This window comes from Pinus tabuliformis, chromosome 7 (assembly GCF_031772625.1).
Source record: "Pinus tabuliformis cultivar Carrire ecotype Pingquan chromosome 7, CPIR1, whole genome shotgun sequence".
NCBI classification, from domain to species: domain Eukaryota; kingdom Viridiplantae; phylum Streptophyta; class Pinopsida; order Pinales; family Pinaceae; genus Pinus; species Pinus tabuliformis.
In genome coordinates this window covers 1,501,244,233-1,501,388,411 of record NC_142293.1, presented here as the reverse complement: position 1 = coordinate 1,501,388,411, position 144,179 = coordinate 1,501,244,233, and the positions used below count along the sequence as shown (strand labels likewise).

The following is a 144,179-nucleotide window of genomic DNA, read 5'->3' as shown; positions in this document are numbered from 1 at the left end:
GTGGGATGACAGCCCCTCTGATATCAAACATTCACAGCACATCAAATAAATGCAAGCAGGCACAGCCTAGAACAAGAAGCAGAAGTGAAAAGTGAGCAGGTGACAGCAAAAGAAGCTTGTATTAATGGAAATCAAGACCAGAAGCTGCAGGTCTCATAGTATTAACAGTCTCCAGAAGTTAAAAGGCTATAATAAGCTCTCATTCATCCAACACTCATCAATCCATTACATCTCTGTTCTGGGTATATATAGAGTTTGTTTACAAAATTTCTCTGCTGGTTATGCGTGCAGGAATCAATAAATGAGGGCCAACAACATTTACATTCAGGAATGGGCCTTTGATACGAATCTGGCTGTGCTGTAAATGGATTTGCCTCCCTCTGGCTCTCTGCGGTCCTTCTTTGGGCAGGTGGAATGAAATATGGGTAAAACCCATAACCATTGAATGCTCTGATTTGATCGGCGGTGTCCTGCTCCTCCTCGGCCATACTGTTGATTAAATGCTGCTGCTGAATCATTGAATGGCTTTAATATGACTGCTCTGGCTTTTAAACAGAGTAATGTTGCCCAAACTATTCATTCCTGCCCATTAATGCTTCACTTGAACTTCAAAAGGTTCATTCATGGCTTAATCATTTATCAGGTCCGTCATTTGGGCTGCAATGCATACCTTACGCTGGCCGATCCTTTGTTTCTTTATACTTGGGAAAACACGAAGAAATGCTACAAAATCATAAAACAATGGCTCTGGCGGACCCGAAATATTATACCATTTTGCTTTGGAAACCCATCGGGTCCGGGCTTCATCGCAATAGGCACCCGCCAAGGCTCCCTTTGTATTTTCTTTATACAAAGAAAATACACAAAAAAAACATTGAAAACGATATGGGCGCGGACCTGAAAAAATATGAAATGGAGTGTTGTACATATATCGGGTCCGGCTTATCGGGTCAGAGGTATATGTATGCCAAAGGCCCTGCCCTTTTGAAAGCGCTGATGCGATATCGGCGACCACCGCGGACCTGCTATAATATAAAATGCAGCGCTGTATTGCTGTCGGGTCCGGCCCATCGGCGATTGCACCTGCCCCTTTGTAAGTCCTCCATTGCGATACGCCGATGCGATATCGGCGATCGCTCATCGGTGAAGTCTCATGTCGCTGCCACTGCCCGCCTCCTCCGATTGCGATATGCCGACGCGATCTGGACCGTTGATCGGCCAGATCCAACGGCTGAGATTGAAGCGGATCCTTAAGCCTATAATCTTGGTTTTTACATAGTTTTTGGGGTATTTCCGCCTCCCGATAGTGTATTTCTACCCACCAAAGGGCTTTTCTCTTGCAACTTTTTCCATCGGTGGAAAGCTTTTAGCCATAATTTTAGGATTTCGACAACATCAATGAATCCTTTGGCATGATTATAAGCATTTTTGCAGCCTTTGAGAGCATTTTGAATCCATTTTTGATTTTTTGTTCAGTAGAGCTAACAGTTAAAATTGTCTAGTATGTGTGATATAAAAATATGAAATATATTAGATGATTGTTGAAAATGAAAATATAGGGTTTTGCAGTTAAATCCTAGTAGTGACATTATCTAGTGTGCAATGTAACAATCCGAGATCCATGTGTTTAATGATCGTTGAGATTGTGGAATTCTAAGCTCTTGGAATTAAACCTTAGTCAGTAAAATCTATGGAATATGATGATTTGAGATTTGTATAAATATTGTTGAATTTGTGAATTCTAGGGTTTTGTAGTTGAACCTTAGTCGAAGTAGAAATATCTGATGGCTATATGATAACTTGAGATGTGTGAGAGATCTGTTGAAATTTGAATTTTTGGTTGAGTTTGATGGTTGCTCGAAAATCTAGTCTTTGCAACTAACCCTAACTGTAGCTGGTCATGTTAGTGATTGTTTGATGGTTGATTCAAAATCTAGGGGTTTGGATCTAACCCTAGTGGAAGCTGGTCAAGTTAATGACTAAGCTGTGATTGACTTTGATTGATTTGTTTGTTTGAAATCTAGGATTTGTATGAATACCTAGTGTGAATTCTAACATATGTACTTTGAAAGGTTATTAGATGCTTTGTAGATCTATATTCGTTTTGAATTGTTTCTATGGTTTGCTATATGTTGTAGTAAGGTATGTTATACTTTTGGAAGGCACACTAAAACCCTAGATGGAATGAATGATCTTATGAAGGAGTCTAGGGTGTATAAAGTCCCTAACAAGATGTTGAAGAGTATATGTATCTTATTTGTAATTAAGTTTGGGTATCTGATATGTATAAAGATGAAATGATTCCATGATTTTGACATGGATAACATCATGCTTCTGTAGTTTTGGTTGTACTTGTTATTTAAGTTGTGCAGGTACACAGTCTTCAACTTGGTGAAGATGCTCATTGATGTGATAAGCATGAGGAGGATGATGATAACTCTGATGAAATGGTTGGAAGCCACTAAAGATTCTCTGATGTCAAAAAGAAGATGTTGGTCTCCCAGAGGAAGCATGAATAGAAGAGATCTCCCTAATATTAAGAGGGAGTTCATATAAAGAGGTACTTCCTGTTGAGAGTGAGGGCATAGCTTGGTATCAGTTGAAGGATGAATTTCAGAGGATATGTTGCTGCATGTGAAGTAGGAAGTATGATTGAGGAATCTTTTGTCAAATATTCGGTTGATAGTCCTACTATGGAAAGTTGAGAAGCAATATATGTTGTATGTAAGACCCCGAAGGTTTGTATTTTATTATGTACATGTGAAAGTATATTAATGATTGGGGTTGTGTTTGTATAGGTGAATCCCTCGAAGGATTTGATAGCATGTTGGTTACCAATCAGTTTGATTGGGAGAGATTGGTTACTCTTGATCTACTGGATTAAGGGGTGTTGAGGCTTTGTGAGTGAAGCATTGCTTGGGTAGACATCTAGTTGGAACTTAGTGCTAATGTCTGGGTCCCGAAGTTGGAAAGGTGGTGTTGATTATTGAGCTTTGTTTTGGATACACACCTAGATTTTTGGGTTGATGGTTAGCAAGTAAGCCTGATGGTACTGTTGTAGCGGCTACAACCACCCTCTAAAGTTTTGCCTTCGCTTTGTTTTGGATCCTCCCTACCAAAATGATAACAACTTGTCTTGCAGTGCCCAGGTACTTGTTTTTTATTTGAAGTTATCTTTTGCTTTGCAGCTTGTGTTCACTAACTTGTTTTTGTTGATCAACCACAAGCTGACCCCATGACTTGGTCCAAATCCGGTTCTTGTGCTGTCTTGGCAAACGAAACAATCCTAGAGGGAAACCAACCTTGCTCTCAGGAATTGCGCAAAGCAATCGGACAATTAGCCCTACTCTCTAGAAATGCGCAGATCAGTCAGATAGACAACCTTGCTTAGAGAAATTTCACAAAACATATTGAGACTGGGCTTCAACTTAGGAATTGTGCAGACCCAGCTAACGACTTGTCTTCATCTAGGAAATTGCGTAGAGTATGAGAGGCATCTAGAGCCACTAAGCCTAGGAATTGCACAGAAGCATTCCTCAGCTGCTATCTGATGCATGTGCCGACAAGTTTCCCAGTTCCCTGCAGAACTACGTAATCTTCCCATGCATACATGGAAGAATTTCCTGAAAAAGAAAAAAGCAAAAAACAAAAGCATCCCTACAAAACAGGGATCTATTTTTAGCACTGGGAGTTACATGCAAGTTGATTTTAGACACTTTGCGCCAAGTGTTGCTTTTTCCTAGATTTGTGGAATGCACGCCATAAACCCTAAATATACCAAATATATTTTAATGATGCCCCAGAGCTCATTATACACACTTGATCTTGGAGCTTTGGCATTCTCGAATAATCTAGGAACCTTCGGTACAGTCAGCACAACTTTTCAGGGTAAGTTTTTCTTTTCAAGTCTTCTACTACTTTTTCTGTCGCTTTTATTTCCTTGGCTTATGTCCGTGCTATTTTTCATGTTTTATTCAATGACCACTGGTTTTTAAGTTTGTTTTAACTTGTAGAAGTGTTGTTTCAAGTTTTGGATTGTCTTTCCTAAGTGTCGCATGTATAACATTATTTTTGCAGTAACGGTTGCTGTTGCGGCGACCCTCTCCACCAACTTTATTGTTCATCCATTTCATTGATTCCTGCATTGGTTTTGATTGCATGCATGATCATTAAGTCCTATCTACACCATCCTTTACTTATGCTTTCAGATCTACTCTTTTTCAAGTCGTCGTTGGGTAGATCTGGGCTACCTTAGCTCAAATTTTGCTTTCCTCAGCATGCTTTGCGCATTCCTGAACTCAAGGCTCTACCTTGGCTTCAGGAATTGCGTAGAGGCTACTTGTCACTAGCCTCCAACTATGCTCTGTGCAATTCTGGGAGTCAGATTGCGCAATCCCAGCCAACAGTCAAACTGGACTAAACTGCGCATTGTGCAGTGCCTGTCCATAATCAACCCAGCTGGACTACGCTCTGCGTAGTTCCAGTCGGCAGCAGGTCTCACTGGCAACTGAGACTGCGTAATGTGCAATTCTAGATGACAGTCTCCCAGCCTTAAGAGTCACTACTGCGCAATCTTGCCCAATAGTCACCTGATTTGTTGCATGATCGATCCTTGAAGTGCATTGTGTTTTTAAACTGACATTTGCTTGCCGTGAGTGTCCACTCTGTCTCCGGGCACATCATTTGTTGAGAAGTCTCTCAGCAGTACAAACATTTTGGTTTCTAAGAGAGTTAGATCAAAGGACACTGTAGAGAGCATCATTAGAGATGTGGTTGAACACATGTCAATGAACTTTCCCATCTATGCAGACACACAACTATTCGTAGAGAAGGACATGAAGATCAAATGGAAAGAAATAAAGGACATATTTGCAGACACTTTCAAGAAAGATCTAGAAGATTGACAAGTCTATGTCAACATTCACAAGTCAGGCTTGTACAGGGTTGCATGCAGGTACCCCGCCTTCCCATGCGTGGATATCATTCACTGGGTTGTCTCACATACTGATCCCGAGACGATGACATTGAGCAACACCAGTGGGACACAACTTTCCACCTTCAGGATAGAAAACTACCATCAGATGTATCACTTGCCGCAGTCGGTGAACTACATGGATGCACTGTTCTTCACTCCCAACAACAATGTGAACTCAAGAGATATCTTGAAGCGTTGGGTAAAAGAGCCATCGAAGTTCAGGACAACACCCAACCAGGTCTACAAGATGAAGTCACTCAGGAAGGCTTACCAACTCCTGGTCATCTTTTCATGTCACTTGTATGGCCAAGAGAGCACGGATACCTTCTTGCAGAGTTGGGTTGTTATGTTAGATCAGTTGGTAAATGAAGGAAATCCTTTCAACTGGTTAGATATGTTGGCTCTTTAGCTGAAAGTGCATGTTCGAAATGCCCATAATCTACCTAAGGATGGACAAGCAAGATTCTATATGTCCGCATACCTACTTGATACAATCTGTTCCCAATAAAAGCTCCTTGGCATGGGTTGGACATGGACACCATCAGAGGAAGCTGTGAATGTTTATTGCAAGTCGCTCTTTGAGTGCAGCTACCGAGGAGTTATGATGAGGCTATCTGACCACTTCATCGCCCCACTGTACAAGATGATATTTGAACAGGATCCACCTTGCATGTCCCAGGAAGACATGCAGGCATTGCTTAACATTGCAGATTGGTATGCCTCACCCGGTGGCACCTTCATAAGAATGTTTGGCACAAAGAATCCTCTGCATGAGCTACTGGGGTTTTCCATGGACAAGTTGGTCATGCAAGATGTTGCATACCGCATGTTGTGGGGAAAAGTATCCGACTCGGAATGACCCTATCCCGACTCTAAGGGTGATAGTTCCTTAGCAACAACTGAAAGTAAAGCTTTGATATTTTCCTTTATGAAAGTACAGAGAAGGAAGAAAAGATAGACCAACCGATATCCTTCGCTTTTGTCGATCTTGTCTTCTCTCTTCGTCCCTTGCTCCCAGCTCCTTGTTCCCTTGCCGGCCCAGCTACACAAAGATCCTACACAAACAAGAGATGGAAACTACAAGAAACATGTACTCATAACTGATGCATGGATTAGAGTGAATCAGATATACAAGTAAACACAATACATCAATGCAATACAAGTATATAGGAGAACATTCAAAGCTTTATTGATAGAAGTAGAAGGTTCTGAGAAGGTTACAACCATCAATGGCTCCAATCCAGCAGCACCTCCCCAGCAGCAAGAAATCTCCTCTTCACCTCTATAAAAGAAATCACCCAATAGCTCTAACTGTAAACCAACAGCACTTCCTTGCTTTGCACAAAATTCCAGCCTTCCCTAGACCTCATAGAAGAGCTCTATATATAGGAGATTTGGAGAAAGGATGAGTCAGCTTGAGACTGACCTAAAGCTGCCTTGTGTCCTCTCCCACTTTAGTTAATCTTCAGTTCTTGAGTCCACTTGGAGATCCTTGCTTACACATGGATATCAAGTACCTCTTACTCATCACAGGGCGAATCCCTTGAACCAAGTGTCAGTTTGGAAGCTTCCTGGGCAATTGACACCTTGCAGAATGACTGTGCCACTTGGCCAATCTCGCCCAGCGCAGGTAGCCTTCATTGGAGTTGACTTTCAGCGCAGGTACAAGGAGGAGCAGTTGACATTCAGCGCAGTTGCTCAGTGGAGCAGCTGACATGATCCAAAAATAGCCTGTTTTTAAGTGTTTTCAGGTGGAGAACTGATAGGAAGTGCTGTGGTTTGCTGACCTTGTTCCTCTAGGGGTAAGAACAACATGTTTAGGGACTTTGGATCCCTGTAATTATTGACATTTCATGCTCCATGCTGCGAGGCACAAAAATGTCTATAACAGTTGCCCCCTAAAGTATGAGGCCGTTTATCGGGTGAAATGCTTTATCTAGAGGGTCCGAAGTTCATTCCAGTGCTGAGGAGGCGCCCTGTAATACAATACAATACAATACATTATTTTTCATTCTGTTTTCATGATCTAGCTGAGGCGGGCATTCCCATGCTCAGCTTTATAAATACATTTTGGTACATAGAACAGACGATCGTCTGATGGTAGACTGATAATTCTCTGCTGAAATTATCATCCTTTGAGTAGGATGATCATCTGCTGTAATGATGTACATGACAAATGCTTTTATATTTCCTGAATATGTATCGCAGCCCGGATGGATGAAACTAGATCCGGGGTCTTCAAACTCGTTCGATCTTCACTCTAAGTACAAGTCGATCCATGTGAGAATTTCACTGAAGTCGAACATGGAAAGACATCGCTTGATTACCGGTCAATGATGAAAACCGTTAACAAGCGCGAGAGGAATCACGAATAATGATAATGACCCTCAAGGTACTGCAGTACAATTCACGTGGCGTGAATAAAGGACTTGGCGTCGAACGCCACGCAAAATCTTCTGGTCGAAGGTCATTGATGTATACCTGTCGCCGGAAGTGAGAAACTTGCCATTGAGGCATGCAAGCTTCAAAGTACTGATGGGGTTGTTCCTAGATCAACTTCTTGGATAATGAGCTGAAGTCGACAAGAAGCGATCCGTCAAAGGAGGGCCTTAATGAATCCCACATCAATGACACGGAACGGAGCTAATGATTTTAGTGGAGGTGAAAACAAACTGTGACATATGATTCAGGGTGGCGATCATGAATGGATGAAGGATAATGTATGGCAGTGGATGGGACATGGTTGACACTTCCAGAATGACCTCTCTTGAACATATAACGACACTGATGCGATGGATCGGTAGCATTACCCCAAAATGTGGATGGTTTGGCGAAGACCATGGTGATGAGACCAGTGAATGAAACAACCCAACCCGATGTGGTACGGAGGAAAAGTGTCATGTTCAAGAGCGACTTGCTACCATTAAACTTTGATGTTCTCCCAATTTTTCCCCAGTCATTTCTGACCAGTACCTCTTTATTTTTGTCAAGCTTGAGGAGGATAACATATGCTTGTTCTATAACCTGCCCTTCGGGCAAGCCCATCGCTATGATTTAACGAGCTTAGCGATAGGGAAACTCGTTCTCGTCTAAAGACAAGTTTGTCGCTATTTAATGAATTTAACGAGTCTAACGACAAGGATAACTCGGTCCTTTTCATTTTTAGAGAGTCTGAAAAGGTACATAAAGTCAACTCCAAAATTCCTTTTTCGTCATCTAATCCCTTAAGTCCGAAAAAAGTATAAAACAATACAGAAGGGATGAATTTTCGATTGCTTTTAACGAGCCGAACAAAACAAGCGCTCGATCTTTTTGTGCAATAATCCCTCAGGTCCAAAAAGATTAAAATCTAGAGGAGGGATAGCTCTTCCGGTCGCTTTAACGAGCTGGAAGGCCAGAACTCGACAAACTTTTCATATTTTACGAGTCAGTGAAAAGAGCTCAAAGAAGACTCGTCTTTTGAGGAACGAGTGATTAACAGGGCAACAGCAGATTCCAGGTACAAGTTGGAATATTCCAATCACGGCAGTGTCACAAGGATGGCTAAGCGAAATCACTCTTCGCAGATGTTCCTCAAAATAGGTAAACACACAAATGGAAGTGAATGATCGGTCAAATGACGGTGGAGGTGACGGTGCACAAACACGACCAAGGCTTTTATGGTTGATGAATTTACAATCTCAGAAGGGTATTTACCGGTTCATTTTTTCTGAATGAGCTTGAACTCTAAAGGAAAGCCTGCTCATAAACTTATGTTTATTTTTTAACGAGCATGAACTATGCGCTAAAACTGCTCGGATCTTGCGTTTATTTTTTAACGAGCATGAACTATGTGCTAAAACTGCTCGATATACCAGTCATAATAAGAACGCCTCCTGTGAGATAGCTATTTTTTAAGGAGCTTTATCTCACGAAGCTATGCTCCAATTTTGGCAAGTTTTTACCTTTGCCCCACAGGCTTTCTTCATGCAAGGTCGGAAACGGCTAATCCTACGAGTTTAAAGGGTTAGACCTACAGGTTTAAAGGGAGGACCTAAAAATTTAAAAAATAAATAGTCGTCCCTTGCTTACATTCCAAAAGTTTGCATGCCCCCAGACATAGGATAGAATTTCGAGGCTGCCCCTCCTCTCCCCTACCTCTGCTTTTATTTGGGTGTTCACAGCTACTTGTCATCTTGCCAATCTAATGTTAACGATACTAGTCTTCTCGTTATTTTAAGGGGTCTTATGCGGTACTCAGACTTCCCGTCGGCCCAACTTTTAACGAACAGCTATTTGTGACAAGAGAAGAACACTACTCAAAGACAAAACATTGGTATTATTGAGGGAGGCTTGCTTCTTTCTTATTATCCGAAGAGGGTTCTATTTGCTGCCGCAAATCAATCTCTTTCTTCGGCGATGTCTAACATTAGGTTACTAAAGATGGTGGCCACCTGCTGTAACAATAGAATCTCTTTCTTTGGAGGCTGCCCCTACTTATCCTTCAAAACACATGTTTTAATGGGTGAGGCTTGTCTTCAAAGATGGTTACTACTTGCTACAGCAAATGGTCCTCATCCTCAGTATCCTGATTATCTAGACAAGGGGAGTGAGAAGCTAATTTTCTCACTCACATAACTTTGACAAAAGAATATTATTCCAGAACAACCCCTCTTCCATCCACGGACGGGGTACGGACTAGTCATATTCTTCTGCGGAAATTCTACCTTATACCCAGGGTTTCTTCTGCCCGAAGCAGACCAGGGTGCATGCCCCCTGGGTTCCAGTCTTTCTTTCCGAATCACTCGCATTCATCGGGAAGGAGGACCGGGGGTGGAGGCGAATCTTGAGTGAACAGACCATTTAGGAATGGTATTTGACTATTTGCGATGCGAGATCCCGGAAACGAAAGTTGGTCTACGAGCTTGACCACTCTTCCTTCGTGTGGAAAACACATTACTCTAAAGAGTGAGGAGACTATCGCTCCCATGCAATAAATATAGTCACGTCCAAGGAGTAGGTTATAATCCAAGGGTCCCTGGACGACCAACACGTTCATATTAACGGTCTTCCCTTTCAATGTAACAGGTACATTGGGGAGGATTCCTAATGGTCGACTGGTTCCTTTATCAAAACCTGAGAGATTTCTTAACTCAGGTAAAAGCGCTGGGGAACCCAGTGCTTTCCAAGCAACAGAGGAAAGGATACTCACAGACGCCCCCTCATCAATGATAGTACCAGCCATAATCATTCTATAGATCTGGACAATGATTCTGAATGGTATACTGGCTGGTAGCCGGGGTCTGCCTAGTTGATTCCAATCAAAGGATACAACCAGGTTGCTTGGTGGTGGGACCGAATATACGGCCGGGTATGACCCTGATGATGTTCCTTCCTGCGATAAAGGAATGGGCGCATTGCCCTGACGCTCATCAGAGTCGGTGCTAATGAAAAGAACCTGGATGGTGTCACCCTTATTCTCTTCAGTGAGGGTGTCGCATGAAGATGACTCTTCGGCGACGGTGTCATTTGAAGATGGGTCTTCAATGACAGAGTCATTGGACGATGAAACTTCTGAAGGAAGAACCGGGTCAACTGCCGTTTCGACCTTTAGACTCTCGTCTGGTCTGGATTCAGTAGGCTCATTCTCAATGACCGACACTTTAGCTGACCACTTGGGCGGGTCAACTGGATTTTCAACTATCAAGGGATTAGGCACGAGTTTTTGGTATCCAGGAGGAAGTCGTAACGGTGAAACCGGACGATCTTCCAAAACTCTCTTTGCCTCATCTAAGAATGGACATTTGTGGATGGCATGCTCGCCTTCACACAATACACAGGGTGATCTTGGTCTCCCTCTTCGTCCTTCACTCTTGCTAGTTGACGGACTGCAATCAACATGACTATCAGAGGTTGATGCTACCGGATTGTGCAACCTCGGGGACCAGTCCCTTAGTATCCGGGGAATACAAGGACAATCACGATGGAAGTGGGTCCCTTTGCAAATGACACATGGCGATTTAGGCCCAGTCGGTGCAGTGTGTGGGTTTTTGTCAGCTTTCTTCTGCTTGCCCCCAGTCGCCTTCGCCATAGGCTCCTTCTGCTTCTTTTCTTTCTTCTTCTTTTCCTTCTTCTCCTTGGGAGGCTGACTTTTGCCAGCTCTACCTCGCGAAGATGAAGGATCAGAGGAAGTATCGTAAGAAGTGGAAGGTTGGTGGGTAGTTCTAGATTGTTTTGACTGTTGATTCGACTGCTCAGGATTAGTGGCGATCTGGACTACATTAGTTGAAAAGAGCCATACAGGTAGGCCAATTGTCAATCCTGGAAGTGACAATGTTGCCATATGAGGTGCACCAACATCTCCCCAAGAGGAGAAGGGATTTGGACTTCCGCCAAGGTTGCCTCCTTGGTTGGTGGGCTCCATACTTTTCAGCTGAAAGATCAACGTGGGAATAACAGGTGATTTTGTTCCGCTTAAAATAAATTTTATTAACGACGCTTTTAGACACAAACTTGCTTTTTCATGTTTTAAGAGTCGAGAAAAAGCTAAAGATGACTCTAGTCGCCTTCGATGTATTAACGAGCCCGAAGTGACAAATGCTCGGTTGGACTTTTTCAGTTATAGAGTTTGAAAAAGGCCAAAAGAAACTGCTCTGGAGATCTAGGCAGAGGGTGTGCCAAACCTTTCGCGAAACCACAGAATACGTTTTACGGTACGGGTGGTCGATCTTCGTGAATGCTGTGTTCACTGCATCGCGATCAGTAGGGCGGCCGACACGGCTTCCTAAGGATAAAGGATAAATGCCTATAGGGGTCTCCCAATATACGCGACGGTACGCGGGAGCACAAGTCCGTATTAGTGCCACCGACTCTCAGGAGGAATCACCCACCTTCGTAGAGATCGACAGTCACTATGTTTAACGACGCCGGAACACGTCTCTACCTAAACCTCTAGATGTTTGCGTTATGTTACAAAGCGTTGTTATGTAAATTGGGTTTATTTTAATGTTGATCTTGCTTAGCAGTTTGCCTTCAAGGATCACCACGAGATGTATATATACAACTTCCTAAATGCAATCTAAGATGAGAAGCAAAACTTTTCAGTCTTTCAACTTTGAAAACCTTAATCTACTGAGGGAAAAGAAAGACACAACTTTTCGCACAGATCATAGAACACACACTAAATGCACTTTTTCCTAAATCACATGCAAACTGTCAATAATGCACATGCACAATGCAGATATTTCTTTTCTTTTTCCTTAATGTTGATGTAAGACAAAAAGGAAACTGTTGTATAACTTTGAATCTAATTTCAAGCGAAAGTAAACAAGCTTGTCCAAAATCAAAAGACACCTTAAGATCGACTTGTTTAGACACTGGAAATGTATAGATTCAAACCACAAAATGAAAAACAAACAAACTCAAACAACCATGAACAGTAATAAAACTGGCTCTTAAGATCACAAAGACACTTTTACAGTTCAGGATCTAAGAGGCCACAGCTATACTGGTTCGCTTTTCACAATGGGAAACTGTAACTGAAACAAGAAATACTGAAAGAACAATCACAGTTTCATCACACAACTGAGGCGGAATAATGTCAAGGAAAGTTGGTTTACAGCAAGTACAAATGACAAGCAATCAACAGCAAAATAACAGTGAAAACAGGGCCAAGACTCAGTGGGAAACCTCAGGAAGACATAGCCTAACTGGTTCAGCGCAGGTTCTGGTCTGTCAAACTGACTCTCAGCGCAGTTCCCGAAGGGAGTACCTGCGCTGAAATGCAGACTGCCTTTGGACAACCTGCACTGAGACACGAGAGTTGCGTTTACAAGGGTTTCCGGGTCATAAAAAGCTCAAAAATTCACTGTTTTTGCTGAAATAAAAAGATATAGGTCAAGTACAAGCTAAGGGATGATCAAGAGGATGAAAAGCTATCACAAAGAGCACAAGAGTCTTTTGTAGATCAGCTCTTCAAATCATGAATCTGCTCAGAAAATGAGCAAGAGTAGCAGCCCCTCTACTTCGCTTTTGATATAGTCAAAAGCTTTTCGATTTGGTACTCTTTTCTTCAGGAAATGAATAGCAAAGATACTACAAACACCAACAAGATACTAGGCTCCCCAGCGGAGTCGCCAGTTTGTTGTGGGGAAAAGTATCCGACTCAGAATGACCCTATCCCGACTCTAAGGGTGATAGTTCCTTAGCAACAACTGAAAGTAAAGCTTTGATATTTTCCTTTATGAAAGTACAGAGAAGGAAGAAAAGATAGACCAACCGATATCCTTCGCTTTTGTCGATCTTGTCTTCTCTCTTCGTCCCTTGCTCCCAGCTCCTTGTTCCCTTGCCGGCCCAGCTACACAAAGATCCTGCACAAACAAGAGATGGAAACTACAAGAAACATGTACTCATAACTGATGCATGGATTAGAGTGAATCAGATATACAAGTAAACACAATACATAAATGCAATACAAGTATATAGGAGAACATTCAAAGCTTTATTGATAGAAGTAGAAGGTTCTGAGAAGGTTACAACCATCAATGGCTCCAATCCAGCAGCACCTCCCCAGCAGCAAGAAATCTCCTCTTCACCTCTATAAAAGCAATCACCCAATAGCTCTAACTGTAAACCAACAGCACTTCCTTGCTTTGCACAAAATTCCAGCCTCCCTAGACCTCATAGAAGAGCTCTATATATAGGAGATTTGGAGAAAGGATGAGTCAGCTTGAGACTGACCTAAAGCTGCCTTGTGTCCTCTCCCACTTTAGTTAATCTTCAGTTCTTGAGTCCACTTGGAGATCCTTGCTTACACATGGAGATCAAGTACCTCTTACTCATCACAGGGCGAATCCCTTGAACCAAGTGTCAGTTTGGAAGCTTCCTGGGCAATTGACACCTTGCAGAATGACTGTGCCACTTGGCCAATCTCGCCCAGCGCAGGTAGCCTTCATTGGAGTTGACTTTCAGCGCAGGTACAAGGAGGAGCAGTTGACATTCAGCGCAGTTGCTCAGTGGAGCAGCTGACATGATCCAAAAATAGCCTGTTTTTAAGTGTTTTCAGGTGGAGAACTGATAGGAAGTGCTGTGGTTTGCTGACCTTGTTCCTCTAGGGGTAAGAACAACATGTTTAGGGACTTTGGATCCCTGTAATTATTGACATTTCATGCTCCATGCTGCGAGGCACAAAAATGTCTATAACACCGCATCTCCACAGGGTTGTCAGCAGCACTACATAGGAGGAAGAAGGCACCATGGCCTACTCTTCCTTTGCAAATTGGGTTGTATGAGATCCGTACCTTAAAACATCCATATGTCAAAACTGAAGACTTGAATAAGTTTGGGTTCGACACCAAGAGCTTCAATCCATATGATCCTCATTTCATATTCAAGAACCACTGTGTGAAATTGTACTTCCCATGGATCCATGGGGCATGTCATTAGCCAGAGGAAGATCCTTGGAGGTATTGCTATAACTCCTTTAGGCTCAATGAATCGATTAGCATGTCCGTAGAATGGAAAGTGGTACTATAGGCAACAACACCACTGGAAGAAACAACAATAGCAGCAACAAGTAGCAAACCAACGCAAGACAAAGGCAAGAGGAAGATTTCTGAGAGTGTAGAGGCTGAGCAAAGCTACAAGTTCAAAGAAGATCCACTCATTGAAAGAGTAGTTTTGGAGATAGAAGCAAAGAGGCGACAACACGACAGGAGAGTAGCGTAGAGAAAGAGGGAGAAGAAAATATTGGAAGAGATGGAAAGGAGATTGTAGGAGATGAAGAAGAAGCTGAAAGCATAACAAGAGCTCAGGAGGAGAGAGAATGAAGAAAGGAAAAAACAAGAACAGGAAGAAGGGCAAGGTGCACTAATAGATAAAACCACGCAGACACAAGTTGAGACAACAAAGCAACCAATATATGATGAATAGGGTGAGAAGGTGTAGGTCCAGGAACTTACTCAGCAGGTTGAGCAATTGGTTGAGGCAACAAACACGGAGACATAATATGACATAGAGGACCAAGACATCGATTTCATGCTAAGGGCATCCGAGGCCGTACCATAGTCTTCTCCACCTCCAAAACAACAACCAGTCCCAGGCGAGCAAGAAGAAGTTGTTCTCCTTGAACATGATCCGAAGACAGATGTGTACAATCTAGCATTTGACGAGACACAACAAAGGATTGTACAGGCACAAAGAAAGAAGCTCACAATGATCATACATCACTTGCGCACACAAAAGAAAGGGTGATTGTACCAGATGTTAGAAGACATCTAGTTGCCATGGAAGAGGTTTTTAAGGTTTATGCAAAAACCAAGAGTTCAACGGTCAAGTTCTTGATAACAGAGTATGATCGAATGGTGAAGGATTTGCAAGAGGCCAGGCAGAGATCAAATCAGTCCACGAGATTCGCCATGACAGAGATGAAGAAAGAAATAGTGGCAGAGATATCAACTTTGGAGGCCACCATGCAAGTAATGTATAACAGATTTTTCACCATGGACAAAGCGGTTTGTCCAGCTAAACGATTTTTAGCAACGGTGTGCACAGATGGCCCAAACACTCAAATACATTCACACTGCTATTACGCACATGAAAGAATGGACAATGAGGTACAAGGGAGCCCCAATTTACTTGCAAAGAAAATGAAGCCACAAAATGAGCTAGACAAAGCATGGGTTCAGATGCAGATCCAAAATTATGAGAAGCTCCCTCCACTCATCACTAGCATTGAGGCTTCCTATGCATACTTTTTCAAGAGTCTGGATGTCACAGTGCGAACGTACAACATCCCTTCCATTAGAACCCTCACCCAGGCCATGAGGAAGAACCAAGTCATGTTGGACGTCGACAAGTACATAAAGCAGTTGATGCACATAGCCACCAACGATGACTTGTAGCTCAGTGCAGAGAAGATGCAAAGGTACATCAGTGGTCCAACCACACTAAGGACAATGCTAGACATGCTCCAGGATGAGCTGGACAGAGGTTTCAAAACCATGTACCCGGAGGCCATGGAGGCAAGGGTCCGCTTTGACAAAGATGCCATCAAACAATACATGGACACAATAGAGCAGTACCAAGCTTGGTATTAGTTTGTCGCCGAAGATCACCGCGAGGAGGTTATCGAGTTGGTCTTTCCCCAAGACCTCGAGTGATGTTGTTTGTCTTGTCAGGCTGACTCAAGCCTATTTTTGTCCCACATGGGTATATGTGGAAATTATGTTTTTGTAAACATGTTGTAAGTGAAATTCCAAGTGTCATTAGTGGAATGTGAACAATCACTATTATAATGTGAAGATTCATGAGGGTAGTCTAAGAGTCAAAGGGGAATGTCAAGGGTCACCCCACCCTTTGCTATATATAGAACCTCATAACCCATAGTATAGGCTTTTTGGAGCCAAGCTTTTGGCTAGGAATTTCTTAGAAAAGGCTTGGAGATTATTGTGACGAGCCTTGGATTCTCCACAATGCAGAGCGAGTACATCTCTTTGGAGGAGCAGGCGCTGTTGACTGTAATATTCCACTATTGGGGATAGTGGTTTTCAATGGTGTATGTATGGATGAAACTTTCACTTAATATATATAACAGAGACAACACGTTTTCATGCATATGTTGTTATTGTAGTTGGACTATTATGGTTTCTTTAGCAATGTATGTTATTTAACTTACGCATTTGTGTATGAACTATTTTGTATGCAATTGTATGAATCTTGTCGCAGACGTGTTGTTGGTTTAACCTATCACTTTCAATTGTGGACTATTCTGCTTTCCATCTTGTGATATCATTCCGCTCGTGTGTTCCTTTTAGGTTGCGTACTATTACAGGCTTCTAAGGGACACACTTCCTTTTCCCCTCTGTGTGTTAGAACCTTCATGCATCTCACTTGACTCGTTGTAAGGTCACACACTTGCTTCTGACAAATATATCACACTTATCTCTGCGCGCTATCGCAATCAAGGCATAGCTTTACTACCCACTGCTAAGACTCCTACTCCAAATGGTTTGAGGTCTAGTTGGGACTTCTTACCGACGAGATCCCCTGACATGTTGGCGGATCCAACACCGTCAATAGGTACCTAGAGGGGATGAAAGCTTGAGTCCATCTTAGTCCCACCTGGATAGATTTCCTTGGTAAGGCATCTAATCCATGGCATTGCGGTGACTAAACTATTGAGTGATTATTCAGATAGATTTCCCTGGTTAGGAATTTAGTGCATGACATTGTGGTGCCTAAAGTGTTTCATGGTTCATATGGTTTAAGATCTTCCATTGTATATGTACATTATGAATACCTCCCTAGTTAAGAGGGAGTGTTGGAAAAAGTAACTATGTTCGGTATTCAATAATGTACTTGAGTCATTATTTAATGTACTTGTCAAAAGAATAAAGAAAAGAATTATTGTTATTATTATTCTGACTTATTAAAGCACGAGTTTCATGCTTGGGTCACCATGTTTTAGGTCAAAGTCCCCATTAAGGACTTCTAGGATTTATTCCGAGTCTATATAATTTTTGTACATTTAAAGAGACCCTTATTGGGCTTTTCAATCATGTAAAAAGGTTAAGTATTGAGTAAAATATGAATTATGGAACCTCCACACCATGTCGACCTAAGGGAAGACCAAGTTGGCCTAAGGACCCATTCGACCCCACAAGAAGCCTATAAAAGGAAGCACATCAAATTCATTTGGAGCATCACTTCTCATCAAGTTCGAATTCTCTCTACTGGAAAAAAGTGCGAAAATTTTGTTGCTGGGTAGAAGTGCTAAGTGGGTAGCTAGGAAAGTTTGTCGTCGGGAAGTCGAATTGAATGTGAGTTTGGGTGAATCTAGGGAGTCAAGGAAAATCAAAATTTTGGTGGTGGTCTCTCTATGTTTTGTGCTTTGGATTGGGAGATTGAAGTCTTCCAAGTTGGACCGCTGCTGGAAGCTATTAGCTGCTGCATAGTCGAAGTTGCTGGGAAGAGGTCAATCTTTTGGAGGCTGACTTGGTGTGGAGGGAAGGTATGGTCTTGGTCTAGGGTGAAGAGTCTCAAAGAATACTATTAAAAGGAATACTTACTTTGATTGGGTTTTCCCCTCGAGGGGGGTTTTTCCCTGGCATGTGCCTACATCTTGTGTCCATTGTTTTATGTGCTGCTGCTTTTGGTAATTGCTTGATGAACTAAATGAAGAAGATATAAATAATTGTAATAATAAGAAATATCACAAGTAATTATTAAGATCAAGAAAATCTTTATTGCCTTTCTGATTTTCCAACAGGTAGTAGGGTGGTGCTAGGGAAATAGATTGATGATCGCAGGGTGTTCAAGCATCCTTCCAATTGGAGCTGGTAAAACCAGGGTGTTGGATCATCCTTTCAGGGAGTTTGGGCTTTTTAATAAAACTAAATTCTTTTTATATGAGTAATAGGGAGTTGGTGCTTCCCTTTAGTTGGAGTTGATAAATTATTGTACTCTTTTATATATTAGAAATCATTCCATGGTTTTCACCCACATTGGGTTTCCACGTAAAATCTCTTGTGTACTGTTCATCTGATGTGGTGATAATTTGTGTTTTGATTCCTTGCTAATGATATGAAATGCTCTGTAAGTAATTAATTAAATGAAGTGAGATATTGATTCACCCCCCTCCTAGTATTTCCAACAAAAGCCTGACTATGATTAGGTATCTCATGTATAAGAAGAAGCTATACAACATGGAAGCCAAGAGGTTCCCCAAAATTTCTTCTAACTCTAGCCAAAACCCCACCTCCGACTCAAGTAAGGTTGGCATAAGGATGCCCAGTATTAGCTAGATCATTAGGAGGTAAAGGAGGAGATCATATTGGAGAATAAGGATAATATTAAAAATATTATTAGTTCCAAATTTATTGATAGGTTGTGGGAGAATAAGGAGTTAGAGGGAAAAAGGAAGCTAAGGTATTATAAGGAGGTGATCAATCATAATCTTGAGAACCATAATTATCTTTCTGTTTCGACCAATGATAAGAAGACAATGAACATTGCCAAGATAAAAACTAATTTTCATGAGTTTCAAAGTGAAACCAGATGTTGGTCAATTCCCAGAACACCTTGGGACGAAAGAGTGCAACCTTTGTGATACTAAGAGGGTTGAAGATGAAAAACACTTTCTCTTGGACTGCTTGGATTTTACTCACATCCGTTCTAATTTTCAAAATCTTTGTCACACTACCAACCCTCTTGGCTTGTTAAGTCACCAAAATTATGGTGATCTAGGAACATTTCTCTCCCTTCTTTTCGATCATAGAAAGAAATAAAATTTTAAAGAATCTCAACTAATCTCTTACTTTCTTTAGGTCCTATAGACTGTATTGGTATTACTGGATATATATATTTTATTTTTATGTAATTTTACCGAGTCAAAATGTTTATATAACAAGACATTAAAACACATAGGGAGTCTCTCGACAATAATGTATATGAAAATTTGTTTTTTATATTTTTTTTTGTACTTCACTAAATTCTGTGCATATTTATTGATGTTTTGTTTTGTTTTTTTTAAAGGATATTTTATAATTTGTAGTAATTTAAGTATTTTAAATTTTAGATATATTTTTTTATCATAATTTAGGTCAAATTTTGAATTTTAAATCAAATTTACTCAAATTTTGACAAAAAGTTGTTGAAATTATAAATTTGATATATACATTATGCATAATTCAAGTACCCAAAAACTTTTCATAACAAAAAATAAGACACTATATTTATAAATTAATTTATTAAATTCTAAAACATAAAATAATTAAATTCAATTGATCTGTTTAATCATTGAAATCATAAATTTCCCATTCAAGAAGTCATGCTTTACTTCAATTTCCAACAAGCCCCTCAATTATTTTTTACCATTATTTGGTAATGACTATTTCATATTGTCGTTTGTTTTCGTAATCACTTATTAGAGATATAATTTTCCTGTTGAGTGTCTTTCCAATATAAACATGTTAGATTTGAGATACACTAGGGTGGCAAAGTTATCCCGTTGACCCTGTTGATCTCTTAGAACAACGGTACTTGGAATTTAGTCACCATCAGTTTATGTTGATTATTATCTAAACCCATTTTAATTTTAATTTTAATTTCAATTATATTATCCGATCAAATATGATTTCCCTACCCAGTGTCTCGTAATAGATCTTCCCTAGTTTTCTATCTTTATCTTTGTTTTTATTGGTGCAATGTCTTTTTACCAGTGTTTTAAGTTCTTTGTTTGTTTCTATTATTGTTGAAGGATTATATTTATTAACTAATTCACTTTTTAGTAGGGTGTATTTTAATATTTTTTCAGGTTAATTTAGATTAAAATTTGATAATTTTTTTAAAAAATTTGAATTTAAGTTGTTTAATTAGTAGAATTTAAGTGTTGAATCTATTTACCTATTCAAAAATGTATTTTAAATAACAAAAAATCACAATCTTGTTTGAGATTGTAGTCCTTTATTCCAGTAAAAAATGTCATTTCGTCTATAAGTTAGACTACACCTTTACAATATTTTTTTTTATTTTTCTACTTATTTTATATATAATTTCATTTTATTAATTTTTTTACGACTATGTCTAACTTACATCACAATCTTGTTTGAGATTGTAGTCCTTTATTCCAGTAAAAAATGTCATTTCGTCTATAAGTTAGACTACACCTTTACAATATTTTTTTTTATTTTTCTACTTATTTTATATATAATTTCATTTTATTAATTTTTTTTACGACTATGTCTAACTTACAAACTAAATAATTTGTTTCACAGGCATCTAGTAAAACAATTTCAATAAAGAATGTGTTTTTGTTGTTGTTTATAATGTATTTTTGAGTGTATAAATGGATTGAACACTTTGAAAAACCTCAGGCACTCCAATTCTACAAATTAAACAACTTAAACTCAAGTTTTTAAAAATTATATGCCGAATTTTGATTAAAATTAACCAAAAAAATATCATATTAAAAAAAAAATACAAACAAAAAACATTTCATTTATAAATTAAACTACCCCTTCTATTTTTTATTATAAATCTATTATATTTTTATATTATTTTTTAATTCAATAATAATAATTATTTTAAATATAATATATTTTTAATATTCATAAATCTATTATATTTTTATATTATTTTTTAATTCAATAATAATAATTATTTTAAATCGGCCTGGAGTATGCCGTAAAACTGCTTCTGCTTGGCTAAGAGCTCGTCTTCCTCGGACGTAAGGAAACAGGTTAACGGCCCAAGACCCAGAGGCATCTGGCAGGAGTGAAAGCCTGCTCCCTTACGGACCACCAGCGGGTTATTACAGGTGGCGTGGTTTTCCTTGATAACGGTGATGAGTCAAACCGACATTCGCGGATAGCAGCCAGAGATGGCTGTCCTCACTGTTGGTTTGACACCTGAGTTTGATAGGTTTTGCCACCTTCGGAAAAAAAAATAATTATTTTAAATATGATATATTTTTAATAATAAATTTTAAATGCATAACATATATCACATTATAAAAATGAATTAAAAAGACGTTATTATTTTTTTTTTGGAAAAACCCATGATGAAATCTATATCACATTATAAAAATGAATTAAAAAAATATTATTAATTTTTATATTTAGGAAACCCAAATTTATGCCTTATAAAATAATATAATAATTGTATATTAAAATTATTATATATTTAAATCTATATATTTAATGAGAAATTTAAAATTTAAAATATATTATAAACAATTTAATTTTAATTAGGTAAAGTTTTTTTTGGTAGAAATCACATGAGAATTTTTTGGTGATGCCTTTAAACTAAGGTTAATCATCAAGATCAGATGAAGAGGCAGACCATGTTCAAAGGCTTAAATTGAATAGAATATAAAATTGATCATTATTAATTTTTTTGAGCAATTTAATTTGGGTGATTGTGAAAATAAAGTGTTATGTGTAAGGAGGTTCCAGGTTCAAATCCCCCTAATTTACTTATGTTTGGATGGTAAGGAGGTTTAAATCTTTTTTTTTATGTGTGTTTGGAGAAAGGGCATATTTAGTATTATCTGTAAGGAGGTTCCAGGTTCAAATCCCCCTAATTCACTTACGTTTGGGGAAAGAGTATATATAAAAATCTAGAGATTATAATAGTAATAGTTGAAATCTACCCCTATAAAGTGAATACAAAACCCCAATTAAATATATAATTAAACTAAACACTAAATTAATATATCCCATTAAAAATTTACATTTTTATACATATGACCAATATAATTATAAAATAATTAATATATCCCATTAAAAATTTACATTTTTATACATATGACCAATATAATTATATATTAGAATTTAGCTTATAAAACTATAAACTACAAGGAAATTTCCAAATTTACTAACTTACATGACATATCGCCAAAAATGCTCTAGCTTAAACTATTTTTATCTTACACTACCAAGAGATACTATTAATTTGACATCGTAATTAATATAATATAAAAGTTCCCACACACAGAGGATAAGGACATCAATGGATGGTGTGGGATATTTTAAAAATTATATAAATATAATTTTTTGGTAAAAAATTGAAATAGGAAACATATCAGATCCAAGGATGACATAGCATCACCATCAGGGCATTCCAATCAATTTAGCACCCGAGTTGCAATATTGCAATTATTGCGGACCATCTACACATATAAAATTACCTACCAACTTTTCATGGCCACATTTAGACCTTATATAAAGAAACCCACATAATAATAATAATAATAATTAAATAAATTGCAAAGCACATGCCAAGAAATTGTACAAGTACCTCAACACGCATGGTAAATTGGTAATAATTATAAAACAAGGGAGGCTGCGAAGCAGCGAGTCCCTGCACTAAGTTCAGCCTGCATAATACGTGATGTGTCATAGCTATCTTGGCAAGCTCTTAGTTCATGCTAATCGTAATAGCTTACAAAAATGCAGGATAGCTTACAAAAATGCAGGAGATCTAGTGGAGTAAGTTACTCCCCGCAGATTTGAAGTAGTTCTCAGGAAAAGAGAGTAGACTAGTGCTCAGCAAAGGAGAGTAGACGGTGCGAGCTAAAGCACGGAGCTGCGTAAGTATCAAGGGTATGTTCCTGCAAGAGGGAAGAATAGCGTAAGCATCAAGGGTATGACCACTATGAGGATCACAATGGAGTAAACAGCGCGTCAGGATAATGTATTAGAAGAGCAAATGGACGTGGATGTCCGTGGATTATATTATGTAACATATGCAAACGAATCTGAGTAGTTTTTTGTTTGTTACCGTATATGTCAACCCTAACAGGACTATGTCCAAGGCGTGCTTGCTATTTGTTCTAGTAAATTGACCAGAGAAGCATCGTGATTATGTCATAGCTCGCCACGCAGTAATCCAGTTCCAGAAGTATTTGAATTTCATGGCAGCTGTCATGTCCCTTCAATTCCTGGAACCAGAGGATGCGTGATTGAAGCAATGATATAAGGCGAGTCGATTCGGATGATATTCAGATATATTATATATTATATGAGTGCTGGGTACAATGTTAATATCACTACCCGTTACTAAGTTTCTTGGGTGCAAACCAGTGAAGTAAAAGAAAAGCCTGAAACCGTGATCACCATCGGTTCTAAGTGCATTATGCTATTTATAATCTAGAGTGTTGGAATTTAAGCAGAAGTTTTGTTGTGATTTGGATTGTCTTCAATGGCGAATGGTTTGAATTGTTGTGATTTGGAGCAACACTTTATTTGCTTATAATTGTGTACGTTTTGGTGATCTTACCAGCTAATTCTGTCGAAGAGATTAGTCTGAATGAAGCCTATAAGAACATTCAGTCCTCCCGTGCACCGGATGCTACAGGACAATACTGTTCTCAGATATCATGCAGACGTGCAGGTTATGAATGGGTTCCCAGCTTTGGAGAACAGAAGAGAAGTGTTGCTGCAAGTCCTAATCCGTAGCATAACAGTTGAAAGTCAAATGTTTTCAGAAAGATGCAGGAGCACCACGATGCACTACCCTCACATTCAGTGGCAGGCAGGAAGCCATTGAATCTGAGTTACATACGTAAATAATAATTACGTAGCTATGTAAAAGTAAGCAAAATGTTAGGATAATAATGTATCTACCCAACGCCCGTTTCATAGGTAATAATTACTTGTAATGGATTTCGATATCGTTAACAAATATATTTGGATGGTTTCATTATATGGAATATCTTATGTTAAATACCGAAAATCATTCTAGCAACATGGAAAGCAGCTCTGTATAATTTTATTTCATCAAGCTAATGACCAAGAAGATTATCTGACCAAAAAGGAAATATATTTTGATTATAAAAATACTGTACACTAACAAATTATGAAGAAATTCCAGTGGGCTAATTTTTAATTATAGCTTTTGACTTAAACCGTTCAATGTCGTAAAGAAAGTAAAGAAATTTAATAGCACTGTATAAAAATTGCGTTTTTTTGGGGTTAAGATTGCAACTGAAGTCAACGATACTTCGCGTGAGGTGTAACTTTCACGACGAGGCCACACGTTACACAGGAGACATGTGATCGACATGCATGCAGCAACGTGTTTGTACGCACCAACGTGTTTGTACGGAACGTGGGAAACAAGGCCATGAGAACCACCATGGCTCTCCAAATCTGCAACACTTGTGCCTGAAACATGGCTCTCCAGACCTGAAACATGGCTCTCCAGACCTGCAAAACACTGCCAGAACCATGCTACAAATAATAAGAATCTAGTCTAGTCTTACTGTTTACTCAGGGTTTTCGTGTACTTAGGAGGAAGGGTATAAATGGCCAGGTTACCAGTGCGGCTATGGACGAGACAATCTGGCGACAGCTCCCCGAGGAGGCTTCGGAACTACTTCTCCATGCCGTCCATAGCTTTCTTCAACAGCGTCGCAGCGTCAACAGAAATCGATTTGAGAAGTTTTGATGCAAGGAAGAAAACCAAATCTGCAGAAGGCAAAGCAATTATTTCATCAATTTTTCCGAGAATATGATATTGAGCTGCAGGCTAGCTTCCAAGAAGAAAATACAAAAAATAATAAAGCAAGATAAACATATTACTGTTACCTGTGAGAAGTCCGTCGCGGTCTCTAGTAATTCTGGTCCTTACAATGCCTGGATGGATAGAATTTGCTGTCACATTGGCCTTCATTTTCTGCATTCTAGACGGAAACTTGTGTTAAATGTTTATTCCTTGTAAAAAAATTGTAAATTTGAGCGGTTATGGAAAACGTAGCTCAAGATTAAGGTTACCTCGAGTCTCAACGCAAGCTCTTTTGTGTGTAGAATATTTGCCAGTTTAGATTGAGCATATGCGCGCTTTCGGAGCTGTCTGATGCAGCAACTTCTGGTTCTGCTCGTCCCAGTCCTGCTACTGATAAACAGGAAGACAGCTGCGCTGCATCATCCAAGCAGATCAAGCAAAAGCAAGGAAGCAGAAGAACCACCGGTTTCTTATGCAACGTTAGAAGCAGATACTTCATTGCAGTCTGCAAAGTATTTTCCTGATATGGCTTTCAAATTCGGATGAACTGCAACATAGCAGGTTGTAGATGCCGCCTGTTACAGATATTGATTTAAAGATAAGCTGCAAGATACGTCATTCTTATAACCCTGGTTTCCCTTGAATTTTTTTCGGAAATAAATAGTTTCTGTGAAAATTAAGGAATAACAGGTACAAGGAGCGAGTTAAAACATTTAAAGAATTCAATAAAAAGGCTATAGAAAGTAGCTGTATGAGAGATCTTACCTGAGAAATCGATTTGAGAGTCAGTCCGGCCCCGGGACGCCCAGAGCCGATGTTTTAACAGGGTTACTTGCTGTTAACAAAGTTACATGCTGGATGGTCTCTGTTGGCTCCCCTACCTTAACATCTAGCAAGCGGCCACATCAAACTGCACAGCTGCTGTGCATGTAGCACGCACAGCCCCTGCATGCACAACAGCTGCCTCCAAATACGCTGCAATGTATAAAAGTTTAAACACGCCTAATTAAAATCCCAAACATCGCAAAGTAATGCTAGCATTAATCGCCCAATACCTGCAAACCGTTGACGGTCACGCATAAGGAACTAGGCCTAAATAGCAATTTAGGCTATGGTCGGGCCTCTTCCGCCTCGGGAAGAGGCCAAATAAGATGGCGAAGGATGGCGAAAGATAGCGAAGGAGTGAGTGCAAATGAAACTTAGGCATATCCCCGCTCTAACCGCCGTATAACAGAGAAGGAAAGGGGTGAACTAATGCTAAGTCGGGGTCCTATCGATTACTATAGTCCCTGCCGGATGCCAGATGGCAGGGACTAATAAAGTGGTGGCCAGGCCTAGTAATAGTATTAATTTTATCTCATATATTCATTCAACAAATGAATGAATATTATTTAAGGGAAAAGAATAAAAAACATTTAAAATATTAGAATCCAGAGTAGTTAATTTGTTTATTAATTAAAAATAATTTTATTTTTTATTTAAAATTAAAACATATTTTAAATATTAATAATATTTACAATAAAATCAATATTATATAATTTTTAAAATTATAATTTTAGACATGAAACTAAATACTATTTAAATTACACTTAATAAAATAATAAAGTTTTCATAAATTATATTATATTTTACAAATAACTATTTTTGGTATCAGTAGATCATATTTGCTATAAAAATAACTAGTCTATATTCATTTTAATTTTGATCTATCAAATTTCAGATGGATCAAATATATGAAGGTATAAACCTTTTTTTCGGGTGCAAAATTTGAGGAAAGGTTTACACTTCCAGAGATTTGATCCATCTCATGCTTGATAGATCCAAAGTTAAGATGGATTTAGTTATATATATATACACCATTGGCAAAACCATGGGAGCCCAAAATCCACAAACCGTAAATTTTATTTTATTTTAATAATTCTGTTTTAATTTTGAGGTTCAAACCCCCTTAGTTTACTAGAAGGGACATACATGGGCACCTAGAGGTTATAGTGGTCGTTGTTGGAATTGATCCTGTTGACATGCGAATGCGAGACTAGCCCAGTTGTCAATTTATCTAAATACAATATATATACACCATTTTCTTTGTGGCTCGTTTATACATTTTACCTTTGAAACTCCTTAAACTCTGCAGAAAGGTTTATATTCACTAACGTATATATTCTCTGTGGCTCATATATACTCTGCGGTAAGATCTATATTCTCTGCGGCTCGTAGACACTGACAAGATTTATATTCGATGCAGAAAGATTTATATTCTATGCGACTCGTATATAATTTGGGACAAGCTTTATGTTCACCAAAGTTTATATTATCTACAGATCGCAAGGCTTATCTTCTCTATGGCTTGTATACACTAGCAAGATTTATATTTTCTACGACTTGCATATTCTCTGCAACTCCTATATACATTCTATATCTGTAACTCATTAATTTGATTTCCTCTGTGGCTTGGATATACATTCTATATTTGCAGCTAAATAACATAACTAAAGTTTCTTGGTAGCTCGTATATACATTTTATCTCTGGACTCATTGATTTGATTTTATATGCGGCTCATTGAACTTTGCAATGAAGGCATCTTTGCGACTTCTTGGTGAATTTAATTTGCAGTTCCTCAATGAACACTGGGGCTTCTTACGATGAATTTGATTCCACAAATTTTCCTGGTGCATAAGTTCTTTTTACCTATTCTTTCTTTTTCTTAGTTCTACTAGTTAAAATTATGAGTACTTCTATGATCATATTGACACGTTAGAAAAGCAAAGAGAAGAAAGAGAAAGAGAACATAAACTAGAATTATCTACAATGCTTATGGAGCATAAACTAGAATTACGGATAATGTTTATGGAACATAAGCTAGAAATATCTACAAGGATTGACAATAGCTACAAATTATTAGAAAATAAAATGGTAGCACTTAATACTAAACTCCAAGGAATGAAACATAGTGTGTAAGAAATAGAAAACAAAAACAATCAATGGTTGAAGAAAATTGCACCTTGAGAGATGAGATTAAAGAGTTAAAAGAAAAGCTAAATAATAATTTGACACTTAGTAGCACAATGAATAAACTAGATATTAAATCATAAAAGAGGAAATGAACAAACTAATTGAACTAGATCATGAGTGGCATAAAAGAGCACTGGATTTTATAATTGTTGGCATAAAAGAGTAGAACGATTAGGACACATTAGAAATAGTAAAAGAACAACTAAAAACAAAGTCACAAATTCAAACAACTTATCTAATAGAAGCGAAAAGGGTGGGAAAGATACTCGAGCATAAACATAGATTGATCTATGTTAAGGTAAGTTGTAATGACCATAAATTAGATATACTTAGTAAATATCCAAGCCTAAAAGGGACAAGAATATTTATAAATGAGGATCTTATTCCAGAAGACCAAGCTAAACTAAGGAAAGAGGTTCAAAAGGTAAAGGAGGCAAGAAAGGAAGGCAAATGGGCAATCATTAGAAATAGGAAAGCTATTATTAGAGATAGAGACCAAAATAAGAGTGATAAATAGGAATTAGGAACACTCTGGATCCTCTTCTGGAATTGTCGTGGCTTTCCATGGCGTAAAGGTCCTATGTTAAGTTGGATCCCAAGTGGTATTGATCTTATACTCTTAGTTGAAACTTGCAAGCATGATGAATCTAAGGTCCCCCACGTGGTGGGATTCATTCACTAGTCGACTTGGAACAAGAAATCCTCTCGTAGAGGTTTTGGTGAAATAGTGTGATATATAAAAAATAACATTTCTTCTCACGTTTGGCTTCGTAATATTGACCCCCTCAATTGATACATTTGGGTTAAAATTTTTGACTCTAACACCAATAGTATTTATTTCAAAATTTGTTATTTTTTCCTATCAACTCTACCTCCTATAAGAAAAACAACCTAGATAATAACTACCCCTTCAATACCTTAGAAAAGGATATCCACAGTCTAAGGAATGAAGGTAATATCCTCTTGCTAGGGGAGTTCAAGGCTATAACCACTACTAACCAAGCTACTCTCCTAAGTAATAATTCTCACCCTAATCTCCTTTGGCTAGATGAAGGCTTTGATTTATCCAATAGTTTCAAAAGAAATTCTGAAGACATAACCAAGTACTTATTTGGTACCAAGCTAATCAAGTTCTGTAGTTCCCAAGACTTGGTAATTTGTAATGGAATTAATAAGTGGCCAACCTTAGGCCACATAACCTGTGTTCATGGGTTTGGAAATAATGTTGTGGATTATGCAATATCGATACCCATGTTCTCAACCATATTGTAAATTTTGACCTCCTAACTGACCATGATCTTGATTCTGACCACAAACCTCTAACCTTAACTCTAGACCTTGCCATGCACACCAACCACATGTGAGAGAATTGCGAGAATCAAAGGAAAATTCATTTTGATAGAAGTAAAATGGATCTCCTCATAAAGGATTTAAAAAGGGATTTAGCTTTCTTAACGTATAATAATAACATTGATCACATCTGCCACAATTTTACTACAACCCTTTCCACTACCATTAACAAGTTCTCTACCAAGGCATCTTATAAAAAGAATAGTACAACTTCCAACCCTTGCTATGATAATGGTTGTAAAATTGCTAGGAAAGCGAATAGAGATGCTTTTAACCAAACTATAAAGCTTGAAAAAATAAATATGTGCAAAGCTCTTATCAAAAGGAAGAAAATATCCTATATAAATAGTAGGCAAGAGCATCTTCTTCACCTTTGTGAAGCTGAGCCTAGAAAGTTTTAGAGGCAAATTATTGTTCGTAAAATGAAAGAAAATAATTCAATCCCCTTAAAGAATTAGGGTATCTATCTTAAGAATATTTATGATTCCCCTGTCACCATGGGTACCATCTTGAATACTCATATAGAGGGGGACATCTTTTATTTGGAAGACATGGAGTTTGAGATTAAGAAACTCGCTAATGGGAAAACTAGGGATATTGAAGGCTACTGAGTTAAAATTTTCAAAATGGGAAGGTCTATCCTCATCCCTCATATACAAAAACTCTTCAAATTAGCAGTGAATCAAGGCTTCCTTAAGCCTTGGACACAAATCCTTATTGTTCCTATCTTTAAAAGTGGGGATACAAACATTCGCTCTAACTACAAGACCATTATGCTTAGCCACATTTTAGGCAAATGGTATGGGCTCATTTTGGAAAAAACGATTAGCCTTTGGCTTGAAATGCAAGGTAAAAGAGTTGAAGGGAAAGATGGATTTAGGGGACATCACTCAACTATAGGCCTTCTTGTTACTTTTAGGATCATTATGGAAGAATGTTGCAATGATAAAACTAATCTCTTTTGCTGTTTTGTACACTTTAAAAAAGCTTTCAACACGTTTCCTTGGGATTAGCTATGGAAGAGACTAGAAGAGATAATTGTTCCTCTCGAGTTAAGGATTGCTATGACGAGGCTATATGAGAATTTTATTTCCAAGCTTAGGACCATGAAGGGTTGGTGTGAATAAATTAAATGAAATATCAGAGTTAAGAAAGGGTGTCCCCTATCCCCTACCCTTTCTGTCATTTACATTGATAAGCCAAAAGAGTGTTTAGAAGATGCAAGATGTGATGGCCCTAGATTCACTAGTATGATCATTACTCTTGTCCTTTATACTGTTGATATCATTCTTCTAGCTAGGAGCCATGATGATCTCAACAAGTAGCTTACAATCGTCCAAGATTACTGCTCCAAGCTAGGTTCAACAGTTAATACCAACAAGATTAAAGTCATGATAATTAAATCCAAAAATATAAACTATGATAATTTAATTTATGATAATAATTACTTGGAGAAAGTTTTCTCATACAAACATCCGGGAATTGAAATTCATCATCATCTCAATTGGAACTATAACATTTAGAAAAGGATAATTGGAGGCTAGAAAACTTACTATAGTCTTGGAAACAATTATAAGTCGAAAAATATTAGGGTAGGGAGTAAAAAAAGTTCCTCTTTGAGATCTCGTCACCCCTGTTATTTTATATGGATGTGAGGATTGGGGTTGCAGTATTTCTAGAGGATCATGGAGGAAGATTGATTTGGTACAAAATAAATTTATAGCCTACAACCTTAAGATTAAATGAAATACTCCCTACCCTATCCTCTTGATTGAAGCTGGCTTTCCCCATCCTTTCCCCCATTGAAAGCTATTGAAAATTGGTTTTCGTTGATGTCAACTCAAAGAAAAATCCAGATGGACCCCACTTTCTTTGCGCTTGTTATGACATACGACTGTGCTCGAATGTATGTTAGACCATCATTATCTGATAGTATTTGTCATTTCATTTCTAACCTAAATTTTGGACATTGCACCTAAAAATGAATGATGTTTTGGTCCAAAGTTTTGGCATTAAAAGTTAAGAAAAATATGTTTATTCTTGGATTTATTTTTGTTCGTCATGGCTATTACATATATTTGACCAAGTCTACCCTCAAAATGAAGAATTTTCATTACGAATATAGTTGAAAAAATGAGTTATGGCCAACTCCAAAAAAAATAAATTTATGAATTTAATCTTTAAATTGTTATTGGTTGGCTCTAATTTTACGGGGATTTTAGGGCTAGTCGGCCCACTTCCGGTTCCCTTGAGATTGTATATAAAGGGAACTTGTATTCAATCTAAGATCATCCCACTCTTATCTTTTGTAGGTTTTTGCTCTGAAATTCATGAGGTCATGGGCATAGTGGATTATCTATAAAAGGAGGTGGAGTTTCTAGGGTGTTTGGGCTTCATTGTTTCATCTTTTTGCATGGTGTTTCCCTAGGATAAAGTCATGGTTTTGAGGCCTAATATAAGGCCATTTTTGAGCTAAAGTTTGTCCCCGCCTTGTTGCATAAATTTGGCTTCTTTTGAATACATTTTGAGGAAAATCCAAGCTCTTTTTTAGGATAGTTTGAGGCCACAATCGATGTATTAACACTGAGCTATTTTAGGGCGTGTTTGGAAGCCTAACTAGCCTATCTAGATTGCTTATTAGGGGTTGAGTTTTATTTTTTATAGGGCCACGACATCCATGTGGAAGTCATAGCTCTAAAGCACAATTCATGCTTGTTTTAGGCAACAAGAAAAGATTTGTTGTAGGGCCGCACTAACACTGTGGAAGTTGCATAGTTTGAGGCTTATTCTAGACACATGAAACTTAGGGTTGAATTAACCCTGTGAAAACCACAGTAAAAGAATGGTTAAGGCCACAAGTTAGGCGCCTTGTTTATGCTTTTCTTGGAAGTAGAAAACTGGTATCCTAAGTCCACAAAGGAAGGGAATCATTGAAGCATGTGTTAGGGCTATTGTCTGGCATGTATCATCCATACCTAAGGGCATATGCAAGGGTTTTTTAGGGATTCTTGGAGGTAGAGAAGGGACAATTATATGCAATAGATTTGAGGATTGATAGAGATTAGAAAAGGACTAATTTAAGGCATAATTAGGCCTCTTTAGCCCATCTTAAAAGATATATTTGAGGACAAAATCTTTGGCAAAAATATGAAGCAATTATGAAGAAAATAAGTGGCAGAAGAAAGCATATACAATGGAAACATTGATAATGATAATCAGATCACTTCCAAGGTGATATAATGTTCAACGATATGTTTTTTCTTTGTTGAAATTGTTTGATACTATGTTTTTTAGTGAATGAAGTGATTTCTTGACAATTCAATACAAGGGTTAAATCTACATCAGTAAATTTAAATGAGCAGTTTTGACGGCTGTAATCTGGGACAATAGTGAAGTTATCAATTTTTTGGGATACTATTGTAATTGGGTCATTATCCCTAGTACGAGAGCCTATATATATTTCTTTCTTATCTTCTATTTAAGGGTGGATGGGTGGCGCAAGGCAGAGTTTGAAGTCTCCTTCATGTTAGAGCCTGAAAATACTTCAAGGTGGTAGGATGGTGCTAGGGAAATATATTGATGATAGCAGGGTGTTTAAGCATCTTTCCAGTTGGAGCTAGTAAAATTAGGGTGTTGGAGCATCATTTCAAGGATTTGGGGATTCCTAATAAAATTGAATGCTTTCTATTTGAGTACTACAGAGTTGGTGCTTCCCTTTAGTTGGAGCTAATAAATTATTGTACTCTTTTATATATTAGAAAGCATTCCATGGTTTTCTCCCACATTGGGTTTCCACGTAAAATCTCTTGTGTATTTTTCATTTGATGTGGTGATGATTTGTGTTTTGATTTGATGCTAATGATATTCAATGCTATGTAAGTATAAAATTAATTAAAAGAAGTGAGATACTGATTCACCCCCCTCCTAGTATTTCCAACAAAACCCTAACTATGATTAGGTATCTCATGTATAAGAAGAAGCTATACAATATGGAAGCCAAGAGGTTCCCCAAAATTGCTTCTAACTCTAGCCAAAACCCCACCTCTGACTCAAGTAAGCTTGGCATAAGGATGCCCAATATTAGCTAGGCATAAGGATGCCTAGTATTAGCTAGATCATTAGGGGGTAAAGGAAGAGATCATCTTGGAGAATAAGGATAATATTAAAAATATTATTCCTTCCAAATTTAAGGATAAGTTGTGGGAGGATAAGGAGTTAGAGGAAAAAATGAATCTAAGGTATTATAAGGAGGTGATCAATCCTAATCTTGATAACCATAATTATCTTTCTGTTTCGACCAATGCTAAGAAGACAATGAACATTGCTAAGATAAGAACTAATTCTCATGAGTTTCAAAGTGAAACCAAATGTCAGTCAATTCCCAAAACACCTTGGGATGAAAAAGTATAGCATTTGTGATACTAAGAGGGTCGAAGATGAAAAACAATTTCTCTTGGATTGCGTCGATCTTACTCACATCTGTTCTAATTTTCAAAATCTTTGTCACACTACCAACCCTCTTGACTTGTTAAATCACCAAAATTATGGTGATCTAGGAACATTTCTCTCCCTTCTTTTCAATCATAAAAAGAAATAAAATATTAAAGAATCTCAACTAATCGCTTTCTTTAGGTCTGATGGACTGTATTGGTATCATTGGACATTGATATACATATATAATTTTTATTTTTTAATGTAATTTTACAGAGTCAAAATGTTTATATAATAAGACATTAGAACATATGGAGAGTCTCTCGGCAATAATGTATAAGAAAATTTGTTTTTTATATTTTTTTTTTCTACTTCACTAAATTTTGTGCCATGCATATTTATTTTATTGATATTGGTTTTTATTTATTTATTATTATTATTATAAAGAGATATATTATAATTCATAGTAGTTAAAGTATTTTAAATTTTAGATTTTTTTGGGTCATACTTTTAGGTCAAATTTATTTCAAATTTGATTTTTTTTATATATTAAAATCATAAATTTGATATAAATATTCCACATAATTCAAATGCCCCAAAAACTTTTCATAATAAAAAATAAGACACTATATAATTAGAAATTAGTTTGTTAAATTCTAATATAACTCAAAAACATAAAATAACTAAACTCAATTGATCTGGTTTCCAAAACATAAAATAACTAAACCAACTTGTCCTGATGATGAACCACACTAGTTGGTTCGAAACGCATCGACAAAGGTTTTCTACATGTGATTTACGCCGAAAATCTTCTTAATAAATGTTATGGATCACAGAAGCCTCAATTCATCAATTGATCTGTTTAACCATTGAAGTCATAAATTTCCCATACAAGAAGTCATGTTTTACTTCAATTTCTAACAAGGCCATCAATTATTTTTTACTATTATTTTGTAATGATTATTTCATATTGTCATTTTTGTTTTCGTAATCACTTATTAGTCCCTGCCTTCGACAGCGCAGGGACTATAGCGATCAATCGTCGTTTAACCTATATTAAATTGCCTTTACTCAATATTGTATTCACAGTTTAACCAATGTTTTAGCAAAAATACTTTATCGAACAAATTTTTATGGTAAGTTTTAATTTCGACCTCTTATTGCAGGCAAAACAGTTTGATTAAAATCATACTTAGGATAAACATTTCAGAACTTAGGATAATCGTTTCAAATTTCACTTGAATGTTAATTTAATGCTAGAGTGTACTTATCATTACTTGAAAAATATTTAATGTTTTGTTTCTTCACTGCAATATACATATATCCAAAGAAATGCAGCTTCATGGCACATTGCATGTCCTTCTTTGTCCATTGCCTATGCAACTTCGTGGCACACTGCATGTCCTTCTTTCTCCATTGGTTGAGGTAGAAGGAGGAGAAGTAAATACATCATATCCCCACCTCATTTCCATTTATTTAGGTGGTCGCAGGAGGAGGAGGAGCGAATAAGTCATATCCCCCACCTTTGATGTTGCTGGACCACTGTCAGAAGTTGAGGGTTTAGGGTCTAAATCCTACAATTCCAAGCACTAGATGAAGTCTAGCGTTTGAATCCTCCTATTCCAAGCAAGTCCAACGTCTAAATCTTCCTATTCCAGGCACTAGACATGGTGGAGATTCTTGTTGGGTTCGGTGCCTATATGGAACAAGATCAAGTGAGCTACAAACGAGCCTTAGGTCATATTTCTGCCAACTCTATCAAAAAGGGAAAACGTTGGCAGGTAAGCTTGTGCTTTATTTCTGAATTACTTTTGAATGTTTATGTGCATCTCCTCCCTCAAGTGATGAATTTGAATGTTTCTTACAATAAACAATGGGGTGAAGAGCCCCTTTTCGCTAATGATAAATATCTAAAGATAAAATTCAAACTAAGCTCTAATGGGATTTTAGCTAAATGAATAGAAATTGGTTTTTAGAGACTTATCATCCCGGCCATGACCTTTCTGTCAGAAAGTTTTGTTTTGTTTTTTGTTTTCTTTTGTTTTTGTTTTTGTTGTTTTTTTTGTTTGTTTTTGTTGTCTGTTGTTTGTTTTTTGTTGTTGTTGTTGTTTTTTTTGTTTTGTTTGTTTGTTTGTTTTTGTTTGTTTTGTTTTGTTTTTTGGTTTTTGTTTTGTTTTGTTTTTGTTTTTGTTTTTGAACCCAAGCGATGGCCCCTTTTGACTGAATGCGGGGTGTTATTAATGTTATGTTCACCATATTTTCTCCTGCTCTATTCTTTGACTGTTAGAGAGTCACAATGTTGTTGGAATGAACCAACGACCCAACCATAGCTTCAATCTAGGGTGTAACTGTTGAAGGAAAATTTGACTCTGTCACGCACAATAGATTCGACAGGGCAAGAAAAACAATGAAAAAAATGCTAATGGACTAAGAAGGATGAGTTCCTGATTCATGCTATGTGGATGGGATAATGAGAGAGAAGTTATAAAGTGCATGTATGAACCCTACTTCTAGAGTCTGAACCCTGTAATAGGTAGGGAATATGTGCCTTTAGCGGGCTTTAGCAGGGAGATTGGTTGAGTATCGGTTATAAAGAAACACTTCAATTGAACTAGTGGGTCGGAACCCATTTGGTAAACTCAATGTGGGCTATAGATATTAATTTGAGGAGGATAGGTATTATTAGAGAGGATGTAGAGATTGTAGATCAGAGTAATAGCAAGAAAAATTTGTTTATTGAAGTGTGAGGAGAGGGAGGAGCTAGTTGTGGAGGAGCTATGGCAGAAGTTAGGCTGGTATTTGATACCTATTTTCATGCTCATGATACTCGTTGTAGAGCCTTACGACCTTGACATGTTGCCTATCAACTTACCGAAGCTCGTTACTCTGTTCCAAAAAGGGAGTCGTTGGTGTGACGAAGTATCGTTCTGAAAATCAAAGTCATCATTGCGATGAAGTATCGGTCTGAAAGATTTCGTTGAAGTGGCAACACACACTCGGTTCAATGCATGGATATATCTAGATGGTACCAGGCAAACATAAAAGAAATATAACCTGTAACACAAGCAAGCAGCTAAGAAAAAGTTTGAGACACCTGTAGTTGCATGCACTCCCCACATGTTTGTCGAATAAGGTTTTTAACATTATTATTTACTATATTTCTTATTTTATTTTTTATTAATATTTTTTTCAAATTTTAATAAGTATGATAGAACACGTGCAATATCCTAAGCCTAATTTTCATGCATTACACTTGTCTAGATGTGATTGTTTCACCTTGAACCTTTGTCTTGTTTGAGTGTTACTCAGGTTGGTTATGTGGAACAACATCTCATAAAGATATACCATTGTACTAATAACTTGTAATTATTGACATCACTTAAGCCCACGGACGCTGGATTTTGTCAGTTGCTATTTGGTTATATAATGTGGGTTGGCCATTCCAATAACTTCAATCTGACCACAAGCATGTATCATAGAGAAAACCTAGGAGGCTGCATCATATAAAATCACATAACTGGCACTTAAAAGCTTAATTTGTTTAGAGATTTAAGGACATTCTGGAAACCTGAGATCAATAAAAACTTTGTTGTTGATGCTTACTCTATCTAATTATGACCTATAGTATTGTCATATGCTGGAAATTCAACAAAGGTAAATTCCAAAGAAATTTGGAGACAAACAAAGTATGGTCTAACTAGTGATAGGTGCACATTCCATTCACCTTCTACGTCACATAAACTTAATAATACAACCATAATAATGCAGGCAGTGGTTACAACTTGGCATCAACCATTGAGAGAATTGTTGGTTCAAAGGACTACAGTGGCAAATGCCACTAAGAGTTTACCACCCCCAGCACTAGGTTTGATTTTCAATGAACTCTATATCGTGATACCTGAGAATCCCCAAAGTTACATATCCCATGACTTTAATTCTCAGTGCATTATGTATGGTGATACCTGAGAATAATTACATATCCTATGAGGATAATTACCCTGTGGGTAATTTCTGTTTTAAAAGAAAATTTAACAATAAGAAACCAATAATCAAGAGCATCCTTCAACTATATTAATTCTAATGAAAATAGTCTCACTTGATTCTATTTAAAATTTGTAAGGCCACTGAACGAATAAGTGTGGAACTGCATTTAAATAAGGAGATTTTCTAGCTCAAAATCAATCAAATTATCCAGTTTAAATCAATCAAAGTTTCAATTTTGAAATAATGAACTTAAAAAGGAAAAAGATGGGTGAACTGCAAAAAATGGTTGTGTGTTCCATTTTTAGGAAAAAATCAGAAGCCCAATCAGTAAACAACTCAAACGGCAATAGGAAGGTCATTTCACAAAAATGTCACACAAGGATATCTGTAATCATGCGATAATTTCCTTATAAAAATTGCTTCAAGAAAATGTTACTATATGCATGTGCAAGTTCCGTGTCATGGCAATGTAGCAGTCAATGTTCCCAAAATTTATTTTTTGATAAATTATTCTTTAATAAATATTTCTTTGAAGATGAGAGATAGGTCTATGCTGAAAATAGAAGAGAAAATGAACTTTGGCGGAAAGAAAGGAAGGCAATGCCTCAATCAGTGAAACAAAATGTTGAAATTAGTGAATTTTTGCCTAGAAATTCAAAGGGGGCACCACAACCGTGGATGTCCAACCCAAAGCCAAATATTTATAGTCCTGGAAGGACGAATAGAGGAGAGGCAAGGAGACCTAGTTGCAAAAATTTATATGTTTTTTTGTAGATAAGGGCATGCAAGTTGAAGTCACATAATTTGGATGCAATCCAACAAGGGATTAGAATTCTGGTGATCAGATTAAACAAACTAGTAAACCCTCCTCTATTTAAACGTAATATAAGTCATATTTTTGATACACCAAGGGTGGGTGCATAGGGGACCCTAATGCAGGGGCTTACAAGGTTGCAAAGGTGGCAATGTATTTTTAGTCAGTAGTAGGACATTCGAGGTACCAAATACCTAAGAAAATAACAATATCAGTCAAATTAAGCACCCTGTACACCACAAACTGGGACAGGCACTGCAATGTTTTTCTAAATCTATAGAAGGGGAGGATAAGTTTCACATTGCAAACTAACTCCAGGTTGCTTAGTTGGCCTAACATAATGGTTCTCTTTGTTTACATGTATTTCCATGATTTGGTAGACATTTATGTTCCACTGGTTGTGAGTTGTTAATGGTTTTGGATGCGGATTAGGGTTGCTAGATTGCATTGTTGAATGGTTGCACATCACTGACTGACATTCACATAATATATCGGCAGGGACTACCGCTACGGAGTTGTCCTTGTTAGAGATATAATTTTCCACTTGAGTGTCTTTCCAATATAAACATGTTAGATTTGAGATATAATGGGGTGGCAAAGTTATCACGTTGACTCTGTTGATCTCTTAGAACAACGGTACTTGGAATTTAGTCACCATCAGTTTATGCTGATTATTATCTAATTGCGATGGAGTTTGCAGATTGTGTATAAAAAATTATATTTATAAAAAATAATTATATTTGTAAAAAGTTTTTCTTATTTGGATTTGTTCCTCCCATGGGAGGTAAAATGCCCCCAACATTCCTTCTTGTTATTGTAATTTGCTACTTGAGTTATTGACTAAACATACCATGGGTTTGGCTCCTTGCTTCTCCCCATATCGGTATAAAGCTACTTCATTTGTTTGGAAGAAATCGAAAATTGAAAAGTTGATGTTATGATTAAGTCAAGATTTTAATTTAGTTTCTTATTATGGGTAGTTATAACATTTTTGTTGGATTGGGATTGATTGTTGTGTAGATTTTATGAAGATAAATGTATTGTGGTCATTTTTAAGTTCGAAAAGTGGAATTATATTTGAAATTTTGTATTTATTTATTGATATTTTTTTCTTTAATTTTATCTCCTTGATTTTTATGTCTTGAGGATGAATCTCGATCTTGATAACCTCTATTAATTTATGATATTTTTATTTGTTTTTATCTGCTTAACTTTTATGTTTTGAAGATAAATCTGAATTTGAAAATTTGATATTAAAATGACCGATTTTCATTCTTCTGCAATTTCATATGAGTTTAAAATTGATTAAATTTGAACAAAATTCTACCCTACATGTTTGTATTGTGCGAAACTCAATCTATCCCAAAATTTTAACAAGATTCATTATTTTTTAAACTGAAAATGATATCCCTTTACCTTTACTACTAGTACAACCACATTAATAAATGTCGTTGATATACGCCATAGGCGTCAATGGATACAGATTCAATATTAATATTACTATTGATACTAATAAATATATAAAGATAATAATAATACAATAATAATGATTATATTATATTATAAAATATTATTATCATTATATTATAAATATGATAATAATTATAACCATTATGATGACAATTTATAATAATAATTATTATATTATAATAATATGATAATATTATTTACATTATCAATAATATAATAAATATTGATATTATTAACCAAAGGAATTATTAATATTAGAAACCCAAGGCATTATAAACCCCTAGAAATAATATTAAACACAAATGATTAATATTATAAGTGCAAGGGATTAATATTGAGAACCTAAGTGATTAATATCACAAACCCTTAGGATTTATAAACCCAATGGATAAAAATAGTATTATCATTATATTATAAATACGATAATAGTTATAACAATTATAATGACAATTTATAATAATAATTAAATTATATTATAATAATACGATAATATTATTTACATTATCAATAATATAATAAATAATTTTTTTAACAAGAACGGTTATGAGTTGTATTAGTGGGTCGGTCTAAATACCAATCTTCTGATTACAGTAGGAGTGGGCATGATCCAATTGGATTCGTCCTTCTGAGACGCTATTAGACTTGCTGTCCACTTCCATTTGGGATCAACAAGTGTGCTTATTTCTACAATTTGCCCCAGTTTAAATATACAGACAAACAGCGTTAGAATTAAGCAAAAAAACATATCTGCTGAAATGATTTAAGGAATTGGGACCCATGCTTCTTCCCCGTCTCTTTTCAATGCCCCGGCCGATAGCTGTGCAACTTTATTGGCTTCAAGATCTGCCTCTTTGTTGTTGTCTCTCAGCACGTGAAAGTATTTCAGATTTTGAAACATCTTTGCCATTCTTCTGATTCTTTGGATCAGCCTTGCTAATCTTAAATCCAGTGGAGTAGAGTTAGTCACCATAAGTTTGATGACCACTTCAGAATCCCCCAAGATATTAGCCTCCTTTATTTTTAGCTTTAGGAGCTGCTTGAGCCCTTGGTAGAGGGCAAGAGCCTCAGATTGGATGCTGGAGTTGATTCCTAATCCCCAGGCAAAATGGAGGATCTCTGCACCATCTATGTTTTTAATTACTCCCCCCGCTCCAGTGTTGCCGGGATTACCTTTTGCTGCCTCGTCGAAGAAGAGGGAGTGCACCTTTTGCTTGAGGATCCAGTTTTGAAAATCCTCTCTACCTTTTCCCCTTATTTACCATTCCTCAGGAGGAGCCATGCTTCTGATATTTTGTTGAAAATGCAGGCTTAAGGAGGACCCCCAATCTTTGTCTAGCTGGGTGAGGTTGGAGTCATCTTTATGACCTCCCAAACATTCTTTTAATTGAATCTTTACTTTGGCTGCCACCGTCTTGGCATTGTGTTGGAGGTTCCTGAAGATTCTGCTGTTGCGCTCTAGCCATAGCTGCCAGCAGCAAAGTTTAAGTAGTGATGCCCAGGCCGCTTTGATCACTTTATTTTTGGGAGGGGGTCCGGAATAGCAGGTTTTCTAGGTGGCAAACAGATCTATTATGGCAGCTGGAAGCTCGAACCTGGGGTTCCAATAGTCCATCACTTCTCTCCAGACCTGAGTGGAGAACTTGTAGTTGAGAACCAGATGTGTGGCACTTTCCTCAGAGTCTTGGCACAAAGAGCACCTGGACAGTCTGTAGAAGCCGCGCCTATGGAGTTTGTCTTCGGTTAATATTTTTCTGTTGAATAAAATCCAGTGAAAGAAATCTATCTTTGGCAGCGTAGATATGTCCCAGACTGTCTTCCACGAGGCCGGATTTGGGGGCGTATTTGGGATTGCAGCTAGGCACGCATATCCCTGGGCGACTGTATAACCTGTCGACTGATCGCCCCAGCCTCGCCTATCTTTCCTGTTGATGCGCGTGGGGGCGATTCCGTTCAATAATTCGCAGAGGTGGGTGACCTCTTGGTGGAGGTCTGAGGGCGGATCCGACAGACTCCAGCCCACCCACTGCGTACCATTCCAAGTGGATATGTCCCACAGCTTAGTTTTCCTAGCTGCTATCAACCATTCCTTCAACGATTTCACCTTTGGGCATTCTCCAATAGGCTCGCGATCCATGATATGATCATTCCATATACTTATTTTTTTCCCATTTCCGGGAATCCAATAGGCTTTGGATTGAATCAAGTGGGCAGCTTTGGAGCAGAGGTTGACGAACGGCGAGGTTCCTTGAGGCAAAGGTCCGTCTAAGCATCTCAGTCTTGTGCCTTTGAGGTATTTTCTCCAGAGAGCTGTCTGTGCCCAGCCTGGTTTAGGCGCAATTAGTCTCCATAGGAGCTTAGCTCCCATTGCTATGTTCTGCTGAGGGAGTTTCTTGAAATTGAGCCCACCCTCCATCTTAGGCTTGAGGACAGTCTCCCATTTAACAAGCTGGAATCTTCTCTCATTTTGTTTACCTCCTTTCCAAAAGAAGTTTCTGATATATTGATCCATTTTCTGGAGAATACCAATGGGCGCTAGGAGCACAGAAAACTGGTATAACGGGAGGCTTCTAAGGACGGCTTTAATGAGAACTGTCTTGCCTGCCATATTTAGCCAATTTACTCCCCATGCTTGGAGTTTACTTTTAAATTTTTCTACCTGCGACATCCAGTCCCTGTTGTAGGCGCGCTTGAGGAAAATGGGCAGCCCCAGATACTTGAACGATGTCCATTCTGAGGAAGCTGCAAATCCTAGGCATCTGGAGATGATGTTGAGCAAAGAGGGCAGGGTGTTCCAGCAGTAAGTATGGCACTTACCCTTGTTAAGGCGGCTACCAGACTCCATACAGTAATCATCTAGCGTCTCTTTAAATCTTCTGGCTAAATGAATCGAAGCTGTCCCAAGAAGCAGAGTATCATCTGAAAATAAGGCGTGATTTATGTTTTGGACCCCCCTCGCTATGGATATCCCTAAGATCTCCTGCTCTTGCATTTGTTTGTTTAGGTGGAAACTGAGAACTGAAGCTTGAATTACAAATAGCAGGGGAGACATGGGACAACCCTGTCTTAGCCCTCTTGTAGCTTTGAAGAAACCTGCAGATCTACCATTGACTAAAGGAGCGATCCATGGTTCCGAGATGCAGGCCCGGATCCAATTGATGAATCTCACCCCAAAACCAAATTTTTTCAACACATTCAAAAGAAAACTATGGTTAACTCGGTCAAAGGCATTTGCTAGATCCAGTTTGATAGCCATACCTTGTTCCTTGCGCTGCTGACTTGATAGAATCGCCTCTTGGACAAGTGTGAAGTTGTCCACTAAATGCCTTCCATGTATGAAGCCTCCTTGGTTCTCTGGGATAACTTTAGGAAGAATATGCTTCAACCTATTAGCAATAACTTTTGTGATCAGCTTGTAACCAATGTTACACAGGGATATGGGGCGAAACCTATTGAAGGAGTTGGCTCCCTTTTCCTTGGGTATGAGAGCAAGGAAAGAGGAGTTAGTACTTCCTCCTAATTTCTGGCAAGCCTGCGATTTTTGAACCATTTTATATAAATCTTTCCCCACTATGTGCCAGCAGGTTTGGAGAAAAGAGGTGGAAAAACCATCAGGGCCTGGGGATTTATCAGGGTTCATGGCATAGAGGGCCCTTTTGACTTCTTCCATTGTGACTTTGCTTTCTAGATGCTGGTTCATATAATCAGATATTGAGGTGGGAATCCTGTCCAACAAACAAAAGTTCTGGTTCATATTCTTCTCTTCGCTGTACAGGCCTTTGAAATGATGATGAGTTGCATGTTTGATACTTGCAAAGTCTTTATGAATGGTAGCCGGTTCCTTAATTTCAGTGATGGAGTTGAAACCTTTTCTGGCTTCAACTTGCTTGTGAAAGAATGATGTATTTCTGTCGCCTGCCTTTAGCCAGAGACATCATGATTTGATCCTCCATGTTTCCTCTTCAGTCAGGAAAGCTTTATGATAGCACTGCTGGAGGTGAACCTCTTTGTCTAAAATTTCTCTAGATATGTGAGCCTCTTCTGTGTTCAATTGAAATGCTTCAAGTTAGCTTTGGATATTTTTCCTTTCAGCTGTTGGATTGACAAGAGATTTGGCCCAACACTTTAGGGCTGATTTCAATCTCCTGAGTTTTTCTTCCCAAATATAAAATGGAGATCCAGTGACTGGCTGGGTCCAGCTTTCTTTAACAATTCTGCAAGAAGTTTGGTTCCTTGATCCACAAAGGGCTAAACTTGAAGGGAATGGGACCAAGGTCAACATGGGCTCGAAGGATGAGCTTAATTGGCTTATGATCAGAGGTGCTACAAGGAAGAATATGCATGGTAGCATCTAGGCCTAGCAAAAGAAAGGAGCTATGCACCAAGAATCTATCCAGCCTTGCTGCAATATGGCTAGGACCTATTCTTTTATTGGACCAAGTGAACATACCTGAGACAGGCTTGATATCTAGCAGATCCCAGTCTTGGAGGAGATCCTCAACCCATTCCCTTGCCGGGTCTCACACAATGCAGCCTCCTCGCTTTTCAGAAGAATGCAGAGTGATGTTCAGGTCGCCTGCTATGATGACATTTTCCAGATTGCCCAGATCTGCTTGCTGCCTTAAGGAGTCCCAACAGATCTTTTTTTCTCCAGCGTTGACTGGAACATAAACATTGAAAAGACAAAAGATTTCTTTTGTAATTAGGTGCTGCATCTTTAACATCGCCCAGTGGGTATTTGATGCCTCTGCCACCAGCGAAAACCTGCTTTCGTTCCAAAGAGTGCCCAACCCTCCAGAGGCTCCTCGGGCTGAGACAACTATTGCATTACTTTTTTTCCAAAGTTTTTTGCTTACTTGGAGAAAATCTGATTCCTCCATCTTAGTCTCCTGGAGAAGGAGTATGTCAGGGGCCTCTATTCTTATTAGATTTCGTATAGCCTCTTCTTTTATTTTGCTGCCCATACCCCTACAGTTCCAGGAGATTATCTTCATTATTTACCTTTGCTTGGCTGGGCTCCCTTGGAGCCTTGATGCTGATTTCTTACCATCTTCGGCTTTTTTGCTAACAACTTCTCCAATGTTGGTTGATTGCCCTGGAGTTTATCTTTGTACGTTTCATGCTCTCTTTTCTCCCGATCCGTTTTGCGTCCTCTTGTAGATCTCCTTACCGAGGATTGGGATTCTCCTATTTCTCCTTCCTCCTCCGATTCTTCTGATTCTTGATCCTCCTCCTCGACTACTTTGGGGGTTCCTTTTGAAATTTCTGTGGCTCCCATGTCTTTAGCGCTGGGAGATTGGAAATCTTTGTCTGGGGACGCTGGCTTTTGAACTACCACTTCGTGAGTGTCCTCTGGTTGGGAGCTGAGAGGGTTGAACCTGTTCTCTGGAGTGAGCTTGGGCTAGGAATGCTGGATCTGCTGAGCTAGATCGTGCTGGAGGCCTTTGCCGGTAGTTCCTCCCGGCTTCTGGATCTTGGATGCCATTTTGGATCGTTTTACTTGATTCCAGCCGACCTCCTTCCCTTGAGCCGCTTCATTGACCGTTGGTCAGTTTCTGGCAAAGTGCCAATAGACCTGGCATTTCCGGCATTTGAAGGGCAGCTGTTCATAGTCTAGCTTCTGCACATGCGTCCAGCTTCCTACTTTGAGTTTGATGGCCTCCGGAAGCCCCTCCTCCAGATCCACCTCAATGCATATCCTTGCACAGTCGTATTGATCCTTACTGTTCGCTCGGTCTATGAATTTCCCTAGGGAATTTCCAATATGCATCAGAGAATCCCAGTTCGAGCAATGAACCGGGAGGTTGGGAAGCCTAACCCATACCGGGACAGCTTTGGGTACGTCTACTGCTGGGTCAAAGTCAGGAGTCCATTTGTTCAGGTACAGACCCTGGGGGCCCATAAAGTAAGGACCATTTCGAAAGATCAGCTCTTTATCATCTTTGGAGGTGAATTCAAAGAGGAAGAATCCTCATCCCAGAAAGTATGAGGTCACACTTTCGTTGATCAGCAGCGACCGGTTTCTTTTGACCCAACTCTCTATCGACTTGGGAGATGGCCATAGACCAGTAAACTGGCCTATGAGAGCCCGCTCGGATAGGGACAGAGCAACCTGGATCGGGGTTTCTGGGGGTAAAGAGATCTCAAGGATATCGTCAAGCTTCTTGACGAATTTCACTGCTTCTACATTTTTCTTCTTGGGTAGCCCTTCCAAAAGTTGACTGAACGCCTCAGCTGGGGAGTTTGTCGACAGAGGAGGCGAGGTAGGGGCCTAGGGGATGCCCAACACCTCCATGGGCACTAGATCTGACTTGACAGGCGAAGATCAAGCCTCCATGACCAGTGGGCCTCACTTGGGCAGGTCCTCGATTAATCAATCTCACCCGCAGTCAGGCGCGCAAGGGTTTGAAGTCTGGGACGAGGAGCAGCGATCTGATCTATTCTCAACAGATCCGCGACTCGATCTGCTCATGTACTGGGATCTGGGAAGGCCGAAGGGCTGAGCTGAGGCAGGAGCAGCACTCAGAGCTGATCGCAAAGGGTTGTTGTCTTTAATTATGTCCAATAAATTATCAATTTTCAATAATATAATAAATATTGATATTATTAACCAAAGGAATTATTAATATTAGAAACCCAAGATATTATAAACCCCAAGGAATAATATTAAACACAAATGATTAATATTATAAGCCAAAGGGATTTATATTATAAACCCTTGGGCTTGATATTATAAATGTAAGTATTATTAATATTATAAACCTAAGAAATTTATGTTATAAACCCAATGGATAATAAACTCAAGAGATTTATATTAAGCCCTAGGATTAATATTATAAACCCGATCAATATTATTATTGACCATGACTGACCATGATTGACCATGGTCGATTTTCATATTGAGACAATCTTTGTCACAATGCAATGTTGGCCCATGGTTGACCATGATTGAACATGGTTGATTTTCATATTGAGGCAATCTTTGTCACAATGTGACATTAGACCATTGTTGACCATGATTGACGATGGCTAAAGACAGTTGAACATGGTTGATTTTCATATTGAGGCAATCTTTGTCACAATGTGACATTGGACCATTGTTGACCATGATCGACGATGGCTAAAGACGGTTGAACATGGTTGATTTTCATATTGAGTCAATCTGTTACATTGTGACATTGGACCATGGTTGACCATGATTATAAACCAAAGGGACTTGTATTAAACCCTACGATTAATATTATAAACACTATGAATAATTGTTTACCATAGGAATATGAACCATTAGATTAATAAACCTAAGGGACTGATATTATAAACACAAGATAAATATTATAAACCCTAAGATAAATATTATAAACTCTAAGATAATTAGTATAAAACTTAAGATAAATACTATAAACCCTAAAATAAACATGGTTGACCATGATTCACCATGGTTGATTTTCATATTGACACAATCTTTGTCATAATGTGGTATTTGACCTTGGTTGATCATGGTTAATTTTCATATTGAGACAATCTTTGTCATAATGCAACATTGGACCATGGTTGATCATGGATGAACATGGTTATCATAATGTGACATTGGCCATGATTGATGATGGTTAACCATGGTTTATTTTCATATTGAGACAATATTTATGACAATGTGATGTTGAGCAGTCGTTGACCATGGCTGATTTTCATATTGAGACAACTTTTGTCACAATGTGATTGTTAGGTCCCTATAATACTAGTGATTACCCCATTACTATTGTAGTTGTATCCCTTATTAATATTGTTGTGCCCCTATTGTCCCCATATTGTTATTACTGTGCCCCATAGAATTCCTCTATTGTTATTTTTGTGGCTTTATATTATTATTGTTAGGTCGGCTGGGTTATATTGTGACTCCTTAGACTCCTATATATAGAAAGGAGGTTTTTTCATTTGAATCATCCAAGAATTGTTCATTTATGTAATGTAAAGGAGGTTTCCCCCTCGAAGAGGCTGAATTCTAAGGCGTTGATCTATCTTTTCTATATTTTTGTGAGCTGGTTTCATAACATTTGGTATCAAAGCTTTGGATTCTAGGGTTTCGCTTCTCCAAATAGGTCATTGTGGCATTTTCACTATAAGTTTTATTTATTTATTTATTTATTTTTATTTTTATTTATTTTTATTTTTATTTATTTATTATTTTTTTTTCTTCTGCGATGTTTCAGAAGCTTAAAAAAAAACCCATTTGAGACGAAATCACGCTGAACCTTAGATCCAAATTTCAGAGCTTTTTGCCCTATCTTTGCGGAGATATGATCTGAGGAAGTTGGTATTTTTTCATACTCCTGAATTAAATTCCAAACAGGTGACTTGGGGAAAATCGTCATAACTTTCTCTTTGAGCATCAGATTGAAATTTCGTAAGAAGGTACAGAAAGGGGATGGACTGTAGTTTCCTGTATATATTTTTCAGAGCCAAGGGTCGAAACAATGACTCGTGGCATGTCGTACAATTTCGCTCTACTGAACTAGTCTATAATCAGGTCACTGCGGGAGATTTGGCATAACTCTTCCCTGGAGAATCCAATTTGGATCAGACTGGTGGCATTGGAAAGAGGACGCAGAGGGCTATTGCAGGTCACAATTTCAGAACTGGATGATCTGAAATTACAGAGATACATCAGATTCAATATCGAGCTCCTACAAAGTGAAAAAAGGTGTGTAGTTTTTTAAACTTTTGCATAAGCTTGGTTTGAAAAATTAGTTTGAAGGAATTCAAAGGGCATAGTAAAGCATTATTATCGGTAATTGATGCCCTGAGGAAAGAAAATGCAAACACCTAGTAAGCAACCTGAAAGCTCTAGCATCACTCATGAAGAAGAGGAAGAAATGCAACATGATATATCAAAATTACGAGACCAAGTGCAACAAGTGTCACTTGCACAAAAAGTAATAGAATCTAAGATGGATGGTCTAAAGAAAGATGTATAAGCTAAGATGGATGGTTTAAAGAAAGGCGTAGAAGCTAAGATGGATTGTTTAAAGAAAGGGGTATAAGCTAAGATGATTGACGTGGAAACGAAGATGGACGATTTGAAGACATGCATGGAGATTTGAAGACAGGCATGGAAGATTTGAAGACATATTTGACAAAGTTTCTACAAGAAATGCTTACTAATGGTGAAAGGGTAGTAAAGGAAACTCATGATGAGAACAAAAGAAATGTTAATCATGATTTCATAGACTCTAATGTTGGACCGAAGACCCACCATATTCCAAAAATTGATATGAGGAAGTTTGATGACAAGGATCCCACAACATGGATATTAGAGATGGAGCAATTTTTCGATCTCAATAATGTGCAAAACACACAAAAGGTACGTATTGAAACTTTATATTTGGAACCAAATCAGTTTGTATGGTATCAATGGCTTTGCTCTCGTAAACAAATTATCACTTGGGCAATTTTTATGGAAGAATTGATAGCACATTATGAGTATACAAAAAGCAACACTTTTTTTAGCCAATTGATAAGTCTCAAACAAAAGGGTTCAATAATGGAGCACATTGAGGAGTTCCAAAAATTGAACATAAGGGTAAAAAATATTCCAGAGGAGCATAGGATTGATGTGTTCATAGGGACTTTAAAGGATAATATCCAACATGATGTTCGCCTTTGGGAACCTGATTCATTAGAGAAGGCATTCAGGTTAGCAAGAAAAATGGAAAGCAAAATTATGGCAACCAGGAAGCATACCACTCACAACTATAAAGATGGAAGTGTTGTTGCCCCTAGTCTTCCACAACCTATAAGGTTGACACCACAACAATTGGAAGAAAAAAGAGCAAAAGGGCTTTGTTACAGTTGTGATAGCAAATACACTAACGGTCATAAGTGTGCTGAGAAGAAATTATTCTACATAGATTGTGAAGAGGAAGAAGAAAAGGAGCAAGAAAGGTCAAAAGAAGAGGATATACTCCAGGAACAAAGCCTAGATAAAGAAAAAATGAATCCGACCATATCTTGTAATGCATTGGCTGGAATTACCACTCCTCAAACCATCAAGATATAAGGAAAAATCAAGAAGAAAAAGGTAATAGTGTTGATTGATTCAGGAAGTACCCACAATTTTATTCATTGTAAGATAGCAAAATAATTGAATTGCTTCCTATATCCAGCACCAGAGTGTCAAGTGATGGTTTCAAATGGAGGAATGATAAATTGCTCTGAAAGTGCCATAATATCAAGCTATCCATGGGAGAATATGTATTGACTAGCCCAATGCTTTCCATTCCAATGGGAGGTGCTGATGTTGTACTAGGAGTCCAATGGCTACAATCTTTGGGTACAATAGCTTTTAATTTTCAAGAACTTTTCATGAAATTTTCTGCGGAAGGAAAGGAAGTTGAATTAAGGGGTATTGCAGGGAAATCGAGAAAGATAATCAACTCTTACGGTATGACAAAGCTTCTAAAAAAGGAATAAAGAGGTGTAATTGCACAATTATGTTCGCTAGATGTTTCCACATCGGAATCATCTATTTCTCCAGATCTCCAAAAAGTCTTGGACAATCATTCCAAGGTATTTGAGACTCCCAAAGGTCTCCCACCTATTCGTGATCATGATCATGCTATTCATCTGATTCCAGGAAGTGTTCCTCCAAACATTAGGCCGTACAGATATCCCTATGCCCAAAAGAGTGAAATTGAACGTATGGTTGCAGAAATGCTAGAGGCTGGTATAATTCAACCTAGTCAAAGTTCTTTCTCTGCTCCAGTAGTATTGGTGCACAAGAAGGATGGATCATGGTGCATGTGTGCGGATTATAGGGAGCTCAACAAGCTCACTATTAAAGATAAGTTTCCCATTCCGGTCATTGATGAATTACTGGATGAATTGCATGGATCAATTTACTTCACCAAGTTGGATCTTCGTTCAGGATATCATCAAATCAGAATGAAGACTGAAGACATTCCGAAAACAACATTTAGAACTCATGAGGGTCATTATGAATTTTTGGTCATGCCTTTTGGCCTTACCAATGCACCTTCTACATTTAAAGGTTTGATGAATTTCATTTTCAAACCCTTCCTTAGAAAATTTGTGTTAGTATTTTTTGATGATATACTAATCTATAGCAAGTCTTGGAAGGATCATGTTGAACATGTTGACAGGGTGCTACAACTATTGGAGGAGAAACAATTATATGCAAAGAGATCCAAATGTTTCTTTGGAGTACAAGAGGTGGAATATCTGGGTCATATTGTATCTCATGAAGGAGTTAAGGTAGACCCTAGCAAAATTAAAGCCATTAAGGAATGGAATATCCCCACATCCATAAAGCATTTGCAAGGATTTCTTGGGTTGACAGGGTATTATCGCAAGTTTGTTAAGAATTATGGGAGAATAGCTACACCTCTAACAACATTATTGAAGAAAGATGCATTTTCATGGACTCCAGAAGCAACAAAGGCCTTCGAACATCTTAAAGAGGCAATGTGCCAAGCACCGGTCTTAGCTACACTGGACTTCACAAAAACCTTTATTGTGGAATGTGATGCTTTAGGAAATGGAATTGGTGCTATTTTAATGCAAGATGAAAGACCCATTGCTTTTGAAAGTCGTCCAATCAAGGGAAAGTTTTTACACAAAGCTATTTATGAGAAGGCAATGTTGGCAATACTACATGCACTTAAGAAATGGCGACCCTACCTAATGGGAAGACACTTCAAGGTAAAAACGGATCATGATAGCCTTAAATACTTTTTAGAACAAAGATTATCCTGTGAAGAGCAACAAAAGTGGGTCACAAAGATGTTGGGTTATGACTTTGAAATCATCTACAAAAAGGGGAAGCAAAATGTGGTGGCAGATGCACCCTCAAGAAAGGATGAGGATGTGGAAGCATTGTTGTGTGCCAGTTCTATTATCCAACCAGATTGGATAAACGAAGCAAGGGAGGAATGGAAGAATGATGAAGAAGTGTGGGCACTTATTCGAAAGTTACAACAAGATTCCAGTACATCTGATATATTTAGCTGGCAAAATGATTCGTTATGATACAAAGATTTCTTATACCTCTGTAAGAATTCCCAACTCAAACAAAAGATTATTATGGAATTGCACACTTCTCCCTTGGGAGGGCACTCAGGATTTTTAAAAACTTACCACAGGGTTAAGAAGGAATTTTTTTGGGAGGGCCTTAAATCAGATATTCAAAAGTTTGTGGCGGAATGTTTGGTTTGCCAACAAAATAAAGTTGAAACAATTAAGACCCCGGTCTATTACAACCTTTATCCATTCCAAGCCAACGTTGGGAGGAGGTTTCAATGGATTTTATCATAGGTTTACCCAAGTCTGAGGGAAAGAGTGTCATCATGGTGGTAGTTGACAAACTTACCAAGTATGCACACTTTTGTGCATTATCACATCCATTTAAAGCCAGTACAATTTCTACAACATTTATGGAAACAATTCAAAAGCTACATGGAAAAAAGATTATTGTAAGTGACAGAGATCCCATTTTCACTGGAAATTTTTGGACATAATTATTTTCTTGTCTTAGTACTTAGTTAGCTCATAGCTCATCTTATCATCCTCAATCTGATGGGCAAACTGAGATAGTAAACAAATGTTTGAAAGGATATCTTCGTTGCTTTGTATCTGATAAACATACACAATGGGTCAAATGGTTGCCTCTAGGTGAATGGTAGTATAACACTTCCTTCCATACAACAACAAAAATTACCCCATTTATGGCACTTTATGGATATCAGCCACCATCCATCACATCATATTTAAGAGAAAATTCTAAGGTTCAAGCAGTGGAACATCACATCGAACATCAACAACAAGTCCTCCAACTCTTAAAGGATAACCTCGTGTTGGCACATAATAGAATGAAACAACAAGCAGATCAACATAGCAGCGAAAGAAGTTTTGATGTAGGTGATTGGGTATTCCTACGGCTACAACCATATAAACAAATGTCCCTCAAGCAAGCTAAGAAGGATAATAAATTATCACCAAAGTATTATGGTTTGTACAAGGTGTTGCAAAAGATTGGTACTATGGCATACAAATTGGAGCTTCCTGCAGCTTCTCGAGTGCACCCAGTTTTTCATGTTTCATGTTTAAAGAAGGTTATAGGTGAAAGCTCCCAGTTCAAACAATATTTCCAGAACTTGACGAGGAAGGAAAAATTATATTGGAACGGGAAGCAGTCACAGAAACAAGAACTCAACAGCTACGAAATCAATCAATTTCGGAGTATCTCATCAAGTGGAAGAACTTATCTGCTGAAGATTCCACATGGGAGGATGAGAATTTTATACAGAAGCATCCAGAACTACTCAAGTGTTGAGGACAACACTTTTTGAAGGAGAGGGGCATGTTAGGTCCCTATAATACTAGTAATTACCCCATTACTATTATAGTTGTATCCCTTATTAATATTTTTGTGCCCCTATTGTCCCCATATTGTTATTACTGTGCCCCATAGAATTCCTCTATTGTTATTTTTGTGGCTTTATATTATTATTGTTAGGTCGGCTGGGTTATATTGTGACTCCTTAGAATCCTATATATAGAAAGGCGGTTTTGTCATTTGAATCATCCAAGAATTGTTCATTTATGTAATGTAAAGGAGGTTGCCCCCTCGAAGAGGCTGAATTCTAAGGCGTTGATCTATCTTTTCTATCTTTTTGTGAGCTGGTTTCATAACAGTGATGTTGGACAATTGTTGACCATGGTCGATGGCGTTTGACCACTGTTGACCATGATTAAGCATGCTTGATCATGATTGACCACGATTGACCATGGTTGACCATGGTTCACCATGAGTGACCATCATTGACCATGGTTGATTTTCATATTGAGAAAATCCTATGATAAACTTTAAGATAAATATTATAAACCAAGGTATATAAACCCTATGAGGAATATTATAAATGATAAAATAAACATGGTTGACCTTGGTTTACCATGGTTGATTTTCACATTGAGACAATATTTGTCACAATGTGACGTTGGGCCATGGTTGACCATGATTGATTTTCATATTGAGACAATATTTGCTAAATGTAACATTGGACCACGGTTGACCATGCTTGACCATGGTTGATTTTCATATTGGTACAATCTTTGTCACAATTTGATGTTGGATCATGTTTGGCCATTGTTGACCATGATTTTAAACCTAAGGGATTTAAATTAAACCCTAAGATTAATATCGTAAACCTTATCATTAATATTATACACTTAAATTAATAAATCCAAACAATTGATATTATATATAAACCCAAGGGAATAGTAAACCTAAGGGATTAATACTAAAACCCCAAGGGATTATAACCCAAAGGAATAATATTAAACCCAAGGGATTAATATTATAAACCCAACGGATTAATATTATAAACCCAAGGTATATAAAGCCTAAAATAAACATGGTTGAGCATGGTTGATTTTCATATTGAAACAAACCTTGTCACAATGTGACGGTGGACCATGGTTGAGCATGATTGATTTTCATATTGAGACAATCTTTGTCACAATGCGACGTTGGACCATGGTTGAGCATGATTTATTTTCATCTTGAGACAATCTTTGTCATAATGCGACGTTGAACCATGGTTGAGCATGATTAACCATGGTTGACCATGATCAACACTAAGATAAATATTATAAACCAAGGTATATAAATCCTATGATAAATATTATAAGTGCTAAAGTAAACATGGTTGATCATGGTTGATAATGGTTGATTTACATATTAAGACAATATTTGTCACAATGCAATGTTGGACCATGATTAATCATGGTCAACCATGGTTGACCATGATTGACCATGGTCGACCATGATTGAACATGATTGACCATGGTTGACCATGGTTGTCACAATGTGATGTTAGACCATGGTTGACCATGATTATAAACCCAAGATATTTCTACTAAATCATAGGATTAATATTGTAAACCCTATGAATAATATTATACCATAGGAATATGAACCCTTAGATTAATAAACCAAGCGATTGATATTATAAACCCGAGGGATTAATATTAAAAGCCTAATAAATTTTAAAGCCAAGGGAATAATATTAAAAAAAAGTGATTAAATAAACCCAAGATATATAAACCATAAGATAAATATTATGAACCATAAAATAAACATGGTTGACCATGGTTTACCATGGTTGATTTTCATATTGAGACAACCTTTGTCACATTTCAACGTTTGATCATGGTTGAAAATGATTGATTTCCATATCCAGACAATCTTTGTCACAATGAGACATTGGACCATCGTTGATTTTCATATTGAGACAACCTTTGTCACAATGCAACATTGGACCATGGATGACCATGGTTGTCACAATGTGATATTGGAACTTAAGATAATATTTGTCACAATGTGGCCATGGTTATTGACCATGGTTGACCATGATTGATTTTCATATTGGGACAATCTTTCTCACAATGCAACGCTGGACCATGGTCGGCCATAGTTAATTTTCATATTGAGACAATCTTTGTCACAATGTGGCATTGGACCATGGTTGATGATAATTGACCATGGTCGACCAAGTTTGGCCAATGTTGACCATGGTTGACCATGATTGATTTCCATATTGATAAATTATTTGTCATAGACCCAAGCAATTGATATTACAAACCCCAAGGGATATAGGGCCTAAGATAAATATTATAAACCCTAAAATAAACATTAAACCATAACATTAATTTTATAAAACTCGTGATTACTATTATAAACCCAAGGGATTAATATTAAACACCCAAGGAATTATAAACCCAAGGTAATAACATCGAACCCTAACATTAATATCAAACCATAGGAATATAAACCCTAATATTAATAAACCTAAGGGATTATTATTATAAACCTAAGGTCTTATAAACTGAAGGGATTAATATTAAATATTATGATTAATATTATAAATCCTAGGAATATAAACCCTACTATTAATATTAGAAACCCTAGGATGAATATTATAAACTCAAGGGATTTTCATATCAAGACCATGCTTGACCATGATTCACCATGGTTGGCCATTGTTGACCATGGTTAACCATGATTGATTTTCATATCAAGACAATCTTTGCCACAATAAGATGTTGGACCATGGTTTCTTTTCATATTAAGACAATCTTTGTCACAATATGATGTTGGACCATGGTTGTCAAAATGTGCCATTAGACCACGAGACAATCTTTGTCATAATGTGACCATGGTTATTGATCATGGTTGACCATGATTGATTTTCATATTGAGACAATCTTTCTAACAATGCAATGTTGGATCATGGTTGACTGTGTTTGATTTTCATATTGAGATAACCTTTGTAACAATGTGGTGTTGGACCATGGTTGACCATAATTGACCATGGTTAGCTATGTTTGACCAATGTTGACCATGATTGACTTCCATATTTAAAAAATATTTGTCCCAAACCCAAGGGATTAATATTATAAACCTAATTGATATAAACCCTAAGATAAATATTATAATCCCTAAATTAAACATTAAACATTAAACACTAACATTAATATTATAAACCTAAATATTAATATTATAAACCCAAGGGATTAATATTAAATACCCAAGGGATTATAAACCCACGAGAATAACATTGAACCCTAACATTAATATTAAACTATAAGAATATAACCCCTAAGACTAATAAACCCAAGCGTTTATTATTATAAACCTAAGGTATTATAAACTGAAGGGATTAATATTAAACCTTAAGATTAATATTATAAATCCTAGGCTTAAAATTAAACCCTCGAAATATAAATCCTATGATTAATATCAGAAACCCTTGGATCAATATTTTAAACCCAAGGGATTTTCATATCACTACCATGGTTGACCATGATTGGCCATGATTGATTTTCATATCAAGGCAATCTTTGTCACAATGCGATGTTGGACCATGGTAGACCATGACTGACCATGATTGATTTTCATATCAAGACAATCTTTGTCACAATGAGACATTGGACCATGGTTGACCACAATTGAATTTCATATTGAGATAATATTTGTCACAATGTGATGTTTGACCATGGTTGACCATGGTTTTCATGATTTATTTTAATGGAGGTTAAATCCCTACCATCCACCTACTAATTATTGATAATTAAATTCAAATTTTAGAACCCTATTTCAAAATAGGAATTCAAAAATAGACATACCTCAGTCTTGTGAAATTGTACCTCAGTCTTGTGGTGTAACAACGCCATAATGGGCCTTAGTCTTATGGTGTAACAATGCCTTGATGGGCCTAGTTCTTGGGTATGACAACGACCTCCTTGGGCCTTCTTATTTGTGATAACATCATAACGCCCTAATGGGCCTCAGTCTTGTGGTGTAACAATACCCTAATGTGCCTCAGTCTTGTGGTGTAATAACACCCTAAGGGGCCTTAGTCTTGTGGTGTAATAATGCCCTAATGGGCCTCAGTTCTTGGGTATGACAACGACCTCCTTGGGCCTTCTTATCTGTGATATGAGAAAATATTATGACAAATATGAAGGAGATACACTGAGCCCTATGAAAGAGATATCATGATAGACCTATGACAAAGATATCATGACCGATCTATGATTGTCATTAATCCACCTACCCCTCCACAACATCTCCCGTACATCCATGTCACCCTTCTGTACCCCTCACGTCATCAATAATTTTCATTTTCATGCTCAGTACCACCACAACATTTTCTAATATTTTTGCCTATGAGGATATCTTCTCTTGAATTTATAATGCAAAGTCTAAATGTTGACCAAGTTCATTTTGTTCCTGTATCCAAAGGGTATATTTTTAAGTTAGAAAGAATTGTTGGGCCATTCATCGTGAATAACAAACAAGCCGTACTACAAATTGAAGAAATTATGGAGTTTGGATTTGATTAAGGAGAGAAGTGGAAATATGACCCTCATCATAAATTTTAAATAAAAGAGAGGATATAAGGTATGCACCTTATATTCATGAAAGAAAGCCAAAACTTGAGAAAATGGAAAATCAAGAAACATGTCCAGGTAGCAAAATGTAGCAAAGAATAGATGTTCAAAACCTTGTAGTGAGGGAGAAGAGCTTGAAGAGAAATATACCTAAACAAATTTATGTTGAGATAAAAGACTCACAATTAAAAAAGAGAGCAAAGGTTCAAAGAGAAGAAGAAGCAAAGGTACAAGTTAAATTAACAGAGGGACCCTCAAGGCTCAAATCAACCAGGTTTTCAAATGCAACTGGGAAACCTAGAGTTCTCTACCTCCTCCTTTGTTTCCACTGATTTGGTAGCATTTTCAATTGAAGAAAATTCCTCCCCCATAGAAGTGTTACAGAGGAATTATCAACAGATTGAAGAAAGAAGTCATAAGGTGAGAAGCAACATGGAAACTCAGCTAGTAGCACAAAAAAATCCAACTTATCAAACAAGACTACTCTCTGATATGGATTTAGAAAGGAACCAATTAAAATTGTCCCTCCTGATTCTAACTATTTAGTCTCTTCCTTCAGGACCTGATTTTAAAACATTAGATCTATCCATAAATGTAGTTGACATCCCACTGCTTGACAAGATTAATTTTCATAGACAAGTAGGGGAAATTCTCTATAGTGACATAAGAAAAAGATCTTTGACAGTAAGTAAAGCAGAAAAACTTTTGGAGAAAGTTTTAAATTAGTTTAAGCAAGAAAAGGAAAAATTTAGAGCACTGCATATTCTAAATGAGGAATTTAAGAGGCTAAAAGCTAATTTTTAAATTGGGAATAGATCCAAAAAATATGGAAGCTATTAAAACCCTATTGCAAAACGCAAAATCTGAGGTGTAGTCATTAAGGAAGAAGTTGAAAATGGCTAGGATTGAGCATGCTCAAACAACTAAACTAGCTTAGGTTGAGAAAGAGAAGGAAGTGCTGATGAGAGAGTTAGTGGACAAAAACAAAGAAATTTTCGTTTTACAAGAACAAGTGAAAATCTTATAACAATCAATCAAAATCCATGTTTGCACTATTTTGGTCCCAAGTGAGTCAAATTACCCCTCAGAGAAGCTTACAAAAGTTATGGTAGAACTTATAATTTCAGAGGTCGAACTAAAGAAAACCCAGGACAACCTAACTTAGCTAAAGGAACAACTTGATATCAAGGAGACGCAAATAAATATAGAAAAAGAAAACAATTATTAGTTGACCACCAAGAACAAGGCAACACAAGATGATATCAAGAAGTTAAAAACCAAATTGAAGGGAAACATGTCTCTAATTAAATCTAGACAAATTGTTTGGGATGATATCATTCGAGAGGTCTGTTCTATATGGGAGTATATTCATATAATTTCTCAATATAATATTGTGATGGATGGGTATGATTTAATGATTGATGCACACAAGCAAAAGGTACATAAATAAGCATTGAAGGCTAAAAAGATGATCAAATATTTAAATGGAAAATATTCAACTAAACTAAAGGCATTAGATATCACAGACAAAGTTGGACTAATTATGGAAATATGATAAAATGAATGAGAAAACGCTACTTCATATTCAGGTTGAGAACATATTAAAGGAGGTTCAAAAGTTAGTATATTTGTTTGATTCCAAATTTGTCCAGAGGACTAGAGGTGGTTTACCTAGTCGTTGGGACCAACAAGGAAATTTTCTTTCTTGGGAACTATATGAAAAGGAACCAGTCGTTGTTAAAAGCAGATCAAATGCAACACATGAAAATATTGCAATTATAAAGGGAAGAACTGTAGTGAATTATTTTCAGAGGGACTTCAAACTTCTTTGGCTGATGAAGACACTATTTGTTGCAAAACCTGATTATACAAAGCTTTCAAATTTGAAAATTGCATTCCAGAAAATGATCCAGTGTCAGCTCCCAGATGAATCACTTTGGAAGAAGTGTGAAATATTGATTACTCCTATTGAAGGAGAAGTTCAAATGGTAGAACCAAGCACCAATCATCAAAGTCAATGTTCCACTAGTCATTTGACTCCTCAAAAATGAGAAAATATCATTTTTTAACGTTATGAAAGATTTTTAGTTACAAATAGTTAAGTAGTTATAAATGTTTTGATAGTTACCTTTGTAACTAATTTTGATGTAATATTTAAAAGACATGAGAACCAATGAAAAAGGGTTCAGATTTTTGGCATTTTGAGTACTTGTGCAATCATTTTGTCTTCCTTGGAGAGAATAATGAAAGTCACCAAGTTGATTCCAATATATGTTGGTACATTGTAGTATGTGTTGTTTCTCTTATATTTTTTCCATATTAATTTTCCTTCTTTGAAGCACATGTATGATCATAGAAGATATATTTGTATTGTGCCATTTGATTTCCACTCCCTGAGCTAGTCGTATGTCCCCTCGCCAATCTGTCGAGAGCATGTGTTTGAAGGTGGGTGATCCAATCCTAAAGGTATGTTTTTCATTGCAAAATTGGGTTCTTAAGCTTGTTTCTCATTGGGCACTTTGGGGATGGATAATTGGGTGATTTATAAGAAGGAAGGGCTTTGAACGTAGTCTTGTTCCCTCGCCTTAAATGGGGGGTTAATTCTCAATCCTAGTCCCGTGGGATATCCCTTAATGGATTATAGCTTCAGGAAGGGAAGTACTTGGAAAACCCCGATTTTGGTAGCGCAGTCCTAGGACTCTTCCAATAAGTGAAACTTTGTAAAGAGCAGGGAACCTTTACTAAAGCAACAATGGGTCACTGTCCCATTGTTTTCACTTCTTTAGTAGTTGTTCCTTAAGTTTTCCCTTCCTTTGGGCCCTTCTAGTTTGTGTGTTAATAGGAAACATTCCATCGATATGGTGGAAAACATTCCACCATTTACCATAGGAGGATGCCAATTGTCCTATCACGTTCCTACGATCTTCCAGCCAATTTTAAAAATTAGAATGTACAACATTTTTCATTGGCTAAATATGGAAAAAAAGGGTATGTTGCCTCTACTCTATATTGCAAGAAATGAAAATTGACATATAAACATAATAATATCCAACTAACTTATTGAAAGTAAACTATTGATACCTCTTTCTCCATCCAGATAAAAAAGTTGGTCCACTTTTTTTCTTGTAACATGTCCTTTTTGAAGTTTGTTGGATGATTGCCATATTTGTCCTCTTATTAAAACATGGCACATGCAGTAGTTAAACTAATAAATATGCAATCATTTAATTTTTTTATAGGAAATAAAAAAATATCATTTCATATATTAAATATACTTACAAAGGTACAAATCAAGTCTTGTAGACCTTTTTGGCCATCGTGATCGTTTTGTAAGCCTAGCTTTGGAGGCCTTGTCCTAAAAAATATACTAATTGAATTTAACTATGCACAAGTAAACTGTAAAAATCGTTTAATAAAAAATATATAATCTTATGAGAAAATTCAAATACCTAAATACTCTCCTCACCAAACTTCCTTCGTTCATCGAACTTCTCATACATTTTTACAAGTTCTTTCCATACTTTTATACTTACATCAACTGACCTTCTTTTGAGCCTTTTCTCGGGCAGTAGTGTTTTGATATTATTTATTTGATTTCCCCTAAATCTCTTGCAATTCTGAGACATTTTCACTTTAAGATTTTTTATGGACCAACCTACGCCAAATTCAATCTCCATGTTGTGAAATATTGCTTTCTATAGGTGTCATGATATCTTTGAGAATGTCAAATGGAGATGGTATTTGAATGGTTTAATGCACGATTCCTTTAACCTATTCACAAAAAATTTCCCAACACCTAATCTACAGATTTCGCCTGAAAACATGTCGTATTCTATCCTTTTATCATAGATACCAATGTAATATTCATAATGTGGCATGGTGGAGGAAGAAATTTGTTTCCCAGGAGTGGAATGGACATTGAAAGTCTTTGTTTCGTATTCCAAATTCTTAGTGTTTATGCTTAATGATTTCCTCTTGATATTTTTCTCGATCCAAAAGTGGTTGGGGAATCAATTGATTCCCTTTGAGATGATTGATGTGCTTGTAATGTTTCAGTGGTTTTAGTTGGTCTTTTTTATTTTTATATAGCAAGCATTTTCAAGTCCACACCGTCAAGTTTGTTAACTGCCTCCATCCCCAATATCGAAGCCAAGGCCTCTTTCTCTTGGTTAGTCTCATGTCCCTAGATATATAAAATACACATCCAACCATCACATACACACAATCTGCCTAAATTTTCAACAAACCTTTATGATAATCAAACCATTCTGCACCAATACATGAATAAATATCCCTCAATTTAACCCTAAATCCACCCTCTGTTCATGAAACCGACAATGCCTTTGCAGCTCCAATTTTTGGACCAAAAAGGGAGAAAAATAAAAATATTGTGTAAGCTCTATCAAAATTCTTAAGATCCTTTAAAATGGACATAATGGGTGGAATTCGGATCAACACCTAGGTGGGGGTAGAGGAGCCTATTCTTTTCTCTTTGGGTCTGCGCCTATCAACAATGAAAAAAATTTCCATAGGACAAAGAATTCATATTTTTTAGTTCAATAGTTGGTGGGTATTTAATTTCAAAGTTTTGGCCTGTGGGAATTTTAAAATTTCAACTTGCTCATCATCGAAAATTTAGATTCACCCATCACCGACTTTAGTGCATACTTGGGTCAAATAATGTGATCATGTTGAGGCATAACAATCGACGTAAATTCCGCCTAGTCTAGCACCATCAAGTATTTTTTTCCATCGAAAATTAAACGTAAAAATGTTACAATAATATAACATCATTCTCAAAATGAAATCAAAGATTAATAGACTACATTAAGAAGAATAACCATTATTTCAACAATCCACTACATTCACTATCAAGAAATTTAATTAGCTCTAGAATGATTGCATAAACTAAGTTATAAATGAGGAATGAAACCAAATTAATACACACACTAGTGGTAAGGTGTGTTACATGGGGAAAAATGATAATCTCAATTAATATTTATGTTGTAAGGACTAATAATACTCTATTCAAAATATAGTTTTCCAATAATTCTACCCCTACACTTATTGTTTACATTTTAGTTTGATTGATTCAAATTGTAGATTGTTTATGTTATTATTTTACACACATTTGCGTTATTACATATTTACTAATCAGTAGAGTAGAAACAATGTTAATTTTCTTAGGGATAGAAGTCTCTGCTGTAGATAATTTCATTTTAAAACATTTTCAACATTTTCACATTGCATTCGCCCATATCATCATAAGCAATTATGTAGAGAGAACATTAGAAATAACAATGAAACAGAACAATGATAGGTTTGTCATGATATCTCTGTCATAGGTCTCAACATATCTCCTTCATATATCTGTCATAATCTTTCTCATATCACAGATAAGAAGGCCTAAAGTGGTCGTTGTCATACCCAAGAATTGAGGCCCGTTAGGGTGCTGTTACACCACAAAATTGAGGCCTATTAGGGCGTTGATACACCACAAGATTGGGGTACAATTTCAGAGACCCATAGGATGGAATGATCATAATATCATTACCAATTAATTATAGGTTTTGGTGTGCATTTATTTGAGGCACACAAACCTTGTCTTTTACCATATGAAATCTATTGTAACATATATAGTTTTGATAAGTTAGATATTTATAAAAGAGGGTATAAAAAAAATGAAAAACAAAAAATAGAATAAAAGAATGAAAATATGAAATTAGTTGAAAAAAAATGAAAAGAAACCCCATCAAAAGAAAAATAAGTGCACAAGTGAGCAAGCTTAAATGCCACTTGAAATAAATTATGTTTGAATCATACAGTAAAATCATGATCAAACATGTTTAAATTTATGTTTAGGATTAGAAAATAATTCAACCAAACTGTTTAATCTTGGTTGAAATTAGAAGATAGGATAGATTAGAGGAAAAAGTGACCTAAGCATTTAATCTTGGTCAATTGTATATTTGTAATAGAATAGGGTTAGGAGTTTCTTTAGGAAATAAAAGGCATGCTTGATCAAATGTGCCTTTAGAATTATAATTATGCTTTGATAGATTTATTTTAGTTAAAAATAAACTAATCATGTCATTAAACATGATTAGCGCCATGTAATAAGCTTTAAACTTGAGTTTTATTTTTCATCGGGAAATGATTTGATGTCTTGTCGTTTTGCAATATCCAAAGCACACTTATTGACGGCCATGATTTCCCCCAACCAGATCAATGACGGGGAAACCAATTCGCACCCCCCTGTCCCATTTCATGTTAACGTCAAAGGGGGGGGGGGGGGGGGGGGTTCAAAAAGCAGTATTGCTTTTCACGGGCCCCATGCAACATGGCACTCTCTCAAGAGTTCGCACCTCCCTCATCCTAAACCACTTTCCATCTACCCCCTCGGAAATCTGTTATCTCTCATCTGCTCCCGCCAACGGTTAGTACATCATCTCCCACGCATTTCTCTCCACCTATCATATTCCACCACTTGTCCATTTATTACCCGTTTCTACATTCCCATTATCATTTTCCCATTACACTCCTATCTATTACCAGACTCCTGTTACTCATTAATGAACCTAAATCCCATTGTTAATGGTTCCATCCCAATGGTAATTGATTGAGGCTTATACAAACATTTTGATACATTTCAAGTGGCTCCCCTAGCTATTTTGATCACAATTCTAAATTGCAGGTATTGTTCAGAGTTTCCGCACTCCTACTGCCAACACCGATCAAATTTAAGCAATTCATAGCCCAAATACCCTCGACATAGATTTATTTGTTTATTCAGGTACCTATTAAAGCTAATTTCTGTCCTCTGATATTATTTCTCTTTCAAAATCCACAATCATGGAACCAAAGGGAAAATCCCAGTCTTCTAGCAGTAAATCTAAAACTGATGACAACCCTAGACCTAGATCATATACCATTAACTGACCAATACTTTAAGATAGCTGACACTTAGTGTGAATTCGACTTGTTCGAATTACATCACTGGTTAAAGCAAAATTATCTTGATCAGCAGGATGACATTAACCTTTGGGAATCATTATTGCCTATGTTTATCTTCCATTAGACCAGTGGGTAGATGAGCCTATCTTAGGCTTTCTATCCATTTTCTCTACTGAGCACAAACCATCATTCATGTATAGTTTTAGCCAAATTTTGGCTAATTATATGCATGAATAGATGATGAAAATTACTACTGAAGGCATATTCAAATATGCATCTATGCTAGTCTACATGCTCTTTTTTAGCAGGGAGACAAGTTTCCAATTACATAGGTAGGATGATCAGGGCATCAATCAAGCAGTGACACACTGGACCTTGTTAGTCAGAAGAAACTCAACTGAGTTTAAGTTTGTAGAATTAATTGACACTTTTGTTAATACAATTGCATGGCTTCTTAGCAGTCAGGATGAGCCGAGGATTGGTGCTGAAATTAAAAGGGTTTTACACTTGAGTGAGCAGAAAAAGACTAGAGATTGGTATTTATACCAGAATTACACAGAAATAAGAGTACATGGATGTGAGTTGGCTCCATACAAGTTGCCAAAGTATGTTCCAATGAGGGTTTTCTCTCTAGAATATATAATACATATGATAAACATGGATGAAATCAATTTTGTTTCAGGGAAAAGGAAATCACAATTTAGGATAAAAACTCAAGTAGGACCATTCATATGCAATACTAAAACACTAGGTGATGAGGTAGATTCAATCCTCAAGTAGTTCAAATTTCAGCCTAGTTTCACCTGGTCATATGATCCATTAAGTATTATTTCTAATCTAAGGATGGAGCTTAAAAATACACCTTATAATCATACCCCCAGGCTAGAAATTGAGAAATTTATGAATCAAGGCCAGTGGGAGGAGAATACACTTCAAGAAGAAGAAGAGTAGACTCTGTTCACAACTACCCTTCACACTCCTGTACCTCAAGGAAAAAAGGGGAAAGGCAAAGAAAAGAACCCTCATCTCCAACCTGTACAAAAATAAGTGCTCAAGAATTTATTATTCAACAGAAGAAGCAAAGGACAACGATCCCAAATGTGACCATTCAAAATGAGGAAGAGAAACAGACTATTGTTATGAGTGGTTTGCAGTTTTCTACAGGGTTAGAAGAACACCTCCCTGACACCCCATCCTCTTCGGCCTCGCAAAATCCTTCAGACAAGTCACAGTTAGTAGAATTTGGTGAACTATATGATCCCAATATCTTCAACAAGTTTTTGAAGATTAAGTAGAAGAATGAAACACTAAAGGCCAACACCTATGATCAATTTTGGAAGTAGGCTTCTACCTCCCAGCATAGGTTGTTAACAACATTTGAGAGTGAAAAAGGGAGAATGCAAATTCCATTCTTATAGGCTCAAGTGCCATCTCCAAAAACTTCTGCAGATTATAAGAAAACCATTTTATCATTTGATACAAAATTAATATATCCTATTCATCAAATGGATATGCATAGATATTCTGGAGAAATGATTTTCTCCACCATGACAAATAATGCAATAGAGATTTCAAAGTTAAGGACTTCTCTCTCAAATTTCCAAACTCAGTTGAAATTGGTGAATATTTCTTCATTAGAAAATTAAAACATTGGAAGATTTGGTGATTAAGCTGGGATATGATCCCTGTGATGTCAAAGTAGTGGAGGAGATCATCAAGAAGAAGAATGGAAATATTGTAGCACTTAGAAAACAACTGAAATTTCCTTCTATAGAAGATCCAATGGCAAAAGAGATTGAAGAAAGTGAACAACATAAGGAAGACATGCTCAAACTAATCATTGAGCAAAATATACACATGAAGGATATGGAGGAACAAATTGAGAAACTCCTTAAAGAAAAAGAAGAGGCTGCATAGTTAATTACAGCTCCAGTGACAACCATACCCATCACAGTTGCAAATACAACAGGAGATTCAACATCAACACCTGATGATTTAAATAAAGTTGTGCAGGACTTGTCTCTTCAGAGACAGGAAAATGACAAGCTCCAACAAAAGCTCAAACATGTAGAAGCTCAAAATATTAAAAATGATTCTCTTTTGGTAGAAGAGATGCAAAAATCTCATTAATTGGCCAAGAAGATTGACCAATTGGAAAATTAGTCATTAATGGCTCACACCTTGGCCCAAGCCAAGGAAAGGATCTGGGTAGATATCAATCATGCCATAACTAAGGTTTGTACATCTATCCAGATTATATTTGGGCAAGAAGAGTTAATTGATAGATGCAGAACATCTATTGAGCAGGTTAGAACAACAATGGGGCAAAAACCAGCAGAGGCCACTTCCATGATCAAAATCTTGAATTCAAAGACTAGGTCAAAGTTCGAACATATTCAAATTGCAGACATAACATAGACTATTATGGAGATCGAAAAGGTATTACAAAAAAGGAATTTAATGACTCAATTGGAGACCAAGTCTCAAGCTCTGGAAAATGCTGTCCAGAGATTTCACACTAAATTCAATTTACTAAACCAAAGAGGCTTGCCAGGGCTAGTAGCACCAAATGATAGACTTATCAGCTTGGAATATTACTATGAGAAACTTTACAACATTGCCACAAATACATCAAAGTTTGCAGGTATTAAGGGACATGTCACATGGAAATCATTTATTGAAGCATTAGAGTTTGATTTAACTATCAAACATGAAATCAAGCATATCTTCATCAAGAAGCCCACTTTTGAGAAGTATATTGAGGTAGATGAGGTAGATAGAAAGATAATAAATCTTCTATACTAACTGATGAAAGATGGGATGATTTATGTGATATCACTGAGTAAAAAAGATTTATCTCCAACATACAAATATCAAGACAACATTTTGGAGGCCAAGTCATCAACAACTTCCTCGAAGATAGTGCCAACATCTCAACAGTTTAAGTAGTTCTATATTTTTGTAAATTAGTTTAGATGTTTCTAGAATCTTATATTTTTGTATAAATAAAAGGTAACTTGATGTATTAAGGGTTGAACCCTTGCATGAGTTTTTCTAAAGTAGAATTGTATCGGACTGAATTCACTTCACATTACTGAAAGGATTATGGATTTACTTCAAACAACTTGTCTATTTGTGAGCTTGTCTTAATGTTTTAATTTCATCTTTGTTATTCTACATGTATTTAAGTTTAGTGGAGGTAATTGGGTAAGATAAAACTGAATATCAGTCTATCTTAAAGCCCCATGAAGTTATAATCTATTTTAGGGAATAATTTATTGGAATGTTTGTATTTATAAGCTCCTCTACATTTATAAATTGTTAACCATCTTCATAAGGTTAAATATATTTTGTTGGGCTGTAAACATTGTTTACTTGCATACTTCCATATGATTAACTAAAATTCAGTCTAGATATTTAGGAAATCATAGCTTCTTCAATTCTACCTTTCCATACACTATAAATCAAATTACTGTTCAGAGGTAAAGAATCATCCCTTCCATAGTATGCAGTACTGATAAGGTTTAAGCACCCGCCTTAACCTGCTCATCACATGGTCATCCAAAAAACTTTTTAAAACAACAAATATTTTAGATGCTCTAGCATAATTAATTAACATAGAATTTTCTCAGAGGACAACAAAATCCATGCAATTTGGAGTATTCTTGAATGACATAAATATATATGTGAAACATTACAACTATTTAATTGTATTAATATTATTTATGAGTAAAAAAGTACTCTCCAAGTTGAAACATTCAATTTTGCATTGAAATGAGGGCTCGACATGCATTGTTGTGAAGCAGGCCAAAATTGCATTGCTTCACTAAAATGCACGCCTTGACTTAATTTATTGGCCAATATGATTGATTCAAATTGTAGATTGTTTATTTTACTATTTTACACACTTTTTCATTGTTATATCTTTACTTTGAGCTTAAATATTTATACTTTATATTTCATACAACATTCTAAGTTTTGCTTTGACTTGCCTTATGTGAAAGCTGTGTATAAGTGGAAAACATAGTTATGTAGGATATTTGTCAGACATGATGCTAGGTTATATATTAAGGTTAGGTATTGTCTAATCATGTCCCATTTCAAATTTCATTACCAAGACTGTAATTGATTTGGCCTGTGAATGCATATTTGTTTTAACTTGAACATTGACAGATATGATGAATTGCTACATTGGTAGACTTGGATAAAGGAGATAAGATTTCAGTTGCAAATGGTTTCTTCTACTATCTTCCACCTCACTATACACTTGGTTTGAATGAATGATTTATTTACACTTGTGCACAATTTTTAAGTCTCTTGGTCAAAATTAAAAACTAATGACTTAAGTTCTTGAGTTGTTCTGTCAAGAACAAAGTGAAAATGTACAAAAATAGGGTTAGAAAAATGCTTGCTGATGACTATATAGATGCCATTAATTGGAAATAAGCCTATGGGGCTGAATAAAGATGCATTTGCGACAAAAATCTCTCTCACATTCCTCAAATTTTGTGTCAATTTCTTGCAATTTATTTGGTAAAATGACAATTTCTCAGTTTTTAAACCAGTTTTACCCAAGCTAGAAAAATGTTGGCCATACCCTCATTCTTCCCTCTTCCTGAGTGATTTCAGGCCAAAGGTTGTGTTCTAATATTTTCCACCTCACTATACACCTGGTTTGAATGAATGATTTATTTACATTTGTGCACAATTTGTATGTCTCTTCGTCAAAATTTGAAACTACTGACTTAAGTTCTTAAATTGTTCTGTCAAGAATAGAGTGCAAATGTACAAAACTGAGCTTAGAAAAATGCCCACCCAAGATTGTAAAAATATCATTAATTGGAAATAAGCCTACGGGGATAAAGACATATGTATTGATGACAAAAACCTCTTTCAAATTCCTAAAATTCCGTGTCAGTTTCTTGCAATTGATTTGACAAAATGACAATTTCTCATTTTTTAAACCAATTTTACCCATCTCGGAAAAATGCCCGCCATACCCTCATTCTTCCTTCTTTCTTAGCGATTTTAGTTGTAAATGGCGCGCTCTAGTATTTTCCACCTTACTATACACTTTGTTTGAATGAATTATTTATTTAAACTTGTGCACAAATTGTAATTCTCTTGGTCAAAATTCAAAACTAATGACTTGAGCTCTTGAATTATTCTGTCAAGAACATAACACAAATGTACAAAACTGGGACTAGAAAAATGCCTGCTGAAGACTATACAAATGTCATTAATTGGAAATAATCCTATGGGGTTGAAGACAGGTGCATGTGACAAAAACCTCTTTGTGATTCCTCAAATTCTATGTCAATTTCTTATAATTGATTTGACAAAATGGCAATTTCTCAGTTTTTAAACTAGTTTTACGCAGCTCAGAAAAATGCCTGCCATACCCTCATTCTTCCTTCTTTTTGAGTGATTTCAGTTGTAAATGTTTTCTTATAGTATCTTCCACCTCATTATACACATGGTTTGAATGAATGCTTTATTTACCATTGTGCAGAATTAGTAAGTCTCTTGGTCAAAATTCAAAACTAATGACTTGAGAGTGCAAATGTATAAAACTAGGCTTAGAAAAATGCTTATCGAAGATTGTATAGATGGTGTTTTCTACTATTTTCCACCTGATTATACACCTTGTTTTTCAATTTGGGCTAAAAGGCCCATGTTGAGCAAAAACACCTAAGTGTTGTCTTGTATTCATGAGATGTCCCCTTAGTTTAATAAAAATGCAAGCCAACCCCTACTATGAAAATGATTGTAGTAAATTGTTTTGTGAATGGGATAGGTACACATATTGGGAAAGCACATTCCTATGTTAATATTGTAAATATAGACACGATTTTACTTTGGAAACTAACTTATTCTTCCTCAAATATGTCAATTGCAGGATAGGAAGAATTCACTAGATACCTAAATAGAGCCAACATTTTAGAAATTGACTCCTCACTCACATCAAATAAAACCCTAGAATCCTTTTGCAGACAATACAACCCTAACATATGGTGAATGATTACTGGAACACATGAATGGATCATTCCAACATGATTTCTCTCTAGTTTTATTGTGTAAGTCCTTTTGATTCTATGAATAACAAAGAACCATATGTTTCTTAATGAAATACAATAAATTAATTACATAAAAAATATATTTTTTGCATAAAGAAAGCATTATCGAAAAAAAAACATTTTTATATTAAACATTGAAATGTATTTACAGTAATAACATATACAAAGATTGTTGTTATGGAACTCTAGGCTTCTTGGGAGGTTTCTGCAAGCCCTTCTCTTCACAAGAATCTAATGCAGTACAATCTCTCTTTCCTTGTGTAGAAGTATCTCGTTCTTTGGAAGTTGCAGCACCTGCTTGTAATTTATCTTCCAACTCCTCCAATCTATTTTTACACTATATCAAGCAACTTTGCAGATTTTTTTAGCAGTGTGCTTCTTCCAAAACTCCCCATTCTTCCTGTACTTTTCAGAGTATTCTTTTTCTTTTTTCTTGAATATATCCTTCACGTGCCTCAACTCACCTTTCATTTGACACAATTTAGCCTTCAAATCTCGTTGATCTGAAATCTACAAAATTGGAAGTGTAAGAGATATGGGATTATTCTACAAAGCGTGAATTTGGGATTTCAAATCTTGTATCTTACTTTGGCATCCCAAATGCTTTACTGATTGCTTGTCCAATACTTTTATTTTAAGCTCCCTAATATTCTCTTCCTTTGCACTTAGCTTGTTCTTGTGTGATTCCTTCACTGTTTATGTGTCAAACACTTCACCTCCAACATCCATTGCTGCAACAACTTTAAACAATGAGATCTCTCACTCTTTCAAGGCCCAATCATACTTAAATAAGGTATCTTTGTGTTTCTTTCTTTTAGTATCCACTGCTTAAATAACTCAATTCAAGCTATTCTATCATGCTCTTAATGAGTGCTCAAACTCTAACAAGGCCTTCAATTTTTTACCATCTTTCAATGCTTCATATTTCTTTTCAATCTCACTAATCATCATTTTTAGCCCTTTCTTCATAATTTTCAATCTCCTCCCTTTGTTTAGTAACTAGTTTACTGATTTTCTTTTGAAACTCAACCTTTAAAGTATCAAGATATTGTTCTTTCTCCTTCACTTCTTGCATAAGTTTTATTGCAGGTGGAATGTAGGTCTATAGAGGTAGTATGTTAAGAACCTCATGCCTGTTTTTAAGCTCATTTTTAAGTTCCCATATCTTGGCTGCATAGTTATTCATTTCAACCCTATACTTTTATTTTAAATCATTAAGTTACTTAATTACATCATCTATAGCTTTACATTTTTAGCTTTCAACTCTTCAATATATCTTTTTTACTTATCTCTAGATACCTTTTCCCTCTGCTCACTTTCCATTAGACATTTATGCAAGCTTGTGACTTCCTGCTTTAGATGAAGAATCTGTTTATGCGTATTCATGCATATTCACAAATCATTTTTGAGGAATCATGGTGAAAATGTGGAGAAGATAATGACTCGTTGAATTTCTCTAAATCTACAACTTTCTACGCGAGTTCAATAATCTACGTATCCTTAGTCATGCATAGTTCACAACTCTTTATACAAGAATAATCTTGACCCTCTGAAGAAGAAAAAATACCACCATTAATATCTTCTTCATCAGTGTTGACAAATCCCTACATAATATCTGCATCTTTCCATGTATTTAAGCCTGCCAAATCTACAACAACAACAATTCCATCAAGGTTCTCTTGATTGATGTCACTTTCCATATTTTCCTCCAAAAAGTATTCATGTAATTGTGAAGTGGTAGAAGGAACAAACCCTTCCACATTATTCTATGGAAAATGTTGAGGTATTTTGTCATTATATTCCCGCTTTTTACACATCCTATTGCATGTTTGTTTAGGACTACTTGATCGCACTGCATTGGGTAGATACAGGTCAATAATTTTTTGCAGTGTGCCTGGGTATCTGAACTTGACCCTCTTAACTTTATTTCCCTGCAATATGTGGTCAATTCCTTAGCTAATAGAAAAGCTACAACTATGGCCAAGTCTTCAACCCAGTGTATGACCAATTTCATGCATTCATTAGAAATGTCTTTCTTGTGGTGATTTAGAATGGTCCTGAGGAAAATATGAGTCAAGGTTCTGTATAATCATAGGGGAACATCTTCCATTTTTAAACCATTTCTAGGAAAAATTATGTTTTTCCACAGATTTTGTTGGCCATCTTAGTCTTTTCTACCCTGGGGGTTTTCAAGTGGTACAACATTACTCCTCATTTGCATGGTATATTAGTTGCTCTAGAAACCAAATCAAGGTCTAGATAAACCTTATGCCCAAAAATTACCAATTCCTTTTGTAGAAATTCTCACTGTAGATTAATCTAATTATGCAATGTACTAAAGCAAAATACTTAATCTACTTCTACAATCAAACTTGCAGAAGCTTAATCGATTTTGAGCAAGATCAAATAGAACACATATAACAGAGAAGAAGAATCAATCGCACATGAAACATAGAAGAATACTCTGGGGAAAGCCTTAGCTAAAAACCCCTACTATTTGTATTATCATACAAGGTGGAAATACATCAAGATTACAAAAAGCCTTAGCTCTCACAGCTAACCAGCTCTCAGTACAACCCTCCTAGATGCTCATAGGCAAACAAGGCTTCTCACAAACCTTCTCCTCTACCCTCCAAGCTCCTATTTCCTTGCACAGTTTCTCCTGGGTGATCCTACTGTTACCAAGTGTAACATTGATCTCACACCCTGTAAAACTGTGCAATCCTCAAGGAACCTTATTCCTTCTGCATGGATGAGTTTCCTTTATAAGAAAATTCATGCAACTAATAGTAACCTGTCCCTGTCTTTAATCTCAACTGGGTCTTTCTCTAAACTGACATGCATGAGTTATTTATGAGAGAATCTTCAGTTATCTAGAGTACACTAGTTTCATGCATGCACGCATTAACTAACTGAACTCACAATTAGTTCCTAAAACTGTTTGGAACTAATTTAACTGGACTTAACTTAGTTAACGGAGCTAACTAATTACAACTCAAATACAACTCATCCTTATATCCTTAATTAAGGGATAACTTCCTCAATCAAAGGGATAACTTCCTCAATCAAAGGGATAACTATTGTATGACTTCACAAAGACTTCATGTCTGAATTTCTCCAACTAGTGAACTCAAGATGAATTAATTAATTATTTTTCAAGCAACTGGTGAGACTAAATTTGAATTTTAATTCACAATTTTAATTCAAGGACAAATTAAAATTTGAATATACTGAATGATATTTTTAGCATTTCTTGTTGCTATTCTCAACACTCCCTCTCAACAAGAAAGGAATTCAACTCGATCTCGATCCTAAACCTTTGGAATGTTCTGCATGCAACACTTCTCCCTAGTGTTGTTGTTCCAGCAACTCCAGAAACAAAAAATATCCAACCTAAATCAGTATGATGCATATGTCATCAAAGTCTCTGACTGCTATTGCCTCTGTCGATTGAAAACTCTGTGATTCTACTGACTCTACCTTTCTGCATTGTTATCAATCATTCTCTGTGCTCTTTAGTATTTGACTGCTCTAGCCTTTATCACTTTGATCTCTGACTGCATCAATCCCACTGATTCCTCCCGCTACATCTGTGCTGCTGCTTGTCCTTTCTCCCAGCACTGCATCCGCATTGCACCTCCTCTCATCATGTTGCATCGTGCTGCCTACTGTTGCACTGCAACTCAGTTACTGAGAAGTAAGTAACTAATCTCCCAACTGACCTCCTTGTTGGGCTAGAAACAACCTCTTATGTTGAAGCTCCCTCTACCGCTCCATCCGCATCCGTCTTTACCCACTCAGCCAGTCCTGCTACTCCTCGTCGGGGCTCCCGTAGCAAGGTCTAATCAAAGAGGCTGGGTACCTCAAGGATCCTGCCCCTATTTCAACCTTCTTGGGATTATCACTTCACATTGCCCCACCTCACACCTGGAGGTATGGCTGCATGTGATCCTTCTGCCCACTTGAATCGAAATTTCCCCCTACTGGAGGTCTCTGCAAGAGTGGATGCCTCCACTTGATCTCCTCTCGGCTTCTCGAGTTATGGCTGCTCCACAACCTCCTGAAGTTGCTTCACCAATTGTGGCTCCTCCACAATTGTCTGAGACTTCTTTTGGCACATGTTGAGAGGTAATGTACTCTCCCTCTCAACCACCAAGTCTCCAACATTTTCCTTGCTCCTCAAGGATTTGCATGTATCTTGAACCTCAAGAGCATATAGGTTCTTGACTCATGAACTGATCTGCTTCACCTGTCTCGTGGTGATGTGTTTAAAGAAAACCTTTCCCTTACTGAAGACAACATCGTAGCCTTTTTCCTCCATCATCGTAATCAATACCAAGTTCTTCTTCAATCTAGGCACATACTTCACATCAGTCAAGGTGAGAGGAGCTCCATGCTCCCTCTGAAACACAACCGTACCTTCACCTGAAACATGGTACTTTCCATCGTCGCCCATCTCGATGCGCATCTGGAGGTCCTTCTCCTCCAAGGTACTGAATAAAATCTTATCGTCCCATGTGGAATGAGGCTCCATTGCCAAGAAACCAACCACAACCCATGATCGATGAAACCATGCATGCAATGAAGGTAAAATACAATTCAAACTGAGAGGCTAGGGCCTCACCTTCAGATCCTTCCAAGGATCCCTTCTTGGATTTCTTCAATGGAAAATTAGTTGCATAATGGCCCACCTCAAGAAAACTAAAGCATCTCACTCTAGATTTGTTAATCTTCTTCCCACCATGGGAAGAAATCGGTTTGGAATGAGAATCCTTCTCCTTCCCTTTCCTTTCCTTACTCGCTAAGGCCGGATTTTCTTCATCATCAGATGAAGAACCATCTCTGGTGCTCCTCCTGCATCAGATCCGAGCACAGTCATTCCCAATCTAGAAGTTTCTCTCTTCCATTCACTGAGTCTTGGTAGCTATGCCAGCTCTTAGGAAGATCGAGGAGAGCAAGACTCACCATGTCATCATCGACTGTCATGATTTCCGCACTTCCAAGCTCATCTCTGCAGGTGGTGAGCTAGTTCAGATATGTAGAGATCGTGTCACCATTTTCACACTTCATTTTCCAAAGCTTATCCTTCAGCGCCAGCTTCCTCTGGCGCTACTGTTCTGATATAGATCCTTCAATGTCTTCCACAATGAAAACAGAGTCTCCTTCCCATGGAGACTCGAGACAATATGGTCTCAAACTCCCTCCAGAAGAATCCTCCTCATTAACCACACATTTCTTCCATTGCGCCAATTCTTGGGCATAAGCTGCTGCTGGCTTGGGGACTTCTTGATCAATGAAGTCCTTCAAACCATTTTCCTCTAATACCGCTTCCATGCGATCCTTCCAGGCTATGTAATTTGAGCTGTCATCCAGGGCATACTCGAATCTCAAGCCATTGAATGCCATTGGTGAACTTTGATATGTGATAAGAAATCGATTCTGTACCTATAATCAAGAACTTCAAACTTCGAACTTCTCCCTTCTTTTTATACTGTTCTCTGCTTTGATCGCCTTTGCTCTGATAAACTTGTCTCTGATACCATGTAGAAATTTCTCTATAGATCAGCTGGCTTTGATACCATGTAGAAATTCTCACTGTAGATTAATCTGATTATGCAATGTACTAAAGAAAACTACTTAATCTACTTCTACAATCAAACTTGCGGAAGATTAATCGATTTTGAGCAAGATCAAACAGAACACATATAACAAAGAAGAAGAATCAATCACAAATGAAACACAGAAGAATACTCGAGGGAAAACCTCAGCTAAAAACCCCTACTATCTATATTATCATACAAGGAGGAAATACATCAAGATAACACAAAGCCTTAGCTCTCATAGCTAACCAGATCTCAGTACAATCCTCTTGGATGCTCATAGGCAAACAAGGCTTCTCACAAACTTTCTCCTCTGCCCTCCAAGCTCCTATTTCCTTGCGCAATTTCTCCTGGGAGATCCTACTGTTACCAAGTGTAACACTGATCTCACACCCTGTAAAACTGTGCAATCCTCAAGGAACCTTATTCCTTCTGCATGGATGAGTTTCCTTTATAAGAAAACTCATGCAACTGATAGTAACTTGTCTCTACCTTTAATCTCAATTGGGTCTTTCTCTAAACTGACATGCATGAGTTATTTATGAGAGAATCTTCAGTTATCTGGAGTACACTAGTTTCACGTATGCATGCATTAACTAACTGAACTCACAATTAGTTCCTCAAACTGTTTGGAACTAATTTAACTAAACTTAACTCAGTTAACTGAGCTAACTAATTACAACTCAAATACAACTCATCCTTATCTCCTTAATTAAGGGATAACTTCCTCAATCAAAGGGATAACTGTTGTATGACTTCACAAAGACTTCATGTCCGAATTTCTCCAATTAATTAACTCAAGATGAATTAATTAATTATTTTTCAAGTAGCTGGTGAGACTTGTTTGGTCAATTTAGTGTGTCTTAAAATGCTATTTAAAATGTCAATCCGAGAGTTGTAAACTGCTGAAGTGAAGTGCACTGTATATGCAAGATAACCGATTTCTTAGTTCTTTGTCGTTTTTGAGTTTTTGGTTTGTTTTTGGGTTTATCTTCTGTTGATTCCCTAATGTGAGATGGCAGAATTGAAAGTCAAGTATGGATGGTAATGGTGATTTCTACAATGATTTTCCAAACTTTAAAGTTCTCAAAAAGGTTTCAAACTTGCTGTGATGAAATCAATTCTCAAAAGAAAATAAAAATGTACCAAAACAGTGAACTAGTGACAATGAAGCCCAATATCCTTACTGCTGTATAAAAAGAAAATAAAAACTGAACTCAAAGCAATTCAAAGACTGTAAGCAAAGAAAACTAAATCACACTACTTCAACTCATATTCTGACCCCTCACCTTTCGACTCGCTCTGGCTATAGGAGGTAATCATAAACAAATTGAGTAATCTGATATCTAAATTGCAGGAAATGAAATTGCATAAAATGAAACTAAGATTAAACTACTCATTCATACTTCAATCCCTGAAAATGACATAAGTAATTTAATCACTAACTTGCAAGAAAGTAAACTAAATCATACTACATCAAGTAATATTATGATTCCTCACTATTTGAGTCGCTTGGCTATAGGAAGGTAATCATAAACAAATGAGTAATATGATATCTAAATTGCATAAAAGTAAATAAGCAAAGCAAAACTGAAAGAAGTGACAATGCTGGAATTAAAACTCAGAAAATAAATCAACAGAAAGGACAAGATGATCTCATGTCATTAGTCATTAAAACTATGTAAATTGCCCGGGCTGCCTACAAGAACCTGAAAGAAAAATGCTGATCAGCTAACAATCATGAGAAATCATAAAAGGAAATATGGACAACAGTTAACATGAATAATATACAAGTAAATGGTTATGAAAGAAGTGACATAATGAAAGAAAGTGAGAAACTATACAGTAGATACAGAGCCTTGGTGTACAGGGGCCCTCTGCAACCTCGACCAATCAATACTCAGTCACGAATTGAACTTAAGAATGCTGCCTTCTCATATATTAAAGTGCAGTCAAAACATAAAGATAGAGCACGGCACAGTGGGCTCGTAAACACAGTCAAGATTACATGTAAAAAGCTAACTATCAAGCGTATGATAACGCGTTATTTATAACTGAAGATGCTATAACTGATTCCTAAATTCTACGCTGCCAAACGGACACGTAAATCTCCACGTCTTGAGATCTAGCAGTATGGTAGCTGTGACAAATAAATCTATGGAGTGGTGGCTGTTCGATTTGGTTCACTGATTGATCCACAGGTGTTAGCACACCTCCAGAGATTGAGGAACTTTCCACACAAAACTTCACGTGGGAAAAACAGAGCCGTGCCACCGCAAAACTCTTGGTTTGACCACTCCTTTGACCGTCCTTGACCATGGCTATTTGTGAGTGATTCGGCTGAACCAAGGGGACACGCTCCATGTACATGTCATTTGCAGCTTGCCCATGTGGCCGGATTCTCCAGTGGACACCTGTAACATAGTCTTCAACAAAATGGCTACGGAAACTTGAGCTGGCTGCGGAAAGTGACAAGTTTCCGCAGCTGATTGAACAAAAATCTAAATCAAACAGCAGTCACAAACATAGTTAGGAAACCATTTTATAAGCTCTTTTTAAACTAATATGCAATGATTTGACAGCTTGGTGGGTCAAGTAAATGGAAAAGAAGGCTGAAAAGGTGTATAGGGAAGATGCAAGTTTGGGACTCAACATACCCCCACTGTGAAGGTGTTGCATGTCCTCATGCAACCAAAATTTTAGTCATTCCCCTTTAATCCATATGTTCTGAAGCCTCTGCTAGGACATCTAGTCCTCTTTTCTTCTTTCTTGGTGCTACCACCATCCTGGGTTTCCTTATCAGACATTTGAATTTGAGATTGATTAATTCTCTGCTCAACTTTCTGCACTTTTTCTTTAGTTTCTTGTTCTTCTTTTGCCATAGTCCCAAATGAAGCATAGTATTATCATGAATAATTTTATCCACTTTGCTCTGCTCCTTAAGTGCTTCATTTTCCTGCTTAATATGCCTGTTTAGAACCTCTAATTCAAACACTTCTTGCTTTAAGGATTGGACTTGTGCATCTTGTGTCATGTGGGGCAGAGTGGTACTCGGGCCTGCAGCTGTCTTTTCTAAAGATTCAAGGTAGTCATACACTTCCTGTTGACTTGGATCTATTTCGGGTGTTTTTCTTGGACTGACTTCAAAGTCTTGTGGAGGAGGAGGACTGCTTTCTAACTCTGGCCGAGAAGGGCTTTCATCAACATGTGGAGGACTAGTTTCAATACTTGGCTGAGGACGAGGTGGACTACGGCTAGCTGGAGGTTTCTCGGGTGTTTCCCCACCCAAGTCAATGAAGTGGGGCCGTTTTACTTGTGTTTTACTCCCCCTTCCTCTAAGCCTGTTGCTTCTTCTTAAATACGGTGGACTAGTACTCCCTTCTTCTATGCTTTGTTTTCCTTTTTCCTTCTTCTTTGCTGTAGCAGCCTGTTTTTGAAGATGCACTAGTCTCTCAGACAATGTTTGATAGTCTTCCTCTATAGATGGCTCAGGTGATTGGTAGACTTCTTCTATGTTTCTTTTGCCTTTCAATTTTCTCTGTTTCTTGTCCTTAGTTCTGTTCTCCTTTTCTTTTTGACCAACTTCTTGAGTTTTGGTAATAGGAGAGTCTTGGACTATGGCACTCTTTTCTTTTCTCCTACTCCTTCTCGGTGTCTTTGGTGTACTACTTTCAGGTGCCTCAGATGGCTCTTGAAAGTGATTTCTTATTAAGAATTGTTCCCAGGTATCTTTGTTTTTCTTCAGTTGGTCTTCAATGAGAATCTTTACAAGTCCATGATGATATAGATGAGGTTCTATATTTCCTATGTGCTTTTGGACTGTGGTACTCATCTTTTTCAAACTCAGCAGTAAGAAATAAGGCAAATTAAGAGTTTGACTCTCTAAGAAGTTCATCAACAACCTAGCATGGTACATGTACATTGAACCAAAGCATCCTTCGCAAGTGATAAACTTTTGGATAATTAACAGTAGGCTGGCCCATTCTTCTTTCAATGCATGAACAAGAATTCCTTTTGTAAACACAGTAACGTCCATACCTGGGTTTCGTAGCATAATTCTCCATGCCTGTTCGTCCACACTTTTGTTTTTAAACCATCGCTCACCTTCTTGGGGCAAGTCTGTGGCAGCTGCTACTGTTGCTTCAGTGACCGTGAGCTTTAAGTCTCCAATTTCCACCATCTGGCCGTCGAAAGACCGTGCAAAAGCTTTCGTTACCTCCTTGTTATGGCCCTTAAATTTCTGGATGAAGCGTAACCATTTTGCTTTCTTCAACAAATCTTTTGCTTGAGGGTAACCTTCTAAATATTTAGGTCCTTCTGGTTCTTCCCTTAGTAATCGTCCCATCCTTTCCTCTGTTTTGAAATTCAACTGAAAATTCAACTGCGTGTGAGGGTTTAGCAGAGGTAAGGAGGTTCGGTTGCAAGGTTTATGGCAAGAACACAGTGGCTGCAATTGGAGGATAACAGGTAACGGGAATGTTCCGGAACTGCAAGCGGAAACAGAGGATGAGCAGCCGAGGTGAGTTCACAAAATGAAGTGCAGACGTATGTGAAGAAGATGGTCTTAACAGAATGGTAAGGAAATGGAGAGGAGTTGGGTTTTGAATTGAACGGCTGCGTACGAATGTTACACGTTTAATGAATGGCTGAGGAAAATGCGGTGGAGAGGAGCCGTAGTGAAATAGGTCACATCTCATGATTACAAGTGGTGTATGAAAGTGCAATCGACTATGAGTTTAAACCCGAAAATCAATCATAAGACTGTTAAGGAATAAATGCATGGTGTGCGGAATAATGTCGTGGGATGGTAATGGGTAATGGAGCTATCGTGATAATCATTGCACATAGTAGAGCTTTTATGGTTTGACAACTATGCAAAATTGTGCCTTCAATTGCTATTTGAAAGAAATTTTTGCTCATACCTTTGGGAACCTTGTCATTTGTTGTCCATTAGATTTTAACCAACTGCTCTTTATTGATGTCTGGAGATGATCCATATCTTCATAGCATATGCTCAATCACACCTGCATTTTCATGATTATTGCACTAACATTTTGACTGTAAATTTGAAAAACAGAGTGGTGGCTGCGGAAACTGCTTCTGGCTGCGGAAACTGCTTCTGGCTGCGGAAACTGTTTCCAGCTGCGGAAACTGACACAACACCCACTTGGCTGAACAAAGATAGTTAGATAATAACTAACTGAGTGAAAATGGTCCTGAAAGAGACATTTATTGATGAAATGGAGTGAGATGAAGCGGAGTGAAGTGAAATGAAAATGAGATGGAGATGGAGTGGGATGGCAAATGAAGTGGAGTGAAGATGGAAAAAGAAGGAGAGAAGAATTTTTTTTGGAAAATATAGAGTGTCAGGTGTCCCTGATTTTCACTCTATATTTTCTGTATAAGACCGCCAATCAGTGATTGGTTTTCAGGCTTATACAAATTTTATTTTATTATTATTATTATTATTTTTTAACTGAAAGAAACAAAGGCTAGGCTGGTGGGGAAGAAGGATTCTTCTTCACCAACCTTATTGCAGAATTCTCTTGAAACATTTTGACAAATTCCTCTTTTGAGAGTGGCTTATGATAAATTTTCAATCGGTGGCCATTCACAATAAGAGGAGTTTGAAATTCATCAATGGTCTTGATTCTTACCGCTCCATTGCTAAAGACTTTGTCAACCTCATATGGCCCAAGCCAATGGGTCTGAAATTTACCTTTGAAGTCTTTAAACTTGGAATCAAACAGTAGTGCCCAATCTCCCTCTTGAAACTTTTTCTCTTTGATGTATCTGTCATGCCACTTAGCTCTTTGATGTTGAACTAGATCAGTTCTTAAAATTGCTTCTTGTCTGATCTCATCTAGCTCATTCAGCTGCTCCATTCTGTGCTTTTGGGCTTCTGATAGATTCATCCCCAACTGAACTGCCATCTTGAAAGTCTTGACTTGAAACTCAATGGGGAGCAGGACTTCTTTCCCATAAACGAGTTCATAGGGAGAATGTCCTGTTGTATTCCTCCATGTAGTTCTGTAGGCCCACAAGGCTTCAGGAAGCCTTTCTGCCCAATCTCTTCTGTGTAGATGAACAATTTTGGTGATGATGTTCTCAATAACTTTGTTTGTAGACTCCACTTGGCCATTTGCTTGCGGATGGTAAGGAGTAGATTTTCTGTGCTTGATTTTGTATTCTTCCATCAGCTTCTCCATCAAGTTAGATGTAAATTGACTTCCCTGATCTGTCACAATTTCTCTTGGGACACCAAAACGAGTAAAAATATCCTCATAAAGAAAATTAACAACTGAATTTTCAGTAGCAGAAAGTAATGCTTTGGCTTCTACCCATTTAGTGACATAATCAGTGCATACCAATATATACTTCTTCTGTTTAGATGGTGGATTAATGGGTCCAATGAAATCTAAAGCCCATTTTTCAAAGGGTTCGATGAGTACCTGTGGTTGTAATGGCATTTCATTTGAAAGAGTTGGTTTCCCTACTCTTTGGCAGCTGTCACACCTTCTGACATATTGTTTCGTATCTTTGAAGAGGGAAGGCCAATAATATCCTAAAGAAAGGATTTTATAGGCCGTCCTTTTGTCAGCAAAGTGTCCACCGCATGGTTCATCATGACATGCCTTGAGGATGTCAGGCATTTCATCTTCCCGAACACATCTTCTGATCACACAATCTAGCCCTGTTTTAAACAATTCGTTAGAAATCCATGAATAATTTGAACTCTCCTGAATAATTCTTCTTTTTTCACTAGGAAATAAATGTGGAGGTAACTTCCCTGTAACCAAATAGTTAGCAATATCTGCATACCAAGGAGTCTTAGTAGTTACTGCAAATAAATATTCATCTGGAAACTTATCCTCTACAGGAGAATCTTCATTAGTATTTTGGATCCTAGACAAGAAATCAGCTACTGTATTTTGTTTCCCTGGTCTATCCAATACAGTAATATTGAATTCTTGTAAAAGTAAGAGCCATCTTGTAACTCTGCCATTAGTAACAGGTTTGTTCATTAGATATCTAATTGCAGAATGATCAGTATGGACAAAAGTTTCATAGCCTGTTATATAATGTCTAAACTTATTGATTGCATGAACAACAACTAAGAACTCTTTTTCAGTCACAGTATAGTTCAACTCAGTGGGAGTCAAATTTTTACTGGTGTAGTAAATGGCATAAGGAACTAAATCCTTTTGACCCAACACAGCTCCTAGAGCTGTATCTGAAGCATCTGTAGAAATGTGGAAAGGAAGTTTCCAATTTGGCCCTCTGAAAATAGGTGCTTCAGATATTCTTGTTTTCAAAGTTTCAAATGCAGATTGACAATCAGGATCCCATTTGAATTCACAGTCTTTTGTAAGTAATTTGAAGAGTGGAGATGCTATTTTGGTGAAGTTTTCGATAAATCTTCTATAGTATCCAGTAAATCCCAGAAAACTTCTAACATCTTTTTGACAATTTGGAATAGGCAACTTGGAGATGACTTCAACTTTTGATCTATCAACTTTAATCCCATCCCCTGAAATATGATGTCCCAAAACAATACCTTCAGTAAACATCATAAAGCATTTTTCATGACTCAATGAAAGGTTTGTTTCTTTACACCTTATAAGGACTTTTTCCAAATTCTCTAATGCCTCTTCAAATGAATCACCATAAACTGTAAAATCATCCATATAAACCTCTACACAATCATGGATTAGATCAGAAAAGATTCCTAGTACTGCCCTTTGAAATGTTGCGGGTGCATTACATAATCCAAAAGGAAGTACTCGGTAAGCAAAAATTCCCCATGGACAGGTAAATGTGGTCTTATCTTGATCTTCAGGTGCTACCTGAATCTGATTATAGCCACTAAAACCATCCAAAAATGAAAAGTACTTTTTGCCTGCTAAAGTATCTAATACCTGATCGATAAAGGGTAAAGGAAAGTGATCCTTCAAAGTTGCTTTGTTCAATTCCCTGTAATCAATGCATACCCTCCATTTACCATTCTTTTTAGGTACTATAACCAAAGGAGAAACCCATCGGCTATCTGAAATTGGATAAATGAAGTTTACATTGAGTAGTTTTTGGAGCTCTTCTTTCACTATCTCCCTAAGGTTTGGATTCATCCTTCTCTGAGGTTGTCTGATTGGTCTACTGTTTTCCTCAATGTAGATGTGATGAATGCAAGTCTTAGGGTTAATACCTTTCATATCGGTATACTCCCATGCAAATGCAGTAGAATGTTTTTGCAAGATTTTGGTTAGCTCTCCCTGTTGTGATTTTTCCAAGTTTTTGTTGATATTCAATGTTTTACCTGGAAAGATCTCAATGGCGGAACTACCAAATTCTTCCATAGAGTAAAGAGACATTTGTCTAGATGATAGATACTCAATGTCAGAATCTAACTGAAATTGTGTGTGGTCATATTCTGAAGATGTTTCAAAGTTTTCTAATGTGTTCAGAATTTGACTATCTTCACTGATTTCAGAAATGGTAAAGACAGGTTGTATAGTATCCTCATCATCAACCCACTCATTATCTCCTATTTCTGTAATTGCTTTTGCTGGAGGATACAGATTGAATTTCTTTGTCGAATTACCATCAGAAATATACATATCCCCAGATCTACAACTGATAAAAGCATCAGCTGTGGCTAGCCAAGGTCTTCCTAAGATGAGAGGGTGTCCTCCTAGATTACTCTTGGGAGTTAAAATCATGAAATCTACTGGATATTCCCAAGAATCTAAGGAGACTGAAATGTCTTCTAATACACCATCTGGTTTGATAATTGATCGATCTGCAAGTTGCAGTAAAGTAGGTGTAAAAAGAAGATTAGGAAGTTTTAGCTGTTCCATAGTCTGTCTACTCATAATGTTGATAGCAGCCCCTAAATCAATCAAAGTATTTGGAATTTCTACCCCATTGATATGTGTTTTGACAATTGGACTACCAGGATCTACATACTTCTGCATAGTAATTTTTCCCATCATGATATCTGCAATTTTTCCTACCAGGTGGATTCTTCTTTTCCTTCCTGGTCTTTTAAGACTCAACTCCTTTATTGTTTTTGCTAGAATAGGAATCTCTCTAATGGCTTGTAACAAGGGAATCTTGATACAGAAATTCTTTAATTCATCTAGAAAATCATAGTCAGGCAACAAGATTTGTTTTTCCACCCCTTTGTCAATTTGTAATCTTTCAGGAAAAGGAGGTGTAGATGAAGATGCAGGTTGCTCAACTATAGGAGTTGTGGGGGTTGACTCTTTTTCTTTTTCTTTTTGAGTGCTTGGGTTTTGAAGAGATGCTTCAGAACCTTTATTGGCTTCAAGAGAATCTTCCTCAGAAATGCTTTGCTTTTGAGCATCTATAGAAGGCTTGTCTAAAACTCTACCAGATCTGAGTTGTACATCATTAAGAGGAACAATCATATAGGTAGGAAATTGTTGTCCTTCTACCATGTAAGCATTTTGAGGGTTTTTATTGTTAGGGTTCGGCAATGGCTGGGAAGGTAGTTGATTTGTCTTTTGTTGGAATGGAAGCAAGAGTTGAGAATTTGGATTTTGTTGAGAAGGTTGTTGTTGTTGTGGAAATGGCAATGATAGTTGTGGATTTTGATTTGGAAGTTGTGGAGCTTGTTGATTTTGAAAAGATGGAGGATATTGATAAAATTGAGCAAATCTCCCATAAGGATTTTGCATACCTTGTACCCATGATTGAAAAGGATTTTGAGTTTGGGACCAAGGTTGTTGCCAAGGATTCCAATTTGGTGGGGGTTGAAATTTCATAGAGGTGTTAAACCCTTGATTTTGTTGCCCCTGCCAAGGTCTCCTTGCAACAAAACAGAGAGACTCAATTGAATTTGGATCTTCTTGAAAGACATCTTTGAGCCCAGGAATTGAAGGACAATCCTTGGTCTCATGGTTTTCTGAACAAATCACACATGTTTCTACAATTTTTTCATCCAAGGGACATTCCCTTAGAGCATGTTTCTTCCTACATTTTGGACAAAAGATGGCCAAAGCTTCAGCTTCTGCTTTCTGCTTGTTTTGTATCTTAAGGGTGTCTAGTTGCTCACTAAGACTCCCTAAAATATCAGTTTTGAATTCATCAAGCATGTTGCCAATCTCAGCCCTACTTACTGATCCAGTTGCAGATTTGTTTGCTCTAATGAGAGAAGGATCTCTAGGCCCTTTTCCAGTTTTAGATTTTCCCCTTGAGAGATGGACACATAGCTCTGCTATATCATGGAGTGGAATTTGAGATATATCTCCTTTTCCCATCATGTTCAAAATATCTATCCATTCATCTCTAATGGCTTTTAATAGAAGGGCTTTCAAGGTTTCCTCATCTAAATTATTCATTTTTGCTCTTTTCAGGTTGTATTGAAATCTTTCAAGTAAATCCTTCAAGTTTTCATCTTCTCTTTGCACCATTTTGAATACCTCATCCTTGTGATTGGTGGGCATACAATAGTCCAGGTATCTATCCAAAAATGTTTGTTTCATATCATTCCAAGTCCTAATGGATTGAGTGACTAATCCCATGAACCATTTCAAAGCAGCTCCTTTCAATGTTGAAGGAAACAATTTGAGTTTTTGAGAGTCTTCCAGATAATCATAAGTTCGACATACGACTTCAAACTCAAATAGAAATGTTTCAGGATCCTCATTTCGTAACCCATGAAAGTTTGGGAGGACAGATGGTGAGATGTTTTTCATTGTTGCTTGAGAATCCTCATCAACTATAGGAAATCCGAATGAGTTATCTCCATCCCTATTTCCCCCGTTGTTACCTCTACCTCCTCCATTGTTTCCTCCTACTCCTCTACCTCTACCTCTACCAAATCTGTTTACTACTTCCTCTGTCATGATAGTTTCCTCAGAGACTTCAGAGTCCTCTGGTTCCTCTACTAATGGCGAGCGAGGAGGAATTTCTCCCTCTTCTTCTTCAGGTGATTCTACTTCCTCAATTACAATGTGTTTTCCGGTAGAAGTAGAGAAAGGGTCTCTTCCTAACTAAGATTCGGTGGATAGTGTGGGAGAGTCTCCTAATTCAACTACTGCCTCTTGAATTCCAGGAATCCTAAGGCTAGGAGTGTGAGTTGGAGATGATGGAGGTGTTTCTTGTCTATTCGTTGAAGTAGTTGGAGTTGTAAAAATCGAACTCTTGGCCTTAGCTAAAAACCTTCCCCTAGAATCTCTTGCTCTATGCATGTCATTTTTTATTTTTCTTCAAGTCGGGCTAATAATTCTCTTTTTGATCTTCCAGGTCACTCTAGGTGGAAGAAGAGAGCAAACTCGAGAAATTATTAAACCAATAACTCTCTTTTCTAATCCTCCAGATCACTCTAGGTGCAAGAGGAGAGCATACTTTGAAAAGTTATCAATTTTTACCTTCCTTGATTTTTTTTTTTTTTTTTTTTAAGAAATTGGCTGCCTAGTTTCACTTCCCCAGCAACGGCGCCAAAATGTTTGGTCAATTTAGTATGTCCTAAGTTGCTATTTAAAATGTCAATCCGAGAGTCGTAAACTGCTGAAGTGAAGTGCACTGTATATGAAAGATAACCGATTTCTTAGTTCTTTGTCGTTTTTGAGTTTTTGGTTTGTTTTTGGGTTTATCTTTGGTTGATTCCCTAATGTGAGATGGTAGAATTGAAAGTCAAGTATGGATGGTAATGGTGATTTCTACAATGATTTTCCAAACTTTAATGTTCTCAAAAAGGTTTCAAACTTGCTGTGATGAAATCAATTCTCAAAAGAAAATAAAAATGTACCAAAACAGTGAACTAGTGACAATGAAGCCCAGTATCCTTATTGCTGTATAAAAAGAAAATAAAAACTGAACTCAAAGCAATTCAAAGACTGTAAGCAAAGCAAACTAAATCACACTACTTCAACTCATATTCTGACCCCTCACCTTTCGACTCGCTCTGGCTATAGGAGGTAATCATAAACAAATTGAGTAATCTGATATCTAAATTGCAGGAAATGAAATTGCATAAAATGAAACTAAGATTAAACTACTCATTCATACTTCAATCCCTGAAAATGACATAAGTAATTTAATCACTAACTTGCAGGAAAGTAAACTAAATCATACTACATCAAGTAATATTCTGATTCCTCACTATTTGAGTTGCTTGGCTATAGGAAGGTAATCATAAACAAATGAGTAATATGATATCTAAATTGCATAAAAGTAAATAAGCAAAGCAGAACTGAAAGAAATGACAATGCTGGAATTAAAACTCAGAAAATAAATCAGCAGAAAGGACAAGATGATCTCATGTCATTAGTCATTAAAACTATGTAAATTGCCCGGGCTGCCTACAAGAACCTGAAAGAAAAACACTGATCAGCTAACAATCATGAGAAAGCATAAAAGGAAATATGGACAGCAGTTAACATGAATAATATACAAGTAAACGATTATGAAAGAAGTGACATAATGAAAGAAAGCGAGAAACTATACAGTAGATACAGAGCCTTGGTGTACAGGGGCCCTCTGCAACCTCAGCCAATCAATACTCAGTCATGAATTGAACTTAAGAACGCTGTCTTCTCATATATTAAAGTGCAGTCAAAACATAAAGATAGAGCACGGCACAGTGGGCTCGTAAACACAGTCAAGATTACATGTAAAAAGCTAACTATCAAGCGTATGATAACGCGTTATTTATAACTGAAGATGTTATAACTGATTCCTAAATTCTACACTGCCAAACAGACATGTAAATCTCCACGTCCTGAGATCTAGCAGTATGGTAGTCGTGACAAATAAATCTATGGAGTGGTGGCTATTCGATTTGGTTCACGGATTGATCCACAGGTGTTAGCACACCTCCCGAGATTGAGGAACTTGCCACGCAAAACTTCACGTGGGAAAAACAGAGCAGTGCCACAGAAAAACTCTTGGTTTGACCACTCCTTTGACCGTTCTTGACCATGGCTGTTTGTGAGTGATTCGGCTGAACCAAGGGGACACGCTCCATGTACATGTCATTTTCAGCTTTCCCATGTGGCCGGATTCTCCAGTGGACACCTGTAACATAGTATTCAACAAAATGGCTGTGGAAACTTGAGCTGGTTGCGGAAAGTGACAAGTTTCTGCAGCTGATTGAACAAAAATCTAAATCAAACAGCAGTCACAAACATAGTTAGGAAACCATTTTATAAGCTCTTTTTAAACTAATATGCAATGATTTGACAACTTGGTGGGTCAAGTAAATGGAAAAGAAGGCTGAAAAGGTGTATAGGGAAGATGCAAGTTTGGGACTCAACAAGACTAAATTCGAATTTTAATTCAAGGACAAATTAAAATTTGAATATATTGAATGATATTTTTAGCATTTCTTGTTGCTATTCTCAACACTCCCTCTCAACAAGAAAGGAATTCAACTCGATCCCGATCCTGAACCTTTGGAATGTTCTGCATGCAACACTTCTCCCTAGTGTTGTTGCTCCAGCAATTCCAGAAACAAAAAATATCCAACCTGAATTAGTATGATGCATCTATCATCAAAGTCTCTGACTACTATTGCCTCTGTCGACTGAAAACTCTGCGCTTCTGCTGACTCTACCTTTCTGCACTGTTGTCAATCCTTCTCTGTGCTCTTTAGTATCTGACTACTCTAGCCTTTATCACTTTGATCTCTGACTGCATCAATCCCACTGATTCCTCCCGCTACATCCATGCTGCTGCTCGTCCTTTCTCCTAGCACTGCATCCGCACTGTACCTCCTCTCATAATGTTGCATCGTGCTGCCCACTGCTGCACTGCAACTTAGTTACTGAGAAGTAAGTAACTGATCTCCCAACTGACCTCCCTGTTGGGCTAGAAACACCCTCTTATGCTAAAGTTCCCTCTACCGCTCCATCTGCATCTGTCTCTACCCACTCAGCCAGTCCTGCTACTCCTCATCGGGGCTCCCGTAGCAAGGTCTAATCAAAGAGGCTGGGTACCTCAAGGATCCTGCCCCTATTTTAGCCTTCTTGGGACTATCACTTCACATTGCCCCACCTCACACCTGGAGGTATGGCTGCATGTGATCCTTCTACCCACTTGGCTCGAAATTTCCCCCTACTGGAGGTCTTTGCATGAGTGGATGCCTCCACTCGATCTCCTCTCGGCTTCTCCAGTTGTGGCTGCTCCACAACCTCCTGAAGCTGCTTCACCAATTGTGGCTCCTCCACAATTGTCTGAGACTTCTTCTGGCGCTGCATGTTGAGAGGTAATGTACTCTCCCTCTCAACCACCAAGTCTCCAACATTTTCCTTGCTCCTCAAGGCTTTGCATGCATCTTGAACCTCAAGAGCATATAGGTTCTTGACTCGTGAACCAATCTGCTTCACCTGTCTCGTGGTGATGTGTTTAAGGAAAACCTTTCCCTTACTAAAGACAACATCATAGCCTTTTTCCTCCATCATTGCGATCATAGCCTTTTTCCTCCATCATTGCAATCGATACCAAGTTCTTCTTTAGTCCAGGCACATACTTCACATCAGTCAAGGTGAGAGGAGCTCCATGCTCCCTCTAAAACACAACCGTACCTTCACCTGAAACATGGTACTTTCCATCATCGCCCATATTGATGCGCATCTGGAGGTCCTTCTCCTCCAAGGTATTGAATAAACTCTTATCGTCGATCATGTGGAATGAGGCTCCACTGTCAAGAAACCAACCACAGCCCATCATCGATGAAACCATGCATGTGATGAGGGTAAAATCCAATTCGAACTGAGAGGTTAGGACCTCACCTTCAGATCCTTCCAAGGATCCTTTCTTGGATTTATTCAATGGACAATTAGTTGCATAATGGCCCACCTCAAGAAAATTAATGCATCTCACTCTAGATTTGTCAATCTTCTTCCCACCATGGGAAGAACTCGATTTGGAATGAGAATCCTTCTCCTTCCCTTTCCTTTCCTTACTCGCTAAGGCCATATGTTTCCTTGGATGAAGAACCATCTCTGGTGCTCCTCCTGATCTCCTCCTGCATCAGATCCGACCACAGTCGTTCCCAATCTAGAAGTTTCTCTCTTCCATTCACTGAGTCCTCGTAGCTATGCTAGCTCTTAGGAAGATCGAGGAGAGAAAGACTCACCATGTCATCATCGGCTGTCGTGATTTATACACTTCCAAGCTCATCTCTACAGGTGGTGAGCTTGTTCAGATATGTAGAGATCGTGTCACCCTTTTCACACTTCATTTTCCGAAGCTTGTCCTTCAACGCCAACTTCCTCTGGTCGCTGCTGTTTTGATATAGATCCTTCAATGTCTTCCACATTGAAAACAAAGTCTCCTTCCCATGGAGACTCGAGACAATATTGTCTCTAACTCCCTCCAGAAGAATCCTCCTCGCTCTCACTGCACATTTCTTCCATTTCGCCAATTCTTGGGCATTAGCTACTGCTGGCTTGGGGACTTCTTGATCAATGAAGTCCTTCAAACTATTTTCCTCCAATACCACTTCCATGCGATCTGTTGGATACCTATAGTAATAGGTTTCATATTTCATGATTGGCAAGAGAAAAGCCAAATATGCTCTGCTCTGGTATCCAAAGATCCCATATTTCCTAGAAAGCAAGAGCTGGGTAAAGTGTTTCAAGTATTGAGGACCTTATTTCAATTTTTGTGGATGATTCAACAGTTTAATCTGGATCATGCCATGTTTCAATTTTGTGTTGTAGAATAGAGAAAGAGGTCTGTCCAAACAGCTTAATCTTGGCAGACAAGTAGTTCAGGTAGAGAAGCAAAGGTTCCCAAAAGTTTAATCTGGGACCTTGGAAGACATAAGGGTAGAAGTAGATAGAGAGAAAAGGAAAAAGCCAAAGAAAAGAAAAGGCAATTGAGGGTTGCAAGTCCAAGTGCCCCTCCAAGAAGAAACAAAAAATGCTAGGAAGATAGTTGGGTAGGCAGTTGTGGTTGCAGAAAGAATATGATCACCATTACACAGGCATCAATAGGTCTCTTGCCAAGGCAATAAAGCTATCAGCAAACAAAGTGGTGAATTCCATGAAATTACAGCAAAGAGGATCACTAACTTCTTTTCTTTTCCCTCTCTAGTCCATCACTAACACCCCCTTTCTAATTCCCCTCCTTCATTCATATTAACCCCTAATTCTACTATATAACCTCCCTTATCTTACCCCACCCCTAATAGTATTAACACTAAGGTGTATAAAACCCCAAATCTTATGTATATTCCCTCCCCTAGGCATAATAGCCGTGTATTTCTCAAAAGGGACCAAATGGCATCTGGCCACCTTGGTGAACCTATTCCACCCTTTTTCCCCTTTGCTGCAAGTTAATTTGCCCTCAAATCACCTCTGCATTGCTAAAACCCCCTTTCCAAACCCATTTTGCCCATAAAACCTTTGCAAAGGTTAATGCCCGCCTCTGGCACGTTTCCCAATCCTACCGCATTGTGGTTGAGCCAAAACATTTGCAAAAACCCACATAAAACCCATAAAGTTTGATTTTTCCGCCCGCAGTATTAAAGGCGCATGTTTCCCCTCCGCCAGCCGTCGGATCAAGCCCATCAGATCCGACGGCCCACAGCAATATCGGAGCGCTTCCCGTGGCTGCACGTTAACTTCCGGGAAAGTGACGTTGCGCCTTGTCACGCCTCCTCCACGCGTCGAGCAATGAACCATCTCGGAGCCCGCTCTGACAGCCCCTGCGCCGTACCTAAACCGCCCCGAGAAACCGCGGCGGTTAAGGCTTTAACCGTGACCGCTGCACTTTAACCGCCACCTACCCGCCGCTGACTCGCCGCCACGTCCTTGCCTGCTCGTACCTGCCTCTCCTATTGGCCCACCTCACTGCTGACTGGGCTGCCACCTCGCCGCCCCCTTGACGTCACCTCACCATGACCCACCAATGACGTCATGCTGACGTCAGCAGGAAAAAGCGCCAAATTGGTAAAATAACCCATATTTACCAATTTTACCCGTGTTTTTACCATTTTACTGTGATTTCTGCTGAACGCTCTGCATGACCGTTTGAACTCAAATTTTCGCCAACCAGTCGATTAGCCCGGGCGACCTCCTCAAAAAGCAACTGTGCACCTGTGTTTCAACCTCTGCTCGTCGAATTACAGGTATTTAGACCATTTCGCCCTCCATACAACCTTCATTAAGCTCAGATTTGCTCAGAGGGATAATAGAACCATAAAAACGATATTTACACCGTTCATTTCCCTCCATTCATCCACCATTGTCATTGTGAGGGCCAAGGAGCACCGGCAGAGCTTTAGAAACCTGCAATTCGCATATAACCTCTGTAATTCTGCGTTTTCCCAGCAGAATTCCTAATAGACATAATTCACCCGGTTGGAGAGTTCAGTTAGACCACAGAGAGGTTCTGTCACTAGACTCCAGTAGTATTTCAATTGCTATTGAGAGAATTCCCCTTGAACACTCAAAACCTCATCTGTTTCTACAGAGGACTGCCTCCAGACTGTGTTTTTGCCATTCCACCTGTCTACCTACAATTCTTGCAACTTGAAGAGCTATGGAGACTCCTATTGCACTAAATATTAAGCCCATCAATGCCCCTCACCAGGAACTAGCATGGAAAGCCCTGGGGGACATGGACTACCAAATGCTGGATTGGTTCCCCATGGGAACCAAGTATAATGTGCTAATGTTGAATGAATTAAGAGCCCAGCACCTCAGTGGGGCAGATATCTTGGGGATTTGGGAGTCAAATTTGCCCATATACAACCTTCCCCAAGTCAATCCAATGCCAGAGCTTATTTATAGCTGTCAGGAATGCTATGACCCCAGCCAAAGAGCAGTCATGAGCCCCACAGGCCTAGTCCTGTTCCAGATCACCCCAGAGAGCATAAACCAGATGCTGTGCTTCAATACAGCCAAGAAATTGACCCCTCTGTCCATGCAGAATCTGATTAACACAGGGATCAAGCTGTCCAGTGACCAGATTGTCAAAATCAACCAACTGTTTGTCACACCAGGCTCTGAAACAGTCAGAACCCCTCCTATTGGGTACCATTGTCTGAATGAGTTGGGCAGAATGTTGGTGGATCTAATTGGCTATGTCCTAGGATTCAGGGGGCTGGAAGATGTAGATGAAAGCATAATGGCAATGCTGTCCATATTTGCCCCTGGTAAGCCTCCAGCTGTGCAGTATGATTATGCAACTTACATAGCAGAGAAAATCCATGATCAGTTCATGAATTTGAAAAGGGAGAGACTGTTCAGGTACAGCTCCTATATATATCATTTATTCCTTTTCTATCAGCCAGCTACCTTCTCTGTTCCTTTGAGGCCACTCAATGCCCAAGGAAGCCCAAGATCAGTTGTTTTCTGGACCTCTGTTTTTCATTTTACCTCAGTATCACCCTATACATACTGTGAATTTATTGATTTATTTGTTCATCCGGCCCTAACAGCTCTGCAAGGTACTCCTCCTCCTAGATTAACCGATGAAATGAAGAGGATTCTACATTTGAACAAATCTTACAATATTGGCAACTGGTACTTCTACCAGAACCACACAGTCATTAGGATATATGGCTGTGAATTGAACCCATTTAGATTGCCAAGGTATGTCCCCATGAGGCTTTTTGCCTTAGAGTATTTCAGGCAGTTTGGGAACTCAGATTACCTTCACTTTCAGAGTAGAAACAAGAAGTCACAATTGAAGGTAAGAAGTCAGCTAGGTTCCTTCCTGTATAACAAGAAAGAGGAAGGGTGGAAAGAGGCACACAGCATCCTGGAAGGCCTCAGATTGCAGACCAGTTTTGAGTGGATTCCTTATGACCCCAATCATTCTATCTCCCTCAGGAGAATTAGATACAAATTGGGCAATTATGCACATAAAAGACAACCTGAAATTGAACAGTATGCCAATGCACTAGATTGGGAAGAGGGTACACTAGTAGAACAACTCACTGAGGTAGAATTACTTGAGAAAGAAGCTAGGAATGTGCAAAAAGAAGCTGACTTGGAAACTTGTGGACAGGTGCCCCTCTCCTACAGAAAGCAAAGTGGAACAGCGGCTGGATCTTCAGCAGCACAGCAGCAAACTACTGAGAAGACATCCCAGGCAGCAAGCAAAGACAAAGGTAAACAGGTGGAACAGCCACCTGTATTGACAGAGGAACAAGTTGACACCTTGCTACAACAGCAAGAAGAAATGGAACAACAAGAACTGGGGCAGCAACAAGAAAAAGCACAGTCCAGTGAACAGCCATTGCAGCAGGAAAAGGGGACAGATCAACCTGGTAACACTGAGCAGCAGCCCCAAACAGAGGTGCCTCCCAGGACAGATATCAATCTAGACACCTCAGTCCTCCAAACACCGCAGAAGGAGGATGTGACCAGGAAAAGGGAAAGAGAGACCCCCCACACCTCATCCTTCATCAGAGGAGAGAAGAGACAAAGACTGAATGACTCCCAAGAGGAGGACATAGCAGTAAGGCAAGCCATGGGCATGGGCCCACCCAGTGGAGAACTTTCGGCCAGCTCATCTCAGCGAGGACATGACATGACTATGGGAGGAGAGGTCAGCTCCTCCGGTCAAACTAGAAAAGGGCAGTCAAGTATAAAACAGCAATTCATTGACATCAAGAGGAGGAGTGATCCAATAAAAGTGCAGCTGTACGATCACTTGTTGAACCTAGCTCCTAGCAACCAGCAGAGACTCATGTCTGCTTTCGATGTGAGTGAAGGCAAAATGATAATGAGCCACTTCATGCCTACAACTTTGCAGCCTCAGTCCACCTCAGACTATCTAAGAACCAACATGGAGGTTCTTGCCAAAGACATACACCCCATGGACAAGATTGAACTACATAAGCAGACTGGTGAAATGGTGTATGCCTCCCTGGCAGATGAGACATTGGAAAACTATAAACTAAAGAGCAGCCTGGATAACACAGCTTCTCAGCTGGAGTTAGAAAGAGCATCATCACAAGCCAAGGACAATAGGATCAAGTCCTTGGAAGAGGTAATTATAGAGATAGGGCATGATCCTAAAGATGTCAAAGGCATCCAAGAACTCCTGAAGATAAGGGATGCAGACATGGCAGCCCTAAGAAAGAAGATCAAACTCCCGGCCACCATCCATCCACAAACAGATGAAGTTGCCCAGCAAAGGCAAGAAAAGGATGCTACAGATCTGCTGGTGTCCTTATACAAAGAGCTGGTTAGGACTCAGGACCAGCTAGGACAAACTGAAGCTGCAAAGGCAGCACTACAAGAAACCCTGAAGCAAAGAGAAGAGGGCCAACCCTCCCAGCCTCCTCCTGTCATAATAAATCTTGAGGAAACCCCTCCAAAGATTACTCCTCCTCCTCAGCAAACAGAAGCTACAGCACCATCCACAGCAGCAACAACTACAACATCAGAACAGGCTGCTAGTTTAGACATGCAAAAGCTGCAAGCTGAGATCCAAGCCATGGAATCTCAAATGAAAGAGCTGGATGAGCTTAAGAAAACCTTGACTAAGGTAAATGAAAGGTTTGACAAGAGCAAACAGAATGAGGCAGCCAAGGACAGAGAGGTAAAAGCTCTTAAGAGGAGAATTGCTGAACTAGAGAAAGAGCTTGCACTAGAAAAAGTGACAGCTGAAATGAAAGCAGTGCTATGGAGCAATATTGGGAGGTCCATTGCCAACCAGTGGCAATATATTGAGACCATGGATGAGCAAATGGTGCTCATCACTAAAGCAAACAAAGAAATACAGAGAGCCAGGGCAAGCCTTGGACACATGCCAGAAGCTGCTACTAGGATAATCAATACTCTGAACTATAAGACTAGCTCTCAATTAGCTGTCATGGGAATCACTAACAGGACAGAAACAATTGCTGTAGCCAAAAGAGTCATTACATTGAGGAACTTGGTTGGAACACTGGAGAGGAGGACACAGGATATGCAAACTGAAATCAACAGATTCCTGGAAAAATTCGTGGCACTACAGAACAGAGGCCTCCCCAGCATTTTAAGCAGTGTAGGAAGACTGCTCACCCTAGAGAATTACAATAAGAGAATTGATGCCCAGGCAGTAGCAGAGATTGCACAACCACCCAGCACTTCAGCAGAGCCAGGGCCAGCCACCGGGCAGAGTATGTATGACAGGGTGGAGAACCTGTTTTTCCTCATGAATGAAGTTGACCATCTGTTTGATACACCACCTAACTTCTTCAAATTCACAGAAGCAGATGAAACTCTAGGGGCAATCTTAGCACACCAACTGCCCACACAGGATGCCTGGAGAAATTTGACACAGACAGTTTTGTCAGGCCAGAATCAGTAGCGCCAATTCTCCAGGCAAATAAGCATACATGCGCAGGCACAATTTTGAAGAAAGATATCTACAGAGAAGAGGCAGAGGCTGAGCCAACTCAGCAGGACCATTGACTCACCACAAGCAACAGTCACAATCACAGGTGACAAGTCCAGGATACAGCGTACAAAGCCTTAAAGACAGATCTTCCAGCATTTATTCAGAATATCTCGACCGACTTAGCTGTTCCCAAAGGCTAAAATATCTTCTGACAGAGCATTAAAATGCCTGTACTCTGTAATCAATGCTGCATTAAATTTTGATCATAATATCTTAAGTAGTTGGTAAGAATGTAAAATCTGAGATAACTCAGAACTCAGATATTTTGTAAATCACCGCAAGTATATATTCACCCTTCACAGCAGTTGAAGGGGTTGTTGCAATTTTCTTTGAAGAGCTCTCGCTCGTTGTAATATTTTCAGAGAAGTAATACAAAGGAATAATGGAATTTCCAAGGCTTGGTGTTCTTTGATGTATTGTGGTGAAAGATGAATGTTACAGGATTCCAGGGTGTTGCATAAAACAGTAAGTATTCTCACATCTCTTTGTTATATGTTTTCGAGTCTTTTGTTCTCTTTTGTTGTTCAAATGCATTACACTTGATAGCAAGGTGAAAGGATAGTCCCAGGATTTAACCATGTTTACCCTGGACTCAAACTGAGCTATTATACATGTTTTCCTCAGATACAGTGACAGAATTGTAATTCTTAATTGCTGCATTTCAAAACTGTGTCTTTTACTGTGACAGGCATTCTCAGGGATTCAATTTTTGCCCCTGAGACCTCCGTCTTTCTCCTCTTAAAGTTGTCTGTTGGAAATATATAGACAATAAGTGAAAATTCTTAAATGCTTTCACTGTTTGTGTTACCTGTTTCCAGTCATTTAATCAAAAATCTGTTCTATTAAACACTCAAATGGCCCTGTAAGTTCCATCTTTCATCTCAAAGTTTCAAACACATATAGCCACAGACTCCATTGCCCAATGGTACTCAACCTCTCTGAAAACTACATCAATAGAATCTAAAAGGAGTTTCATCAACCAAAACATAAACAAAACCAGTGCATAATAGCTAGCCTAAAACCCTATCATAAACAGTTACAAATCATAAAGAGAGAGCCCTCTCTGATCACAGTTTGGCTAGAAACAGTGATCCAAAGATTGGTTAGTGGTTACCCCGGCCGTATTCCCTTGGGAGTCATAGGGAACAACCTGGGTGTTAACATAATTGGCGACTCCACTGGGGACTTAAGATTTTTTCAATTACTATCTATTTTCAAAAGCTACCATCAAGCCTGAAACTAGCCAAGAGGCCTTAGGACTGTTTCTGTAAACACAGGGACAGCTTTAGGGAAGAGCTAACTAGGGAATCTTCATCTTAGCTTTGAGAAATATATAGTCATTCCAGAATTCTTACCTAGTCCTTGTACATACAAAACTTTCTGTATAAAGTTCTAAAGAATACTTAGAAGCTGGCTCCCAAAAGAAACCCAAGGCACACTAGGGCAAACCCTGACCCTGATCAACCCATCATTGTTGATAATCCAAATATCATACCAAAGAACATAAGGAGACAGCTAAAGCAGGAAAAGCTTGCTGATTCAGATATAAGTTTAGACCAACCTATCCTCATTCCAACTCCTTGCAAAGTTCTTTTCCGTTCCACACCCAATTCCCCCAGTTCACCATCAACCTCTCAAAGTCCTCTCCTTCCATCTTCACCATCTGTACACACTCCCTCAACCAGTTCCCCACTTATTACCCATCCTCTTAACCCGGTTATACCTGTAATCCCTGTTGTCCCATTTGTTCCTATTAACCCTATAAATCCCATAAACATGGCTAACAGATATGCACCTCTGCAGATACCAGCCAATGCTCCAGCTCTACCCCAAGACTACCAAACTAGACTCTCATTTTTTGACTCCCATGGCCCTTTGACAGCCATCCAGCATGCTAAAAAGATGCAAGACCACTTTGAGACCTATGAAATAGATGATGACAGTGTTAGGATGAGAATTTTTGTTCAAAGCTTAACTGGGGATGTCAGAACTTGGTTTAGATCCTTAAATGCAAATTCCATTGCAACCCCTGAAGTTCTATACCAGGAATTTACCAACAGATGGGAGAAAAAGAGAGATCCGCACCATATACTTGGTGAATATAACACTATTAAAAGAGGTCCCCAAGAAACGGTTTTGGAGTATTGTGCTAGGTTTAACAACATATACAATGCTATCCCCCAGAACTTAAGGCCCCCTCCTGATTTGGCCCTTTATAACTTCCCTGATGGTTTTGATTCTGATATGGCCTATCAGTTGAGAGAAAGAGACCCTCCAACCCTTGCAGAAGCCCAAAGAGTTGCAGTCACTGTAGAGGCCAACCTAATTGCCAAAAGAAACAGGGCAAAGCTTGAAAAGAAGGTTGGTTCAAAGAAGAGCCCTCAGGCTTTGATCAAAAGTTGGATGCAATACTAAACAGCATGAAAAGACTAGGTGAAAGAGTGGAATCAGTTGAAAGAAAGTCATCATGGGAGGCACCACAAAACAATCCTCCTAGAAACCCAAATTTTAGGAGAACACAGAACCCCAATATAGGAAAGACAGGTGCTGACCAAGATATCAGACCCCCTTTTCAAGAAAATTATGCAGAAACTTCCTCAGCTAATCAGCTCAATGAAGATCCTGACATCAACTTAATAGGTCTGGATGGTAAAAGCCATGTTTTCTTAACACAAGAAGACCATGAGGAGGATGAAAACAAAACATTCCAAACACAATCAGGAGAATCTTTTGACTTTAAACAAGGGTATGATACTGCTGTCTATGAAGTCCATAAACAATACAAACTAAGAAGTCGGACTGTAAATGCAAATCAGCCTGAGAAGGTAAAGGAGAAACAGCAATCTAAAGAAACCTTAGTCACTGAACCTAATGACAAAACAACCTTGCCTGCAAAGGAAGTAGTGGTTGAGGAGGTCACTGAACTACTGTCCACACCACAACAGCCCACGGCAACCTCATCCTCCCACCCAAATCCGAACATTACCCCTCAAGTCATGGGCATGAGGGGCAGGTTCCAAAATCAAGATGAAATCCAACAAGAAGATTCAATGAACAGAGAAAGGACTGCTATCCGTGACTCTAAAATTCAGGTGGATAAACCCTTTGACCTAGGAACAGAGATTGGCAAGTTAAAGATAGCAATTCCCCTGTCAGAGCTAGCCAAGCATGACATATATAAGCAACAGATCAAAAAATCCCTTCAGCTCACCAACAACAAAGATGATGTAAATGTGCTAGATGACACTCCAGAATTACTGTTTGGCCCAGAGGTAGATGGAAAAACAGTAGTCACAGGGGTTTTACCTTTTTATGTCAGCTTGCATATACATGACAAAATACTGCACAATGCAATGTTTGACTCAGGTGCCTCTCACAACCTTATGCCAAAAGCGGTCATGGAAAGGTTAAACTTAGACATCACGAGACCATACAAAGACCTGTTTTCTTTTGATTCTAGTCAAGTCAAATGCTTGGGCCTAATTAAGGATTTATGTGTGTCCTTGGTTCAATTTCCCAACAAAACCATTTTAATGGATGTTGTGGTTGCTGATATCCCACCCAAATATGGGATGCTCTTATCAAGATCATGGGGAGCCAAACTCCAAGGCTCCCTGCAATTGGACATGTCATATGCAACCATTTCTGTATTTGGGCAACCAAAAAGACTTTATAGGGAAACACTCATGAAATATATGGTCAGCAGTGAAGAAAAGCCTCAAAATTTCCCAATATATGCTGTCCATTCAGACATAGACTCCTTCATCCTTTTCAATGACAGCACAAGCTCCTCAAACAATGACATTAAGACCGAAACACCCATACAAGAACAAAACATTGATCAAACAAGTGGCTCCTGCCAAATTTCAATTAGCCCAACAATGCCCATTAACCCTCCTTTAGTTATCAAAAATTGTCAAATAAATGATGAAATTATCCTAGGAGACAAATGGGAAAAGAAACCTCAACTCATGCTCACACTGCCATCCCATGAAAAGAATTTAAAATCTCCTGACCAGCAAGATAGTCTGTGGGTCCTAGAGTTTGATGGCTCAGTTAACAAGTTAGGGGCAGGAGCTGGAGTATGGATACATAACAAAGAGAAAGCCTGTGCACAAGGCCGGGCTTATAGATTGAACTTTAAATGCACTAACAACATGGCAGAATATGAGGCTCTGCTACTAGGCCTCAAGATTGCAAAATCATTACAAGCACATAGCCTCTCAATCATGGGGGACTCTGATCTAGTAATTCAACAAGTAAAAGGGGATTTTGTCACCAATGACAAAAGATTAAGGTCCTATAGGTCTGCTGTAATTGAAATACTAGAAACTTTCTCCGAGTTTGTTCTCACAAAGATTCCAAGGGGCCACAATCTCCATGCTCACAGCTTGGCAACATTTGCCAGCACCTTCAAATTCCCACTACAACCCAACAATTGTTTCACAGCAGAGGTCAAATATAGGCCTTCTATTCCAAACAATGTCAAAGAGTGGCAAGTATTTGAGAATGACAGGCAAATAAACAACTTTTTAACCTTGCAACAAGAGTTTACAGGATTAAATATTGACCTTGAGACAGCAAGTCAATCTCAAATAGTTGATGGAGCAAGTCAATCACAATTACAGTTTCAACAGTCTGCCCACCCAATGTCACCTAGAACAGCCAAACAACTACTCAGTCCAACCATTTTCAACAAAGAAAACATTCAGCAAATTCACCAAATTGACTGTGAAGAGCTGAGCAACGCTGGAGATGAAATCATACAACTCAAAGACAATCTTCTTCCAGCAGGTCTTACCCCACTAGAGGATATTTTTGACTCAAATGATGTCCCCAGGAAACCAAAGATGCAGCCATTAGATGCAACAATTGAAGAATGTAACATTGGTACCGCTGACAAGCCTAAAATAATAAAGCTATCTGCTGCTTTGCCCCCTGACCAAAAACCCAAATATATTGATCTCTTTAAAGAGTTCCAAGATGTCTTTGCCTGGGGTTATGAGGACTTGAAGTCTTATGATACCTCTGTTATCCAGCACACCATTCCCCTCAAGCCTAATCAAAAACCATTCAAACAGAAATTGAGAAGAATCAATCCTGTGCTTCTTCCTTCCATTGAAAAGGAATTACAAAAAATGTTCAAAGCTGGTATCATAGCACCAATCAGGTTTTCTGAATGGATTTCAAATTTGGTCCCTACAAGAAAGAAAACTGGTGAGATTAGACTTTGTGTAGACTTAAGGAATTTGAACCTAGTGTCACTCAAAGACAACTACCCCTTACCCAAAATGGACCACATCCTTCAAAGAGTAGTAGGAGCCTCAAGAATATCATTGTTGGATGGTTTCTCAGGTTTCAATCAAATCCTGGTACACCCTGATGATCAAGACAAAACTGCATTTACTACCCCATGGGGCACTTTCAAGTATGTGAAGATGCCCTTTGGATTGAAAAATGCAGGGGCAACATTTCAAAGAGCAATGGACATTGCTTTTGCAAAGGAAATTCATGATTTCTTGGTCATTTACTTAGATGATCTTACACCCTTTTCAAAATCTGACCAAGAACACTTGAAACATTTAAGACAAATCTTCATAACATGCAGAAAATATGGTATTTCCTTAAACCCCAAGAAGTCATTATTTGGTTTGGAAGAAGGGAAACTTCTAGGGCACATCATTTCGAAAAATGGCATAAGAATTGATCCAGATAGGATACAAGCTATCCTACAAATGCCTCACCCAAGGAATGTCAAGGAGCTGCAAGGATTCTTAGGAAAAATCAACTTTTTGAGAAGGTTTATCCCAAATTTAGCAGAGTTAATCAGATTACTAAACAATATGCTAAAGAAAGATTCAAAGGTCAAGTGGACTGTTGAAGCAAAACAAGCTTTTGAAAGTATAAAATTGGCCTTGACTCAAACCCCAGTGTTAACTAACCCTCAGTTTGACAGAGACTTCATCATTTTCTCCTTTGCCTCCCAACACACTATTGCTGCTGTTTTATTACAGAAAGATGACCAAGGGAATGAAAAGCCCATTGCTTTTTTCAGCAGAGCTCTTAGAGATGCCCCCCTAAAGTACCAAATAATGGAGAAACAAGCCTATGCCTTAATCAAAGCTATCAAAGACTTTAGGATTTACATCCTTTACTCCCATGTTGTGGCTTATGTACCAAGTCCTATTGTCAAAGACATCCTCACACAAGAAAACTTAGAGGGAAGAAGAGGAAAATGGATTGCAAATATACTTGAATTTGACATTGAAATAAAGCCTACAAAGCTGATAAAAGGGCAAGGTTTGGCCAAGTTAATGACAGAAGCAAATTTCCAAGCCTTAGATATCAACCAACTGGACAGTGAAACAGAGCTGGCGACTCCAAAGATCAATGTAGCCTTTGAACAATCTCCATGGTATTCTGATATCTGTTATGTGTTACAAAACCTGTGTGCTCCCCCAGGACTGTCCAGAACTAAGTCTAGGTTCCTAAAAATGAAAACATCTAAATTTTGTGTGATAGATGAGAATCTACTCTGGAAAAACCATGAAGGTATTTTGCTGCACTGTCTTCTTGAGAGTGAAACTGACAATATCATGCAAGAATTCCATGCTGGAGACTGTGGTGGACATTTGTACTGGAAGTCCACTGTGGACAAAATATTAAGGGCTGGTTATTACTGGCCCACTATGTTCTCTGATATGAAGAAATTCACAACATCATGCCACAAGTGCCAACTGTTTGAAGGCAAAAGACAGTTGCTGCCACTTCCTTTGAGGCCCATTGCAACAGAGAGACCTTTTCAACAATGGGGCTTGGATTTCATTGGAGAAATTCACCCCTCATCTTCAGGACAACACAGATGGATTCTAACAGCAACAGACTACTTCACCAAGTGGATTGAAGCTGCCCCATGCAGACAAGCAAATGATTCAGTAATCATTCAATTTTTGGAGAACAATATACTGGCTAGATTTGGCTGCCCAGACAAGATAATAACAGACAATGCTGCTGCCTTCAGATCCAAGAAGATGGTGAACTTCTGCCATAAATTTCACATTACTTTGGGCCATTCTACAGCTTACTATCCTCAAGGAAATGGCCTTGCTGAATCATCAAACAAAAGCCTGATAAACATCATAAAGAAAGTGCTGGAAGAGAACAAAAAGAACTGGCATAAGAAACTAGTAAATGCTTTATGGGCAGACAGATTAACCACTAAAAGATCAATTGGGACCAGCCCATATGAGTTAGTCTATGGATTAGAGGCCAGATTTCCTTCATCACTAGGAGTGCCGGTTATGAAACTCCTACAAGAAAGCCAAGCAGAGCCAAATGACATGCAAAGAAGGATTAACCAGATAATTTGTCTACAGCAGACCAGAGAACAAGTTTTCAGCAGAGTGCAGATACTACAAGAGAAACTGAAAAAGGCCTTTGATAGACGAACTAAAGCAGAAGATTTCAATGTAGGGGACAAAGTTTTAAAGTGGGATGCAAGAAGAGAAGAGAAAGGAAAACATGGGAAGTTTGATTCTTTATGGAAAGGACCATTTTCTGTCCAAGCAGTACAAGGTAATAACACCTACTTCCTAAAAAGTTTGACTGTGACTGAAATGGATGAAGGTCCTGTCAATGGCAGGATGCTGAAGCACTATTTTGACTGTTCACTATGATAGAAATTCAGAGGTTCATTGTATATATGCAGTTGTACATATTCCTTTTTGATTTAAATTGTATAAAGAGGTTTTCCCAAATGCTGCACCTAGCAGCAACAGGCAGATAGAATCAGAGGTTCTCCAAGAAGGAAACACACTATTTTGACAGATTATATGCAGCAGATTTCAAAGACAAAGATGGGCAGTCAAGGAATAAGGCAATCTGACCTGCTGTTCTTGGTCTTTCAAAAGAAAAACCATCCCCATGTGGAGCCACTGTTGGATACCTATAGTAATAGGTTTCATATTTCATGATTGGCAAGAGAAAAGCCAAATATGCTCTGCTCTGGTATCCAAAGATCCCATATTTCCTAGAAAGCAAGAGCTGGGTAAAGTGTTTCAAGTATTGAGGACCTTATTTCAATTTTTGTGGATGATTCAACAGTTTAATCTGGATCATGCCATGTTTCAATTTTGTGTTGTAGAATAGAGAAAGAGGTCTGTCCAAACAGCTTAATCTTGGCAGACAAGTAGTTCAGGTAGAGAAGCAAAGGTTCCCAAAAGTTTAATCTGGGACCTTGGAAGACATAAGGGTAGAAGTAGATAGAGAGAAAAGGAAAAAGCCAAAGAAAAGAAAAGGCAATTGAGGGTTGCAAGTCCAAGTGCCCCTCCAAGAAGAAACAAAAAATGCTAGGAAGATAGTTGGGTAGGCAGTTGTGGTTGCAGAAAGAATATGATCACCATTACACAGGCATCAATAGGTCTCTTGCCAAGGCAATAAAGCTATCAGCAAACAAAGTGGTGAATTCCATGAAATTACAGCAAAGAGGATCACTAACTTCTTTTCTTTTCCCTCTCTAGTCCATCACTAACACCCCCTTTCTAATTCCCCTCCTTCATTCATATTAACTCCTAATTCTACTATATAACCTCCCTTATCTTACCCCACCCCTAATAGTATTAACACTAAGGTGTATAAAACCCCAAATCTTATGTATATTCCCTCCCCTAGGCATAATAGCCGTGTATTTCTCAAAAGGGACCAAATGGCATCTGGCCACCTTGGTGAACCTATTCCACCCTTTTTCCCCTTTGCTGCAAGTTAATTTGCCCTCAAATCACCTCTGCATTGCTAAAACCCCCTTTCCAAACCCATTTTGCCCATAAAACCTTTGCAAAGGTTAATGCCCGCCTCTGGCACGTTTCCCAATCCTACCGCATTGTGGTTGAGCCAAAACATTTGCAAAAACCCACATAAAACCCATAAAGTTTGATTTTTCCGCCCGCAGTATTAAAGGCGCATGTTTCCCCTCCGCCAGCCGTCGGATCAAGCCCATCAGATCCGACGGCCCACAGCAATATCGGAGCGCTTCCCGTGGCTGCACGTTAACTTCCGGGAAAGTGACGTTGCGCCTTGTCACGCCTCCTCCACGCGTCGAGCAATGAACCATCTCGGAGCCCGCTCTGACAGCCCCTGCGCCGTACCTAAACCGCCCCGAGAAACCGCGGCGGTTAAGGCTTTAACCGTGACCGCTGCACTTTAACCGCCACCTACCCGCCGCTGACTCGCCGCCACGTCCTTGCCTGCTCGTACCTGCCTCTCCTATTGGCCCACCTCACTGCTGACTGGGCTGCCACCTCGCCGCCCCTTTGACCAATCACCCACTGCCACGTCGCCCGATGACGTCAGCTGACGTCACCTCACCATGACCCACCAATGACGTCATGCTGACGTCAGCAGGAAAAAGCGCCAAATTGGTAAAATAACCCATATTTACCAATTTTACCCGTGTTTTTACCATTTTACTGTGATTTCTGCTGAACGCTCTGCATGACCGTTTGAACTCAAATTTTCGCCAACCAGTCGATTAGCCCGGGCGACCTCCTCAAAAAGCAACTGTGCACCTGTGTTTCAACCTCTGCTCGTCGAATTACAGGTATTTAGACCATTTCGCCCTCCATACGACCTTCATTAAGCTCAGATTTGCTCAGAGGGATAATAGAACCATAAAAACGATATTTACACCGTTCATTTCCCTCCATTCATCCACCATTGTCATTGTGAGGGCCAAGAAGTACCTGCAGAGCTTTAGAAACCTGCAATTCGCATATAACCTCTGTAATTCTGCGTTTTCCCAGCAGAATTCCTAATAGACATAATTCACCCGGTTGGAGAGTTCAGTTAGACCACAGAGAGGTTCTGTCACTAGACTCCAGTAGTATTTCAATTGCTATTGAGAGAATTCCCCTTGAACACTCAAAACCTCATCTGTTTCTACAGAGGACTGCCTCCAGACTGTGTTTTTGCCATTCCACCTGTCTACCTACAATTCTTGCAACTTGAAGAGCTATGGAGACCCCTATTGCACTAAATATTAAGCCCATCAATGCCCCTCACCAGGAACTAGCATGGAAAGCCCTGGGGGACATGGACTACCAAATGCTGGATTGGTTCCCCATGGGAACCAAGTACAATGTGCTAATGTTGAATGAATTAAGAGCCCAGCACCTCAGTGGGGCAGATATCTTGGGGATTTGGGAGTCAAATTTGCCCATATACAACCTTCCCCAAGTCAATCCAATGCCAGAGCTTATTTATAGCTGCCAGGAATGCTATGACCCCAGCCAAAGAGCAGTCATGAGCCCCACAGGCCTAGTCCTGTTCCAGATCACCCCAGAGAGCATAAACCAGATGCTGTGCTTCAATACAGCCAAGAAATTGACCCCTCTGTCCATGCAGAATCTGATTAACACAGGGATCAAGCTGTCCAGTGACCAGATTGTCAAAATCAACCAACTGTTTGTCACACCAGGCTCTGAAACAGTCAGAACCCCTCCTATTGGGTACCATTGTCTGAATGAGTTGGGCAGAATGTTGGTGGATCTAATTGGCTATGTCCTAGGATTCAGGGGGCTGGAAGATGTAGATGAAAGCATAATGGCAATGCTGTCCATATTTGCCCCTGGTAAGCCTCCAGCTGTGCAGTATGATTATGCAACTTACATAGCAGAGAAAATCCATGATCAGTTCATGAATTTGAAAAGGGAGAGACTGTTCAGGTACAGCTCCTATATATATCATTTATTCCTTTTCTATCAGCCAGCTACCTTCTCTGTTCCTTTGAGGCCACTCAATGCCCAAGGAAGCCCAAGATCAGTTGTTTTCTGGACCTCTGTTTTTCATTTTACCTCAGTATCACCCTATACATACTGTGAGTTTATTGATTTATTTGTTCATCCGGCCCTAACAGCTCTGCAAGGTACTCCTCCTCCTAGATTAACCGATGAAATGAAGAGGATTCTACATTTGAACAAATCTTACAATATTGGCAACTGGTACTTCTACCAGAACCACACAGTCATTAGGATATATGGCTGTGAATTGAACCCATTTAGATTGCCAAGGTATGTCCCCATGAGGCTTTTTGCCTTAGAGTATTTCAGGCAGTTTGGGAACTCAGATTACCTTCACTTTCAGAGTAGAAACAAGAAGTCACAATTGAAGGTAAGAAGTCAGCTAGGTTCCTTCCTGTATAACAAGAAAGAGGAAGGGTGGAAAGAGGCACACAGCATCCTGGAAGGCCTCAGATTGCAGACCAGTTTTGAGTGGATTCCTTATGACCCCAATCATTCTATCTCCCTCAGGAGAATTAGATACAAATTGGGCAACTATGCACATAAAAGACAACCTGAAATTGAACAGTATGCCAATGCACTAGATTGGGAAGAGGGTACACTAGTAGAACAACTCACTGAGGTAGAATTACTTGAGAAAGAAGCTAGGAATGTGCAAAAAGAAGCTGACTTGGAAACTTGTGGACAGGTGCCCCTCTCCTACAGAAAGCAAAGTGGAACAGCTGCTGGATCTTCAGCAGCACAGCAGCAAACTACTGAGAAGACATCCCAGGCAGCAAGCAAAGACAAAGGTAAACAGGTGGAACAGCCACCTGTATTGACAGAGGAACAAGTTGACACCTTGCTACAGCAGCAAGAAGAAATGGAACAGCAAGAACTGGGGCAGCAACAAGAAAAAGCACAGTCCAGTGAACAGCCATTGCAGCAGGAAAAGGGGACAGATCAACCTGGTAACACTGAGCAGCAGCCCCAAACAGAGGTGCCTCCCAGGACAGACACCAATGTAGACACCTCAGTCCTCCAAACACCACAGAAGGAGGATGTGACCAGGAAAAGGGAGAGAGAGACCCCCCACACCTCATCCTTCATCAGAGGAGAGAAGAGACAAAGACTGAATGACTCCCAAGAGGAGGACATAGCAGTAAGGCAAGCCATGGGCATGGGCCCACCCAGTGGAGAACTTTCGGCCAGCTCATCTCAGCGAGGACATGACATGACTATGGGAGGAGAGGTCAGCTCCTCCGGTCAAACTAGAAAAGGGCAGTCAAGTATAAAACAGCAATTCATTGACATCAAGAGGAGGAGTGATCCAATAAAAGTGCAGCTGTACGATCACTTGTTGAACCTAGCTCCTAGCAACCAGCAGAGACTCATGTCTGCTTTCGATGTGAGCGAAGGCAAAATGATAATGAGCCACTTCATGCCTACAACTTTGCAGCCTCAGTCCACCTCAGACTATCTAAGAACCAACATGGAGGTTCTTGCCAAAGACATACACCCCATGGACAAGATTGAATTACATAAGCAGACTGGTGAAATGGTGTATGCCTCCCTGGCAGATGAGACATTGGAGAACTATAAACTTAAGAGCAGCCTGGATAACACAGCTTCTCAGCTGGAGTTAGAAAGAGCATCATCACAAGCCAAGGACAATAGGATCAAGTCCTTGGAAGAGGTAATTATAGAGATAGGGCATGATCCTAAAGATGTCAAAGGCATCCAAGAACTCCTGAAGATAAGGGATGCAGACATGGCAGCCCTAAGAAAGAAAATCAAACTCCCGGCCACCATCCATCCACAAACAGATGAAGTTGCCCAGCAAAGGCAAGAAAAGGATGCTACAGATCTGCTGGTATCCCTATACAAAGAGCTGGTTAGGACTCAGGACCAGCTAGGACAAACTGAAGCTGCAAAGGCAGCACTACAAGAAACACTGAAGCAAAGAGAAGAGGGCCAACCCTCCCAGCCTCCTCCTGTCATAATAAATCTTGAGGAAACCCCTCCAAAGATTACTCCTCCTCCTCAGCAAACAGAAGCTACAGCACCATCCACAGCAGCAACAACTACAACATCAGAACAGGCTGCTAGTTTAGACATGCAAAAGCTGCAAGCTGAGATCCAAGCCATGGAATCTCAAATGAAAGAGCTGGATGAGCTTAAGAAAACCTTGACTAAGGTAAATGAAAGGTTTGACAAGAGCAAACAGAATGAGGCAGCCAAGGACAGAGAGGTAAAAGCTCTTAAGAGGAGAATTGCTGAACTAGAGAAAGAGCTTGCACTAGAAAAAGTGACAGCTGAAATGAAAGCAGTGCTATGGAGCAACATTGGGCGGTCCATTGCCAACCAGTGGCAATATATTGAGACCATGGATGAGCAAATGGTGCTCATCACTAAAGCAAACAAAGAAATACAGAGAGCCAGGGCAAGCCTCGGACACATGCCAGAAGCTGCTACTAGGATAATCAATACTCTGAACTATAAGACTAGCTCTCAATTAGCTGTCATGGGAATCACTAACAGGACAGAAACAATTGCTGTAGCCAAAAGAGTCATTACATTGAGGAACTTGGTTGGAACACTGGAGAGGAGGACACAGGATATGCAAACTGAAATCAACAGATTCCTGGAAAAATTCGTGGCACTACAGAACAGAGGCCTCCCCAGCATTTTAAGCAGTGTAGGAAGACTGCTCACCCTAGAGAATTACAATAAGAGAATTGATGCCCAGGCAGTAGCAGAGATTGCACAACCACCCAGCACTTCAGCAGAGCCAGGGCCAGCCACCGGGCAGAGTATGTATGACAGGGTGGAGAACCTGTTTTTCCTCATGAATGAAGTTGACCATCTGTTTGATACACCACCTAACTTCTTCAAATTCACAGAAGCAGATGAAACTCTAGGGGCAATCTTAGCACACCAACTGCCCACACAGGATGCCTGGAGAAATTTGACACAGACAGTTTTGTCAGGCCAGAATCAGTAGCGCCAATTCTCCAGGCAAATAAGCATACATGCGCAGGCACAATTTTGAAGAAAAGATATCTACAGAGAAGAGGCAGAGGCTGAGCCAACTCAGCAGGACCATTGACTCACCACAAGCAACAGTCACAATCACAGGTGACAAGTCCAGGATACAGCGTACAAAGCCTTAAAGACAGATCTTCCAGCATTTATTCAGAATATCTCGACCGACTTAGCTGTTCCCAAAGGCTAAAATATCTTCTGACAGAGCATTAAAATGCCTGTACTCTGTAATCAATGCTGCATTAAATTTTGATCTTAATATCTTAAGTAGTTGGTAAGAATGTAAAATCTGAGATAACTCAGAACTCAGATATTTTGTAAATCACCGCAAGTATATATTCACCCTTCACAGCAGTTGAAGGGGTTGTTGCAATTTTCTTTGAAGAGCTCTCGCTCATTGTAATATTTTCAGAGAAGTAATACAAAGGAATAATGGAATTTCCAAGGCTTGGTGTTCTTTGATGTATTGTGGTGAAAGATGAATGTTACAGGATTCCAGGGTGTTGCATAAAACAGCAAGTATTCTCAAATCTCTTTGTTATATGTTTTCGAGTCTTTTGTTCTCTTTTGTTGTTCAAATGTTTTACACTTGATAGCAAGGTGAAAGGATAGTCCCAGGATTTAACCATGTTTACCCTGGACTCAAACTGAGCTATTATACATGTTTTCCTCAGATACAGTGACAGAATTGTAATTCTTAATTGCTGCATTTCAAAACTGTGTCTTTTACTGTGACAGGCATTCTCAGGGATTCAATTTTTGCCCCTGAGACCTCCGTCTTTCTCCTCTTAAAGTTGTCTGTTGGAAATATATAGACAATAGGTGAAAATTCTTAAATGCTTTCACTGTTTGTGTTACCTGTTTCCAGTCATTTAATCAAAAATCTGTTCTATTAAACACTCAAATGGCCCTGTAAGTTCCATCTTTCATCTCAAAGTTTCAAACACATATAGCCACAGACTCCATTGCCCAATGGTACTCAACCTCTCTGAAAACTACATCAATAGAATCTAAAAGGAGTTTCATCAACCACAACATAAACAAAACCAGTGCATAATAGCTAGCCTAAAACCCTATCATAAACAGTTACAAATCATAAAGAGAGAGCCCTCTCTGATCACAGTTTGGCTAGAAACAGTGATCCAAAGATTGGTTAGTGGTTACCCCGGCCGTATTCCCTTGGGAGTCATAGGGAACAACCTGGGTGTTAACACGATCCTTCTAGGCTATGTAATTCGAGTTTCCGTCTTGGGCATACTCGAGTCTCAAGCCATTGAATGCCATTGGTGAACTTTGATATGTGATAAGAAATCGATTCTGTACCTATAATCAAGAACTTCAAGCTTTGAACTTCTCCCTTATTTGTATACTGTTCTCCGCTTTGATAACCTTTACTTTGATAAACTTGGCTCAATACCATGTAGAAATTTCTCTATAGATCAGCTAGCTCTGATACCATGTAGAAATTCTCACTATAGATTAATCTGATTATGCAATGTACTAAAGAAAAATACTTAATCTACTTCTACAATCAAACTTGTGGAAGCTTAATTGATTTTAAGCAAGATCAAATAGAACACATATAAGAGAGAAGAAGAATCACACATGAAACACAGAATAATACTCTGGGGAAAGCCTCAGCTAAAAACCCCTACTATCTGTATTATCATACAAGGTGGAAATACATCAAGATTACACAAAGCCTTAGCTCTCACAGCTAACCAGCTCTCAGTACAATCCTCCTGGATGATCACAAGCAAAAAAGGCCTCTCACAAACCTTCTCCTCTACCCTCCAAGCTCCTATTTCCTTGCGCAGTTTCTCCTGGGTGATCCTACTGTTACCAAGTGTAACACTGATCTCACACCCTGTAAAATTGTGCAATCCTCAAGGAACCTTATTCCTTCTACATGGATGAGTTTCCTTTATAAGAAAACTCATGCAACTGATAATAACCTGTCCCTGTCTTTAATCTCAACTGGGTCTTTCTCTAAACTGACATGCATGAGTTATTTATGAGAGAATCTTCAGTTATCTAGAGTACACTAATTTCATGCATGCATGCATTAACTAACTGAACTCACAATTAGTTCCTTAAACTGTTTGGAACTAATTTAGCTGGACTTAACTCAGTTAACTGAGCTAACTAATTACAACTCAAATACAAATCATCCTTATCTCCTTAATTAAGGTATAACTTCCTCAATCAAAGGGATAACTGTTGTATGACTTCACAAAGACTTCATGTCTGAATTTCTCCAACTAATTAACTCAAGATGAATTAATTAATTATTTTTCAAGCAGTTGGTGGGACTAAATTCGAATTTTAATTCAAGGACAAATTAAAATTTGAATATACTGAATGCTATTTTTAGCATTTCTTGTTGCTATTCTCAACACCTTTGACTCACGGTCATAATTAAAATTAGTTGCATATATCTCTTCAATTTTAAAAGTAATTATTCAGAAACAAATTGATGCACTTATGCTCTTAAGAGTATATCGAGCATACGTTCTGGCCACTTTCTTCTATCATTCCATTCATCAATGCTCTCTTAGAACTTTTTCACTGAGAAACTCTCAAGTTGTAAACCCTGTTTTTTAGTTGAAGGCATGGCATAGCAGGCCCCTATTTCCATGGCCGATGATGTCTTTGAATCAAAGTTGAATGCATGCCGAGAATGGAAGTTGAGAATGCACGCTAAGGATGGAATTTGAGGGTGAAGGATGAGGATGCACATGGAGGATGCACGTGGTGGATATCTGTGGAGGATGGAAGTTCAGGATGCATGTTGAGGATGCTAAAAAACTTGGGGTTTTAAACATTTATATGAATAATAAACTTTATAGTATCATTAGGGGAATTTTGAAGTCTAAAATGGGCCTCCTAAGAAAATTATTAAACAATAATGGAAATAATAAAATAAGATTAGATTACATCATTAAATTTTAGAGGGAAAAAAGAAAAAACTATTTTTTCAACTCGTATTTTCAACTTATCTCCCTATGGGTTTACTCGAATTTCAAGTGGAAACACTCGTTGGATGAAAAATTAATTCCTCATCAAAGGAGTACCCATGTTGCATACTTTTGATGGACCCTACTACATGGAAAATGAGAAATACATCAAAAGCGTGATTGGAATCACGTGTTTTCATGTATTTCTCATTTTTTGTGTAGAAGGGTTCATCCAAAGTATGCAACATGGGTACTCCTTAGATGAAGAATTAAATTTTGCATCCAATGAATACTCCCGCTCGAAATTTTAGTAAAACCTTAGGGAGATAAGTTAAAAATATGAGTTGAAAAAGTAGTTTTATTATTTTATTAATTTTTTATCTTTTTACCTTTTTACTCCAAAAATGGTGAATCGGTCGCCATGATTGACCTCATCATCTTGAATCCTATTGGTTCTTATAAAGTTTATTTTGGCTGTACATTTTTCTTAGTAGACCCATTTTAGACCTCAAAATTCCCCTAATGAAACTTTTTATATAATAAACTTTATGTTTTAACTTTTATATAATTAGCTTTATAATCAACATTCATTTTATGAAGAGTGCACTTTTAACAATTTTTACTATGGAGGACATTCGGTGTAAAATGCAAGTCATACACATAGAAATGCATGTAGATATTTCATGATTATATTTGAATGAATGATTTATTTACACTTGTGCATAATTTGTAAGTCTCTTAGTCAAAATAGTAAATTGATGACTTAAGTTCTTGAATTGTTCTGTTAAGAACAAAGTGAAAATGTAGAAAAATTGGCTTAGAAAAATGCCCGCCAATGACTGTACAGACATCATTAATTTAAAATAAGTCTACATGGTTGAATATAGATGTATTTTTGACAAAAACCTATTTCACATTCCTCAGATTCTGTGTCTGTTTCTTACAATTGATTCAACAAAATGACAATTTTTTCTCAGTTTTTAAACCAGTTTTACCCAACTTAGAATAATGCCCACCATACCATCATTCTTCCTTATTTCTGAGTGTTTTCAGTTAGAAATGGTGTGTTCGACTATTTTCCACCTCACTATACACCTGATTTTCAATATGCGCTAAAAGGGAGCCAGTTAAGCAAAAACATCTAAGAGTTGTCTTGTATTCATGAGATGTCCCCTTAGTTTAATAGAAATGCAAGCCAACCCCTATTATGAAATGATTATTGTGAATGGATTTGGGAATGGGATAGGTACACATATTGGGAAAGAACATTCCTCTGTTGGATTTTTATAACCTTCCCTCATTTGCTCACAATGGATGTATGAAAAGTGCACTTTTAACAATTTTTACTATCATTGGCATTTTGTTTAAAATGCAATCCATGAACATAAAAATGCATGAAAATATTGTATGATCATATTTGAATGAATGATTTATTTACACCTGCACAATTTGTAATTCTCTTGGTCAAAATTCAAAACGATTGAATTAAGTTCTTGAATTGTTCTTTCAATAACATAGTGAAAATGTAAATAAATGGGCTTATAAAAATGCCCGCCGAAGACTGTACAAATGTCACTAATTGGAAATAAGCCCATGGGGCAGAATACAAATGAAATTTTTATTAAAAAAATCTTTCACATTCCTCATATTATGTGTCAGTTTCGTGCAATTGATTTGACAAATATGACAATTTCTCAAATTTTAAACCAATTCTAAACAACTCAAAAAAATACTCTCCATACCCTCATTCTTCCTTCTTTCTGAGTGATTTCAGTTGAAAATGGTGTATTCTACTATTTTCCACCTCACTATGGTCCTGGTTTGAATGAATTATTTAATTTCACTTGTCAACATTTAAACTTTGAAAAGGACATGTTACAAAACAAAAAGTGGTCTGACTTTGTTATCAGGAAGGAGAATGAGATATAAATAGTTGAATTTCAATAATTTAGTTGGATATTGTTCTGTTTGTATGTCAATTTGCATTTCTTGCAACATAGAGTAGAGGCAACATACCTTTTTTGCATATTTAGCCAATGAAAAATGTTGTACATTCTAATCGTAAAAATGGTTAGAAGATGGTTGGAACATGATAGGATAAATGACATCTTCCTAGGGAAAACAGTGCAATGTTGCCAACCATGTCGATGGAATGGTAAAAAATTAAAAATATTTAATTGTATTAATGTCACCTATGAGTAAAAAAAATACTCTCCAAGTTGAATAATACAATTTGGCCTTGAAATGAAGGCTAGGCATGCATTTTTGTGAAGCAAGGAAAAATTTCATGGCTTCAATAAAATGCATGCCTCGAATTCATTTATTGGCCAATATGATTGATTCAAATTGTATATTATTTATTTAATTATTTTACACACTTTTGAATTATTATATGTTTACTTTGACTCTTAAATAATTTTTCTTCAGATTTCATACAACATTCCATGTTTTGCTTCAACTTGCATTATGTCAAAGTTGTGTATAGGTTTTGCTTCAAGTCGTTGTTATGAAGAATAATTGTCCTTTTAATTTAGAGCAATATTTCCAACTCTTCACATTAATTATGAATCTGGGTAGTTTTTATTATTGCAAGGCTATTACAAAAAATATATGCAAGGGAAAATGATGACTAGAGCTAATGAATGTCAAACTCAATCGTTGTAATCACACTATCAACAACTCAAAACTATGGCTATTACACTCTTAAAACTTGTTCACACTCTCAAGAAATAAACACACAATGCAGAATAAAACCACTCCATTCATACTCAGAAAAGAAGAGCACTCCTAGAAACCATTCTCTCAACAAATGCTGAAACACACATTGAAATGAAATGAACACACCATCAAACTATAAAAATAATTAAATAAATTTCACACTAACTGTCGGGAAAAACAATTGTTCCTTTAAATCAGAGCAACAAGTCCACTCTCGCATTAATTATCAATCTGGGTAGGCTTAACTTTAAAGGCTATCACACAAATTCTATGCAAGGGCAATGATAACTAGCATAATGAATCTCAAACCAAGGTCATTGCAAAACTCACTCTCAACAAACATTCAAGCGGTTACACTCTTCAATATAATCAAAAAAGAGTCACACAATCACAAAATAAATCACTTTGTTACACAACCACTCTCATCCATAAACAACACTCCTGCAACCCTTGATCACCCAATCAAATGTTGAACACACACATTCAAATAAAGTGCAATCCAATCTATAACAAGAAAGTAAATAACTCACTGCTACACTAAAATGGACTAGTCCAGGACTTATGCTGTCACACCATTCAAAAAAACTCTTTTGCAATTAATGACTAATAAATAAATTGATAGTAACAATAATCACATAATTGAGAAGAATTAATACAAATAATCACTGTATTTTATTTAACCAGTGATCCTTGCTAAGAAGGAGGGCCCTTCCTTCTCATTTGGGGTTTGTGCAATAAAAATCATGTAGGCTACTGAGGGAAATATATGATGCCACAAGGTTGAAATTTGCATTACTAAAACATTAAGGCTAAACATCTTGGTGCTTTCCCCTTCATTCCAATCCTATCTATCTGAGTTCCTTCACTACTCCCGCAAGTAGAAAGCTCTTTAGAAAATATTAACTAAATGATCTGTATGCTCCATGAATATCTCCCAATAGTTGAATTAACTTTGAATTGATGCACTCCAGATTTGGTCCATTTGAGAAAAAGACAACATGCACAAGGCAAATTGTTTGTGTATCAACAACATTTCTTGGAGCCTTTGTCGAAATTAATAAAGGAAACTGAGAAATGTAATATTGTAATGAAAACTTCAAGAGACCACTTAAACCTTAAACAACCCATACTATCAATTTTTATAATAAAAATCACCCAAGAAAGTAGTTCCAATGCCAAATTATAAGCAAAATTAGACTAAGATGATGACATTCAAAATAGGACATACTTAGATAAATAATGGTTGTTACAGTGGTAAAATGTGGTCTTGTTGGTCAAAAAGGGAGAAAAGAAATAATAAAGTGAATGGAAAAAGAAAACAATTCCATGGCCGAACATTTCCCCCCAACTTAATCATGTGCATGTCCTCATGCAAAACCTTGTGATCGGTTCCTAACATGCTGAGAGTGTAGTTTTGAGAAATCATAGGAATCTGCAAAGTCCTTTGCTCCGACCCTATAACCTAGAGAAAGGACCAACTCCATTTCCCATAATTTATTAGTAAAGTGACATGGGTGCTGATACTGATAGGTTGGAAGCCAAATAAGAGGAAACATAAATATGAGTCCAATCCATCCTGGGCCACTCCTCTTAATGCATTCCACATACTGAGGAACTCTAGAAAGGGCTTGTATAAAATTTTGATGAAAATAAGGATCTTCTTCCCCGAGCTCCCATCGAAAAATATTATACCTTATCTTATTCCCTTCTAATGCATTAGCTCTTATCCCCTAAATATTCCTAAGGCATCTCTACAAAACTGAACCCGATATTCCATTACTAATGCTTCAGTGGTTGGAAATTTTAATAACTAATTGTGTTCCCTAGCGACAATATCAGCAGAGCGAGGCTCATTTATAATGCACAAATTTACTCATCCCTCATTGTATGTTACAGTGTCATATGCAACTTTCTAGCTTACTTGGTTATGAAAAAAAGATAAAAAATCCCTCAATTGAACATCCCCCACATAAGATGTCAAATTGAAAGATTTATCTCCAAAATAAGTAAGGTCATGCAAATATAATTCACACATCAAATGTTGTTATGAGAAAGTAGCACTTTGAAAAGTTTCCAAGAAATATTGAACTTTCCTTGTATTATATGGTCGTTTCTCCTTAAGGGTTGTCAATTGAAAGAGAAAATATTTTTCCTGGAAATATAAAGGATAAGGTGGAGAAGGAAGTATGCAACTTAGTAAACCATCAATAAGCCCATACATAAATCCCTTATCTTGCTGTAGCAATTTCACCTCCTCTTGCGATTTCTTCACTTGTATTATTGCTTGCTTCCTTAATTTTTTCACAAACTTAAAACATGAGAAAAAAATATGCTTGGATTTGGTTTCATTTTTACACAAGCTTGAAACAAAGATAAACTGTGCTTGAGTTTGATTTCATTTTTACGCAAGCTTGAAACAAAGATAAACTATGCTTGAGATAAGTTTGCATGCCCCCACATAATGAATCAATTCAAGGAACATGTCCCTCAAGCTTCATTTCATTCACCTAAGTATATTATTGGTTACTAACAGGTGGATGGAATGAAGGTTCACTAACGAGATCAAGTGAATGACTCGATTGGGAATTTACGAGACATAATCAAAGACTCGAATTGGAAGGGGTTTTGTTTCATTTTTTAACAAGCTTTACATAGGAAAAGAACCATGCTCATGACACCTTGTTTCATTTTTTAAGGAGCTTGACACAAGACAAAGAACTCTGCTCCAGAAACCTTGATTCATTTTTTAAGGAGCTTGACACAAGACAAAGAACTTTTCTCCGTGACACCTTGTTTTGTTTTTTAACAAGCTTGACATAAGAAAATAACCATGCTCATAGGGACCTATTTCATTTTTTAACGGGGTTGAAATATTAAAATAACTATCTTCATGGTACCTTGATTAGAACCTATAAGAGGTCATAAATTTCAAGAGGTTCTCATCAGATGGGAGAAAAATTCTCTAGAAGGGATACATGTCAAGGGATCTAATGGAAAGATCAGGTTCCAATGTCCCCAGTACATGACACACTATATCACTAACTAGATCATTAGTAGACGTGGGCACGTAGCAAGTGGCCGCATAATTAACTTGTGGCGGGGGTGATACCACTTCCATACAAGGACCATTTAGGGAACATGGTTGATTGGGAGTCAAATTATGACAAATGAACGAAACCTAATAAATGGCCACAATTCTTCCTTCATGCAGGAAACATATGACATGAAAGAGAGAAGAGACAAGAGCTCCCATGACATAAACATAGTCATGACCGAGGAGTAAATTAAAATCCAAAGGGCCTTGGACAACCATCACGTTGATATAGACAATTTTTCCTCCCAAAGTAATAGGCAACTTCGGAAGGATCCCTAAGGGTTGATTGGTTCCTATGTTAAAAGCTAACAAATTCTAGGTAATGGGCACAAGTTGCGGAGAATCTACAACTTTCCAAGTAGTTGAGGACATAATACTAACATATGCACCTTCATCTATGATTATGCCAACTACGGGTATATTATAAGCCTATATCTGTAATATCCCTCCCCTTAATAATAAATAATAAATAATAAAAATAATAAATAATACAAATAAATAATAATAATATAAATAATAAATAATAAATAATAAATCACTTAATAATAAATAATAAAAATAATAAATCATAAATGTTAAATAATAAATGATATTTAAAAATATACAAGAAAATAAATAAAAATAATAAAAATAAAAATAGTAATAACTATACTAAAACTCTAAATCAGAATAAATAGAAATAAAACAAGAAAACTATCAAAAAGAAGGAAATAAAACAAGAAAGCTAAAAATCAAAAGAAAAGTAAAGAAATAAAACAAGAAAGCTAAAAATCAAAAGAAAGTTGCATGTAGACACATGGAGTGTGTGCATGTGGTTCCCCTTCCAATGTTGTTCTATTTAATAGATGGTGAGGAAGATGAGAGGCATTCCCGCATTCCATCCTTCCGAGACTCTATCTTTCATTCTCTTGGGAGAATGGTGTTTTAAGAATTAGGAGTCACTGGCAGTAGTACATTGATTGAGGGCTCGGGGGTGGCCAGTTGTAGAAAATCCTTGCACAATTGAGCCTACGGTTGGGTGGAGAGTCGTCCCCAAAACCTGGTTGCGGTAAGCCTACTTCTACGACAGGTAATCGTTTTAATTCTAGCCATCACGTAGGTAACAGTTATTACAATCGAATTACGGACCTTCAGTTTACCCAAAAATCTTAAAAGGGAATATTAAGGTAAGGATGATCATCTTTTAAACCGCCGGCATGTGCACCGTAGTCCATGACATTGAATATCGGTGAAGCGCTGGAATCACTTTTGCTCAGCACCTTTCTATGAGTAGCCCAACTTGAATCCACCATTAACAGCGCCATAATAGCAACAACTGAAGCGAATGTAGTCTGCACATAATTTATTTGTTCAAAACGACTCGTAATTTTTTCACGCACAGAAAATTAGAAATCACAAACATTGTTTGCAAGGAATTACCACCAATTTGAAATCCATCGCGATAGTTCGGAGGTCGAACCCTCGTTGTAGGTGCTCGAAACTTGTTTCATGGAAGGTAGAAGAGCGGGGATTTTATAGTGCCAGAAACTTCTTTTTGGTTTGCTTTTTCTTCTTTCTACCTAAACCTTGATAGACTCGGGTTGGTCCATTTTATTTTTTCAAAACGCACTGTGGCCATAAAAATTGACTTAACTGTCAGTGGGCATTGAGGAAACTCGTGCTGCTGTAACATATTCAAATTCCATAGTTTCAATATTCCACTCAATAATCCGTTTGGTAAATTTAAGTTTATTTTTAAAGTCAGAAATCTAGCATCGTTCCTGGAATTTGCCTTAGCATAAAACCTGCCGATGGGTATCAGTTTAAATTTAGGGCGTTTCTCTGCCGTTCATTTGACCCGCGTGTGAATATTTTGTTGCACTTGGCTTTGTCAATTATTTTCCGTTTGAATTGATGCCTCTTTGGACCAATGATTTGTTGAACAAGCAGCATCTTGCAGAGCACAGAAATACGGGCGTAATAGAAATTATTTTATGGTCATCATGGGTGAGGAAAATTTGTGATTTAGATTCTTTTGGAGGTCAACACTGTATATTGTATTGTGCTAACAAAAGTACAATACAACACAAGAATTTTGAATTGCTTATCGTTGCTTCCTCTCAATTCTAGTACTTTACTTTTTATTTTATTTGGCGTTATGGCATGGTGTAAGACGAGAAAAATTCATTTCTTACGACTTGACTGAGTGTCTCTGCATGGCTATCATTATTCATTGAATAATACCTTTAAAACATTTAAAAATCTTAAAACTTTCAGAGATAATTTTGTAAAAGCATTCAGATTATAAAGCGCTTTTCCCATAAAACATCTAACAAAAACATTCAGATTATAAAGAGCTTTTCCCATAAAACATCTAAAATTGATAAACTTAAGAAACAGAATTTTATCAAATATCTTATTGATGGTTCGAGTATGTAATTCTTACTTATTTATATTATTTGATGGTTAAAAGTATTGGTTTTCTATATAGACAGTTTGTTATTATATCCAGGAGATCGCTATTCCTAGTTATATGTGAAAACCATTCCATTAACTTCATAAATTAGTGTGTTGTTATATTCTTTTCACTGTTAAAGGTTAGATATATTTATATTACTGTGTTATTATGTTTAACGCTGAAAATAAATATTTACTAACATTTAAGTAAGTTACAACTTGAAAGCCTTAATATTGCATCATTCGCAGGATGTAATGCTTTGTGAATAACTATTTAATTGATTTTCTGTCATAATTTATAGATTCAATTATAATATTTATACCATGATGTTTAAACATTTCATTAGTGGTTTTTTGGTTAACTTTTTCAAAAAACTCTTAAAATTAAAATTCACAAAAATAACTCATATCAGAGAAATGGCATATTTCGTAGCCAACCCAGCATTATGTGTATAAACAATGGATTACCAAAAGTCATCAACTGCCATTATTTATGAGTTCCTGAACACTTTAATGGGCGGTAAGTACCAAAACTTTTAGTCCTTGGGCTATCATTTCAATGAATTTGTATGTTGAGAATATTTTAGCATTGACTAATATTAATATAAATTATATTAGTTAGCTTTCAAAAATATAATATTAATATTATATTAATATTTCACTTGTGAGGGAAAACTATATTTAAGTGTGACATATCTTATGGAGAGCATATAAAAGACCACGAATACAATAGAAGATAAATTAAAGTCCATGTCCTACTTACTCTTATACGTATTGATGTGATTGAACAACCATGATAAGGGAAGATTAAAGAAGATGTATTATATAAATTTAATTAGATCGTAAAGAATTATTATTATAGTGTTTGTTGAATGCTTAAGATGTGTGATGGTTATAAATGAATTTTTATTATTAATTTGTTTCTAAAGAGGATAATTTTTGAATTGTAAGATATCCACCATGAATATTTATAATAGTTTTTCCCTCTAATGGGAGGGCCACATTGTAAAGTTTTCCATAGGTGACTAATTATATGGATGAATTATGGATAACAAGATGTATGATCAGACGATTTTATTATGTTGATGTCTTAAAACGGGAAATGATAAGTGGATTACATTTGGTAGCCATTTTAATGAATTTATTTATAGGGTATTACCCAAGTTGGAAAATAGTAACAACATTTCCAAAGTGTATCAATGCTATGCTTCTAAGAGAGGAGGAAAAGAAACCACAATGATTGGAGGTGAGAAATTAAAGTCAATTTAATAAAATAGAATGAAGAGAAGAAGTTTCCATTTTTGAAGCTAGTAACATTAGGAAATTAAGACTAGGAGAAAAATAAAATATATCTATGAATATCGGGTAGGAAGAAATGAAGGAATGTTCTATCAAGAAGAAAGTTCTTTTAAGGGTATTGATGAGTGGATGTAAAACCAAGGGATTTTAGCTAGTAATATCTTAACAATGAATTTCACCAGAATTTCCTTGGGGAAGGAAGAATATATGACGAGAGATTAAGACTCAAGATGATGAGGCTCATGTGAAATTTAACGATGCACTTAGATTATTATACCTATGGTGTAAATGGTAAACTTCCTAGTTGAAAAAATGTGGAAATGATTATTGAAAAAGTAGTTGGTATCTTGATGAAAACATAACACTAATAACACTGATGAGATAACATAGATCCTAGATGGATGTTGAATAATCGTAGTTCATAGTTGAATGTTTGTAAAGTAAATGAAATTGATTTTTTTGATGAGCCATGATAAGAATGCTTATAGAGTATTATTCTAAAGTATTGAGATGTTCTCATATTGATGATGTTTCATGATATGATGGTATGAGGGTGATCATGCACATGTGGTTCATTTATTATGTGAAGCCATGATATGTCTTTGATGCCAATATGTTGATGTTATAACTTATGATGGTATTTCATGAGGTGAAGCATGTGATATGCATACAAATTTATGACATGCATGAGCATGCAGTTCGTCATTATTCATAATGTTGCGATTAACAAGGATGAATGTTCTCATGATGACATGCAAGACTTGGCATGTGGATTATTTTTTTATGATACTATGATGGTATAGCTAATGCATTGGTTGCATGTTGAGGTGTGATGATTGACAGGACTCCACAAATGGGCCGAGAGGGCCGGTTTATTTGATGATCTCGTGCGAGCCCATACGCACGAGGGAGAATAAGTAACACCATATGGGCTGGGGACAAAACTCAATCAACACTACATATGCCAGTGGTTCCTTTGTCTTGTGTATATCTCTTGATGGATAGCTCTAGAAGAGCTATGGGACCATCTTGAGGAGGCCAAGTGCCTGATGTTCTAGGCTAGGTGCCTAGTATTGGATTGGGATGCCGAAGTCTGGAAGGGATGTAAAGGACTTCGATGCCTGGGGCTGTGCGCCTTAGTAGTTATGGAGGGAGTGGGCCAGCCTTGCCAGATGCACGGGGTCATTGAGTACCGGACCGGATGCCTGCCTTGGGGTAGATGAGGTCTGAGTCAGGCGCGAGCCTTGGGGCCAGCCTTGGACTAGGATACAGACCGGGTCAGGCTTAGCCTGGTGCCGAAAGTGGGAAAAAGGACAGAGATTCCTTGAGATTTCCCGGGGTGTTGCGGACTTTCGATGCCTGCTGGTTATACTAGTTCAGCAGAGGGTGTTGGCAACAGGAAGTAAATAAAATAATAAATAATAAATAATAAAAATAATACATAATACATAATTCAACATAACTTCGGGATGAAGTTCCTTAAAGGGGGAGAGTATGTAATATCCCTCCCCTTAATAATAAATAATAAATAATAAAAATAATAAATAATAAATAATAAAAATAATAAATAATACAAATAAATAATAATAATATAAATAATAAATAATAAATCACTTAATAATAAATAATAAAAATAATAAATCATAAATGTTAAATAATAAATGATATTTAAAAATATATAAGAAAATAAATAAAAATAATAAAAATAAAAATAGTAATAACTATACTAAAACTCTAAATCAGAATAAATAGAAATAAAACAAGAAAACTATCAAAAAGAAGGAAATAAAACAAGAAAGCTAAAAATCAAAAGAAAAGTAAAGAAATAAAACAAGAAAGCTAAAAATCAAAAGAAAGTTGCATGTAGACACATGGAGTGTGTGCATGTGGTTCCCCTTCCAATGTTGTTCTATTTAATAGATGGTGAGGAAGATGAGAGACATTCTAGCATTCCATCCTTCTGAGATTCTATCTTTCATTCTCTTGGGAGAATGGTGTTTTAAGACTTAGGAGTCACTGGCAGTAGTACGTTGATTGAGGGCTCGGGGGTGGCCAGTTGTAGCAAATCCTTGCACAATTGAGCCTACGGTTGGGTGGAGAGTCGTCCCCAAAACCTGGTTGCGGTAAGCCTACTTCTACGATAGGTAAGCACTATTCTTAGTTGAATTTAATGTTAATTAGAAAAGTTAATTAGATATTTATTTTATTTTTGGGCTGTTACAATATCGTGATCTGAAAGGGCACATAGGAAGGAAGAAGATATCCTGCCAGTCGACTCCAATCAAATAAAGTGACTAAACTACTTGGAGAGGGTTCCATCAGAATGGGAAGAGTGCCCTCTTGTTTTACGGGAACAGGAGGATCCCCCCATGTACCGTGGGAATAAGAGGATCAACCCCCTGTATCATGGGAACAAGAGGATTTCCCCCTAATTCTTTGGAATATGAAGAAACCAAAAGAACTTGAGCAGTATGAACTTCACTCTATACAGGATAGATACGATCAACTGAAATTGAAATTGGGTCAACCATTTTTTTGACCAAGGGTTAGTCGGAAACAGACTCATGGGATTCACTTTCAGGGAGAGTGGGATTGACTAGAGATGAGTTATGATCAATCACTTGATCAAATAATGGAGGATCAAGGGAAAGATTCAGATAAGCAATCAGAAGACGAGGTTGAGAAGCGGTAAGGTTATCCAACACGTTAGAGGCTTCATCCATATAAGGAAAAAGGTGAACAGGATGATGCCCTTCACATAACCTACATGGAAATTACACTTTTCCCTTTTTCCCATGGGATTTACTATCACTAGTTGAAGGTTTATCACCCACATGATCTCCAGAGGCTGATGACAAAGGTCAATGTGAATTTGTGGACCACACTTCTAATATCTTGGGAATATCAGGACATTATCAAAGAAGGTGGTCACCCTTACAAATCTTGCAAGGGAATTTCACTTTATGGGGTTGATTGGAAGATTTTCCAACATCAGTTGCATCTGTAGCAATGGTCACTTGGTTGGACCTTTGCTTATTTTTATTATTCTTAATATTCCTTTTCTTCTTCTTCTTATCCACCTGGTTACTAGCTTACAGGATTTCACCAGATGAAGAGGAAGAAGACCGAACATGTGAAGAAGGCAAAGAGTCAACTCTAGGCTCAATCAGAGGTTGATAATGTTTAGGTGGAGGAGAGCCCGATTGAGGAGAAGTTTGGACATTCAGAACCATAGGGGTTGAAAATAACCAAACTTGAAAACCAATGGTAAACCCAAGAAGGGATAATGTCGCCATATAAGGAGCACCAACATTTCCAAAAGAAGTAAAAGGGCCAAGATTCCCGTCTTAGGGGTTTCCTTGGTTGGTGAACTCAGGAACTGTTGCCATTTGTCTCAACCTAAGATCTACTAAGGAGTATTTCCATAGGAAGGATGTTTTTCTATGGTCAATTAATTGATTTTAGAAGTTAACAAAAATAAATGGAAAAGGGGTAGCTGGGCATAAAGGTTTACCAAGAAATCGTGAATTGCAATATAATACTTGGAAAACCAAGGATTTAACGTACGACAACCAATCTCGCTGAATTTTGTGTGATGAGCCTAGGTATTGCAACAATAATGCTGCAATTCCCAGGGCTACCGGCTTTACTTATCAACTCGGGGTTTGTACAAACTTGGAGGTGATAGTGCTATATGCACAAGTAAAAGTGAATGTACTGCCTGTTGTCACTGCTCATATGGCAAGAGACCCCAGGGGTTCTAAGCCAAACTTCTATAGGGTCAGAAGAAGCTTAACTCTTTGATGGAAGAAGAGAAAATCTATCCTAAGGGAGAGCTACTTCTACTGCAATATTGAAGAAAGCAACATGTAATGATAAACCACACCATACCCTAATTAACTAATTAAACAGCTATGCTAAGCAGAATTGCTAAATTAATCACTAACCTAATGTTGCTATCTAAGTTACAGAAGCAAAGAGCATTAAACTATACTAAGGTGTAGCAAAGAAACTTAGGCTACATCAGGTTTCAAGTGGAAAAAGCAGTCGGAGATCGAAATTGGTGAAAGGAGGATGTAAGGACGCAGTAGAACATAGGGACCGTTGGATTGATCAATGAACAAAAGATGGACGATGGAGATCTTATCGCGGGGATTTAAGCGAATAAACAGATGAACGGGGATAATGAACATGATGAATGGTAGAGATCGTATTGCGAAGAATTAAGTGAATGGATGGACGAACAAGGTAACAAAGTAGATGAACGATGGAGATCATATAGCGAGGGATTAAGTGAGTAGATTGGCGAACGAGGTTAACAGGAGCGATGAACAGCTGAGATCTTATCACGAGGATGAAGTCAAGAGATGGACGATGGAGATCGTGTTGCGGGAAAAAGAAATGTGCGGAAATGATGGAGTGGGTTTCTAAGGCGGTAAGTAGTTTCTTGCCCGCCCTCAATGTAATAAGCGAAATTATGAAATTTCACACGATTCGCCTTACTACACGACACATAGCATGAGAAAACCACTTTTCTCGCATTCTCTCGGGCAGATAATGGTCGTGCATTAATTTGCACGAGATTGCGCGATAGCTATTGGATCAGGCGGGGCTGATCAATGGTGGAGATCGGCCAATCTGGTTGGCGATTGGGTGAAGCGATAGCCGTCGGATCAGGCGAGGTAGATCGACGGTGGGGGTTTAAAGCGCATAAAGTGATCAGGTGACGCGATAGCCGTCGGATCAAGAGACAGATTGACGGTGGAGATTAAAGCTCATAAAGCAAGTGGTGGACTTCACGCGAGGCAATAGTTGAATAAAACTAATGAATCAGATGGTGGTTGTGAAGGTTTGTTGTGGATCTGATGGTGAAGAAGCGATGCATGAAGAACGTGTTGAAGGAGGTTTTTAAATGAAAATGACAGAAAAACCAGTGCAGGTGAACAAATAACTGCATCAAACAACGAACTCCATAGCTCATGCGAGAACCAGAAACCTATGTTTTTGGGGTTGCTGAAGGGTCTCTTCCTCAAGTCATGGTCCCAGAGGGAGGAGATGAGGTCGAGACACTTGCGCACAACCTGATCATGATCTTTTTTGACTAGCTACCTTGTAAACTGAAAGAAGGCACAAATGGAAGTAAACTACAACACAACCGATCTACTCTACGCTACTGTAATGAAAATGTAGCGGCCTAAGAAAATAACCAGAAAAACCATGAATCCTACTTAAGAAAATGAACAAAAATATATGATAATAGATATGTACAATGAAGAGGAGCTTTGGCTTCTCGGGTCGGGCCCTAACCTAAGAGCTTCAACCCTCAGAGTTAACTCAGAGCTGGCTTAAAAAATAACTCATTCTCATTATGAAAACCATGGATTACAAAATAAACTATCACAAGTCTTGTAGCTCAAAAATAAAGCAGAGTTTTTAAAATAGAAGTCCGAATCCTAATAAGGTCCTAAGCCTCTCTACTTATACATCTGAAAAACTGGTTTTTGTCCTTTTCCTTGCTCGACTGTCTTCTAGTCCTCAAAATGATGGTTGTTTGCACTCCGAGCTGATGGAGGAATATTCGAATGGAGGGGTTGTAAATGAGGAGGATTTACCTCCTATAATTACTCTCCCATGGCCCATTCTAGTTTTGACCAAGGTTTTTGCCATAGTTCCTTTATTTTATCCTTTATGCCTGCATTTTTCCTTGCTTGTATCCTTTATTCTTGCATTATATGCACATTAGACCACAAAGAAAAATATCCAACTCTAACTCATCTCATAAACAAAATATAATCAAAAGTATGCAATAAGATGTGAGAATAGTTGGTTTGACTAAGCTAGGAGGTGAATTAAGGCCAATTAAGGCCCATATAATTACTCAATGATGAGGCTCATCATCACCCCCCTACTGAAAGTGTTGTTCATCCTCTGAGCAACTTGGTCAATGTCCATGCCCTTCATGGATCTGGTAGCCTCTTTGACATCCCATGCTTCTGCTGTGGTCTCTTCTTCTTGTTCATAGAAGCCTGATTTCCTTTCTACTTCTTCCCACTGCCTCTTTTCCTTGGATTCTTTTCTCCCTTCTAGCATCCCTAGGAGTAGTGGTGGATAGATTTTTAGGCCTATCCAGTTGACCTTCAACCTTTGCATTGATTGCTTATACATAGGTGTCCTGTTGAGTGCTTCTCTCAACCTTTGGGGGGAGTGATATTCTCTGATCTTCAAGCTGTGTGGCAGTGTTTTCCATCTCCTTTAGTAGGCATGTATATTATCATTTTTTTAGCAGCCTATACATATCCTAAAAATGAAAATTGCTTTCTCTTGGGTAGCAAGATATCTAGGGGCCAGTTGAGGATCATTTACAATTAGATTATGGGTGCTGATTAGGGCCATGGGATTTGATTGTTCAGCTTTGATGAAAAAAAGGTTCATTTTTCTATCTGCCCAATATTCTTTTCATCTCTGCAGCCCTTGACTTCTTATGGTTTATTGATGATGCCAAAGCCATTAATTGTAGATCTCCTAGCTCTGCATTAAGATCCTAAATATTCATGTCTGAAAGGTCCATGTTATGCAAGTAAAACTCAGCCATTTTGGCCCTATCCTCTAGTGCATTTTGATCACAAAGCTCAATAAATTGCCTGTAGTCCTGAAATGGCATGGTGCCCCTTTGTGCTAGTGTTTTAATCTGAAATTGGAGCTATTGTTCTCTGAGGTAAGGAGCATAGGATTTAGCTATAACAATACTGTATCTATGGACTCTTGCATTCTCTTTTGACTTATTAAAGAATTTCCTTTTTGCCACCTTTTCACTTATAAACCAACTACCTCTTAACCTTTACAACTTTTGATCAAATGATGCATATGAGTGAGTGAGTGGGATACTTACCTGTGGTCTTGATGCCATTCTGTAGTTGTCAAAGATCAGAGGTGTTGCTGATGGTAATTCTTCTTCCTCCTCTGCTGTTTGCTGATGGTTTCTTGGCTTTTGGAGGTGTCTGTGACAGGAGATTTGATGTTGCTGTTGCTGTGGAGCTCCTGGATTACCACTTGGCAATGTTTGGTGTCTCCCTTAGAAGTTCTTGATCATGTTGCTAACTAGTGTTGTGAGGATGCTGTAATGAATGGACAGAGGGAGTAGGTGTATGTGGATGCAGGGATGATGGTAATGGTTGAGGTGATTCTGTAGAAAACACAATCTTCACCTGAATTGAAGCAATGAAGTGAAAAATAATGGAATTGATGGAGGGATGCATGGTAAGGAGTGGAGGAGATGAATATATGTGAGGTAGGGTTCCCTTTGGATCTTCTCTTTGCTCATTGCTTGTGTTTTTCACCCACCTGCAAATAATAATAATTTTTTATTTTTATTTTTTTATTTTTTATTATTATATATTTTTTTGAAAAACAACTAGGTTGCCTCAGAGAGGTTTTCACCCTAGATATCTTCCCTGGGCTCCTCAAGGAAGGGTTTCACCCAGGGATCTTCTTACTCTTTTTCATTTCTTCTCATCCTTGGGCCACCTCATGAGGTTTTCAACCCAAAGATGGGACTCAGGTGCCTCATGGAGGTTTTCACCTAAATCCTTATTATTTTTTTCTTTTTCAGTGTCTTGATGAGGCAGGAGCTGGAACTTGCTCCACCATCATCACTGTCTTATTAATATTGTCAACAAACTCTTGTTTTGATAAAGGCCTCTTATACATTTTCAATTGGTGTCCATTAACTAGCAATGGAATGGCTTCTTCATCAATAGTTCTGATTTGCACCGAACCATTGTCATGGCATCTTTCCACCACATAAGGTCTGAGCCATCTTGTCCTTAGCTTTCCCTTGAAGTCTTTATACCTTGAATCATATAACAATGCCCAGACTCCCTCTTGAAATTGCTTCTCCTTAATGTCTTTGTCATGCTAAATCTTCCTCTGAAGCTGAACTATCTCTGTATGTAGGAGGGCCTGCATTCTGAATTCATCCAAGCCATTCAAATGTAACAACCTTTCTTTCTCTGCATGACTGAGATCCAAATATAGTTGGGCTGCCATCCTCAATGTGTTATATTCAAACTCAATGGAAAGAAAAGCCTTTTTCCCATAGACCAGCTCATAGGGTGTAAATCTAGTGGTGGTCTTCCATGTTGTATTATAGGCCCAGGTGGCCTCAACTAGTCTTTCTGCCCAATCCTTCTTACTGCTGCTCACTACCTTGGTTAAGATGTTCTCCAGTGCCCTATTGGTCATCTCCACTTGCCCATTAGCTTGTGGATGATAAGGAGTGGAGGTCCTATGCTTGATTTTGTGATGGCTGAGAAATTCTTCAATCATGCTGGAGGTAAACTAGCTGCCTTGGTCTGTGACTAGCTCTCTAGGGTACCCAAATTTGTAGAATATATTCTCCCTTAGGAACTCAACCACCTTTTCTTCTGTTGCTGCCTTAATTTCCTTGGTTCAACCCACTTAGTCAAATAATCAGTGCACACAATGATGTGTTGTTTTTGCTTTGAAGGAGGGTTGATTGGTCCAATGAAGTCCATGCCCCTATTTTCAAATGGCTCGAAAGTCACTTGAGGTTGTAGGGGCATTTCATCTCTTGGAGTAGGCTTTCCCATCCTTCGGCACCAATGACACTGACTAATATACTTTTTCACATCCCGATGAAGAGTAGGCCAATAATAGCCTGCTTGCAACACTTTGAATGTTGTCCTCTTTGCTGCAAAGTGACCTCCACAAGGCCCATCATGATAGGTCAGAAGGATGTCAAAGACTTCCTCTTCCCTTACACACCTTCTTAAGATTTGATCTGGGCCAAGTTTGAACAGATTGCCCCCAATCCAGGTGAAGGGGGTGCTCTTTTTGACTATCTTGCTCTTTTCTTTGGAGGGAAATTTTGGTGGAAACTGTGCTGATACCAAATAGTTTGCTATATCAGCAAACCATGGGGAGAGAACTAAAATAGCAAACAAATGCTCATCTGGTAATTGGTCATCCACCATTCCTTCTTCACCTGCAGGCAGATTCATCCTAGATAGAAAGTCAACAACGACATTTTCCTTACCAGGTTTATCAACAATAGTTAGATCAAACTACAGTAATAAAAGCAACCATCTTATAATTCTAGCATTCACATCTGGCTTGTTCATTAAATATTTGATTGCAGCATGATCAGTATGCACAAATGCTTGATAGCCTATAATGTAATGCCTAAATTTGTTTAATACACGGACAACAACTAGGAGTTCCTTTTCGGTCACAATATAGTACAGCTCAGCCTTTGACAGGTTCTTACTGATAAAATATATGGCATAGGGAAATTTCTCCTCTTCCTGACCTAAGGCTGCTCCTGTGGCTTTGTGTGAGGCATCAGCATGAATATGAAAAGGGAGGTCCCAGTTTGGGCCTCTAAGAATTGGTGCAATGGTTAACTTACCATTTAGAATGTCTAAGGCCTCTTGACAACTTTTTGACCATATAAAATCAAAATCTTTGGCCAACAATCCGAACAAAGGAGAGGCCAACTTGTTGAAGTCCTTTATGAACCTCTAGTAGTATCCTGATAACCCTAGGAAACTCCTGACATCTCTCTGCTTTTGTGGAGGTGGGACCCTTTGGATGATTTCTATTTTGTTTGGGTCCACCTGCAGTCCTTGCTGAGATATTAAAAGACCTAGCATAGTCCCTTTAGTCATTAAGAATTTAAATTTTTCTGGACTTAGAGACATATTCATTTCAATGCATTTGTGTAATACTTTGCCTAGGTTAGTCAGGGCTTCTTGGAAATCACAACCATAAGGTGTAAAATCATCCATATATATTTCCACAACATCATGTACTAATTCAGCAAAAATACTCAAGATTTCTCTCTGGAAGGTGGCAGGAGCATTACATAGGCCAAAAGGAAGGACCCTATAGGCAAAAGTACCCCAAGGATAGGTGAATGTGGTCTTATCTTGGTCTTCTCGGTAGATTTGGATTTGGTTGTACCCACTGAATCCATCTAGGAAGGAAAAAAACTTCTTCCTTGTCAGGCCATCGAGCACTTGGTCAATAAAGGGTAGGGGAAAATGATCCTTCTTTGTGGCTTTTTTCAACTCCCTATAATCAACGCAAATACTCCACTTACCATTTTTCTTGGGAACTAACGCTAAAGGAGAGACCCACTCACTGTCTGAGATAGGGTAAATGAATCCTACATCTAGCAGTTTTTGCAGTTCTTCTTTGACTATGTCTTTAAGAGTTGGATTCATCCTCCTTTGTGGTTGCCTGACTAGCTTGCAAACTTCTTTGATGTGTATGTGGTGAGTACACACTGAGGGGTGTACTCCCTTAATTTCCTTATAACTCCAAGTGAAGGCTTCTAGGTGTTCTCTCAACATGTTGCATAACTTTTCCTCTTCTAAAGTAGAAAGAGATGGGTTAATTTTCAAAGTTCTCTCTAGGCCAAATTCTATGGTTTTGACATGGAGTGGGTTGGAATTGGCCAAGCATAAGTCAATTGGATGATTTCTCTGGGTTTCCCTTACTTCCTCTTCTAATGGTAATGAACTAGGAGTTGGACTTTGGAGTAGGTGTTCAATTAAGTCATCCTCATCTTGCTGTCCTCCTCCTATGGTTGCTTCCAAAGCATAAAGTTGGGCAGAATAAACCTCATCTTCTTCCTCCTTCTCCAACCATAAAGGTAAATCATTCTCTAGGGAAGGTTGAGCAGGAGGGTATAGGGCTAACTGCTTGAACATATGCCTATTCTTGATGCTCATATTCCCAACCCTGAAACTAATGTAAGCATTAGTTGTGGCCAACCATGGCCTCCAAAGGATGAGAGCATAACCAGCAAGCTTAGCCTTAGGCTGGAGAATTAGGAAATCTGTAGGGTATTCCCAGGAATCAATGGAGACCATTAGATCCTCCACAATTCCCTCAGGGGTGACTGTGGAATGGTCTGCAAGTTGTAGAACTGTTGTGGTCTTTTTCAATGACCCTTGGAGGTTGAGCTTGAGCATGGTGTCCTTGGTCATCACATTAATGGAAGCCCCAAGATCAATCAGAGTGTGTGGGACAATAGTGACATTGATGTGCACATCTACTACAAGGCTCCTAGGGTCCAAATATTTTGGACATATTACCTGCCCTAGTCTTAAGTCAGATAACTACCCAATGACATTAATGGTAGGGGCATCCCTTTTTCTTCTTCCTGGATGCTTGACACACTTCTCCTTAATCAACTTACTGTAAATAGGAACATCTTTGATTGCCTGGAGAAGGGGGATATTTACACATAGATTTTTCAATTCTTCGAGAAGTTCAGTTTCTTCTGGGGTAGGCTAGAGTGGTTGGGCTAATCTCTCTGGAAAGGGTGAATTTACTTTAAGGTTGCTTTCCTCTCTTTCTTCCTCAACCTTCCGATGTGGAGAGGGAGGTTTGTTATCAGGGAGAATTCTCCCAGATCTTAGGTTGATCTCCTGGATTTCTACAGCATAAGCTAGGTATGATGTCTCTCCATTGTATGCTTGTTGTGCTTGCCTATTGTTTGGGTTCGGATTTGGCTGGGCAGGCATCTGGGGTTGCTTGGGTGTAGCAAAGTGCGGGAGTTGTGGTTGGGTAGGTCGTGGAGGCAATAGGGTTGGAAAATTGTTGAATTGGGGTCTCCACCCCTGGTGTGGGGTATTCCACTAATGTTGTGGCTGAACATAAGGTTGAAATGACTGGCTGGCTGGCTAGGATTGATACTGAGATGCATAGGACCAAGGAGGGGGTATATACCAGGAAGGATGAGCAGGGGGTCCCTAAGAAGGTATAGCTGTGGTTTGGTTGGGGTTGTAATATGCATGGGATGACCCTTGCATACGCTACTGGTATGGTCTAGGCCCAACAGGTCTCCTTTGGTTGATGTAGCAAAGATGATCAGTGACACCTTCATCTCCTTGATATACAACTTTGAGTCCAGGTAAAGAAGAGTACTTGTCTGTGGAGTGGTTTTCTTCACAGACTGAGCAAATCTTAATACAGTTCAATGGACATTCATTCCTAGGATGCCTCTAGGAGCATCTAGGACAAAAGATGGCCAAGGCTCTCTCTGATTCCTCTTGCTTCCTTTTGATGTTCATGGTGTCTAATTGCAAGGCAAGGGTTTGCATCATATCACTTTTGAAATCTTCCAGCATATTTCCAATTTCACCCTTGATGGATAAGTTGGAGGATGATGTACTGGTCATAGGTTCAATACCCCTACCCTTTTTTCCTGGCTGCCCTAGAATGGTTTCTAAAGACAGTCTTAATATCCTTATAGGGTAATTGGTAGAATCTCCTCCTGCTATCATATTTAAGGTATCCAGAAGATCCTCCCTTACTCCTCTAAGCAAGACCAGCTTTAGTGACTCAGGGTCAAATGTGCACCTTGCCCTTTTGTAACCGAGTTGGAATCTTTATTCATAGTCTTCTAAGAATTCATCCTGGCCTATGGTCATCCTGAAAATCTCTTCTTTAGTATCCTTTGACCTACAGTAGTCCTTATATTTTTTGTTAAAATTCTGTTGCATCTGAGCCCAAGTTGTGATGCTATATCTAAGTAAACCCATGAACCAGCGCAATGCTACATCCTTGAGGGTATATGGAAGAAATTTTAACTTTTTCTCATCATCTGTATAGTCATAGGTTCAGCATATAACAAAGAACTCAAATGGGAAAGTGTCAGGGTCCTCTGTGGTCAGGCCATGGAAATGAGGTAGAGCAAAGGGGATTATATTCTTCATCTTAGTGTCCCCATTAGTTTTCCTGATGGGGAAGGCACTCTCAATTCTCTCTCTATCTCCCTGCCATTTTGATTTCCAGCCATTGGTTCAGTAGGAATGGGTTCTTCCTCTTCTTCTTCCCTTGTAGGTTCTTCAAATATGTAAGGTTGCTCACCTAAAGTTTCTTCCACTTCACAGTCACCGAAGAAGAGAGAAGGTTGACTGTTGGATGCAGTGGGGGTATTCGTCAAGAATTTCCCTAAATTGTCCCTATTCCTACGAGGCATGAAAGGAAATGTTTTTCGGTTGGTTTTTGTAAGATTTTCTTTAAAGCTAGAAAATACTTGCAAAATGGAAAGGAAAACAGTTAATGAAAAATGAAAGAAAGGAAGCTATTAGATTACTTTTGCAGAAATAAACTAATGGAAGAAAATTGAAGACTAGAAGTAGAAGAAAAGAATTTTGGAGACTAGAAAATAGGAGAAAGCAGTAATTACTTCTACTTAGTGATCTGATATTCACCCTATGAGTGACATCAATTAAAGATTTATTAAACTAAGGTATTACAGACTCATGTGCTAGTGTGTGTTATGTGCTATTGAAGCAATGGATCGATTAGATTTCCAATACACAGATAATAAAATGGACAGATAGCAGAGAAATACAGTAAGGAAACACAAAAACACAAGCAATTTTAATAAGGAGTTCACCCTATTCTCCAGGGCTACATCTCCGATCCAGCTTTCAGTGGTGGCCTTGTTTTATTGTGCCTTTGGGAACAGGGACTCAATGTGAGTTCACCTGAAGTAGGTTTTGCTTGGCAGGGTGGTCCTTGGATTCCCCAAGCCACTGGAGTACACAGACTCTTCTTCTTCCTACCAGCTCTGTGACCTTCTGGTCTACAGTGGAAAGAGCCAAATATGATGCTCAGTCCGGACAGATTCCTCTATGGGATGGATTGAATCTTCAAGCTCTCTGGTGCTCGATGCTTCTGCTGATCATCTCGGCCCTCTGTCTCTTCTGCTTTCCTTTACTGTTCTTTGTGTTCCCGTCCTCCTCTCGGGATTCTGGTTCCTTTCTCTATCTCTCTTCGTCTCTTGGACTTCGACTTCCTCCCCCTATTCGACTGTCTCTGTTCATGGATTTAGCCATTCTGTCCCTATGCCTGTTCGGTTCCTCTTCCGCCTCTATCGATTCACCTTCTACAGATGCGCTTGGAGTTCCCTGTTTGACGTCATCATCAGCACTCAGGGAGTTTCCACTTGTCTTCCTCCAAACGGTGCCAGCATGCTTCGTCGGTTCGTTTCTTCAGTTACGTTGTGGATGCGTTCTTCCTCCACCATGGCAGTCAAACGGATTCCAAATCCCCTCTAAAACATGGCTTAATTTTCTGTCGATTCTGCTTCCTCCATCGAGCGCGATCTCAACCGTCCGATCTGGGCCCTCCAGATCTGACGCCATACGCACGTTTCGCGCGGTTGACTTGCTCGATTGATAGCATGCGATCAACGACGGTTTTCTCTCACCTCCACTTGCCACGCGTCGATCGATGTATGAAATCGCTCTGCTCTTGTCTGAAACCTCTTACCATTTAAGGGCACCTCGATCAAAACCGCCGGTTTCCAGAGCGCGGGTCCCGCCTTGTACGATTAGCACTTTTTCCCTTTTCCGCTTGCGGTCCTTCGGTTCCCCCACGTGACTGAGTGCTCGAGCTTCCTCCATTTCGGCCCTGTTCGCCCAGCGAATCACGAATCAAAATCCACCTCCGTTTCCCGATCCGGGGCTCCCAACGGCTACTTTTACCTCCCGCGCAGTCTCCATGGGCCTCAGTCAATGCGCTTTGACCGAGGTCCTCATTGTTCCACGTTGGCTGCCATTGCCACTAGTTCAGGGTGTCTTTGATCGCTGTTCTAGAATTCTTTAGAGATTTATTCGACCTGATATAGTCATGGTTCCTGACAATCTTCTATGGATCCAATTCGGATCACTTAGACACCTCCCCGGAAATGATGCCAAAAAGTGATGAGCCTAGGTATTGCAACAGTAATGCTGCAACTCCCAGAGCTACTAGCTTTACTTATCAACCTAGGGTTTGTACAAACTTGGAGGTGACAATGCTATATGCACAAGTAAAAGTGAAGGTACTGCCTGTTGTCACTGCTATTTGGCAAGAGATCCCAGGGCTTCCAAGCTAGACTTCTATAGGGTCAGAAGAAGCTTAACTCTTTAATGGAAGAAGAGCAAATCTATCCTAAGGTAGAGCTACTTCTACTGCAGTATTGAAGAAAACAACATGTAATGATAAACCACACCATACCCTAATTAACCAATTAAACAAATATGCTAAGCATAATTTCTAAATTAATCACTATCCTAATGTTGCTATCTAAGTTACAGAAGCAAAGAGCATTAAACTATACTAAGGTGTAGCAAAGAAACTTAGGCTAAATCAGGTTTCAAGCGGAAAAAGCAGTCAGAGACCGAAATTGGTGAAAGGAGGATGTAAGGACGTAGTAGTGCATAGGGATAGTTGGGTTGATCAACAAACAGAAGATGGATGGTGGAGATATTGTCGCAGGGATTTAAGCGAATAAACGAATGAACGGGGTTAATGAACAGGATGAATGGCGGAGATCGTACTGCGAAGAATTAAGTGAATGGATGGACGAACAAGGTAACGAAGTAGATGAACGACGAAGATCATATCGCAAGGGATTAAGTGAATGGATGGACGAACAAGGTTAATAGGAGATGAATGGCTGAGATCTAATCGCGGAGATTAAGTCAAGATATGGACGGATAGGGTAACAAAGCGATGAACGATTGAGATCTTATTGCGCTGATGAAGTCAAGAGATGGATGGTGGAGATCGTATTGCGAGAAAAAGAAACATGCGGAAATTATGGAACGGGTTTCTAAGGTGGTAAGTAGTTTCTCGCGCGCCCTCAAGGCTATAAGCTGTATTTTAAAATTTCACGCGATTAGCCTTACTGCACGACACGTAGCATGAGAAAACCACTTTTCTCGTGTGCTCTCAGGTAGATAACGACCGTGCATTAATCTGCGTGAGATTGCGCGATAGCCATTGGATTAGGCGGGGTTGATCAACAGTGGATATTCGTTAAGATAGTTGTGTTAGGTCCTTATACTACTAGTGTAACCCCTTATTGTTATTAGTACAACCCCCTTATTATATTGTTGTGCCCATGTAGTCCCCATATTGTTATTATTGTGCCCCATAGAAGCCCACTATTGTTATTATTGTGCAGTTACATTATTATTGTTATGTCGGCTCTGATTGTATTATGACCTCTTAGACTCCTATATATAGAAATGAGGTTATTTCATTTGAATCATCTAAGAATTATTCATTTTTGTAATGTAAAGGAGGTTGCCCCCTTGAAGAGGCTTATTTCTAAGGCGTTCATCTATCTTTTCTATCTTTTTGTGAGCTGGTTTCATAACATTTGGTATCAGAGCTTTGGATTCTAGGGTTTCGCTGCTCGAAACAGGTCATCATGGAATTTTCGCTATACATTTTTTTATGCAATGTTTCAAAAGCTAAAAAAAACCATTTGAGACAAAATTGTGTTCAACCTCAGGCCTGAATTTTAGATTTTGTCTCGCCATATTTTCGGAGATATGATCTGAGGAAGTTAGGGGTTTTTCAAGCTCCAGAATTTCATCTAAAATAGGTCATCGTGGAATTTTCACTATAACTATTTCGCTACGAAATTTCAGAAGCTAAAAAAAAACCCATTTGAGAAGAAATTGTTTTGAATCTCGGCTTTGAATTTCAGATCTTGTCTCGCTATATTTTTGGATATATGATCTAAGGAAGTTAGGGTTTTTGTAAACTCCCGAATTACATCCTAAACATGTGACCTGGGGAAAATCGTCATAATTGTCTCCCTGAGAATTGGATTGAAATTTCATAAGAAGTTGTAGAAAGAGGACAGACTGTAGTGTTCGGTGTATATTTTTCAGATTCGAAGGTCGAAATAGTGACACATGGGACTTCATACAAGTTCACTTTTTTGAAAAGGTATATAATCAGGTCATCTTGGGAGAAATTGCATAACTCTTTCTTGGAGAATCCAATTTTGATAAGACTGGTGGCATTGGAAAGAGGATGCAGAGGGCTACTGCAGGTTGCGCTTTCAGAATTGGAAGATCCAAAATTAGAGAGTTATAGTCGTTTCAAGATTGAGCTCCTAAAATCAAGAAAATGTGATATGAGGAAGTTTGATGGCAATAATCCGGTAAATTGGATACTAAAGATGGAGAAATATTTTGATCTAGATGGTGTACCACTGTTATAAAAGCTATGTATTGCATCTAATTATTTAGAACCGAATCAATTTTTATGGTATAAAGGGCTTTGTTCTCATAAACCACTTGTTACATGGTCAATTTTCATGGAGGAAATGATAGCACATTATTAAGATACAAAGAGAAGCACCTTCTTTAGCCAATTGATAAATCTCAAACAAAAGTGTTCAATGGTAGAACACATTGAGGACTTTCAAAATTGAATATAAGGGAAAATGATATTTGAGAGAAGCAGAGGATTGATGTCTCCATAAGGACTTTAAAGGATAACATTCAACATGAGGTTCATCTTTGGGAACCTGATTCATTGGAGAAGGAATTTAGGTTGGAAAGAAAAGTGGAAAGCAAAATTATGGCAACAAGGAAGTCTACCCCTCACAACTATAAAGATGGAAGTGTTGTTTCTCCTAGGCTTCCACATCCTACAAGGTTGATACCACAACAATTGGAAGAAAAAAGAGAAAAAGGACTTTGTTACAATTGTGATAACAAATACATTAAAGTTCATAAGTGTGCTGAGAAGAAATTATTTTACATTGATTGTGAAGAGGAGGAAGAAAAGGATCAAGAAACATCAAAAGAAGAGGATATACACCAGGAACCAACTGCAGAGAAAGAAGAAATGAGTATGACCATATCTTGTAAAGCATTGACAAGAATTACCACTCCTCAAACTCTCAAGATAGAAGGACATATCAAGAAGAAAAAGGTTCAAGAAGTGAAAGATCACATCGAGAAAGAAGAAATGAATCCGACCATATCTTGTAATGCATTGGCCAGAATTACCATTCCTCAAACTATCAAGATAGAAGGACATATCAAGAAAAAAAATGTTCAAGAAGTGAAAGATCACATCAAGCATCAAGAAATGAATCTGACCATATCTTGTAATGCATTGGAAGAAATTACCACTCCTCAAACTCTCAAGATAGAAGGACATATCAAGAATAAAAAGATTCAAGCAGTGAAAGATCAGATCGAGCATCAACAACAAGTTCTCCAACTTTTAAAGGATAACACCACTTTGGTTCAGAATTGAATGAAACAACAGGTAGATCAACATCACAGTGAAAGAAGTTTTGATGTAGGCGATTGGGTATTTTTATGGCTACATCTCAAGCAAGCTATTTATAAGAAGGAAATGTTGGCAATACTACATGCACTTAAGAAATGGCGACCTTACCTAATGGGAAGACACTTCAAGGTAAAAATGGATCATGATAGTCTTAAATAATTTTTAGAACAAAGATTATCTTTAGAAGAACAAAAAAAATAGGTCACAAATATGTTGGTTTATGACCTTGAAATCATCTACAAAAAAGGTATGAAAAATATTGTTGCAAATGCACTTTCAAGAAAGGATGAGGATGTGGAAGCATTGTTTTGTACTATTTCTATTATCTAACCAAATTGGATAAACAAAGCAAAGGATGAACGGAAGAAGGATGAAGAAGTGTGGCCACTCATTCAAAAGTTGCAAAAGATCTCAGTTCAAACAATATTGCCAGAATTTTACGAGGAAGGAAAAATCATATTGGAACCTGGAGTAGTAACAAAAAAAAGAACCCGACAGCTACGAATTCGATCAATTTCAGAGTATCTCATCAAGTGGAAGAACTTACCTATTGAAGATTCCAGATGGGAGGACAAGAACTTTATACAAAAGCATTGAGAACTACTCAAGCATTGAGGACAAAACTTTTTGAAGGAGAGAGGCATGTTAGGTCCCTATACTACTAGTGTAACCCCTTATTTTTATTAGTACAACCCCCTTATTATATTGTTGTGCCCATGTAGTCCCCATATTGTTATTATTGTGCCCCATAGAAGCCCACTATTGCTATTATTGTGCAGTTACATTATTATTGTTATGTCGGCTCTGATTGTATTATGACCCGTTAGACTCTATATAGAAATGAGGTCTTTTCATTTGAATCATCCAATAATTGTTCATTTGTGTAATGTAAAGGAGGTTTCCCCCTCAAAGAGGCTGAATTCTAAGGCTTTGATCTATCTTTTCTATCTTTTTATGAGTTGGCGATCGAGTGAAGCTATAGCCCTCTGATCAAGTGAGGCAGATCAACGGTGGGGGTTTTAAAGCGCATGAAGTGCTGAGGTGATGCGATTGCCGTCAGATTAGGCGAGGTAGATCAACAGTGGGGACTTAAAGTGCATAAATTAAGTGGAAGACTTCACGTGAGGCAACAATTAGAGAAAATAATGAATCAGATGGCGATTGTGAAGGTTTGTTGGGGATCAGATGATGAGGAAACGATGCATGAAGAACGTGCTGAAGGAGGTTTTTAAATGAAAACAACAGAAAAACCAGTGCGGGTGAACAAATAACTGCATCAAGTAGCAAACTCCATATCTCATGTGAGAACCAAAAACTTGTGTTTTTGGGGTTGCTGAAGGGTCTCTTCCTCAAGTCATGGTCCCAAAGGGAGGAGATGAGGCCGAGACACCTACACACAACCTGATAGTGATATTTTTCACCTAGCTAACCTGTAAACTGAAAGAAGGCACAAATGTAAGTAAACTACAACACGACCGATCTACTCTATGCTACTATAATGAAAATGTAGCTACCTAAGCAAATAACTAGAAAAACCATGAATCCTACTTAAGCAAATGAATAGAACCAGGAAGCTACTTAAGCAAATGAACAAAAACAGAAATCTATGCTAGCATACATGTACAATAAAGAGGAGCTTTGGCTGCTCGGGTTCAACCCTCAGAGTTAACTCAGAGCTGGCTTAAAACAAAACTCATTCTCATTATGAAAACAATGGATTACAGAACAAACTATCACAA

General features: G+C 38.2%; 1 protein-coding gene across 1 annotated transcript; it reads right to left on the bottom strand.

Moving 5' to 3' along the window:
• Positions 1-25,847: 25,847 nt before the first annotated feature.
• LOC149253516 (uncharacterized) lies at positions 25,848-138,755 on the bottom strand. Its single transcript, XM_089454517.1, has 4 exons — positions 138,622-138,755; positions 43,276-43,403; positions 42,052-42,912; positions 25,848-25,933 (listed from the first exon to the last, which is right to left on the bottom strand). The coding sequence occupies exons 1-4, from the start codon at positions 138,753-138,755 to the stop codon at positions 25,848-25,850; spliced, it is 1,209 nt and encodes a 402-aa protein (XP_089310643.1).
• Positions 138,756-144,179: the final 5,424 nt, after the last annotated feature.

Coding starts and splice junctions, on each gene's coding strand:
- LOC149253516 (XM_089454517.1), bottom strand. CDS start 138,755: ATGGAGGAAGCTCGAGCACTCAGTCACGTGGGGGAACCGAAGGACCGC. Junction 43,404..138,621: donor GATCGAGGTGCCCTTAAATG/GTAAGAGGTTTC, acceptor TATTGCTAATAG/GTTGAAGCATATTCTTCCTA. Junction 42,913..43,275: donor TCAGCAGCGCAAGGAACAAG/GTATGGCTATCA, acceptor TTCTTGGGACAG/CTTCGATTCATTTAGCCAGA.